The sequence below is a fragment of the Lepeophtheirus salmonis genome, chromosome 4 (genome assembly GCF_016086655.4).
Source record: "Lepeophtheirus salmonis chromosome 4, UVic_Lsal_1.4, whole genome shotgun sequence".
Classification (NCBI taxonomy): Eukaryota; Metazoa; Arthropoda; class Copepoda; order Siphonostomatoida; family Caligidae; genus Lepeophtheirus; species Lepeophtheirus salmonis.
Genome location: NC_052134.2, coordinates 12,196,107 through 12,340,285, shown reverse-complemented (window position 1 = coordinate 12,340,285; position 144,179 = coordinate 12,196,107). Strand labels below are relative to the sequence as shown.

Genomic DNA, 144,179 nt, shown 5'->3' with positions numbered 1-144,179 from the left:
TGTTATGTTAATGACCGTGAATATTTATCAGAATAACAATCATGATAAAAATCATTTTTAACAGAAGTCAAAAGTTTATTTTGTTTCGAAATAGGTTCTAAACGAGAAAGTCAAAACGGACGTCTACTACAAGGTCCTCAGGTACCATGTTTTGCCATGGTTGCACAATACAATACCCAGGAACACCTATGTGTTTACCTAAGGGGGCGCCCCGGCACACACGTCCAAGATGGTGCAGCATTTCTGCAGGGAGAACATGGCTGCCTTTTGGCCAGAAGACATCTGTCCATCGTCCTTCTCCCGACGGGAACCCCTAGAATTCGCTGTTTGGCGATGTTTTGGAGGGCAATACTTCTCACCCAAACGTCGATACGCTGAAGGTCGTGATCATGGAGGAGTGAAACAACTTGTCCTTGGACTTCATCAATGTTAGCTGTGATTCTGTTCACCCTCGTATTGAAGCCATCATTCAGAATGGAGACGGGTATATTGAATAAAACGTGTAGAAAAATGTTGAATTACAAACTTTTGATTCAAAATTTGCCATAAAAATGGCACAGAATAAATATATGTAGAAGTGAAAACATATATAATTTTTTTTTTTTGCAATATACACTTAACGAGTATATATAAAATAGTAGAATGTAAAAAAACAAAAAAAAATGAGATTAACCAGTCCTATTTGCAATTTCTTCTCGAGTAATTATATTATATACATATTTAAATAATATATTACCACTAACATAATATTAAAATGAGCTGTTACAGATCGGAACACCATTCGGTTAAAACATTTGACATTGAAACAATTAGAAATCAGTTGTCAAATTAACTTATCACGGAAGGAATGCACGTTGTAATAACTTCGGGACACATAAAATGAGTTTACACAAAGGAAGTTTTGTGGTTTTATTGATTATAGAAGATAGCCAATGATTTAATACATCATAAAAACATATTGTCAGCTCTCGATTGTCTACTTCTTTTCCTTTTATCTGTGTTGTTAACTTGAATTACTATCTCGTCGCTAATTTGATTGATTATCACAATCTCTCCAACGAACAAAAAAATCCCATTATCGATAGAGCGAGAGCAAACTAGCAAAATGTTATGAATAACATACAACTACTCTTTATCTTATCACGCAACCTTCCATCCAAAAGAAATAAAGGCTAGAAATAAGTTGGTAGTTAGCCAAATAAGTAAGGCATGCCAACTGTTATTTATCACTTAAGTACTCCCAGACTATCATAGTCATATTATTTCACCACAATTTTTAAAATGAATTGCATTTATACAGGGTGTGCAAGCTATCAGTCTTGCGAAAATTACTCTATTTTTTCGAACGCAATGTTTTCTCCAACCAGTTATCAGATTAAAGAAATACAGCCAGATTCTGAAAGCTTGATGGATTCTGATTTATTTTATTTAATAAAATCATCTTCATCATCAAATATGGTCTCTATACGAGGCCGAAAGCACGAACTACTTGTTCCCTTGTCAAATCCTGGAATTCCTTCTTGATCCAACTGATAACTTCGTCTTTGGTGTTACATGAGGTTAGGTTGTTTTATCGTTCGATCACGTGCCACGAAAAAAAAATGGTTTCATATCTGGCGAGTTTGGGGGCCAAACGTCCGGTGAGAATGATGTCGACCAAACTGACTTGTAGACATTTGATAATTTTTTTTTGTTTGGGTGTGTCAGGAATATAATAATCTCTTATCCTTTCGAACGAACGTCTCACTGAGTCCCAGAGCTTGAGAAATTGTTATGTTGTTGCTCCCGGCGCGGATTCCAAGGAGGACTCAGTGTCTTTTCCAAGTTAGTCAAACTAGCTTTTTCCAAAGTACCACAGGTAATCAACTCTTGAATAACTTGCTTACAGAGAGCCAGAGGAACGGAGCACGCCCTAATGTATCGAAGAGTAGTTTGTTCATTGATGTGCACAGAAAATTTGGGGAGAGCCGAGATGTGCGAGAAATCATAATTACAGATTTCCTCAAATTCGCTGTTAAGTGATTCCAGATCCTTTTCTTGGCGGGAAATAGAATTACAGAGGAACCTGAGAGGCTGAAGAGAAAAAAGTGCAAGGTTGAGGGAGGCTTACGAGGCAAAATTCGCTTGATCCACGTCTGTAATTAAGAATTCCTTGCGCCTCGTTTGCGACCCTTCCAAACCAACAGGGATCGACACCGTACTATAAGACTTGACTTTACCACCGCCAAATACGGTAATGAATTCGGGACGGCCATTTGAGAGGAGTCGCACATATATTTCGGGTGAATATTCAAATATATCCCAAGGAGAAAGGTAATAGGTTTTCTGTTAATCAGAAGAAAAACAAACACTCCTTGAGAAGAGTTAACGTGTTATCTCCTCAACAATGAAGAAACAATAATAAAAGTTTGAGAAAAAAATATAATATGATGTGATGACTCATTATAAGTACTTTTGTCTCAAGAACGCTCAGAAACAAAAGCAAACAAAAACAGTGCTCCTTGTATGTTGAATACCTGAGAAAGTTAATTCATTTTTACATAGTAGTGTTTATATTTTATTCAAACCTTAACATATACTGAAAATGCATATAAGTTATGATATACATAAGAGAGCAATTACAAAAGAAGCGGACACAGTCCGGTATATTCGATGCAATATGCACACACATGCAATATTTAATTAAAACGATTTTATTTATATTTTTTAAATCAAAAATATTTTTATGATATACATCAGGGAGCACTATACACAGTGTACCCTATATAAGAAGTTTGATGCTATATTCACACGCCTGCAATAGTTCATTAATGCCACTACATTAATTTTTATAAATCAAGATATACTTTCATATAAACAAACCTTGTTCTATTAATATAGATGTGTTATGGTTTTATTAATCATGTGGATTAACAGCTTTAATAAACCAGTTATTATATTTTTTTATCAATTTTACATGGGGGAGAGCGGAGGTGAGGTTCCTCCTGGGCGTCGTAACAGCTAGGACTATTACTTTACGTACTTATTTAATATGGAGTTCCTTATCTTCTAGAATTACTTAATGGCATAAATCTTGAATTATCATTCTATTACAAAATAGTTAGGCATTTAAAAAATAAATAAATAAGTCTATTCACAATTTATAAAGTAACTTACTTCTTTTCATTCAAAAGAACAAAAAAACTGCTGAATCATTCCCAGTACAAGCGTAAGTAGGTACAGAAAATAAATGGCAAATATGTAACTTGGAGTCCTCAATAAAAGTCCTCTTGATTGTTACACAATCACAGACTTGTTCTGATGGGATGTATGTATGCGTAAGCACACAATATTTTATATGGAGCTACATGTTTGCTTAACATTTTAAACTTTAACAAGATATAATTTATTAGTTCAAAATAAAATTTCAACAAAATTAATACAAAAACTAGATATATATCTGAACTCTCCTAATCATTAATGTAGTAGTAGTCATCCTTAGCGGCAATGATGGTTTTCAGGTGCCGGATTATATATTTTATTTCGAATGATTTATTGATACTTTAAATAACTACAGATTTTAGTAAAACTTGTTGATGGACAACATATAAAATTCTTCCATCCCTTAGGACCAAAACTAACTCATTCATTCTCTTCTTCATTCATTTACATCATTCCCTTTTTCAATTCGTATTCAAAATACGTCATCCTTTTTTCCGTTAGACAATAGTTCATTTTTTGAATTTTGAATTTTTTGGTGTATTTTGGAATCCACAGCCCATATCTAAAAATAAACTAAAAGACATGTTTTATTTAAAAAAATCAACTTATAAGTGAAAAAAACAAACTTGCCTTCCAGAGTCCAGGAATTTGGTCTGATCTGAATTAAACATAACCTAGATGTATCTTAAAATTCTAAATAACTTTTATATTATGTGTAAAGTCTGTATCTGTTATAGTATTTCATCATTACATTCACTGATTAGAGTTATAAAGAATTGGAAAAATGCTTAAGAGAAATGATATAAAAATCCTACCGTTACATTTTTATGCATAGCACCATGACTGTTTGGAGGTTGAGTGACTGCGATATGTTTCGATAATATTTTTTTTTTTTTCCTATTTAATAGAAAGTTTATTCATATTATGTTATTTCTACTAAATATTTTTATTTAACTATTGAATTTGTTCCGTTTGAGAATGATAATCTAAATTATTATAGAACATTTCAAAAATGAGTTTACTTTTAAACATTTTAACTTTAATATAATATGACTAAATTGCTGCTTTGATATTCAAAAATACAAGACAGATAGATCCATCAATCAGACCTATCTCTTATAATATACTTATCTATATCATTCCTATGAATCATGTTAAAATATAAAGAGTGGGAACTTTAAAGCCAGAACACGCTTAGACCTCAAAATATAGGCAACCCTGAAATTCGCAGGATTATTTATATATAATCAATATTTTCGGGGATGGACGTTTTTTGATAAAAATCAAAAAAAATTCAGAACTTTTTTTTTTTTAAATCAAATTTTTTCCAATAAAATGTCATATATTAAATTTTGTGGAAAAAGAAAATCACATATGAAATTTTTTCGAAGAAAATTTCAAAAATCCACAGCTATTCATACAAAATTAATTATTTTGGGAAAAAATACAAAAAATTTAATTTCAAATATTTATTTTTCTGAAAGGAAATTTCAAACTATAAATTTTATGGAGAAAAATTTCAAAAATCCATAGATATTTAAAGAAAATGGAATTTTTTTAGAAAAAAAATTGAAAATTAAATTTTTTTTGAAAAAATGATCAAAATTCCAAATATAAATTTTTTGAAAAATCAATTAAATAAAATTTCAAATATAAATTTTTTTGAAAAAAAAATCAAATATTAAAAAGCCAAAATTTCTAAATTCTACTGCCCCTTCAGCCCACCCCATGTGGATGCCTCTTGTGGTTGAAGCTGGAGGTGGTTAGTTTAAGTGATTGACTTCACTATTTAAGAATTACTCAATTAATTTTGAGAAATAAATTGTAATATACATTATTTTTAAATTTTCCGGATTTAAAATGCCGACCCTGTATTGGTTTAATACATATGTATTCCAGCTCATTACAATGAACCGAAAAAAATATTTCTATAAACGTATTTATTAAGTACATATATATAATTAGGGATGGTCAAAACGTATATAAAAATAACAGTTATAATAATTAAGAGAGGAAAAGCGGTTGTACTTTTGTCTTTTTTTCGTATTTGAATATTGAATATTGTTTTTCTCTAAATAGCTTTGTTTTTATAAAAAAATTATATGAAATAATTTAATTTTTGAAAATATTTTTCAAAAAATATTATATATAATTTGTCAATTTTTTTTCCATAAAATTAATTTTTTCCAAATAGCCTTGAATTTTTGAATTTTTTTGAGAAAAGCTATGGGTTTCTAAAATTTTGTCCCCAAAAAATTTAATTTTGTATGAATATCTATAATTTTTTATAAATAGATTGAATATTTGAAATTCAATTTTTGAAATATTTCTCTGAAATAATTTTAATTTTTATCTTTTTTTTCTCAAAAAAAATTCCAAAAATTAAGCCCCTCCCTCCAAAAGATAAATATAATCTTGCGGACTCCCATGTAAATAAATTATATACAATTTTTTGGTTCAGTGAGCATTGATTTATATCCATAGAAATCGTTTGGTTTTTCAATTTAATATATTGTAATATAAGTATGTTTAATATTTAAAAACAAATTAAATGTATTCATATAAATTGACTAATTAATCTAATCCCTAACAAATGATCCGTGAGGATTGAAAACTTTCCTTCAAATAAATACATTCATATTATTATGTCACTTGTAAGTTGTAAGGACGTATCCGTATCATATCTCGAATTATTTTATTAATGGTTTATATAACTCCAGAATTAAGTAAAATTTGTCGATAGACAGCATAATAATTAGTCCTATTTCAACCATAATGAATATACATACTAAGACAAACACGCTCATCCCCGTCCTAATTCCCGTTTTTAATTCGTATTTAATAAATGTACGTTCTCCCTTTTTCTGTTGGTACAATTTTTTTTTTTTGGTGCATTTTCGAATAGACAATCTAGTCCTTTAAAAAAACGTAAAGATGGGGAATCTATCTTGTTTTATGAAAAAAATCAACTTATTAACAAAAAAAAAAAAACTTGCCCTCCAGAGCCGAGGAATCTGGTCTGATCAGAATGAAACATAGTTCTATGTAAGTAACTCAGAATTCTAAACAACTATTATATTATGCCGAAATCTTTATCTTTCTCCGTTTTGAAATAAATACCCTGGTTATGCGTTTCTATTAGCGGACAAACAAACAAACTTATATACGACTTCCTATATATAATTTATATTGTAGTCGTATGATATATTTTATTACGAATTATTTTATTCATACATACTGAGAATAGAAGGACAAACTTGCTAATCCGTGGAGAAACATCTAATATAACATTATATTATAGTAGATTAATATATACTTTTTTGCACTTTACTAAATAAGTTATCAAAGAAGGTCAATCGATGAGTCATCAATAAGAGCCACTGATTCATGCATTATTGTTAAATTTATTACCATAAATATTTATCGTATATGTAGGGTAGACTGGATCTGTTGCAAAACTTTTGGGGTTTGTCTCAATTATTCCGTGCTGGTTTGACTTATTAAATATGAAATTTCTTTTAAAGATTGCTTTTTTCTAACAAAAAAGTCATTTGACCATATTGATAGCATTAAAGGATTTTTTTTTATTATTTTAAACTCCAAAAAGCAAGCCCACTCAAAAAAATATATATGTATATACAATATTAATAATAATCCTGCGGACGACCTGAATTGTCCGCAATCTCCCCTAAATAAATTTACAAAAAGATCACCAGTTGGCCTATAAAAAAAATAATAATAACTGAATTATTAAGAGCTATTATACAAATTAGAAATCATTGTCTAATTAATTATGAATTAAGGTAAATGTCAGATGGTGATATTTCACCTTTCCCCTTTATTGTTTTTTTAACGTTTTTGATATCCTTTCGACGACCTCTATGAATATTAATTAGGAAGGAGTTATAACATTGCATTAAGTGTTCATCAATGTTAATTGATATATATTTAGTCAGGCCGATTTTTAATCCCTGAACCCTAAACGGGCCTAGGAGCCCAATCAAAATTAACCGGATACGGTATAAGTAAACTAGTGTTATCCTAAAAGATCTGAGGGATTTTCCGGATCTTAAGAAAGTTAATATCCAGTATTACTTAATACTGAAGGCAGTTATTTAAAAAAGATATGCTCTAATAAGGAATGAAGTATTTATATTTACTTTGATAAGTGCTTGAAGTCACATCTACATCAACAGTTGCATCGCGTGGTTATTCCCCTTTTGCCTTACCTCATTACTACCAAAATTTACAATGTATTTGGTAGTCAGTCAGCTATCGATGTTTACTCTTCTTTTCCTCTAATTAGTGTTCTTAACATTGATTGGTTAGATATAAATGACTTCATTTACATATTTTTTTTTTTTTTGACACCTGTATATTTAATTTAAATAAAGTTAACTAAAAAGAAAAACCGGCAGAGCCAGAGATCTCATAAGTAAATCAGATCAAGAAGAGCTCGAGCCACTTCTGAAAAATAATTGTTGATCAACATTCCATATTGTGGATTGTATGACTTATTGGTATTGATCATGGAGCCAGGAAGGGATTTTTTGGTTCCTGTGCTTCACTGCGTATATTATACTTTGTACTTTTGAGATGAACCACTTTATCTTCAACCTATCATTATACTGTGAGGACGTTGCAGTGAACCAAACCAAGGAACTCAATCTTACATCACAGTTTATTCAGATCCATTCCTCCACCATTCTAAGGACAAGGGTAATTTTTACACATTCGTAGAATAGATGAAACGAGGTTTCCAATTTTTTATGGCAAAAATAACCATTTCTCTCTTTAGGATCTGCCCGGGACTTGTTTGTAAAAATACACAATTTTCCAAGTTTGTGCCTCAACCATTTTTGATATGTATCAGTGAATGGGTTCTTCAAAACGACGTTCGGATCCGTATGTTCCATACCATCTCAAAGACTATTTCTGTCGAAACTTCCTGTCGCGATTAGTATAGTTCCTTCTATTCACGACCAATAATAATAATTTTAGCTTACTTAAACATCTTGTATCCAATTACTTCTAAAGCAATAAAAGCTGGGATTGGAGGACATAAATATTTAATGTTGAATTATCGTCCTAAGAACATCCGACGTGTTCTATGGGATAGAAAAAGTTATTCAACTTATTCAAAATATTCCCGTCTGATACATACTCATTTACAGAAGTAATCCCTCCATTTCTAAAGAACTCACTCCTACTGTTCAATTGATGATTATAATTTAGTTGTTCGTTTGAACATGGTTAAGGAAGACATTCTCAATTGTAGAGCTCCATATCTAGTACATCTTCCTCCAATGATCACCCAATCATTTCAGATGTACCCATACAGATCCGTTCAAAAAATTGACAATCAATCCGTTGTATATATATTTTTTTCAATTGCTCTATAATCACCAGAAATTCCGAGTTGTTTTAACCACGAAAGATTCAATGACGAATTAGTTCGTATGAAACTGTCGAAAATTATCAAGTATTATAGAAAAATAATTTCATAGTTGAAAGAATTGTGAAAATAAAAGAAAAAACGAAACAAAAAAACGGGATCTTTTTTTTCGGATGAGAGGTTTTGAGATACAGTAAAGGTAACGAGGTTATTCAAGATAAGTATCTGTCTAATTGTGGTTCCGGATCTGAAACTATGGGTACCCGAGTTTATTCAAACATTTATATCTAAAGATCCCAACCGACCCGGATCCGAAAAAAATGTGTATCCGTCTTATCTTTAACCTGCATTAGAAATGTTATTTCTTTGCCCTTGCCAACATAATATTTACGGCCCTAATTCAAATCTTGACAAATTTATATTCCTTCTACAGGCAAGGATTTATATACTTATAAGGCCATTTTGTCTGTGAGTACGAATGTACATATACTTCTGGATATTTACATATAATAACATCAACTCTTGCGTCCTTCAATCGAAAAATATGTTCTAATGAGGAAATTAGGGTATTATTTCATTATTTGACCATGAAATACAATTTGAATATTGGGTGAGTTGATAAAATATGAATGAATTGAGTGTTTTCTTTTGCGAAAAAACAAAAAAAACTTGAGTGTTTTCTTTTGCGAAAAAACAAAAAAAAACTTGTTATTTGACATACAAAAGTATTTAAAAAGTAACTTTAATTCGGCCTATTAGTCATCTAGTGAGTAATAAATAAGATGTTTGTTTGTATGTAATACGTAGAGTCATTTTTCCTGCTTAATATAAAAGAAGAGTACTAAGGTTAGGATAGAATGCAATCATTAATACTCAATATATTACCTGTATATTAAATTATAAGCAATTAGTAACAAAACAGAACAAACCTGAAGTCTCTAGCTTACGTACAAGTCGAGAAAAGGACCCTAGAACGTGATCGACGAATTTCTTCTCGCACACTCCAAACAGTTGGGCGTCTCCAGGACCATCGTCTATGCCGTCAGCCAGACCGAAGCGTTAGAAAAGTAGACGGGCTCTGTCAAAAAAATAGCCCGGGCCAATCCCCTCGAGTCCATGAGTGCCAAGTAAGAGATTTTGGGGTTTCTCACAAGACTTCCCAGAAAGCTATCAAAAAAGTGAGGAGAAGAGTTTCGTGAGGGTGGAGAGGCCACTTTTCACACCAACAATGAAAGAACCACATTTCCCACACTGCAAGACTCTTTTGCACTCTTTTTTGAAAGTTTGGCCCGTATTAAGTGAGGATGTCAATCCCCTGGACTACACCTTGTTGGTACAGGACGAGGGGAAGCCCTGGAGTGTGTGCCATCTAAACAATGAGGCCCTAAAAACCCCTATCAGCCAACACTGGGACGCCAAGACATAAGACTAAATTTGAGCCTGAAAGCCGTCATTGCTACAAAGGGTGGCTACATTGATGATAAGGGAGCTCAGTCACACATCTATTTATACTCGTAGTTTTAATTTGGTTATAATTCATTTTTTAATTAATAAATGATATCTTGTTGAATTTCAAAATTCAAAGTGTTTTATTGAACCAACCACTCGGTATAAAAGTGAGTCCATACCTTTCCATCACTGTGGATCCCGTAGGCCTATTTGGGGGGGGGGCAAGAGTTATTAATTTGGACTGAATTTTTTGGGTATTGCATTTTCATTTCACATATTTTTTGATGTACTTTTTTAGAAAGTGCATTCTTTGATGACCTCGATAATCCAGTGGATCCCTAGTTGGGAATCACTGTAATAGTGTGACTAACCGTTTCCTTTTCCCCGGATATGTCCTCTTTTTACATGAACGACTTTTTTTTCATAAATTTATTAAATATCCGGCTTATTTTAGAGATAAAAAGATCTACTGAAAACAAAGTTGAATTCTAAAAAATATTAAATATCAAAATCCCCCCCCCCCCAAATTATTCATAAATCCAAAATATATTTTCCAAAAATACAACAAAGAATCTTCATTTATTGCTACGCATTAATGAGTTCCTGACCATTAAATTAGTAAAAATCGAGACCAAGCAAACGAAAAGCATGCAAAACTTTGCTGAGGAACTCTCAGTCTATTCTTAGACAATCTGATCTACTGTAAAGGATCTTGCGATGGTCAGCTATATCCTTCGTCCCCGTCAGCTATTGACCCTCAAGATTTGGCAGAAGAGGGTTAAGAAAGAGACACTTTTAATTAATTAGATCCCACATCACAATCAGTCCAAGGATTCCACTCCATCACAAAGAACTTTATTTGTCCAAAAATAGTGAAAGAAAAACTTGGTAGGTTTTTGGAAATGCAAGATGTGGCATGACCTTGAACACTGACCTTCTGCCTCTCGACTATGTCGTGTGGGGAAAAGTCGAGAGACCTATGCAACACCACACAAAATGTGGCAGGTCTCAAACCTACATTTGAAAGTAAGTGAGCAAATATATCGAAAGATTTCGTCGTGCAGGACGATCAGGGATAGTCTAGAAGGGTACATATTGGGTACAGAGGGAGGGGATTACAAGAAATAAATTACGTATCGACGGTCAATCTCTTGCAAATATAATTATTGATCTAATTTTTGTGTCTTATGCGAATACGAGGCTCAAAGTTAATAGGTATAAATGTTTTCAATTTGGTTCACCACACTGTATGTGGATCATAACTGTAATAGTTTGACAAAAAAAATTACTTAATGTATTTACTTGTAGAAGAACAGGAACCAGAAAATATCACTCATTTAATTCTGACGCAGTATTTTATAGAACTACGCAGTACTATTGCGTCGTTGCATTTATCTTTGCACGATCATAGGGCGTTGATCATTCATACTATAGCCCTATATAATATGTAGAACATATTATGTACAAATATTATAATTTTTTGACGCTCACTTTCATTGACTTTTTCAGTGAATAGTAGTGATGTGCCAGTGGCAAAGCTCACCAATTGATTCGCGAGTTTTATGAATTAAACAAAAAAAAAGACACAGAAACTCGGTTAGTGTCCGGGTATTTATCCTTCAATGTTGTGTTAGTCCATATTTAAGACTGACGACTTCAGTCCCATCTAGTTCAACCTCGGTTCGGTCCAGTTGAGTCCTGCATATCAGTCCCAAATCTTAAAAAGTATGGTCCTTGAGTACGTCTCTCAACTTAATTTCTTCTTTTTTAAGATGTTATAGTACTGATCGTACAAAGGACCGATGTTCTTAAGGACCAGTCCCAAAGACTGATAGGACCGGTCCTTAGACAAGACTGGAACGCTTAAATAAGGAATGACACAGTACAACTCACTTTAACTCGGGGTTCCCCAAGGTCAATAGAAGTTCTAGTTTTGATCATCATGCAATGGGGCTTGCTAAAATTTTCAATTTGATGTACCGTACAGACTGCTGGGCAAGACAAATAGATTTTGACGTCATAGAGTATAATAACGCTATATTAACAGCATATAATACTATAAATTATATGCTGTTAATATTAATAGGGACATCATTATTCAAAAGTGTGATTGAAGTCAAATATCAGTTGGAAAAGCTTTATGGTATAAGATTGTATTTCTATTAACCCAGGGGTTCCCCCTTTTCTTTCGTTTTCTCTGTGAAATTTAAAATTTATATTTTTTGACATGCAACCTTATGTTGATTGTTGACTCTTAAGTCCGGTCCACATGACAGTGTATTCAAAATACTTCTGTTTTTCTTTTATTCGGATTCAAAAAGTTTTGTGTCCACACGTGGAAGAAATCTGTTCAATTTGATCCGGTTAAGAATGTTGATGTATTCATAAATTTGATGCATAATGAATAATCACGCATGCGCCTTAGTCATTTTTTAAAACGAGTTTGTTAGAGAGCAAAAAGTGTTGGGATGTGTAATGAATACAGCTCATAATACCTCGAATGTTTTTTTTTTTTTTTTTTTTTTTTTATAAACCTAAACAAAACCTAAGCAGCAAAATTCAAAAGCAATACACTAAAAAACGAAAATTATTATAATTATTGTTTAAAGAAGAAAAATTTCTTACTTGAATTACAAATCAATATTAATTAATGTATTTAGTATAGTCTAGACTAGAATTGACTCCACTCAAATCACGAGCGGATTTACGAATATTTTACCGCGTGGTCCATTGAAATCTGAACAATTACTAATTCAACTATGAAGTAAGGTTGAGTTATTGAAATTAATGGATATTTTGATACAATAAAGCATAACAATTAGTTACCAAACAAAGCCAACCTGAGATCTCTAGCCTTCGTAAAAGTCGAGAAAATGACACATGAACGTGATCATCGAATCTATATTCGCGCATTCCAATCAGTTGGGCGCCTCCAGGATCCCCAAATACTCCGTCAGGATGTCTGAAACGTTGGAGAAGAAGAAGGGCTCTGTCAAAAGGACCAAACTTGAGCCGGATGAGCTAAAGAAAAGAGGGCAGGCTAATCCCCTCAAGTCATGAGGGCCGATGCAAGAGATTTCGGGATTTTACAACAGCCAGTCCAGATAACTATAAAAAAAAGTGGGCGAAAAGAGCCTTGTGAGGGTGGAGAGGCACCTTTTGAATCCAGTGAATAAAGAACCCCATTTCCTCCACAGCAAGAAACTTTTGAATTCTTTTATGAAAGTTTGGCCCCGATTAATCCCTGATGCCAACCTCGTCCACTGCACCTTTCGGGTACTTGTAGAGGGAAAAGGCGGCAGTGTCTGTCATCCAAAAACTGAGGACTTCAAAGCTACATTCAGCTAACATTGGGGCGCCATGGCAGAGGACTACATCCGCAGCAGGTGCCAGGTCTTTCACCGCCGCCTGGCAAGAATCATTGCCGCCAATTGGCAACTGCATAAATAATTAAGAGAGCTCAGAAACACTTATATTTATATTATTAATTTTGTGCAAACTATACTGTTAATTAATAAATGTTATCTTTTTTGTCTCAAAATGTAATGCCCGTGATCTTATACAATCTTCGTACCAATTTGGTCAAAATCAATGGATAACTTTTACCGTAATCCTGGTGACTAAAACAATGATTAACAAGGATACAAAATTAACTAGCAAACAAATAAACAGAGATATAAACTCTGTTACTCTTCGTTGCAGCTGTAATTTTAATTACAGTCAAATAGAATCTTATGAGTGTAAGCTCTTATTGGGCTCGGAGTAGAATTGAAGATTGTTGTAATTTTGCAATAGAATCGTGTGTAGCTTTAAAAATGACGCGAATAAGGCTCGTCAAAGTTAAACAGAAGCTCATTCTTTAGATCCATTGTTAAACTCAAAACTACATATGTATATCTATGCATTTGGAATGGGCCAAATACATGATCATATCCAGGGTCACAATAGTGCATAAAAAATTGTAATCAAATATTTTAAGTTATTATTTTATATTTTTTGCATCAATTCTATGAGCATTACTATGTACCATATAGACAAGAAGAGTATGTATGTATAATAGTTGAAAACAAATGAGGCAACTCCTATCTTATGTAGTGCTATTATTTACTAGTTATTGGGATTATGCACCATGACCTGCATGAAACAAGTCCTTTAATTTCTTGATAGAAGTTATATATATATTTTTTTTTTTTGTTCTTATGAGTCAATGGCCATTCCAGTGATGCATACAATAAATGTTTCCTGCCTCTATGTAAAATTATAAGAAACCGAAAATGCACGTGGTAATCCTTTGGAGAATGATTGATAGAAGAGGAAAGAAGCTTTGCTGTCCTGGGATCTTATTAGATCAGCTGCAAGCAGCTGTAAGAGGAAGAAAATAAACACAAATCCACCTCCGTATATCGATCCTTAATTCTTCTCCAAGTCCAACAAGGACTAAGAGCTATAACTCTAGATCAAACCATCATTGTAATTCCCTGTCCTTCATGATCACTTATTACTTTATGCTAAGTATGTAAAAATAGTATAAACTGGAAATGAAGGTGGTCATCCTGACAATTGGAAGAACGTTAGGGAGAAGAGCAACTTAGATATCGTTACAGTTCATTGGATCAGCAAAAATCAGGCATGAAAGCAAATAAATACAAAGAAATCCCGCTCTTTATAGAGCAAGGACATAAAGGCTGGAATTACTCCGTTGTCCATCCTCAAATCCAATTCAATGAAAAGTCATGGCAGACAAGCTGCTTTCCTCCCAAACATTCTTAAATTGTGAGGGTTACCATGTTCATTTTCAGTTTTTTAATTAACATACTCGCAATTAATCATATTTGAATCTTTAGTTATTACGTTATACTTTGAGGTTCTTCTGTCTTCAAGAAATAAATAATAATGATAACAGACTCCTTTTTGATACTCTTGAAAATGCAACGTAACATAGACTATGTGAAAATACTGATTTCGGTCAATATAAAGAAATTTTTCAAATGTCTAACTTCACATGTTCCTTCTTCGACCAAAATAAAGATTAAAGATACTAAGACTAACTCACTTATCCTCTTCTTCCTTCATTTACCTAATTCCCTTTATTAATTTGGAGTTAATATTGAACATTTTGCCATTTGTACAATAATTCGGTTAATTTTTTTTTTTTTTTGGTGCATTTTCGAATCCATTAAAAACTATAATCTGGTCTGATCAGCCCTAGGTACATAACTTAGAACTATGAACAACTTTATTTTATTTATACAGTCCGTATCTGTATTATGCTATAACTCTTGCAAATCTTTCACAGCTTTTAAGGAGCTAATTATAATTCAACCAATCAACGTTCAGAACATTGATTAGGTGAAAAGAAGCAGAAGTATCAACAGATGACAAAGATATACTCTATATATTTTTGTGTTAGCGAGATTTGACCTTGATTAGGTCCATACAGCGTTAGTTCACTAGCACAAACATTTACGCTATATTTGATTGTCAGCTGTCGATGTTTCTTCAACATTTCCCCTAATCAGGGTTCATAATATTGGTTGGCTGGATTTGAACTAGTCATTACCAGGTATGTAAGCGTCCTACTTTTTTGGAGTTCCATTCAGCCAGCCTTCCGCTCTATTTTTTTCGTTCAGCTATTATATCCGTTCTGCGTTCCAATCATATAGTACTACCATATACACTGTACGATAGCACTATGGACATGTCCAATGCCCAGGTGTGGGCAGCCTTCAGGCCCAGGCTGGAGGCTATGGTGGCAGCAAAGGGCTTCCATTTCGAGAAAAACTTTATAGTTATTGTTCTTTTGAATAATATATAGCCCACTCGTTCAACACTATGATATTCCTGATGAAGTCGATTTTTCGTAACCTAGGCTAAAAGGTCACGTCTGGATGTCACACACTGTATGTATATAAAAGAGAACCAAAAACAAGATATAATATCTAAATATGGGAAGATACCCAATTATCTTAGATCATAACTCTTGTTATTTCATCAAGGGGTCCTCAGGGATTTTGTGTGGTACTTTTGCTTACATTAATGCTCAAAGGATGCCAGAATTATTGATCAGGTCAAGTTCATATATTTCAGTTAAGGTGGAGTACTAGAAACTTTCATGTTCATAAGAGGCTTTTCAAAATTACCCCCCTGTGCCACTGCAGAAAAAAATAGGTTTCCTTAGCGTTCATCTTTGCTTTAAAAGCACCTTCAAAAAAAAAAAAATTACGTACCGTTCATCGAACGCACACGTTCCATGGAATACTGTTCAATTTTGGTTACGTACACAAGGCTGGTTCTTACTGATTTGTGAACAATTATTAAACAATATTTACTTAGTTGTAAGAATTAGCTAACTACCAAACGCTTTTTGGCCTTTTTGTCTCTTTCTTTCGGAGGAGGGGTTTCGAGATACAGTATAGGTAACAACTGTTATTATATAATATTTAGCTATTCATTGTCTATATTTCAGTAAAAATCAAATATTTAGGTCTAAAATTTCGAACCAAACCGGATCCATAAAAAATTAGAACCACCCTACCTTTAGTCGTGACTTGTGCATACCAACATGTAATAATATCTTGTTGAACAGTCAGCACTGAGCGTTCCATCACTAATACATAGAATAATGATTTTTAAACACCCTTCTTAATTGATTTAATTGTTGGGCCCGCCTTAATATCTTTAATTGAATGTTTGTTTTCTATAAATAGGTGCTACTCAGATGTTAGTTATTCAATTTATGTTAGATCTTAATTGCAAGTGATAAATGTATATATTTGAAACTTTTTAGAGTCTTTTATAAAAGGTACAATATATTTAAAACACCACAGAGCTCTTTTATCTTATAAATGACCTTTTATTAAAGATAAGATAGATCCACATTTCCTTGTATCCGGGCCGGGTCTTTTTATTTTACCCATTGAATTTTATTTTTTTTTGCTCCTTTTTGCCAAAATCCTAAGTTTAATTATCCCTATTAAAACATAATTGTTAGGTATTAATTTATATACATTGGAGGAATTTGTTATCCGCTATCGGTGTTTGGGTTTCTTGGGTTAATATTTTTCGAATTACTTTTAAAAGGGACTTGTGTTGGATCCAATAATAAATTCATTAATGAACACTTAATCATAGCAATTTGTGTGATAAAATTAAACATTTTATCCCTTAAAATTGTAGTAACATTAATGGAAATCATAATTACTTAGTGTTGCAGAATGAATCATCATAAAATTTACTTATTATTATATTTGGCAAAGTTTTGTTTTACAATGTGTTCATTCAGCAAACTATTCATTTAGCCGTTTGTTTTGCAATTTGGCATTCTGCAAAGTGAATTTCTGAAAAATTGTTTTCGACAAAGAGTCCGAGAAATTGCATCATATTCTTGAAATTGTTTTCGACAAAGTGTCCAAGAAATTCCATCATATTCATGAAATTGTTTTCAATAAAGTGTACGAGAAATTGCATCATATTCATGAAATTGTATTAATCCAAATTCCTTCCGCTTCTTCCATTTTCTCCAATTAAAGTCGAATCCAGATAAAGGAAATTACTATTTTCCAGAAAAAATGTTGGTTTTTTCCAGATTTTTCTTATATCTGAAGTATTTAAAAACCACAATTTTTGGATATTTATGTAAAAAAAAAATATTTTTGAAAATCCCCATTTCGAGGTAGCGAGTGTTTAATGAGATCCTATTTTTGATAGATCATCAAAGGGGGTTAGATGGAAGGTCTATACTCCCCTTTCCCTCCCCGAAATTAATAAATTTTTGTTTTTCACTGCTAAATTTTTTGTTCAAGATGAAAAAAATTTATACAAAAATATGGGTAAAAAAGGCCATTCGGAAAAATTATACAGCAGACTAAAAATTTTCTTTCCGTGTATATAGCAATGGATTTTCGAAATTTTCATGTAAAAATTTAATTTTTTGGGAATAGCTGTGGATATTTGAAATTTTTTTACTAAAAGTTTAATTTTCTGTGAATAGCTATGGACTTTTGAATATTTTTTCCAAAAAAAAAAAAATCAATACCTATTTGATATTTTTTTTCAAAAAATTTGATATTTGAAATTGAATTTTTTTCTCAAAAGTTTAATTTTTCATTTTTTTTGGGAATAATTATAGATTTTTATCAAAAAAATTTAACCAAGCACCTTCAACCTAAATGTAAAACTACAAACGCCCCTGATCAAGATTGATTTTCTTTGATTAGCATTCATGATATGTTTCTGCATTGATTGAAAAATAATGTGAAATGTCTTTTAAAAAAGAAACATACATCATAAAAATGTTGGTGTCAGTTTAGGATTTGTACCTATCAAAAGAGGATATCATGATGGGAATCCTTCATTATCCGAATTTCTATCAAGTTAATATCCAAGAAGGGAAGAAAAAGATAACATTTTTACATCATATTTCTTCTATACGAAGTATTTTATTTCGTAAAAAATTGGTATCATAGAGATTCGACTGTATTGGTGGTTTCGTTTTTAACATTTGTGAACATTCTGAGTGTGCTCTTTGCAATTATTATTTTGTAATTAGAAAATAAAGCAATGCTATATATAAAAATATCTTTTGGTCTGAAAGCTTTAATTTTTCAGTATCCAAATTTTTTGTTAAAGAGGTGATTTTGGTACGCGGGCCTGGCTAAGGTATGAGGAAGAAACATTTGTAATTCTTTGCCCTTATGAAACACTCTACTGTACATATGTAAATTTGGTTTTCATACACTATGACTTGTAATTACAATCTCTTTTAATGGAATCCGAGAAATAATGTCATGGTACTACTTAGTTACATAAATTACTGCTTAAGGGTCGTTATACCTACATAGGAAATAATAAACATTTCATTCATACGTAGTGACAAGTTGTCACTTATCTAAACAATATACTCGTATACGTACAAAATCCATATTTCCAAGTCCCTTCTTCCGCAGCACAACTTCACCCCACTGAGCATAGTTGAGAGGCAAAAGGTCAGATAATGAAGGAGCCTGTATTTCCCATTTCCAGAATCCCGCTGAGTTGTTCTTGCCCCAATTTCGGACCAATGAGCTTCTGTGATATGGTAGCCAAACATATAGTTCCTTCTGGGTAGTTTCTATCCGGCCAGAGCTTAATCACATTCTTCATAACATTCAGGTATAAATATTTGTTGATTTTGGAGGTCATTAGCAAGCTTTTGTATTTTTGTAGTTGGCCTGGTCTCAATTTTCGTGGATACACCAGTGAGTGTGTATTTCGTTGTGTCCACTACTACCAGGCTTCCTATTAAAGCTTCTTGGAGAAGAGAATGATTCGGCAAATATCTCCAGTAGAGAGTAGTGCGTCAAGAAGATTTGACACGTGCAGCCTCTTGGACTCCATCTTTAACTGAGGTGTAGATAGAAAGTTGAGGTATCAAAATTGTCAAGTTTGAACTATTTAAAGCTCTGAATTCATAAAAAGGATAAAATAAAATGAATACTAGAAAGATACCGGGTGGTCCATTGAAATTTAAAATCTTACTAATTCAATAATTAAAGAAGGTTGAGTGAATGAAATTGATTCATATTTCGATACAATAAAGCATAAACAATTAATTACAAAACGAAAAAAAAAACAGAGCTCTCTAGCTTACGTTATATTCAAGAATGACATTTGCATGCACCATTTGCGCACACCAAGCAGTTGGTCGTCTCTAGCACCACCTTCTACACAGTCAGAAAGCCTGAAACTTTGGGGAGGCGGAAGGTTTCTGTCAAAAAGGCCAAACTGGACCAGAAGAATTTAAAGAAAACAGCCCAGGTCCATCCCCTCAAGTCCATGAAGGTCCATGCAGGAGATCTCGAGGTTTCATACCAGACTGTCCAGAGAGCTATCAAAAAAGTGGGTGGAAAGAGCCTTACGAGGGTGGAGAGGCCACTTTTGACACCAGCAATAAAAGAAACCTCTGTTACAAAATTACTTTGAAAGAGTTTTTATTGATTTATTTTGAGCTCTTTTTGACACTTTTGCCGCCTACGGCCCAAATGTCAACCCCCTCGACTACCCTTTTTGGGTCTATGTCGAGGGGAAGGCCTAAAGTGTCCTTCGTCCAAACAAAGAGACCCTAAAACCACTGTAAGCGAGCACGGGGACTACATCTGCAACGGGTGACAGGCTTTGCCCCTCCACCTAGAAGCATTGCCCCTAAGGGCGCGCCTACATTAATCATTAAGAGAGCTCAGACACACATCAGTTTATTGTATTAATTTTGTTTAAATTCCATTGTTAATTAATAAATTAATTATATATTTTTGCATTTTATGATTCAAACTGTTAAGATTTTAATGGATGTATTCATTTTGCTGTACAAAAGAAAATTGGTCCACATGGGGACCCATGACATTTTTTAAGAAAAGAACTATGGTTTTAATCTCAATCTATGATTTGAATTTCGGTATGGGCCGAAATATTGGTCCAGATCCGTCTAAAAAAATCACATAAGACCGAACCTGAAAAAATTTCAATCACAGACCGAGTCTCAACACTATTGCGTATTATTAAAGTGTTATTTATTCATATTGGTATATACATTATACATAGAACTTGTCTTTATAGAGAATTTGACCTTGGGGGGGATTTCATAAGAAAAAAAAAATGTATCTAATAATTCCGAATCGATGAATCATCATATACCTACCGGTTTTCTCTAGATATATATTTTTCTTCTTTTCCTCATCATCATTGGAAGTCCCAAGACGTTTTTTATTCATCATTTATGCAGTTCTGTAGTATTTCATTGACTCAGAACAGGGACGTCCGTAGGATTATATTTTTTGGACGGGGCCTTGTTTTTTCATTTGGACCAAAATTTCAAATTAAATTTTTTGAAAAAAAAATTTCAAAAACCCGCAGCTGTTCACAAAAAATCAAATTTCTTGAAAAAAAAATTCATCAATCTACAACTATTCACAAAAAATTTAGATTTTTGGAAAAAAATTTCAAATAAAATCTTTTGAAAAAAACATTTAACATATTAAATTTTCGGGGAATTTTTTTAAAAATCGATAGCTTTTCACAAAAAAAATCAAAAATTAAATTATAAATTTATTCGGGAAGAAAATTAAAATCGATGGCTTGTCGGTTTTTACATGTGCAAAGTCTTTCTTCCTATTTTAAAGTTTACTTTTTTTTTCTTTTAAAGATTTTTTTTTCTTGTGTTTTTAAATAAGATTTTTATAGAAAATACATTTATTAATTTAAAAAATAATAGCTTTAGATAATATTAGCTCAATTCAGGATATCAAAAATAAGAGACATATCAGATGGAAGTGATTTCGGAGATATCAGTCTACGGCCATATTGTTCACATAATCTCATTCGGGTTGATAATACAGTTATTAATATTAAGGATTTGAACAGGGTCAATGAGCTTTTTATGACTGTAGCCATTCCTTAAAGTCCACTTATAGAATAAAAAAATAAAAGTATTCTTAAATAAAAACAAATCAACCTTAGAAATTAAGGGATAATCAATAAAAAGGCGTCTTTTTTAGAGTTGAATTGACAGTTTAAGTAGTCCAAAATTATAAATTGGTCAAATAGGTTGTCTTATTTGGCATAAAGGAGCATCCAAAGTATATCTGGTAATAACTTATTTGACACTTTATATCAAAAAATGAGATTTGAGTAATAAACATGTAGAGAAACATAAAAATAAATGTGCATAATACGCGGTACCAAAAGATAATATTTATTGATTGGCAGCATGTTTGAAACTAAAATACCGAATTTTGACATTTCGTTACACCCTATTATATATACAGGGGTGACGATAAGTTTTAAACCTTTTTAAATTATCGTCATTGAGTGATAAATTGATCGTAGAGGATAACACTCTAACTAAATCCAGTCTCTCAAATCTTTTTAACGTTATATTTAACAGAATTGAGATCGATTGAAGGTCTCAAAATCTGTTAAATTTGAAGGGATGATTTAGCTGATGCATCGTGACTAATAAAAATATCTTTAATGGTCCTCTTTTTATGTCAGAAGAGAGGGACTGAACTCAGATTACATAACAGGCAATCAGATTGCAGGTAGTATACTTTACCAACAGTATACTTTTCCCTCCACATCTAAGAGGTTTAAGACTTTTGGACACCCCATATATACATATAATGTGTACTTTCCTTCTTTTTTTTTTCTCTTTTTTTTTTTTTTTTTGAAAAGAATTAGTAGTTACCAAAGTAGGCATACCAACTTTGTTTTGTTAATATAGATAACAAAACCCGTAGTCCCGGCAAACTAATATATATTTATGCCATATTGCATGCTCAAAAAATATGGATCTAGAGTTTTATATGGTACATATTTCTCAGAAAGAATGAGTAAGTTTCTAATTTATTATTGTTATTTTTATTTTCATGCTTGAGAATGAATGAAAATGCATTAAGATTGTATATATTATGTTAGTACACAGTGCTTCTTATACGTCTTTTTTTTTTTACAGCTTTAGGATATGCTTCATTAGGACTCAGGAAATCTAAGCGTTGATATTTATTGATTTATATAATTATGTATATACAGGGTGAGGATTTTAAATCCGGAAAGATTAAGGATAGAGTACATATATTAGAATTTACTTCCCAAAATTAATCAAGCAATTCACAAATCTTTTTTTATTTCATGACAGGATCCATAGTGAAGTCAATCAATCAAACCAACACCTTTCAACCTGTCCCTAAGCCGAGTACAGACTTTGATAATGAACTCCTTGTCCGTGTTGGCCACTGCCTTGAGAATGCAAGTCTGCATGGAGTCAACAGTGTTGTGTGCACGTTTATTGGACTCATAATAGTCCAAAGGGTTCAGATCTAACGAAATAAGAGGCGGCTAAGTTATAAAATAAATCCATTGCTAATTACTTGATTTGGAGAAACTGCCCAATTATAAATTATAGCTACCATTGGATCTATTAACATTAGTTTAAGCTCTCAAGCATGATTATCTATGGAGTTATTTGCGTGTTTGGGGGTGCGTCTGGGGGGATAAAATAATGGTACCGACACGGAGTTCGTATTGGAAAGATATCTCAAAGACACTTATATGGCCTCCAAAGACGAGACGATTCCTACATCAGATGAGTAAATGTAATTCAATAATGTTTACAAACATATACTTATCACTGCAACTCCATCTCATCAAATAAAAAAACATTTAGAACAAGCTTTTTTAGTTTTTATCATACAGTTTTGTGGGTTAAATCATTTTTTACACTTTCATAAACATAGATCCTAGGATTGCCAAGATATTGAGGTCTAAGCTTGATCCGGATTTAAAACCCCACTCTAAGGACATCATCCACAGAACAACATATCATATTTTTCTTAGGGTGGGAAGGAGCTTGGTTTTTGGAATTTTGTTTATACAAAAATCCAAAAATGAAAACGTTTTTGAAAAAAATTTCTAAAATCTACAGCTATTCTCAAAAAGTGTAATATTTTGGGAAAAAATTTACTAATCTACAGTTGTTTAGAAAAATTTGAAATTTTTTTTTTTTTTTTTAAATTCCAAAACTCTACAGCTGTTCAGAAAAAAATTTCAAAAATTATTTTTTAATATTAAATTTTTTGAAAAAAATTTCAAAAATTATTTTTAATATTAAATTTTTGGAAAAAAATTTCAAAAATCTATAGCTATTCTCAAAAAATTAAGACTTTTGGAAAGAAAATTAAAAAAATCAACAACTAATTACAGAAAATTTCAAAAATTAAATTTTCATATTAAGTTAGTGGGAAAAAAAATCACAAGTCCAGATTTATTCTCCAAAAATTAAAATTTTTGAAAAAAAAAATCCTATATATACATTTTCTAATAAAAAGCGAAAATTTCTTTATTTGAGGGGGGACTGCAGGCCCTCCAGCCCACCACCTGCAGACGCCTCTGCACTTTGTAGATTTATCCCTTGAAAATAAGTACATTTTACGAACAAGTTGTGAGCCTTTATAGAGTTGGTTATGTTATACGTATATTACTTCTGATTTAACAAAAGAAAAAAACATAATTAAATTACTAAGTTATTGTTATTAAAAACACGGGAACGCTTTATAATCTTTTTTCAATCAAAGATTACTACTCCATGTTAAATACGTGCTTCGAATATGTAGACGGATTCATGTTCATTGTACAATATACCGGCTTGTATTCGGTTTTATTAATGGGACAGAGGGAAATAATTATGAATTGATAAATATATCATATGTTATACATAGAGACATTGTAACCGTTTCAAGTTATTTTTTATAACGTGTACTCCTAGTTACTACTGGCCCAAGGGTCCAATAATATCAAATTCTTAATTATGTCGACCCTACAGCATGAAAAGTAGAGCATACTTATAAACTTATAATTTATTGCTAGTTTTATCAGGGATGGTCGCAATAGGCCACATACTTCCATTGACCTTGTGCCTGATTGAAAAAAAGTCATTCCACAAATAATAGTTGTAGTAGAAAGTTATCCATTATTTTACCACAATAGATAGCTTAAGTAATGTCTAAACATATGTAATTATATCCCTACCAACACTCATAAAAAAATATCTGAGCAAAGTTATAATAGCTGTACTAGTAAGAAGTTCATTATTTTTCCAATAGATGGCGTTAGTATTGTGTATCTCGTATGAATGCCATATTCATGCCGCACCATGCTGTCATGATAACAGATCGCTCTTTGCAGCCTTCTCAGCAGAAACTGGCGTGTAGGAGATCACATATGTGTTGCCTTTTTGTTGTTGCTCCAACATTTATATACTCTAGAGACATAGTATGAAAACAAAACTTGCTTATGATTGTTTCAGCTGTCATTTATTTATGTAATAAAACATTGTAATTAACAGTAACGGAGATAAAATCGTTATTAAATGCTACTGCAATTTTTGAGTCCCCACTCAGTATATCAAAATTTAATCAAATTAAGAAGCCCAACTTATTAAAATCCATGATGACAAAGCGTTCATTTAGAACTATTTAACTTTGATTATAACCTATAGCCCAAGATTGACAGTTTTCTATATAAATATTTAAAGTATTTGTAGGTAGAGAAGTTATCTTAATCCCATATCTAAACACTTCTTGTATAAAGGGAGTGGGTACCCAAAGCATCCAGTAACAATTATTTACAACTTAATCCCCGTTTTTCTTAATTGTGAGGTTTCATAGCACAAGTAAACAACAGCTGCAACAAAAATGAACAAGTTTTGCTTTTACCCCATGTCTCTAAGTGTTGGATCAACAAAAAAAGGCACCTCGTGTTTAATCTCCTCCGTGCATGTGTAAGTCCTAAGAAGGTTGCAGAGACAGTTGGCTTCATCCTTAAGATAGTCTTATACAGCCAAGAATAGCTCAAACTTCTGCAATAACGATTTGGCTTACTTCTGGACTACCACTATGGTGCCCTTCTCTAGCTCAACATTAACCCTCTGTTCTTTGCAGTTTGAACCGTCTCGGAGAAGAATATCTGCCGCACCTCTCATTCAAATTTGGATTCGCTCCGAAAGCCATCATGAGAACATGGACCGACATTTCAAGACTGACCATATATCTAATATTTTGGTTGCCAGGAGATAAACATTAATGAAAAAATCCATTTAATATTATACTACACCTTATATATTTATAAGACTAGAAAATCTTTGGTTTTGGGACTGAAAATAAATTTCAACCTACTTAAAAATCGACACAGCAAATAAATGAAAAAACAATTCTTCAGAGTATCACTATCAGAGATATTTATGACATTATTAACATAATTGAATAATCGTATGACATATTTATAAGGTTGAAATAAGGGCTTGATATCCTTGAAAAGCCATACCCAAAAGAGATTCCATGATTTTAATTCCATTAGACAATACCATCTTCCTTCGTTTTATGGTTGTGGTTTTTCCCCTTCATTTGCCTATCTACAGAGTTGTAAATTCTACACACTTCATATTAGGAGTTATAAGATTCTTACAAAGACCTCACAAGTCTAACCAAATTATTATCAATTTAAAGAGAAACAAAAATGTATGCACTTATTTAAACCCAAGTCATATTGTATATACCTTACTAGGCTATTTTTAAAAAATACATCATGAGACAAGGAAATTTTGGGTGTGTCTGAACAAATTGCAAAGCATACGATGATAATAGACATTCAGTGTATCTTTTTCAGTCCGAAGGATTAGATTTTGTGGAAGAGGGTCATAGCTCTTCAGAGAAAATTGAATTTTTTGAAAAAAAAAAAAAAAAAAACAATTTCATTTTCTAGTAAAAAACAAAAATACCTTTATTTGGGGGCGTTTGTAGCCCCCTACTTTTGCTTTAGAGTACATGTCCTTCAATTCAGCAGAGACTCATACTTGAAAAATCAATTGGTCTATTACTCGGTTTCAAGTACATAATTTGTGGTAAGTTAAAACAAGAATAATTTTGAACAAAAATTAAGTAAAAGAAACTTGGTTGATCACCGAAATTAAATTTCGGTTCTCAAAGTGATATATTGAATGATTAAGCAATTTGAAGCTTTTTTCAATAAATTAGACTCAAAAGACTTACGTACTTAATAGCTGCCCCTTTGTTATATTCCCTGAGTTATATCCTGTCCTTAAACCTCAGAGGCCTAGCTGATGTTGATTCAAAATACATCAAAAGAAGAATTTTGTTTAGATCAGCAGATTGCTATAAGAGTACATCTTCCAAAGTAAGAGCATTGAACTTTGGTGTGGAAAATGCAAAGGCTTACATAGCAAAGAACCGTATAAGTATTTAGAGATGACCCCAGAGTGATATTGATTGTCCCAAACTTGAGCTAGGCCACGCTTAACATCAGGATCCTGAACATCTACGGTAATGGATTTGATACAGCGGTCAACCTTATGCGATACTGGCTATAGAAATTTGGTATATTTATTAAATGGGCATTGGGGAATGGGGGATGTCATCTATCAGATATGATTTTCTAAAATGTGTAAAACATAAAACGTGTAAAAAAGTTAAAAAAAACTACTTTATATAACTTACTTTATTGCCTTTTGTTGCACCCTGTAGATACCTTTACACCTCTCAATTGAGAACACGAAAGAGCTACTTTGATTCCATTTGATTTATTGTTCAAAAAGTTTTGACAAAGAACTTGCAAGACGACTATTGATTTGAGTAGTATATTAATAAATTATGATTGAGAACAAAGAGAATTGAGGACCCTTGAATTCAACATATAGGTACTAAGTGTAAAAAATATAGATACTCTCTATATGTGTAATCCCCATAAGTTATTTTCACTCCCTTTGGAATCCATTGGAAGCAAACAAGGTGTAGTAAAAAGAAATGCATTAATGATTATCTCCTTGGTAATGAAAACAGTGCTTATATGACGGTAGGACTCGACGATTTCCATTATTGTATTCATATTTTCGACAGTTGTCCTTGCATCTTTGACATTAACAGAATAAACAAAGCCAAAATTGTGTGTGATTGGATCTTCAAAACCATTCACATTATTCACTTTTTGAGTGGACTGGCTTGCCTGTTTCCCTTTTCGAAGAAAAAGGAAAAAATATGGCGTGTTTTTTCATTCCTGTTGTCCATCTATGATCTGCGCTCAAATAATACTATGTCACACAATCACAAAAAGTTTTTTTTATTACAAAATCCTATCTTTCTAACTTCATCTAGCGTAAGCCGATGTAAGAAACACACCATTGTTTTAAAAGCCTGGATCCGTAACTTGTACATATTTATTAGCACCTTTTTAAACTATTTATGAATTAACATAGGCAGAGGGGTCCGCAGAATTATATATCGGGGGAAGGGGCTAGGTTTTTGGAATATTTTAGAAAAAAAAATAATCCAAAAATTAAATTTTTGTGAAAAAAAAATCAAAAATTCGTAGCTCTTCTAAAAAAAATCCCCAAACAAAATTAAATTTTTTGGAAAAACCTTTCAAATATTAATAGTTTCTGTTGTATTTGAACCTATGTTTGCGTGAGATTTTGAGATCTAATGTCAATTTACTACATAAAAATATAAAAAAATCGTTTTTCCGTTGGTAAACACAAAAGAAAGATTTATATTCCAACATAATCTCCACACAGGGAGGAGCTGGCGGTGTCTCTTAGGGAACTGATGTTGAGTCTTGTTAGATTGGCCAGATACATGAAAGGCAAACTCGTCAACCAAAAAGAGCTGAAAGTCATAGATACAGCATGGAAATAAAAAGATTCTAGCTTATATGGAGACATAACTTGAAGCATCTTTCTTTGCTATCTTTAATTTTTTTAATGTAATCTCATAAGATGCAGAAATGGAAGAAGTAATAGTAGTATAAATGAGGAAAAAATCGAGCAATTCTATCACTTTCTAAAATGGCGAGATATTCAAAATAACGAGCGCACTCCCGCTCTATAATTTTGAGTGGCTCTCACTACCGGGGTTGCATTGCATTTTTTGAGGTTTCTTTAATTTTATTGTGTTAAAAAAAAGAACAGCGGATTATTTACCTATTGAACGTCTGATTTACCAAGTTACTAGGATACATCTTAAGGAAAAGGGGCAAGAAGTGGCTTGTTTAGTCTGTTTAACAGTTCTACTATCGCAAAGACCCTTATTGTCTGCAAAACCACCGTTTGAAGGGTCAGAGTTAAGGTCAACCAGGGTGAAGTCATCAGTGATCGTCATAGAAGCGGAAAGCCGGTCAAATTAAAGCCTGAAACGACAAAAAAAGCTTTTTTGAAAAATTCGAAGATGACGATGACGTACTTGGCGAAGAAGCACTCTGTGAGCCGTTTCGTGGTGTCCAATGCCGTTAAAAAGCTGGTGGCAAGTCTCTCGGACATACTGAACCACCCTTGATAATTCAACAACAACAACAACAATTACGATTTGTTTGTTGCAAAAAGGTTCACAATGACCTGAAGTACCACAGAAACCAAATTTTGATCTTCTTGGACGAGAAGACATATACGGTAAATCCCGTGTATAATAGGGAAAATTATCGGATAGTATGTTATGAAGAAGTCAACTGCAACCTCTGTGAAGTATCCACTGCCAAACATCCGGCATCAGTTATGATACTTGACATTATTTCATCTGAAGGTCACATAATGAAGCCAATTTTATTCCCTGTTGGATACAGATTTACTACCAAGGATTATTTGATATTTTTGTATTAAAAAGTGCTTCCCTAGGTTCGCAAGATCCCAAAACAATCAAAGAAAGGCGCTAGGTGTAATTAACTATACAACACTCATTATGTTCCAAGTCTTTCTGACGGGCTGGTAATGTTTTGCAGCATATGCAAGAGACATGTACGTCTCGAAGACTACAGTGTCCAGGATCATCAAGAAGGAGGGAAGTAAGACCTAGGTTTTGAAGTAGAAGTCCATGATCATGCCTCCTATGAAAATAGAGCATCTCCATGGATGCAAAAACTTCCGAATAATTTTGAAGTCGGCCCAGCTAAGTGAATCATCATCGATGAAAAAACTCTACACGTGTAGTCAAGGGCCTGCACCATCCATACCAAAAAATCGCTGCCGTTCAAGATCATGTCAATGAGCACTAAGAGGGCATGAACAATAAAGCTATCTGCAACGGGTGTGCAGCCTTTAGATGCCATCTGAAGGCCATGGGAGACCGCATTGAGAATTAATTGTTTTCAAGGGCTGTGTGAAGAAAATTGAAAAAATATAGTTGAAACATATTTGTTATAAATATAATTGAAAAGTGTCATAATTTCCATAAAACATCCAGTATAAGTAGTTATTTTGAAAATAGTACACAATAGAAAAGGAATGTTTGATATTTCAATCCATGGGTCTGAAATTTGGGTGTTACGTCATCGCCAGTCCAATACATTTATGACGTAATGTCGTTGCATGTACCTGTTAAAATACCTTTTTAGTATTTATCATGATTTTGTAAATATACGTGTTTAAGTTTAGAACGGTCGAATAGACTATGTATTTCTAAGGACTTTCCATATCATAATCTTTAAACTTCGACAATTCTTTATATCAAAGTCAAGAGGTTTTGTGATTTAAAATGAACCTTGTTTGGAGGAGAGAAAATGCCACAAAAAAAATGTTTGGAAGCATATGAGTAACTAAAGTGCTTCCAAAATTATTTTTTTTATAAATGGCTATACACTGCTGTAGAGATAGGACGGGTCTTGGACCTGTATCCGAAGTACCTGAATACGGTATAAGTAAACTTATATTATTTGAAAAAATCCGAGATCTGAGACCCGAACCAACATCAAGTATTTGAACTTTTCGGGATCTTAAAAAAAGCTTATAATATTTCTTAACTATCGGTAGCACTCACCATTGCCTTGAGTAATTAGGCGTCGACTGAAATACAAATTTTGCTTTAATGATATAGAATATAACTCCCAATAAAAACCTTAATCTTACTCTCAGTTTTTCATGAGTGCACTCATTCGTAACTACTCAATACTTATATCAATTCATACAGAATAATAATAAGAGTTAGATAAAATATAATGAATTTGTTGAAATGACTGATGAGTGTTTCAGATATACATACAGATTAACTTTGATGTATTTATAAAAATTAAGATAGAACAGATTCAGATCTAAAGTACTCGGGAACGGTATATGTAAATTTGTATTATCCGGTTTGGAACAGGCTTATTGCATCCTAAAAAAGATCCTTGATGTTTGCCTGATCTTAAACGGCTTATAATATTGTTATAGACTTAATCCTAGTTTAAATAAAAGATAGTATCTCGATTTATCTTGATTATTACTATATAAACAATGACATCGTGTGGTTTTAATGTTATTATAACAATAGTGGGCCATGATTTTTTTACATATATTCGTTTCCGAACAAAGCGACAAAGAGTGGTGCCGTCTTGTGGTAAATATTACAACTCCCTGAATAATAGTAATATTTAATAAAAAATAATAAACGAGGGTCGCTTGAAACGTCCTTGCAAAGTCCAAGAGATGGAACTACTGCCGCGTATCAGGATTATGTTTAGATAGTAGCATTTTTGGAAGAACACACACAAACTTTCAGCCAGATTGGTCTATTTCTTTCTTTTTGGCATTTGTTTGAATCAAGGAATCTGACTGAAAGACAATGGCAACTATCTTTTGAAAACCAAGCTACAAAAAAACAGGATTGACCCACAAAAAAGTAATTTTCCATCACTACAATACACCAACTCACACCTCAGCAGTTGTGGTCACAAAATTAATGGAAATAGGGTTCCGACTCGAGATGCCCACACTCTTCTGTTATCCATCACCATATCATGGATTTTATTAATGATTTCGGGAGTAGTAACCTCAACAAGGCGTCTTGAACGTTCAGCGTCACTTGTGTCCATATGGCTACTCCGAAAATTTTGAAATCACTTTAAACTGTTTTAATCGAAGGTACAGAGTCCCCATAATCTTTATCAAGCTTCTTTTTAGTCTCTTGAGGTGTTATGCCTTTCATAAAGGAATGTTTAATCAACGCACAAAATTATTGATCGTCCATTTTTTGAAAATCCCTCCACTGCCTCGATTCAAACGAATGCTGAACAGAAATAAATAGAGCCATCTGGCTGATAGATGGTGTATGTTCTTGCAAGAGATGCTATTAATGAACTCGATACGTGACAGTAGTGTCATCAGTTGGAATTTGCACGGACTTTTCAAACGACCATTATATGTTTGTCACATAGAGAGGCCACTGTTAAAATTATTTTGATAATGCGCCATTTTTTAAACAACAAGCTACAGACTGTGAGGCTACCTTGCAGATACCATATATATTTTTAGTTTGTTCATTCCCTATTCTAATAATAACTTACAATTATGGTCTAATTGCAAGAGCATTGGATTCATTGTTTGGGCACCCGTAATCAGTAAAATCATCACATTAATCCGGATCCTATTTGATTTAGATCTTAGCTTCTAGTAAAATGCGCATGCAATTGGAGACAATTTCGTCTAATTTTGGTTTCAGATCTGGATTCGAAAGTTCTGGTACGCAAAATGTACTCGAATATATATGTATCCAAACCGACCCGTATCACATAAATTGTGGATCAGTTCTATCTTCACAAATATTTTAGAAGAGGTATTATGACAATTCCAATACATATAAGGATATTATTCTTTATTCCTTATTTTAAATAATCAAAAAAAACACTAGGAGAACTGATATTAAACACGATTTTTTGAAAATGTCTTCCTTATTCAGGTAGGTTTATAGTCAATATATATAATCACTTCGAATGTGCATGTTCTTTTGGAATCATTCTTATACATAGTTATACCCAACTTGAGAAACTGGGATTGTTTGTGTTATTCTGAAGAGTAATTCACTCTCTAACTTGTTTTGATGGGACTTCATTCTAGCCTTGTTTTCTATACACATACTTATCCGAGTTACAAAACAAACGTGGATACATTTGATGGAACAAGACAAACAAAGACAGTAAGTTCCCGGATTATGAGGTATTTAGACAATTAGTCCCGATTTTCAGTTAGAATAATCTAGCGACTGTATAATTAAAAGCAAGACATATTTAAAGTAGGGGACTAGGGGAGGGAAACTAGGGGACTATATTAACATTGAACATCTGTTGGCACATGAGTTGCCATTAATAATCTTCAATATAGCCTCTATCGACTTTGATAATGGCCTTGATACGCCACTAGCAGCTGTGACAGGTGCTAATGATATAATTTGGGCCTCGTGGACCTTCAATGTTCATGAATGGAAGCCTTGAGAGCTTTGAGATTCGATGCCCTTATCGAGCAGTCCCTGGTCTCGGGCAGAAGTAAAAGTCGAGCATTTGGCGAATATGGTGGCTACCAAGGGGGATGCTAACCAACATTATTTGGTGGTGTTAGTCCCAAAAATTATAATGATGTTATATAATTACCTACATAAATAGGTTTATTATATATATATATTCTACCAATGGGTTCCCACGTTGCAGGGCTCAATAGAAGGGAATAGAATCAAGAAGGATAGAGATATAGGAAAAGAGAAGGAAAATACTCTGAATAACCTTGGAGACTCTGAATAACCTTGGAGAACCAAAAAATATCATAGAAACATACTTTGTTATTTTATACGTCTATTTGCTAGATTCCAGACTGATCTGTTCGATAATTTTAGATTATATATGTGAAGGACCATTTGGGACATTTGGCCGAAAAGGATATTTAATATATTGATATTATGCGATTGTATATTCTAATTCAACTTAAAATGATTTGGATGCTATATAGATATTGTTCGAATGCTATATGTACGCTGGCAAGAAAAAAATTAGATTTCACTTATTTTTCTAAAAACCTGACTTTATCATCAGGTAACACAGTAATTAGGCTATTAAAATGAAGAAAAATTAAGAGTCAATATGGGTATAAACATTTATGTGTACAAAATCAAAGTATTTCTCTTTAAATTTTTGATCATCAAAAAATCTTCCCTTTTCCGCTATAACTGCCTTAAAGACTTTAGGCATTCCTGCAGATACTTTTTCTAGATAAACAGGTGTGATATCATTCCAAGCATTCTTCCAAATGTTCCACTTATTTACAGGGCACTTTTCACGAACTTTTCTGTTTAGGTGTTCAAATTAGGAGATTGAGCTGGTCATTGCACAATAGATAAGATGTGAGAGGCATCTTTTTTTCTAAGAAGTGTTTGCAGAGCTTGGATGTATGTTTTGGGCCATTGTCATGTTGAAAAACAAACTTCCTTTCAATCAATCTCTGTCCAGAAGGAATGGCTTGCATTTTCAGGTTAGAATGATAACCATTCTAAAGGAATTAACTACCAATCTCTCATACTTACCAGAGAGAAACATTACATATGAAATTAAGCCTTATTTGTCTAGACTTTTACAGACAAATAATTAAAAAATATTCTATGGATCTATTTTCTTTATAATAATTTTCATCGTGCTAAAGTAAAAAGTATTGATAAAGTCATACACATTGATCAAAAAAATTCCCAAACTTTTTCTTGCCAGTGTATATGTCTTAGAGGTTAATGAATTAGTGTTATTTTGCAAAAAAATAAAATATTTTGTTATTAATTATACACATTAATGCTCATTATATAAACACAACTTAGTGCCTTGAATGTAGTTCGACTCTTTAACGTTGTAGTACCTTGAATTAATAGTATAATAAACAAACCAACAGCGTTTCTAATGGAAGAAGTTTTAATTACTTCTTCGTTATCAATTAATCAATAAAAATCATTCGACATGAGGGATTATTCATATTAGAAAATAACCATGGATTGACATACAAGTAGAATATCAGACAGGAGCGGGCAACTCCATTGAAAAGTCACGGCTCTTGCCTGATAGTATGGTGTGTTGTTTGTCAACCCATGAGTACATGCTCCTATATTGTGTACATATAATTAATAAAAATATTTTTTTGCAAAATAGCACTAATTAATTTATCTATATGATATATACCTATAGCCTTCCAACAATAACTATTTATCCTACTATCATTTTAAATTGAATTAAAATATATGCAATCGCATATATCAATATATTTATTTTCGGTGAAATTTCAGTTAGTAAAATGTCCTTCGACAAAAAATATGGTAAGAATGTAGTTGGGGCTCCAATGTTCATTAACGGAAGCCTTGAGAGCTTGTAGATTCGGTACCCTTGTACAACAGGCCATAGCCTTGACCAGAAGGAAAAGGCGAGTCCACATTGTTTGCAGACAGAATGGAATGTTGGTCTCCAAGAAGGACTGTGTCACCTTTGCTGTGTGTGCCAGTAAACCATCTTGTTGAAGCTTGTCTCGATGATAATACCGTTATGAATGGTCCTCTTGACGTTGTATTTAGTCTGCCTGCAAGTTTTGAATCTCTGATGGTGTGATCTGATCAAAGAGAAACAGGAATGTTGATTCTTTTGTCTCTTTGTGAGGTCATTTTTCCATTGATTGTGTTTTCTTTTTTTGTAGGAGTCTCAGTACACAGTGTTTGTCAGCTGGTGGTAGATATGATTTGATTCATCACTTTTCATATACTCAGCAATTATGTAGGATGACCACATTTTGATTTCCAAAAGAAAGTGGATACATGACCAAATCAGTATCGGTTGTAGGAGAGTAAGTTAATATATTTTGTTTCTTGATTAATTTAAAAAAGATATTTTAGATCAAGTTAGATTTTCGGAAAAAAACATTTTAGATCCATTAAACTCATAAATTCAAACATTTCTTGGATTTCCAGGACGTTGTGAACATAATAAAAAAAGCAGACAATGTTCGGGCAAAAATGGACAGTTAGTCATCCTGATAATGACTTGAGAAATTGGTTGCTATTGATTATTTTCCTTAATAACTCCATCAAAAGGGGTATGCCTCCGCTATTGAACATTTATAATTATCATATAGCCTCAAAATATGTTTTGTCAAAATTAAAATTATTGCCCCACTTTCAAGCACAGTCCGCAAAGATTGATCTACTCATAGAACAGGATACTAATAGAAGCCATCATCAATTTATTCACCCTTTCACATTATTCATTAAGTCAAACTTCTACGATAATAAAACGCATTACTGAATACAAATGCTCTTGAGAAAAATAAAAATAGTTTATTGTTACTTACTAGCATATAGCTCGTAATCCAGGGAATACCTGTATATGTAAAGTAATTAAAATAGGTTGTTGCTTCATCAAAAGTCCCACGCATGTGGTTTCATTGTCTTCCAGGATGTCTCCAGTCTTTTCAGGTGAGTAATTTTCAGTGATATTATAACATTTCCTGCAGGATGAAAAGATGAGGAATCATTCATTATAGAGAAACTCTAGCTAGAATGTTAAATGTTATGTATATGGTGTCATTGGCGTCTTCAAGATTTTTTTTTTTTGGAGGATGGCTTATTTTTTGGTTTTTTTTTAACAAAAGTCCAAAAATTAAATTTTTTTTGGAAAAAAATTTGAAAAATTTAATTTTAAAATATCAAATTTTTGGGAAAAAATTTCAAAAATTCACAGCTATTTACAAAAGATTAAAAATTTTCAAAAAAATTCAAAAATCAGTAGCTATACTCAAAATATAATTTTTTTTTTTTAAATATTTCAAAAATCTATAGCTACAGCTGTTCACAAAAAAATGATATTTTGGGAAAAATTTCAAATATAAAATTTATTTCCAAAAAATTTAAAAATCCATTTTAAAAAAATAAAATTTAATTTAATTTGACATATTAAATTTTTTGAAAAAAAAATTCAAATGTAAAATTTTCTATTTAGGAGGAGAAATTCCTTAATGGGGGGGGGTCACATCCCTTTCAGTCCACCCCCGGCGTCGATGCCACTGGGTGTGTATAAGTTGCGATTAAGTACAACTTGTAACTTGGTAGAACCAAAAAATGAAATGAATAATTTATAATGAAGGATTTCCAGTATTTGGGGCTGGAAATCATGAATTAGTGAATATTCCATGGATGATCAATATATTAGTGGTGTCATTTTAGAGGATTTAAATAGAAATTACTAAATTAGAAGTATTTTGTGGCAAATTATAAAGTTCAAATGCTCACAATAATTTTACTCATAAATATATAATAACAATGTGATTTAATGGATCCAAAATAAATGATAGTATCAATGGTAATTAGAAGGATCTGTGTTGTAACTAAATAATTCATTTTAAAACTTGTACAATTGGCTTATTCAAGTTGTAACTAGTATGGACATCACAACTTGTACACAGCATGATATTATGAGCGTTCTACGTGTTTTGATGATATTGCAACCATTTTGAATACTACTTGAAGTGAGAATGAGTATTGGGCCACACCTAAACATTCAGTGGGCTGCAATAATGCCCGGATCTACAGGTTGGAAGTTTTTGCACTAAATTATCAAATAGATTGTAATGAAATTGTTTTAAAATTTAATTACTTAGAATCATTTTACCTGAATATATAAATGAAGTTAAAATTACCATTGACCACTCTATAGATTTCTGGGCATTTTGCAAAATGGCCGATTTTCCACATTGCCCGTAACATATATACTTTTTTAGAGATTTATGAATTGGGCATCAATTATTATAATTATTTTTGGTCAGGGGTTTCATCCTAACAATATATCTGAAATTTTAGATGTATGAACGCACAAGAACTTGTTTGGGACCCCCTCCAAGTTTGGCCCTTTTTGAAGAATCCGTCAACTTTAGTGTGGCATAACTCTATAATAGCTCAATTACTTCTAGGTAACGTATCAAAGAAATTTGAACATCGAAGCCATAACTGATCAACCCTCCAAAAAGAACCTGGGGGGAAAATGCCATAAATCAGTTGGCAGCATTTAGCCAATTCTTCCCAACAATGGAATAACTATTCAATTATATTTAATTGTAGAGAATTATTCAGAGCATCCGACCAAGAACTCATTCGAATTCAACCAATCAGCAATGTTACCAAACTATGGATAATTGAAAAATAAGTAAAAATTGTCGATTCACTCATCTCACCTGATACCTCATGGCATGGCTATTTCATAAATGATTTTTTTTTAAAGACTTTATTAATTCAAAGATATTACATATAAATTAACATTCTAGTTTAAAATTAATTATCTAAACCAAAGTCAAACATGTTGAAAAATTACTATATATGACGTTAGAAATCAATCCATTTTCAACAAAACGTTCTTTCTATAAAATTGGACAATAAATAAAACAAAGCCACAAAATTTTTAGAGACGATTATAAGTGAACGCATTTTGAAGTGTTAAAAATCACAGCTTAAAGCAAATTTTATATCAAAAGTAGTTTTTTTTTTCTATTTCTTCTTGAGAGTATGGAGATGCACTGATTAAGTATACATTAAAGTATTACATTTACTACATCTGACCTAGGAATTTTCTTTGAAGTCCATATACATGAAGTGTATTTCCTAGGAACGAACCTGGACGTGAACCAATGCACATTGAGTTCAAGAGAGTAATTTCAACAGAGCAAGTTGTCCATTGAGATACGTCGTTACATAGTAGTAGTTATTCATGTACATCAAATAATGCCAATCAGCTGACAATTATTTTGTTTTTTTTTCTCTTAATCAGTATTCTGAACGTTGATGGGTCGAATCAAAATCAGCTCTTTTTCAGTTGTGATCACTTCTCAACAGTTATTAATTGATAGCTCCATAGTTTTGATGAACGAATTGGCCATAAATTGTAAGACTTACAACTGGTTTTTGTTTTCTTTTCGAATGAAAGGTTGAGAGATACGAAAAATGTAACTATGTAGGTATGTAAGCAACTTTATTGTATCACGCAACTTTCATCCAAAAAGAAGCAGGGGAAAAAACCAAAATCATGGTGTAGTTTGACAATTAAGTCAATCATATCAACTGTTATTTATATCTTAAGTACTCTCAATTTTTATAATATATATAGTCCTGCGGACGCCCCTGATGGTTCACCCTGTATATGAATCATTATCATGATCTCATACTCTTAAAATGTCATGTCCATGGAACTCAGTAGTGTTGCATACAAGCTTCTAGGTGCAATACATTAAACACTGTTTCCCTTCGTTTGTAAAATATATGTAAAAGGTTATTTACATAACCAACCTTTTCGATAGATATGTATTGTTATTTTTTTGAAACCCTCCGCAGAATGTTGTTGTTATGTCCCCCTCCTAGAATTTCCCTAGAGTCATCCAGGGAACCACAGTCCCTACAGGTTGCGCTGCTCTTGCCGAGTCCACAACATAATATGAAATCTTTATATGGAAAAATGAATACTCGTACAAGTATGTTGCGACGTATGTACGTACGTGTAGTGCTGCCTGTTTGTACGTATGATGATATTCTTTCTGTAGGCGGAAGGAAGATTTCAACTTCTCCCTATCCATAATATACTTCATATGTTACTATTATTAAAAATATAATATTATATATATGTTTTAGACAAGATGACGACGAACTTAATCATGGAATAAAGAAAAAAGATGAAAAAGATTTTTCACACAATATATTTATACAAGTATATAAAGCTGATACTTTATGAGGAAGAAAAAATTATTTTAATTTTCCATGAATCCTTCCTCCTTTATCATTTTGATAGCTACATATTATTATCAATTATTATTTGATGTACAAGTTGCATCTTGTATAAGCAGATTGTACAAGTTACAATTTATATGTCTCATAACGCCAGATTCAATAACTTATACTATGATTAAATTTTGATCTACTCGCATGAATGGGTTTATAGTTTTCTTCCAATAGCTTAGCTCAAAAAAAATTATCAACACAATAAAATAATTACTTACAGGGCCGGCAGCAAAATTTGGACTTAGAAATACATCAATAATTTTATATTCTCAAAAAAAGGCAAACAAATAATGATAACATAATATGTTAACAAGATTTTTGCATAACTTTTTACGCTCAATATGCCCACCTTCATTATCAATCAGAGCCTTTACACGTCGCCTGAAGCCCATACAGAAGTTGATGGGATGATAAGTTGTCCCATGAAAGAAATTCAGTGAGTCTACATTTGGGTGAGAGGTTCTGTTGGTTTCCCTCACCAAAGTGGGTTCAAATCTGGTGAAGAAGGAGTTCATATCTCTTAGACCAGATTCGAGCCATGTTACCTGCGCAGAACTTTTGGCACTTGGCAGACGTGTGAGAGGGTGTACTGTCCTGAGTCCACACGCAGTTACCCTCCAGATAGTTGGTCTTCAGGCATTGCAAGATGGTGTACTTAATCAGCTTATAATAGGCATGCTGGCCGATTTTCTGTCCCGCCTTGAAAAAGAACGGAGGTATATTCTTTCCATTAGAGACCACAGCCCCAAGAACCATTTTTTGGGCACGATATTTCGTGTGGTAAATCCCTTGGACCTGTTATTTTGTGTCTGCAAGCCAGTGGTCGTTCCAAGGGGGGTTCTTTTTTCTCAAAATAATTCCAAATTCAACATTTTTCCTCTGTCCCAGAATTTGCTCGATTGACCTTAAAAACATAAATCCTTTAAAAAAGCATTCGTACCGGGAAAAAATCATGTATTTGGTGGGGCCATAGCCCCTCTAGCCTCCCCTGTGGACGGCTGAGGACATCACTCCAACTAAGAAGTCCGTTATCGACTCCTTCGTCCTGGAATGTAATAAACTATATCGGGTATATGCGTGTGGTTCAGGACGCGTATCGAGGCCGTTATTGAGACCCACTATCTAAATTATTGAGGTAGATATATTTTCAAAGATTTATCTGCTCCTCAGTTTTTGTTTCTTGAGTAAATCTTTAAAAATGATCATTTTATGTTAATTCTATGGAAGATAGATCAAAAGTGCCGGAATTCCTTGTTGTTACTGGTAGATTTGATACAAAAAAAAGTAGGGACGCCACTGGTACTGATACATTTAAAATGGTACTATCGTAAATTGTAATGAGAACCAGTGCATGCAGTGGCATTATGTCATGAAAAAATATTCCCACCAATAAAGTAAGCCCCACCCCAACTTTATGAGTTAGAAAACTGTCCTCAAATTTCTAAGCTAACCCCCATCCACCACAAAAACAAAAATCCTTATGAGGCTCTTGTAATTGCCAGTGAATAGCAAGATTTTTATTTTATATTTTTATTCAAATACACGTGACCGGAAATTTTATTCCAAGTTAATTAATTCCCACTGTTTTCATTCATAGTAATTAAATTATTAGTAAATTCATCTCCGGACTTTTCATTCCCACTTTGATATTTAATGACGTCATATATGTAGTCAGTATTTTTTATGTATGTAGGAAGGCCTGGGCAGTCGCACCCGGAGATGACTGATGACTTGTGATGGATGGATGACACGAATATGAAGTATTTTTGGTGCTGATAATAGTGAGTAGGAATGGAATCACGATCCAAATATTTTTCAAAGCAGGGAAGTAAATCCCGCCATTACTCTTTCCTGCGATCATCTATCACTATTCCAACTCCCTCATCAATTTCATTATCCCTTTCTCTCTTCTCACAGTTCTAATTTAAAGAAATACTAAGCCGGTTTGATAGGGCCCCTTACACCCTTCTTCAAAATCACTTACTCTCACCGGCTTTATGTTCAGCTCTGGATTGAAACTGTGTGACGTTATGAATATCAGTGAAGGGAAAGTTAACTAGTTAAGTTAAAGTTAATTATGATTTTATTTTTTAATAAGTATTTAATGTCAATTTCTATGAAAATTAACTAGTTAAGTTAAAGTTAATTTCGACTTTAATTTTTGTAACTAGTTAAGCTTAAGTTAATTTACTTTAGAGTACTTTAAGTTAAATTAACTCACCGAAACCTTGGTTAAGTTCAAACTAATTATAATATTAAAAAATAACTATTTAAGTTATTCAGATTTATAAAGGCTTTATAATAAAGATTATTCTGTCGGTCTCCATGGATGGGATTTTCTTTACATCTAATTAAACGATCAAGAAAAAAATACAGATTCAAACTCCCAACAACTTCTGTTTTGAAGCAAAAAAGCAATGCAAGAGAAATTAACTAATTAAATGGAGGTAAAAGAAGGCTAAAATTTTAGATTTTTGAGTTTTTATGTAATTTTAAACTATATGTAATCATATAAAATATCGGAGAACCAAGGGTTATTTCAAGGATTTTTTTTTAATTGTTCAACTGCGAATTAAAAAGTAAATTTAACTTTAACTTAATCAAGTTAAATTAAGGTTAAAATAATGTAGTTTAAAAAATTAATTAATTCAGTTAAAAGTAAATTTTGATTTAAAAAAATGAACTAGTTCAGTTAAAAGTTATTTAACTTCACTTATTAACTTATCTAAGTTAAGTTAAGTTGATTGAACTTGCCCAACTCTGCTAAATATCCATCTTTAAAGTGGGTATTAAATATGTGGGGTTGAATTTTACAGGGAATGAAATGACCCATCACCTTAAACACCGAAACTAGTACAAAAATATTGGCCCGTATTTATGAGAAACTTAATAAAACTTTTGATTTTTGAACGTTATAACATCCCACAGAATACTAATAAATCAGTTATTTTCATTCGAAATAGTCAAAAAGGGGATCCTTAATATGTCAATTATCCTATGAATATTTAATTAAAGCATTATCTTCATCACAAATACGCAAAGTACTTCATTTCTTTTTTTGTGTATGGCAACCTGTGAAAAATCTAGGCTTGTCCATTACATTTATATATTGTACAAGTTGTAACTTGTATAAGCAATGTTACAACTAAAAAAAAGAGATGAGATGAGTAATTTTAAATGAAGGATTTACAGTACTTGGGATGAGGATATGGCAATTATCTTCGATATATATTATATATTAGTGCTATAATTTTTGACTATTTGTATAGAAATGACTAAAATATAATAATCATTCTATGGCACATATTGCAGCTCAAATGTCACCAGTTATATTACATAATAATCAAGTAGTTGTAATAGATCAAAATGAATAGTTGGTAATTAGAATGACCCATCTGGTAATTAAACAATACATTTAATACGAAGAAATTGTAACTCGTACAATTTCTTTATACAAGTTGTAACTCGTACAAACAACGCAACTTATATATATATATAAACCATCATCTCTGGGTCAGTGACTTGGGATGACTACAAAACCCCATAGAGACGAGCATTTTCTTTTAATAAAGAAAAGGCTTACTGACGTCACTTGTGGTAATTATAATAGCAGGAGGTAACCATGTCATAATAATAGTAATATATTATATCTGTAAATCATAATGAAATGAAGAGTTGAAACAGGAGCAGAAGGTTGGGTGATCCTTTACTCTGATTATACTAATAATATTACATATTTATATGTAATTTTATATATTTATTTAACGAATAACTTAGATGACTAAGGAATTCTTTTTCTTTCTTCTGACTTGTACATATACATAAATTATTATTTTGAAGTAGTAGAAGAAACCATCATCCATTGTGGTACTAGATATGATGATGATGAGGGTGATGCACGCCTAAAAAAATGACTTGAATTATATACCTTAAAACTGTATGTATACGCACATAGCGGTGCCGTCTTTTTAAACAACCAGTGAGTAGTACTCTAGTGGTGGTTATTCCGCCAGGTATATCCGCCCTTTAAATTAAAAAAATATCTACAGCCCCTTAAACCGCTTACAGGTTGGTTTTTTCTTCTTCTTCTTCTTACACACTAATAAGAATATGTACTTGCCTTCAACTTCAATAGTCTACGCATAGTTCTATTAGTGACATTTAAAGAATTTTTTTCAGGGGAACTCACCAGCGAAGAACAGAGGACAGAGATTCCTAGTTCCCTCCTCGAAGGAATTGTGTAGTTTTTGTGTGCCTTTAATATTTGCAAAGAAATAAGAAGTGGTCCTCTATATTTATATCAGTGACGACAACTCCCATCTCTATCGATAACTATTAATAAATTCAATCTCTCTGCCATCCCTTTGGAAGGAGGATCCACTCTTCCCTTCGTTCAAATCCCTGAGCGCCATGTTGACTTCAACGCCTTAGTGAAATTATTTACTTATTGTGAAATAAACTCACATCCATAGTAGTGACGAGGAGTAGACGTATAAGTAGTAGGTAAGTGATGCCAGTAGAGGTGGTTATGATGATGGTTCTAAGTAGAAACTTAGGCCGCATGGGCCTAGCTCTAAGAATGCGGAAGTACAATAGCGTGCTTGTATTACATATACAATATACATGAAATAAAAACTCTTCATATCATTTCCTATTCCTATATATATTTTTTCTCTCTATTTTAGACTCTACGAACCATTCAAGAGCAGAGAGATCCTTATTCCTACTTATTCTCACATATTTCCCCCGTCCATAAGACCACCTCCTCCAAGAGTAAAACTCTCCCAATATGAACGAAGTACTCAATGAGGATTTAGTCTCTCTGGACTTTCGGGATCTCATGCAAGCAGATCTATTTGATTTAGTCATGATGGGTGACAATATACCAGATCCCACAACTTGTAAAATAGGTTCTAGACGCTCATCCCAAGATGAAAATAACTCTGCGCTCATGGCGGCTCTGAGCGAGACACGGAGCGTCATCAGTCAAATCACTCTCATCAACGGTGAAAAAATTTGGATGAGGGATGAAATTAATAACAATGTTGCTTCTTCCGTCTCATCAGAGGAGGAATCCATTCAAAATGGTTACACGGGGCGTCTTCAGCTCATTCATAGTGAAGAACTATTCAACATGGACTCTGGAGACGCCTCAGAGTTCATTTCCTCCGTCTCTCCCTCTCTCTCAAAAAATACTTTGCTCAATGTGAATGTGAATAGCCAGTTCAGTTTCAATAACAACCATAGTGGCAGTAGTAATATCAATCAGAGTGCTATCCATCACCAGAGCCACCAGTACCACAGTAGGAACAATAATTCTCGTGTCGAAATAGCAGCTTTAAGAGAGGAAGAAGACAGTCATAGTAGTAACCATAATGATATCACGGAGATATCCATGGAAGAGGACTCTTCTGTATTGAATCATCCAGAGGACGAAGAGGATAATTCTCTCGAGTCAAGTAATCATAGTTTACTCCGAAGTGCCCTCACGGGTAAAACATCCTTTTTACTCAACCAGTCCTCAAAATCCCATTCCAAAATATTATCATCATCGTCATCAAAGTTACAAGTTCCAATCCATTCCTCCTCATCTTCATCCATCTCATCTCCCCCGCCATCTCATATGCAATTGTCGACAACAAACTCAACATCCCCACCACCTGTGACTCTCCCCCCTAAACTCAATTGCAGTTCTACTAACACTAATGAATGCAGCGAAACCAATAACCATCTCTCTTCCAGCCTTCCAACCTCTCCATCCCTCGGACACCCTCCTCCTCCTCCTCCTATTAAACTAATTCAGAGTGATTCAGATCTTAAAAAAGTGCTACTCTCATCTCTTGAGCCCCTCTCACCAGGAATACTCAAGAATCCTCCCCAAAAACTAGATAAGGCCTCAGTAGAAAACATTCTACTCCTTTCCTGTACCATCAACGCCAAGGAAAACAACAATGAACTCCCAAACCTTAGTGTTGAGGACGACAAAAGTAGTATTAGTAGTAATAATAATAACCCAGTCATATCCCTTGTTCTTGATAACGACCCTTCCTCTCAAAGACGACGCTATATCCGTCGACCGAGGGATGAGTCCTCTCGTAAAGAAACACGACTCCTTCATCATTGTCACATTTGCAGCAAGGGGTTTAAAGATAGATACTCTGTGAATGTGCATGTAAGGACTCATACAGGAGAAAAGCCTTTTGCTTGTGGTCTTTGTGGTAAATGCTTTCGACAGAAGGCGCATTTGGCCAAACATCATCAAACTCATGCGGCAAAAGGGATTGTTCCTTCAAGTAGCATTGGTAATAACAACAGCCCTCACCAAATTTCATCTCTACTGAAAATGGAGCCCTCCTCTCCTTCCTCTTCTTCAGACATCCAGCAACCCAACAACCATCACCATAGTCTCCAACAGTCCATTGAGGACTTTGAGTAGACGTTTCAACTTTGTTATTACATACATACATATTTACTCTGCTGTTAGATACAATTTTTACTCCTGTTCTATTGTCAAATATTCCCTCTTTTTTTTTTCTTTTTTTTTGGTTTTATTATCATTATATATACATATACCTATATATTATTATGTACCTAGTAGTTGCATTGTTTTCTTAAGTATTAGGACCTTGAAATAAATAGAAAAGAAACATTGAGGTCAGAAGTCAGGGATGATATTATGCTGACTCCCGAGCCCCCTCCTATTCTCTCTCTCCCTTTCTCGTATCCAAAAGAGAAAAAAAACAACAACGATCCACCAAAGATTTCCCTTTTGGATTCAAATATATTCCCCCCTCTCAGGATCTATCCAAAGATCCCTGAAGAGAAGAAATGACTGACTAACAATTTTTTTAGTCATTTAAAATGTAAACAAATTATCACAATGGCTCTTTCAATGTACTCCTCACATCATTCCCTATGGATCCCCCATAACCTAAATATATTATGACGTGTTTCCCATCTCATATGATGATGTCATGAGGGAAAAACCTTGAAGACTCATAACCTTAGTAATTGTATTGTATTTTATAAAATATTATGTACCTAGTTACTTATTATACCCTCAATCCCTGCATCTTATCATCAGCATCTCCTATTTCCAACTAAATTGGTTGGCAAGCTTGAGTAGTATATGCAGTAATCATTATTATTAACGAGAGAGAATAGAATAGAAATTTTATCTCGACTCGTGTTTCTTTTCCGTACGGTGTTTTTTATTTTATTATTATTGTTAATTTTTGTTTATTTTTTTAAATTTAATTATTATTATTAATGTGTTTTTGCGCATGATGTGCGCATACGCTGTCTTCTTTCTTATTTGTTCGTTATTGTTGCCCCCCCCCCCTCTTTGATTCTCATAGTACATATTATTTAATGAACAAAGTTATCATTTTATTTACGTATACGTTTATCACGGCGTTACCCCCCACCACCACCACCACCTGTATTTTATTGTCAGCTGTTGATTTTTCTACTCTTGATCACTATACTTCCAAATATTGATTGTTTGGATTTGAATTGGCTCTTCAGATGCTTGAAACAATTAATGAATAATTATTTCATAGTTACAAAGGATTGGCTAAGTGCTACACATTGATTTAAGGCCTTTCTTTTGGGAAGGTAGGTTGTGTGACAGAACAAAGGTAACGACGAAACATAAGGTGTCTCACACTTTGTTTTTAAATCGATTCTCTTTCCCAAAAGTTCATTACAACTTTTTATAGTACATACAAAAACAAAAAAAGTTTCAAAAACACTGTACCATTTTCATATTATTATTATTATATATTTCGATATTTTATTTAAATCCCATTGGTTAGACAAAAATACCAATAAAACGTTTGAGTACATTTCTTTTCTTTTTATATACATACAGGGATGGGCAGCAAAACGTGGTTAATGTTAATTTTCTCATTAATTTCGAAACGTTGAGTGATTATTTATTGACATTCTGCTTTATCCATCATTTGTGCATAAACAAATCATTATAAATATGTCGTCATCTCGCCACCATGCGTTAGCAAAAAGCCAAAAGGCAGCACATCTCAGATCCAGATACTGAGCTTGAGGAGGTAGCAAGTATTATGGACTTTGTTAAGTACTCCATGAGCCGACTGGTTTTCAAGGTAGCAAAGGTGAAGAATGATGGAAAAGACCTCTCCGAGTGTGACAGAATAAAGGTGACGACGTAACATCTTTGCATACTTAAGGTGTCTGACACTTTGTCTGTCTATAAATCGATTCTCTTTCCCAAAAGTTCATTACAAATGTTTATAGTACATAAAAAAACCAAAAAAGTTTCAAAAACACTATACCATTTCAACCATTACCGACACAATCCGGTGTTCCTATCCACCTTGGAGAAGAAGATAATGGAAAACACCACAAAATCGATGAACCACTTCGCTAACGAGTTCACCGTGACTGCTAGTACCATCAGGAGGGCCGTGAAGGGCGACTTAGTATTTGTCTTGAACACGTTACTAATATTGAAGTATTTCTAAAGAACCTCTCAAGTTCACGTTTTAGACTCTTAACCTGTATATAGTCTAGTTTGTTCATATGAGCAGTGGCGGCCTGGCAAGGGGGTATGGGGGGGGAGACTCTCTCAAGACTAATATTTGACGAGTGGCATAATCTATAAAGAGGCATATATAATTTTTTGCAAGAAAAATAAAAAGTACAGCAACAAAAAATTACTTTTATTTTAAAAAATGACCCAAAGGTTCATTTTTTAAAATACATAAGCATAATTAAAAATAGCTTTTATCAATAGATAAAAACAGAATCAAAAAATTTCCCATATTAAAATTAATTAAAAACAAACATGAAGGATTGACAAAATTTATTCATGGCCCCCTCTTTGAAAGTTGTACTATCCGGTGTTGGCGACAAGTATATCACTGGTTGCGTTTAATTTCCTAATACCTTAGATTGTCAGTCTATCGAACACCAAGTGTCCATTTTCAACCTCATGAAAATTTTTAAACTTGTTATTTTTTTTTAACTGGCCAATGACAAGGAGTGTTAATGTACAAGGACCAAAAATATTTGTTCTGCCACACTCAACCACTCTTACACAGAGGCGGGTTATACATAGTTGGGACACAAAATTTGGAGTAGTATATCTAAACTACGAAAAACGTGATCTTTATAGAGCCAAAAAAATATGTCTTACTTCACAAACAATAACATTCTCGACACTTTGGCGAACAGATTGGCAGCACTTGACGATGAAGGTCGTTTCCATTGCATGCTGTGCTTGATTTGATTTTCTTGTATTGATGGCAGTTTGGACCGAATACAAATTTGGATTAAAGGTGGAGCAGAAATTATTATCCAAGACGTTTTTAACTGCAAAGACCGTCGGGTTCAATTACTGTCTGGAGGAGTGCCACATGGAGGCAGCTCTGAAGTCAGCCATATTGTTGGTGCAGAAGTTGTAACTCTTTATGGTTGTATGAGAGGAGAAGCTCCTTAATTGACTTTCTGATGTTGGAAGCAGTTCAAATGGATAACAACAAAACTTTTTTTATATTTGTTTTGGGAGTAGTTTGGTTGCATAATGAAACCTCACCTTTTTTTAATTGCATTGACTACAATTACATTTATTTAATTCAAATTGTGACAGAAAAATAATCAAAATTTTGACTAAATACTCTCATCTTTTGATAAAAAATCTGTCTTTTCGACCAAATTGACAAAAAAAAAAATTATTCAAAGGAGTGTAACATCCCCCATACCTCTCCCACATACCCACGAATGTCTCATTCTCATGAATAATTTATACCCTATTTAAACAGAAGAGGATACTTATTTAGTCTTATATTTATTTATCTTTGAGACCATAGTATTCATTATACTAAGTTTTACTGAATATTATATTCAGTAACTAAGTTTTCATTAATGAAAGCCCATCAACATCTAACAGTAACAACAATCCTTTACTATACTTCAACAATTAGAAAAGCCGTTTTCACTTCTACCTATTTTTGTTTTGTGTCATTTTTATGGGAAAGTTTTGAATCAAAAGTTGGTAATTCAACAATTATCTACACATTTTATTCCATATGCCTCCCTCCATTCTGAATGATGGCTTCAATACAGGGACAAACAGAAGCACAGCTGGCCTTGATGAAGTCCGACGACAAGTTTTTTCACTCTTCCGTGATCATAGCTTTCAGGGAATCGACATTTGGGTGGTAAGCCTTCTTCTTTTTGCCCTCCAAGACACACCAAACAGTCAAGTCCAGGTGGTTCATGTCGGGCGAGGAAGAATGCAAGAAGTATACGAGCCACAAAGTAGTCGTGTTCTTCCTGTAGAAATGCTACACCTTCTTGGACGTGTGTTCCACGGCGCCGTCTTGGGTAAAAACATAGTTCTCCCTGGGGAACGTGCTCTTCAACCATGGCAAGAAATGGTACCCGAGTACCTTGTAGTAGACGTACGTGTTCACATTCTCGTTGGCATTGAAGAAGTAGGGAGGCATCTTGCTACCGTCAGACGCCACGAGCTGAATGTTTGGTCCTGGAGGTTCCCTCTACCTAAGCTCTTGATTCAGTCAAGAAACAATTATTTCTCCAGTTCAGAGAGTGTCCACCCTGAAGATCTTCTTGTTGGAGTAAATCTTGACGGTGTCACCGTTGTGATTGAAGAGGGACAGCACTTTCTTAGTCTTCTCTAGTCTCCTTACCTTCATGAACTCGGTCAACTGATGTCTCGGGTTTGGACGAGGCTCTTCAGGTTCAGGTCTTTGTTGATGGCCTTCCTTATGGTCTTGAGGTCGTTTTCCTTCTCGTTCGCCATCTTTCTGATGGATTTCGTTGAGTCCTTCTCAATTACCATGGCCACGAACTGGGCAATCCTCTTCTTGCTATGGCCTCCACTTCCAGGCTGCGTGGAGAAGATCGCACACCCTCTGCCGTTTTGCTTGTTACTCAGACTTTTAGAACTGAAACTAGACGGCCTCGAAGAGGATTTTAATTTTTGAGTCCTCACTCTGTATATTGAGACTGGAAAAAATCGGTTCACGATTTGAAAGCGATTAAATTTTGGTCCACGATCTGAAATTACAGTTTGCACAGAAATATTGGTCTGAATAGTTCTAGAAACCGATCAAAAAAGACTGATTTCCAAATCAATCTCCCCCTCCTTTTCAATCTTTTTTATCGGCCCGATCCTTTTTACCATTCAACAGTCCTAAGGACCGATTTGCTGGTCCCTCAGTCTTAATATTTATTTTTTTATTTTTTCAATTCTAGCTAGAGTGAAGAATATACAAACGAAGAAAATAATGAATAATATTAATATGTGTAACTGCGTACTCAACGCTCAACAATTCCGATTTTACTTCTAAGGTGGTATGGGATAGGCAATAGGCAACCAAGCCGCTAGGATAAGAGAAGGGAGAACACTGCGACTCGCACAGTGTAGGTATGCAGGGACATCGAATGACATGGCAGGGAATACTGATAAATACGTTGGCCGGTTAATTTGTAATTGGTAGTATAAAGAACGATTTTTATTTTCCTTAGCAGTTGTCATTATTATTTAATTCCAGAATAGTGAATATCCTTTCCTAAATAGATTCAATTATCTTCAAAACCTGTTTGAACGTTCGTGTGTGCTCATATAAGACGGAGCGTAACCCTGAGGATTTGTTGCGGATATATAATTGTAAGTCCTTCTTGGACTCAGAGTTGAATTGGAGATCGACATTGGAGTAATACTAGTAACTAAATGTCCTTGTTTATATCCTTTTTTCATTCATCTCTTGTCACAGCTGATTGTAGCTGATTTAATGAAACGTCATGAGCATTATTCTTTTTCTCCTCCAAAACATTCTTCAAATTGTTAGGGTTACCATGTTCATTTTCGTTTGTTTTTTTACATGCCCATTCCAAACTGGATTTTTACCCTTGCTAATTAATCAATAATAGTATTCCCTAAAGTATACTACAGTCTAAAAGGTTACAAAATGCCGATTTAAGGAGAGAAAAAAACTTTTAGGAGGCTGGATTTTCGTTACTTAAATCAATTTGACGTCATTTATATTTAATGTAGATAAATTCTGAATCTTTCACCCAGTCTAATTTTTTTAATCCGTTGCTTCGTTTAATCGCACCTTCCCTAGAAAATCAGTCATCTCAATATAGTCTTCAAACCATGGATAGGGTGTTATGGATCGAATAAAAGATATAATGCATGTTAATACATTTATTTATCTAGTATCTTGTAAAGTTTCCAGCCAATCTGTCTATGCGAAGAATTGATTTAACCCAACATTAGCATCTTCAATCTTTATTATTGTGTAACATGAAAGTACTTTGTCTTAATTTTGAACCTCTCTTTTTTATTTTTAATATTTATCATTTATTGTCTGGAGAGCGTGGGAAGATATTCATATACTCGAATTTCATATTATACAATTCAATTGCAGGTATTAAAAAGTATCATCTTTTTCACAATACTGTACTTTGTAATTCCTGAAAATCATTCAATTCACTTGATATTTGAGAAAGTTGTGTTGTTTTGTTGGAATATCATATTTTATTAGATCATCAAATTCGATCATTTGTGTTTATATTTATATATTAAAAACTTGAAAACGAACTAAAAGTTTGCTGTTCCAATTAATATTACAAACTGCAAATAACAAATAGAAAAAAAAGTCTATATGTGGAAAATTGTATTAAAATGAATAAGAAATTAAAAATTAAAAAATAATAAACTAATAAATCTACTATATATATATATATAACAAAATTATCATATTATAAGTTTTAGGATTTCACTCCCTTCATAGGCCTCAAAAAGACCGTAAACGTACTCAATTTTCCAAAAAATTCTTGGGGAAGAAATACAGTGCCCACCGACCCTACAGCTGTTATACTTGCTTCGCTCGCTACCCACCGACCAACCCATTTGTTAAATAGCATCACCTCATGAAAGATAGTCTCAAGCCGCCACTGGCTAGGACGTATAAATTTTAATTAATGGCGGATCGCTCCTAAAACTGATTTCCTAATAAGTCTCCCTCCCCACCTCCGTTTCAGTTCTAGGATCGATCCCCCACTAATTATAATTTATACGTCCTGGCCTAGCTAAAGGACTGAAGGGAAGGAGCAGACAAAAAATAAATCTACAGCAACAACAAATATGTAAAGGACAGAAATAAGGTCTCAATCTACATTTGATACACTAACTGATATATAGTTTCTATTCTCTTATTATTTATGATTAAAAATGCTTATTTTTTATAATGTAGTTGTCATCATTTTGTTTTATTATCTTTATTAAAGAATTCAATTCAAAATTTAACTTTTAAAAATAAATATAAAGTTAAAAAAGAGAGCTTTTGTTGTTTTTAATCTTAGAATTTTCAAATAAAGTAGGAATTTTATTATGTATCAAACGCCACCGTCGTTCTGGAGGCTTCCGCAGGAAAATTGATTCTTCAAAGTTAGCCTAAAGCGAATAATTTCAGTATGAATAATTAGATATGTAGCACAGTGACACGCCTTATAAAACAAATCATCACTTTAATTTTCACATATCTCGCAAGTGAATAAATAATTGATTATATTACTTGGCAAACTCTTAAGTCTTTGGTGGGAGTCCAATGCACGCGTTTGATGTCATTGATCCACAACTTCCTTCGATTGATGTCTTATAGAAAATAAAACTTTTTTTTGGGCGATAAGCCAGAACTCTTTTTAGTCGAAGTTGATCTATTATTACAATGCACTGCACTACACGTTACCATTATCAAAAATATATTGCCATAAATAAGTATTGTCTAATTATCATAAATAATTAAATTTAGCTCACAAAGTAGTAGATAATTCCCTTCAAGACCTTTAAAATAGACCTGATGGCAGCTGACAATTTTGAACCAATCAGCAAAGAGAAGGAAAAAGTATGATTTCCTTCTACTAATTGTCCAATAGCTAGGACTAAACCTTTAAACCAAGTAGCAAAACAATCACCCACATGATCAATAGCTGAAAAATGTATTGGTGCACATAAACTTTGTTTCTTCGCTAGAAGTACTATTTAGTTATTATTTGGAGATATAAGTAGGAGTTATCAATTTATCTAATGTATTTTACTTTTTAGAAGAAGCTCATTCGAAGTCTGGATGACGGACTTAGCTTAACTAGAGAAGATTTTTATAATATGGAGTTTTGTTAACCCACTAATTTGTTTACTCCAGTTCAAAGGTTATTTAAAGGTTTATTCTGCGTTATTTTTTTCCCTATAATTAATATAAAATATAAATTTTATATTAAACTATGGAGTCCAAGTTCCCACTTCTGACAATAATTTATCTTAAGTTATAAATTTATTATTATAATAAAAATAAATATATCATAAATGTATAATTGAAAACTCCAGCCTCTTCTCTTAGGTTGGAAATTCAAAAAAGGAAAAATTTCTTATTTCCCCATAGCAATCATCAATCACTCTCTTTATAACATCCCACCCTACATCAGAAGTAAGAAAAATGACAGTGATGTCAAATCAAAAGCGACATCTTGCGAAAAAGTTTTATAACGCTCACTATCGTATCCACTCAGGATAACGGTCGCGTTTCGCTACTTGGTTTAAAGCTTTAGTCACCTCTATATATTTATTTCTGTATGATCGGTCCTTGGAACTGTTGAATGGCAAAAAGGACCGATCCAACACTAAGTGTAATGCATTTGAAATTCAATTCAACTTGATCAACTGCCTCGAGTTCAAGTCATGCTGCAACTTATATGTACGTCGAAACATAGACAACGTGTCACTATATTCTTCTTATAGTGCTATAGATCTGATTATTTTTCTTAAATTAATTTCTCTATCTCACGAATTAGTATTACATATTAGGTAACATATAATTAAAATTGTATGTCTTTAAATATTTATATTTATGGTTCTATCCCCAAAAATAGGAGAAGCGAAACGGGTTTCATGATTATGCAGATAAATTAATTGTCATAGCAGTAGAAGTGGAAAACAAGTCATTTTTTATAAGTTACAATAACTTACATTTTTTGATAATAATTAATACATAGAATAATGAATGGAGTAAAAAAGAAAAGATTTTAGAACTGAGGAATTGATGTTCCTTTCATATTCGAAAATATATTATTTCTACAAAAACATACTATAATGGTATTATATAACTGTCAATGGATTGCAATGATGTATATTGTACATGCAGTCAACAAGAAACTTGATTATTGAATTTCATTTTTCTGCATAACCTAGACGGTGTATGCTTCGAGGGTATCATCCGTGTAGATAACTACTACTCAGTACTAAACACAGTTATTTATTCAAACATTTAATAAGGAGCAATAGTAGTTGTAGTGATCATTTTTACATGTTTTGTTTTTTTTGCTTCTTTGCTTTTCAAACGGTATTATGATTCCCTCACTCATAATAAGAGCATTCAATATCATAGAATGCAGACCCTTGGTATTTCGCATTTAGATATTTGACAAATTTAAGGGTCTCATCATCCTTATAAACCAAAAAGAGGGTGTTATCTTCAGGTGAAATAGATATGAGTTCTTCATCTTCATCTTTGGCTATGTATGAAGTGAAACCTCCAACTTCATCATCCCAATGGGAAGAGAGTGAACCAACATTAAAACAAAGCCTCACATCTAAGCATTGTTCCCTTTTGTCTCCATCTCTTATGAGCGTATAGCTACCTGCCTTCCATCGTCTTAATTCATAGCTGCATGTGGGGGAGCAGCATTTCTCCTCTTTACTTTTTGAGTCCTCTTCCTGCTCATCATCTTCTTCGTCCCCTTCATAGAGGGGATGTAACTTAATACCCGTAACGTTAGATAAAAATAAGAAGAAAGCGTCAGAGCGAAGAAACATTAAAAAACTTTTCAATATCTCAGGAGCACTCTCCGTAGATAGTAAATCATAAGACCTTCGATTTGGTGGCCCAATTGACTTCCATGACAGTTCGGATTTTAAAAGAGCATTTTTGACTTCATTGAATTTCTCGGGTAGTAGGAAATTGCTTAAAGATATTTCTGATTTGTCTTCAAAAGTTTCTTGAATGTCTCCCTGCGTAACAGGTGACAAAAATGAGGGGTTAATCCAATTATAAAATTCGTTTTCATCAATTTCAAGTGGAGATAACCTTTCTAATAATGGACATGGAGCTTTTGGTGGGCCCTGAAGGGACTTACCTCGAAACCAACCCGTGATTGCGAGACGTGTTTTATCTATAAAAAATAATATACAACGCTATAGTATCTATTTACTCGAATTTTTTTATTTAAATTACCCTTTGACAAAATTTCAGCAACTTGATGAAAGGATAAATGACTCACTTCAAAGAAACTAAAAGAGTTTCGCAAAGGAATCAATGAATTTATTACTCGTCTAGGTTCCCCACTATTCTCATCCCTATCATACAAATCTAAAGCGCCTCCATCCTTTTCATTCCAATCAGAAGGAACTAAATACCAAATAAAAGCTATTCGTCTACCTTCCAATTCATCGTCGTGACAAAGTAAATAGTCTGAAAACTTGTACTGGGCTGCAAACATATCTATATGAGCCTCGGAGAGTTCGATTCCAGTAATGTCTTTCATCCAAGATAGTAAAGGTCCATAGAGTAAATTTTTCAAGGCATCAATATAAATCGACTCTTTGATACCATTCAAATCCATGCTTTGAATAAACTTATAGAGATCGTTATTTTTTTCTTTGTAGTCTAATGCATGCACTTCCTCAATCAAATTATCGATATTATTCGAATGTTCAAAAACAGCGTTCTGTAATTGGCAACAAGGAAAGGGGTCATTTACAAAGAGAAAATTATCTGAGGAAGTTGATTCTTTGGAGCTTCCTCGATTTGACCAGAGTTCCTTTATTTCTTCAATAAACTTATCATTTGTGATGTGCGAATTCAGTTTAAATTCCAAAGACATTTTTCCTTTCTTACTCGAAGCACAAATCCCACTATCTTGGTTAGACTTACTTTTCTTGCCCATAACTATTTAAAAAAACAGAAGAGATAGTTTATAGAGCAAATAAGATAACAAGAATATCACAATCGAATTAATATACATAATATATTTAAGACATTTTGAGAAAATAAACTTAATTACAAAAATTATTCATTAAATCAATTATTTAAGCTTCACAAAGTCTAATTTCAACTCTGATATAGAGGTTGGCTGATCACTCTTTTCGTCATAATCAGCCCATTCCAATTCACTTAAATTTATATTTTCAAAGAGGACTCCGGTTTCTTTGCCCTCTGAGTCATCATCTTCATCCTCGTTCACTTTATATCCTTTACAGTTCCATCCAGAGCGTGGGGAATACTCAATGGGGTCAACTCCTCGGCAGTCAAAGGATACAATAACTTTAGACTTACATGAGTCAGAGTAATTATATGCACAAATGGATTCTAAATAGGAAATACTTATACTTGTTAATTGGTTTGTTCTACTATATTATAGAAATAATAGTACCCTCAATAATATCAATGGAGTTTTCCCTCGAACAAAACTTGCATTTTATGACACAAGAAGCCTCTCCTCGTCCCCCTTTCAGGGCATCAGACTCCAAGAGCGAAATGTATTGGAAATGATCTGGTGTTTCTCCACAATTAACGCATTGCAGTTTTAAATACCATCGGAAATCTTTACCCTCCGTTTCTAGGCAGGTAACATTCTCTAGAGTAGCACTGAGTCTTAAACCAATTTTAACCATCTGTAAGAATATTCATAAAAAAGTAAATAAGTGGATGTGTATATATAAACGCACTCCTTTGATTAATTACTATATTTGCTCAATTAGGAATATGAAACGTGTCATACATTATAAACAAAAGTAATAATGGCATGTTAATCGTAGAATTCAACTAAGAGGAAGATGATGCGACATATGGATCTGAGACCCTTCGGAAAACGGCGCACCATTTAGAGCCTTCCATTCTGGATACTTTATGCCCTTCTTCAGTGGAAGTATATAGCTTTTCCACAACGGGATCACTGTCCAGCTCCTCTTGGGTAAGTCTATGAAACAATGGATGAGACTCAAGATGAGATACCATCCACAGATGCAAGTCATGAACGTCCGTGATAGTATAGATGAGTCCTTCCCCCTCTTTAAGCACATATGCATACTCTGCAAGAAGTGTGGGGTTAATAATCCGCCATTTGTGCTTGGCTTTTTTGAAATGAGGATCAGGAAAGAGGAAAAACATTTTTGTGAGTTGACCCTTTTCAAAGAAATTGGGTAAATACTTCATGGCATTTGATCGGAGACAAGCAACGTTTTGATATCCGCCTTCCTCTTTCGATCGAAGCGATAAAATACGATCCTTGACATAATCAGATACTTTAACTCGAATTTCCAATCCTAACATGAGTGTTTGAGGAAACATGGGGCTCAAAGATACCAAAAGTCCTCCATATCCACATCCAATATCCGCGAAGCGAATTTTTTTATCTGCAAACTTATCAATTTCCGGATACTCCTCAGACCAGTCCTTGTGCGTGGGATGAGGTGGATACGTGAAGCAATGGTCGGACATGGGGTTAGAGTGCGCCCTTTGGCGATAATACTTTTTCTGTGGAGGACCCGTCATTATCTCCAATGTTCTCACATACCGTGGAAGGCCAATCTAGAAATAACAACGTGTGTTATGAAAACAATCAAGAGTTGGGTGATTTTATAAGCATTTAAAAAGTTTCGAGATTATTGCTTCACGCTCATACAGTGGATCCACCATAAAATTATGTGCTGCAGCTTGTAACTATATTTAAGGGTGATAATTTTGGTAAGAATACAAAAGCGTGCGAGCAGAAGAGAAGAAATACTTATGGCATCATTGATTAAATAATATACATCTTCTTCTATCAATCAAGAACGTTATCATTCCCGCCTTTATTATTCAATATTAATATAATATTAGATGGTGATAGTCGATAGAGAACTGAATAAAATGCCTAAAATAACGTCGCCTTCTGTCTGGATTTATGAAAATGGAGGCCCAGGAATTTGGGAATTACTTACCGGATGAGAAACAGATGGTTTGTCGGATTTGTCGATATAAATGTGCCTTTAGTCCCCTGTCTAGAATTACACGCCACTCATTATCCTCATCTCATATCAAGAGTATGGATATTCATCTAAAATATCAAGTTAATGATGAATACATCAAGTCAGACTTTAACTCTGATTTCACAAGGATGCTTATTGTATGTAATATAACCTTATCCATTGCTAATCATCTACGTTCAAAAAATTTATGGAGAAATACAAGGGTAAACATATCCCTTCCCGAGGAACCATCATTAAATTAATGGAGGATGTTGCTACTGATGTCATTTATAGAAATACATATAAAAATGTTTTGAGTCGTCCACACCAAATGACGATCAAGTTATCAGTAAAAAGTATTTAATATTTACTAATTTCGAAATGAAACTCTGAATTTTGTACTATCTAACAGTAAGTATTAAATCTTTTTTTAAATCTAACCCTAAAATATGATTCTATTTTAGCTAAACATATCAAGAATTATGATACACAACTCATTAAATAGTAAAAACAACTGCTTAAATGGTCACAACAACGGGGGTAGTAGCTTTGGATGGTTCGCAACTAGTTTGTCTGAGACTAGTTTCTTCACTTAAAGACTTGGGTATGAACATTAGGTTTTCCAATATTACATAGTCAATAAATATTACTTCTTTATCACTTAAGGCTTAGCTATGGTTGATAGGCTCCAAGAAATGGTGTTCAGAAAACTCGTAAAAGGCAAAAACAACTGCTTAAATAGTCACAACAACGGGGGTAGTTGCATTGGGTGTAGCATTATAATTACCAATTGTGTATATATGTTGTTATATAAGCATAAATAGCGGAGAAAAAAATCTTTTTTGATGCTCTTAATAAGGAGTAATATCGCCGGATATTACTACATAATTAGCTTTTGCTCTAAATCTTTACGATGTCATGTTAGAAAACTACAATAAGTCAAGAATGGTTGCCTTTGACTGCATGGATTAACTTTTCTTTTTTTTAGATAAATATGAAATAAATGAAAGTGGGATTCTAAAGCTATTCTTACTAAGATTGAAAGAAGATATGGATTGAAATCTAACATTATTTTATGATTTACTTTATTATTAATAATTATTAAAATCTCATCGGTAGAAATATATCTATCCTGTGCACAATTGTATATGCAACTTGCACATAAGGAGAAAAGGTGATGATCTTTTTGATTAAATTCCACGTTTGGCTTGTATTTTGCAACCTAAAGTTATGACATATTGAACTGAATTCCGATGTTAGAACAAGAAGATATTATTTGGATAAATCTATTATTTCAATATTCTGTATTTATAATTTATTGTTATTATTAGTTATATGATTCTAATGGTTTAATTTTGTATATTTAACTTAAATGTATGATGGTTTATTTTTTAGTATGTAGATTATATTTAATTTAAGCCTTCTATTTTAAATTTGGAACTTCAAATATATTTCGAAGTACTCTTATTTTGTCGTTTTATTAGTTATTTTTCTGAGAATATGGTTCACAATAAATTACTATTTCATGGAGTGTGACATTTCCAAATCTACAGTAACCGATAAAAATCGTCTAAGTCAATTATATGTATTATATCTTTATTAAACATTTTGCTAATAAATACTTTCGTTACACCCTCAAAAATCATAATAAAGCAGGCAACTGATAATACTGATGTGATTATCACTGATAATCACATCAGTATTTTAAACAATGATACCATGTGTCTTTCTCCCCCCCTGTCTCCTCGCACGCGTTTTTCTCTACAATATTATCAACTATAACTATATTATGTAGTAGGGGAGACTATGAACATATTTAACATCCCCTTTTTCTCGAACATCCAAAAAGCAACGGTCACAAAAATAGGATTAGAATTGTATAATGTAATCAAATGTGGATGATTGTTTGGGAAAAAACAATCTTTTTTGTAAAACTTTCTTCGAAATACTCGATTAAAAATGAATTAAAGACCTAACAGTAATTTTTGAGAAATAATACTATTCTAATTATTGCAGTCAGTTTTTCATTATTTTTTAATTAGTTGAATTAATTTTATAAAATTCAAAACTCACTCATTTTCGGAAAATTTGAGATATTATAAGACTCAGTACAAAGAGGACAATTGCAATACGTGCTGCAATTTTCCTAGAACTACGTACAAAATACCAAATACTTTTGTGTATAAAAAAAACAATAATATTTATATATTGAATAAATAATTATAGTTAAAGACGATCTTGGGAGTGTCCATCAAGACTTGTACAGGTACAAAAGAGGTCCAACACATTCGATCCAAATTATTAATTCATTTATATCGTACATTGAATATCAATCATTAATTGATTGACTCCATCTCCTTCAAAAACATTATTTCTTTTTCTAATTTATTTATTGGCGGTTGTGATGATTTTTGTTCTAATAGAGGTTCGAGCTAACTGCTGAAGCATCCTTGTAACAAAATGAATCAATTATTAATTAATCAAAACTTAATCATTGTAATATGTGGCACATAATTAATTAAACACTTTATCTTTTAAAATTTGTGTAACATGAATGGGCCTCACAGTTATCCAATGATCCATTAAAAACTGATCAATTTGAATTATAAACTTCAATAAGATATAATTTATTAATTAAGAATAGAATTTCAACAAAATTAATACAGTTAGTAGATATGTGTCTGAGCTCTCTTAATCATTAATGACTCTGGCTTTGTGGTTCTTGGTGTTTGGATGGCGGAGACTCTAGGCCTTTCCTTCTACATGCACCCAAAAGGGTTAGTCAAGGGGGATTCGTATCAGGACTGTAGGAAGGCCAAAAGTGCATAAAAAAAGTTCAACATAACTCGAAAGGGTCATGTAACGAAGGATATGGGGTTCTTTCAATCCTTGTGTTAAAAGTGGCCTCTCCACCTTCATAAGGCTTTTTCACCCACTTTTTCGATAGTTTTCTGGACAATCTGGTGTCAAATCCCGAGTTCTCTTGCATGGTCTCCCATGGACATGAAATTCAAGTGTCATTTTCTCGACTTGTACATAAGCTAGAGAGCTCAGATTTGTTTTGTTTTCTAATTCATTGCTTATGCTTTAATATATCGAAATATGAATTAATTTCAATCACTCAACCTCCATTAATTATTGAATTAGAACGTGTTCAAATTTCAATGGGACACCCGGTACATATTATTTGTAGTGTAAGTTATTTGTAGGTTCACTTAAGCGTTTACGCACTCTTTTAGAACACAAATTTTCTCCCTTTTTCTTATTATTATCCTTTAGTACATCTTTACTGCAATGGCTCCTTTTATATTTGGAAGACCTTTTGACAAAACCTCTCCTTTTTAAAATAATTTCAAGTATTTTCTTCTTCAAAAAAAAAAAAAAAAAGTGTAATAAAATTAACACGTATTTATATATACATTGTATTACGCAATCTTTCCTCCAAAAAGAAACAAAAACAAAAAAAGGCCCTATTTAAATCTTATATACTCGCAGACTATCAGTCATATAATTTTTTCACCATTTTTAAAATAAATTACAAATTATTAAAATCTACACAGTATTTTATTCGATACTGTATTATAATAATATGTATTAATATTGGATGAAAAGAGTAGTTATGATTAAGGTGAATAGAAACACAAGGGTAGACCATCATGTTATAGGGCTTGCCAGAATTTCCGATCTCATGTATTGCATCGACTGCTGGGCAAGACAGGCGGATTTTGATAAAACACACAGCCACTCATAGTCTATGACGTCACTATTGCTAAAATTTTCAATTTAATATATTGTACCAAAAGAAAAACAGATTTTGACAAAACACGCAACCACTCATCTACTATGACGTCAATATGAAAAGCGTGGGGGAAGTCAAACATTAGTCGTATACGCGTTATGGTACCGTATAACCTTGTATTTCTGTTAACCTTGGTTATGAATTATGATAAGATATATTATTTCAATGAAGAAATAACCAAAATTTATTCATAGAAATAATAAAAGGACCAATATCTAGAATAAGTTATTACTTTGTGTATTTATAAAAAAGAATATATTATGAAATAGCCATGAGTTAAGAACTCATTGGATCCAATCATTCAGTTATTATGTCAACATTAGCCTTTCAGTTACCAATAATATTTCTTAATAAATTAATAATTAGTGATAAAATAACCTTCTAATTTTTACAAAAGGAGTTTGGTATTAGGTAAGGTTATCGTAGGGAACTTGATTCATTCTTATTTTTTTATTCGTAGAGTTCAATGCCTGCCTGCATTGTATTCAATTGTACTTCAAGAACAACGGTTTTTTCTAGATCCCTAGAATACGATCTTGCTAGTAAACTGTGGAAGAAATGTGAATTTAACCACAACTTTGTGAAAATAAGCTTTTTTCAATAAGTATTTTCATAACTTTATAAAATAATAATATGTTTTGGCATCCTTTTATTAATTTCCATCCATTGATTTAATATTCCATATATATTATAAGCATCTATTTTCATATGTCCTAAAAATCCAGTGCTTCTAAAGCCGTCGCCAAGATTGGAAACACACTAAATGGTCAAGGATATATTTTAAGCACTTCGAGGACTCTGACATCATTAAACACAAAGTTAAGTGTACGCTTGTTAGTTGTTGATGGAGCAGTGCCCCCCATTTTTGACTTTCCAATGCACTTTAAAAAAGTGGAGTCCCATCGACGAATCTTAAAGCGAAGAACTTATGTAGAAGACAGTACTAAAAAAATGAATTATGATGACATGATTGAAAAAAGGCCTACTGCAAAATATAGTCATTACTCAAACTCTGCCCTACCTAGTGCTATGGAATCCTTGGGGGGTGAAAAATAGGGCAAAAATAGACATCCTGAAATCAAGATAGCAGTTATATTTGATAGTTGCCATATCTTATTCCGTTTAAGAATCAATAATTTGAAAAATGAATAATAGGTTGAAAGACTTAATGTGATTATTATTTAGTATTTTGTAGAATAAATGATACTTGATTGATTACATGTTGTCTTAGATATTCTAAAACATTTTTTATTAAAATAAGTATTTACGAGAACAAACGAGAGTATTAAGAATTTATAAGAAAAAATCAATTATGAAAATGTTCTTCATAATGTTGTTATAGGCTACATGCAATTAAAGGCGAATTTAAACACCAATCGTGGGCATTCCTTTAAGAGATCATACTCCTTCCTAAGAGTTAAAATTGAGATTGATGAATTATTATAAAACTAGCAATGAACTATTTCGCAGTTTCCAGATTTTATATTTTTACTTGCCGTTTTAATAAGAAAAAAGAGGAAAATTTGAACTATGTTGAGTATGCTTATTATCCATTAGGCCCCTAAAATCACAATACTAAGTGAGACAAAACGGCTATTTACTATATAATATTTGAATGTTTTGATCCTTTTGTTGTTTGTATTCATCAGCTGTATCTCCTTTCAATGTTTTCCTCAAGTAAACAGTATATTTTTTATCTCTATGAGTAAAAGCCTTATAAAGATATGGTTCGAACTTGTGAGTAAATCACACTGATGTGAACATTAAACCGATGAAACCGTTCCAATTTCATCCATATTTTCTCTTTTATTTAATTTCCTTACGCTTTTTCTTTCTTGAAGGAGAAGAAATCATGATGAAATATTTGGATTTACAAGAAAAAATAATAAAATTATACATGATTGTTTTAAAAAAGGAGAGGTTTTGTCAAAAGTTCCTTAAAAAATAGAAGCTATTGTAGTAAAAATGGACTGAAGGATAATAATAATAAAAAGGAAGATTAAAATGCGTACTAAATTGTGAGTATGTACTTCATTGAATGCACCTTAAATCGTCTTAAAATACATATTTATTATCTTTTTCGGCAAAATGTCTGTACATGAAAATTTTAATAATTTTTATGTAATCATAACATCTTTTTTTTAAAAATAACCCCCAATTGTACCCCGAACATAAAGGGGGACCATATAGCAGATTATAATTTTAAACCAATAATAATTGGGAACTACTAAAACCCGAAAACACTCAGAAATTCGGGATGCAATTGTGGGTTCAAAAAGGGCTCTTAGTATTTACTTAAGTATCGGGAGTAGGTTGCATCCTGTTTTGGGACCTGGCAGTACCCATAAACAACTTCAACATTCGAGTTATAATTGGGAGGCTGTAAGGGGCTCTTGGTGGTTTCTTCAATTATTACCAGCTTGTTGCATCCCGTTTTGGAAGCCGACAGTATCCGAACCTCCAACATTCAGGGTACAATTGGCGGGGGGCTGAGGTACTCATAGTAGTTACTTAAGTATCGGCGGTACCCGAAAAAACCACCAACATTTGGGGTACAAAATGACAATTCATTAAGTCTATGCCCCGTTTCCTCATAAATTTATACGAATATGTTTTTTACAAAATTAGTGTTCATCCTCTCCTCCTTCGTCACAACTGATTGTAGCTGATTTAATAAACCGTCATGAAAGCTAAGCAAGGAGGTCTTTACTCTATTAATGAATCAAGAGCGCCCTTGCAGCTAAGCTGCTCTCCTACAAAACATTCTTCAAAAAGTCAGGGTTACTAAGTTGATTTTCTTTTTCTTTTTTTAGCATACCCAAAAAGAACAGGATTTCCATCACAAGAAATAAACACAGAGATAAAATACCTGATAATGTCAAATAATTGATAAGACCATAACTTAAATCGTCACAGCTGTGGCTTTGAGTGTGTTTTGAACAATTGATTTTGGGTGGTGTTCTTCTCCGTGTAAAAAGTTTATTTTTCTTTTTTAAGGCCATACACTCTTTTACATAAAGAACAAATAGACATTAATTACTCCAATGTTGATCCTCAATTCTACTCTAAGTCCAACAAGGACTTACACTTCTCCCCAGCAAATCCTCATAGTTACTCTTTGTCTTTTATGAACACACGCATTAGTTATTACTTTATAGTTAGATGTTCTGTCTCCAAAAATTAAATAATAATAAGCCTCTTCAGATTGCTAACTAAAAAAAAGGCAAGACATATTTTATTCGCCTTTGGGTGTAACGCTCCAAGTAAGACGTAATGTGTCATTTTCTTTTAGAAATCAAAATATCGTCCCTCTAATATAAGTATTTGGGTCAAAAGCAGAAGTTACGGAACTGTTATAGGTTGACATAAACAATCATCTTCAATATAAATAATTGAAAAGAAGTATATAGTATATATGTATATAGTGCTCCCTGTTATAGGTGTGTGTTCTATTGAATTTGATGTTCAATGTAGTGATGGGAATTCCTGCTCTTTCTAAAGAAAGGGCTCTTTCGGCCCGGTACACTAAAAAGAGTCGCCTTTTCAAGAAAATTCCCAAAAATTTCATATTTGAAAATTCATTTTTGATTTTTTTTTTAAATATTTGTATTTTTTTTTCAAAATAATAGAAAAATATTATTATTATATAATCCTGAGTACGGCCCTATCGCAAAATTATATTTTGGAAAAATTCCTCTGCTGCATAATTTGGCCAAATTTTCTTCCTATTTTTCCTTCAAATTTTGTCGTCCTGACGATATTTTTTTAATCATAGCAAAAATTCTACATTTGAGACGTTGTTCATTTCAATGAGCTGGTTCGTAGAGCCGTTACGTTCCAATAATATAAGTTTAAAGTATGAATGGCATTTATCAAAGGTACAATTATTTGTTTTTTTATTTAAAAATAAAATAGTAAAAGTAAGCTTTAACAAAAATTTAATTGTTCAAAAATAGCCAATTTTTTTTTTTCTAAACAAGTGCGTTTACTTATATTCTTTGTATATATATTTGTTTAGTGTTAGATGAGACATTCTTTTTTGTGCCACGTATGCATTTTTTGTATTACGATCATTATCGAGGCAATTTTATATAATTAATTTATAAATTACGCTAATCCACAAAATTTCAACCTGCCCTTGGATTGAGATGGTATGTTACTGATTGTTTTTACCTGTAGAAAAGACGTGAAAATGACCTTTAAATATAACCCAAATTTTCTGCTTTTGTGGCCTACAGTGTTTTTTGAAGAATTATTTTTCACATTTACATGATTTAGTGTTACTTTTCCCTTTAAAATATCTAAATAACAGAATAAGCATGGAATAAAATTGTATGCATATGTTTCCAGTCTAAAAATATAGCCATCATTCCTTTATTTTTTTCTAAATCGGAGGGAAATACAAAAAAATGACAATAAGTTGAGCCTTTCTTTGAAATAAATTCCTCATTTTTGATCACTATGATGAAAATCAAAGATTTTGGTAAAGTGAAGAACTTAATAAATAAAAAAAAGAGTTCCTTCAAAACATTAATATTCAAAAATTTATTTAAAATTAAGCTGTTGGAAAAATATTTTTTTGGCTATAAAGGTTTATTGATAGATGTTGCTCTCCGTAGACCACAACCCCAGGAATTTTGTGTTGTAAAGGTCATTTTCATTATGTTGGAGATAAAATCTATCAGTATCTCAAACCAAAGGCAATGATTTGTCGCCTAGGGTTAACCATCGGGTTCTGAAACAAATGTCTCTTACAATCAATGAATAAATATGTTTAATCTAGGTTTTACTCTTAGCCTCTTAGAAACCATGTGATTAATAATTATTACAAGAGCAATTGAACTATAATTAGTTATATCAGACATGAATTAAATTATCTTCAAGATTTTGAGCCAATACAGTACTTCGAGTAGATGCATTTTAATAAATATCACTGAAATATTCATGATGATGAAAATACGTATATAAAATTTAATATAAAAAACATTTTTACAATATATTTTTAATAATAATAGTAATTTATAAATCTATATATTTTTTATAATTTGAAAACTATATCTCGAAAAAAGTAAAATAAAGGCAATATTTAATATCTTAATGATTATACACACTTTATCAAATAGTAGTAGATAATGATGTTTGATCTGTAATTATTATTCTTCTGTTTGGGTTTGTTTGTTTTGTCTTATAAATTAAATTTAACAGGTAATGGCAATTCTATACAATAGAAAAAAATGATTTTTTATGTAATTCTTTCACATCTAGAAAATAATACATAAAAATTATTGGATTTGAACTTGAGAGAAGAGACAAATGAACTCAACTCAGCTAAATAAATAAATTAAATTTGATAAATAAGAACAATGATCCGATGAAAACCGTGGAGAATGCACCAATCATACCCTTCAAATAAAGGAGAAAAACGTTTATATATACATACAAACATAATATTTAGAGAGATTAATTATTACCCACGATTTGACGAAATCATTCAAACACAGTCATGAAAGATGAGTGGAGACTTGTCTTATTTGAACTAGTTTGCCATTTCTTTTCCAGAATGATGTGATGGATTCGTCTCTTCAATAAAAGAGGTAATATCCTCCATTGTTTCAACCGGAGAAACCGGAGTTTGTACTCCTTCGATATCCACGGGCACTTTATCCAAAGGCACCAACTGAATAATAATTTTAAAAAAAAACAACATATATTCATAATAAGCATGGTTGAATAAACTATATGTTAAATATTTACCCTGGAGGTTTCGGGAATTGTAATGATTGCATCATTCATGTCTTGAGTAACTAGGAGAATAAATAAAATATAACATACGTTGGTAGTGTTCTCATAAAATAACCTACAGTTAACACTATTATTAGCCAGTGTTGTTAATATCTTAATTTTATCCTTTTGAAGTCCATTATCTAAATCTGAAATTAGAGAATTGCCTGATTTTTCAATCATGATCTTTGAGGAATCTATAAAATTAATATGAAATTGTTAAGCAATGTTTCATTGTATTTAAATAACCAACCCATTGAGATGATTCCACCGCTATCGTTGGTTTTTTTAATCATGATTTCTGGGCATGATGAGATCATTTCCCCCGGCGTCGTAAGGACTGTTGTCTTTTTCTTCTTATGAATAGTATCTTTATTCTCACCGTCCTCTGTTAAGATTCCACTTGCTTGAAGTATATCCGTGAGAATGGAATTATTTTTTATTTGTTCTTGACTTAAATCCAAAACAATTACATTATTCTGAAATATGATTGAGATATACATAGTTTGTAAGTAAAGGCAAGTATTGAATGAAAACAAGTTACTTGATTAGAAGTCGCGGTCACAGATGTAGTGGAAATGGTAGAAGGAGAAAGAGACTGAGGCTTTGATACAATCACAACGGGTTTAGCTCCACCTTTTGGAGTTTGATATATTCTAGCTTGCTTATTTATTAAGTCCTACAAAAATAGGAGAGCAACAATGAATTTAGAGCAATTAAAGTGAAGGCAGGGGGATGGATGGAATAATAAAATTGATGTCAGCCTCACTTTAGTTGTCAGAGTTGTGGTCTTGAGTGTATTTTGAGCAGTTGATGTGGGTGGTGTTTTTCTCTGTACAACAATCACAGAGGGTTTGCCAGAATTGTGTCGATTGGAAGTTGATGGAATCCGAGGAGTGGTAAATGTTCTCATTGCCCCACTACTTTGTATAGTTCTAATAGTAGTAGGTGTTGATTGAATCCCTGTTATAATCGAAGAGGGGATGGCTTGAGGAGGAGCTGCACCAGGAGGAGTTAAAGTGCTTCTCACTGGAGTTCCACTAACTTGGACGACTCTGGGTATGGATCGAGTATTATTGGTTGTGCCACTATTTGAAGCAGCACTTAAAATTCTTGCAGACGGAAGACTGGTTGCTACGTTTGTACCAGCAGGTGCAGCAAGGACATAAATAGGTTGTTGTGAACCGGGTTTAGGTAGTATTCTCGTACCAGGAGGAGCCGATTGAATTAATTTGGCAACCGTCTCTTTCGAAATATTATTTGGTAGTTTGGGAATTGGAGGTGGAGATGTTTTGGTCGAGATGATGGATGACGTTTCAAGACTTGTAACTGAAGTTTTTGATGAGTCCGCAACCAATACCACCTACGGAATTTAAAAAAAAAAAAAAAATCAATGAATCATTAATACTTATTATAATAATGATGACTCCTACTTTTGGAGGTGGTTTGATGGCAGTCACTGTTGTTGTCGTCGTCTGTGCGCAAAGAGTTGAGGTGTATACTGTTGCTGGTGATGATATTGATACAGTAGATGTCACAGTTGGTTTCTTAATGGGTGTAATTGGAGACGGGGCCACAATAAAAGGTCTAGCATAGCCATGTCCAGCCTGAGATACAGATGTAGTAGAGGGTTTGAACTTTTTGGGCGGAGTTGGCTCAGGAGTGACCTTTCTTTTAACAAGCTTTTTGGAAGGTTTTTTAGGCTCCGTTGTGGGAGAAGGTTTTATAATTTGAGTTGTAAAGGGTCCTCCTTTCCCCTCTCTCCGAAAGCGCACTGCCATTCCGGAAGGAAGGAGAACGATATCCTCTGGAAGACGAGGACGCTCGGGGAGTGCAAATTTGGGAGCCCCATTTTCAAATAAAGACTCAAAAGAGGGTGGAGGAGGGTGTTTGGAATTCTTAAGAGGGGATGGAGGGGCTTTAGTGCTTGTTTTCTCAGGAGCGAGAATTCCTCCTCCATCTTCTAGCTTGAGAGCAGCTTTTGCCTCATCCGCTTTTGGAGTGAGAGAAGTGAGGGGTCGTGCCCGTCGAAGGAGAGGGATGATTCGTCTCCCCTCTTTAGCCCACTCGGAGGAATCTTGAGATGCCCCTGTTTGTTGTGCGATGGTTCCCAAGAGTTCGTCATTTGCAACGCGTCGCATTTCGGCTTTGTGTCGCTCAATTGGAATGCAAAGTGCATTCCCAAGGTCCTGAAGTATTTTACGGCGCTCTTTATTCAAATCTCCCTGGGCTCGAAGAGCCTTCACAACAGAGGAATAAGCCTCCAATTCTAGAAAAAAAAAACAGGGAAATGCCATCAAAAACACATTCTTCCAAAAAGACATTATTTACCTAGTCTTCTCAGGATTCCGAGGCAAGTCTCTGGGTCTAAATCCAACAATTGAGGCCACATTTTGCTTAATTATTCTTCCATAATGACGACTTGTGCTCCCTAATTAATAATTATTCGATATTCCAGAGGATTCAAGAGCACAATTCTAATTCATAAGGTAATTGATTCCAAAGAACGAATTCTGTTGTTGTTGTTGTTGTTGTTTCTCTCTCTTTTTTTTCTATTTCTCTCTTTCTTGTCACTCAGCCTCTCTCTCACTCTCTCTCCCTCCCTCTCCCCTCTCTTTACCCAACTCGTGTTTTCACTCTCTTAACCTCGAGTCCCTTCATTTCTAGCTCTCCTCTCTCGGGTACAAAGAAGTGTGCGGAATGCTATAATGCAGGGTCCACTCTTCCCTCTCCAGTCGGCAGGATTCTTGAATTCAGGTGTCTAACCAATCAGCACCCAATTCTTCCTAATTCATTCCTGCACCTAGAACTCAAGGCATCTCTTCATTTTTCCGTTAAACAATAGAATTACTATCTTCCATTTTATGTATGTGGATTGACTTCTTTCTTTTATTACATCAAACAAGATGCATTAATAGCCATTATGATAAATACATCATTATCATAATTTAAGTATTGAACACATTTATTTTATTCCATTAAGTGAATTCGATGCTAAGGTTATTTTTATTTGGGTCAATTTAGAGGCACACTTGATTTGTTTGATGATACAATTGTGCACAATATAAATTGTGTGTAACGTGTAAAATATTAATAGAAAGACAGCACCGTACATCAACGATTACTTTTTTTTTTAAATGAATTTTTCCCTTTGTTACATTACCAACATTTATATTTCGAGAAGTATTCTTCATTTACATTATTTAATATAGAGTATCAAAAATATAAATGCAAAAGAGCCATTGAACCATTAAAAAGTTTTCCCCCAAACTTTTTCGGAGTTATACACTAATTATTATGTTTATTTTTGATAATTTAATACCCACTAATGATGCATGATTAACCTATTTCTCTATTCATGCATCCATTAAGTCCGCTATATATTTGCAACGAGGAGGATATGCCCAGGGGCAGATGAGCCTATTTTAGATTAGAGAGTGTATCTAAGTTATAATAGATCGAGATTGAGCTAGGTAGCCTTGTTTACATTTCTGTAAATAGTTCATCTCAAGGCTGACCACATCTATTTAGACTGTTTTTCCGCTTTAGCGACTTGGGCCGTTAGAGAGTACATGTATTTGCTAGCCTTCAGTTGGTACGATTGAGTCAATATTTTCTGAGACTTGATGGGAAGAATCCATTACACAACTTTGAGATGACTCTACTATCCAAGCTCGGATCCCTTGCACTCAGATCTCCATTGAGACAAGATCCTCGAGTTTTTCGAAGTCTACTGTCATGGATTTCTAAAAGAACCCTTCAAACCTCAGTAATTGATTTGGATGATTGTCTCTTAGAATGATTAAAGACATGACTTCTTTATTCATTTCTACTTTTAGGAACGGAAAAAAGGAGGAGGAAGCCTCCAAGATCTTATTTGGAAGGAAGATAGTTCCATGGTGATTCGTCCCTCTAAATGGGTGGATTATACTATTAGAGTAGGTTTATTATTCCTTTTATTTGATATTTCTTACCATTTCTTCAATTGACGACTTTTCATTTGAATTCTAGGATTTCTTCTACTTTTATGCAGTTTTAACTTCCTTCCCTTTGATTGCTATTGGGAGTTACTTTGCCATTTTTGTGGGCCCTGCCACTTTGGAACCTACACCTGAAGGCTATATTCCTAATGATGAAGAGTATGAAAAACGATTCATCAGCCGATTGTACGTACGCTATGTGTATCCCACCTTCCAACAAGTGTACGAAATGCGCTTACACAATGTTTATGAACAAGTAGGATTCACTCTTAATATCCTGTTGTTTTATATATTTATTACAATACATTGTATATCTAGGAAAAGGAGTATAAGAGGAAAGAATTGCTGAAAGAAATTACACGAGTCATGAAGGAGGTTGGAGATTCCAAGGCCTTTTTCTATAATCCTGGGTATGCCAAGTATCTTCGCAGAGGTATCGAAGAAAGTAATGCTGTGAATGATGGCCAAGGAAGTACATAAGCTATTGTTGTAATCATACATACAGTTATTGGGATACTCAGACCCTGTAGATATAAATAGTGAATAAATAAGTTTTAATTCGTAACCTGGAATCCAAGTTTTACTACTTCAAAAAGCTGGGTTTTTTTTTTTTTTTTTTTTTTTTTTTTTAAATACAAGTTATGTATTTGCGAGATATTTTGTAAGTGCTAAGATCACTCAACTGATTTGAAGTATTATTATAGGTACTTTTATTTGGTTTGTTTTATTGTAATAACCATATCAAAATTTATAATATATAGTTTATATCTCGGATAACGAGAATAATCCTTGTCATAGTTCCACAATTAAACTAACACTTAATATTCAGTAAGAAAATAACAAATAGAATTAATTGATGATGATTTTTGTGAGTAATGAAACTTTATCTAGGGATTATGGCCTACTCAGTTCATCTTTTTTATTGAGTCTGCACGGCCCCACTTTTCAAAATCTCGTTTAAATAGACTATCAGACATGGAATACTCACGCATCCCACATGAGGATAAAATAAAAGAAGTGATTGGTTGAAAAACGGGAAAAATCTGTCAACCTCATTTTTTACTCCATCCTTTATTAGGAAAAAAAAAAAAAAGCGAAGCTCCATGCTTGATGATTTTTTCATCTGTCTAGAATCCCATATTAAATATGGTGTCAGGAAAAAATGCCAGTAGAAAAAAAGGACAAGTTTGTAACTGAAAAAAATGGCAAGATTCTTTTAAACTGATATAATAACTATCACCAATATACTATATTACATATATCGATATAAGAAAAATAAACAAAAACGACAGCGGTTCCAATGGAAAAAGTGCTAATCACTTAATTGTGTATTATAATATCATTAGACATGATGGATTATTCAAATTCGACAAGACTCATGGATCGAAAGTCAAGTATTTGCATAATACTACGCAAGAGCAGCGATTTCCACTTTGTTATGATCCAGGATGTGTCAGAAGAAGAGGTAGTTGGCTGTGGCGTGACGAACCACTGAGCAGATTCGGGGAATTATTTAAAGGTCGAGTCGTTGGAGAGTGCGAGGAAAGCTGTAAATATCGGTACAGTTGTAATCTTAAATTGCATTAGAACGATGGTCTTCGTCCCTTCATAAACCTTATTTCTTGTCCAAAGAGAGCGAAACAGGCTGCATTACGTAGTTACTTTACAGACTCGAATTCTCAAAGTTGTTTATCTAAGACTGTAAATTCATACCTCTAATGTATCAAGACAAGATATGAGAACCATAATAAGTAACTTATACGCTCTTTCAACGAATTTTTATGTGTATTTATCTAGATGATACGAAGGCATTTGAATCTGTAACTACGTTTGTAATAAATAATAATGGTCTGGTGTGATATTTATCTTATACGATTTCAATATCTTATAATGACCCCGTAATAAATAATCCTATATATGAATTCCAAGCTCTCCGGGAACGGATATCTTCATAGTTTCAATTATCGAATCTATTCAATTGATATATATATGGATTGATAAGATTCCCCAACTAAGGAAGGAGTCGACTTTACCCTTTTTAGGCTTAGGTTGGTTTGGTTTTCTTCTTCGGATAAAGTTTTAATCTGCCATCATTTCGGTATATATTAGAGTTCAAGCATCTCTTGTTGAGGATAAAGTATCTCGGATCCCTTATTTTGTCCTAATTTTTAGAGAACATAGAAGTATTTCTGTCTTTAATGAATGAAGATCGATCTAAGTCGGTAAGTTTTGCATTTAGAAAAGCACATCTAAATGAAAAATTTGTCGCTCCGGCCGTTTGTACATAGAAAAATAATAATTTGTGAAAATATAATAATACGTTAAAAACTATATAAAAATATTATAATTTTAATTATTTGTAGGGCTTAGTACTGCTAAGTAGATTTGCAATAAATAAAAAAATATGCAAAAATACCCAAATATGTCTCAATTGACAATAGCATTATCCCAAATTTTGGAAAGCATTATGCCAAGCAAAATATACGAGGTGCCTATAGGATTTGATTTAAAAATGTGGTGAATGTGAGTGAGTGGTGTGTATCTTCATTCTCATTATTTATATCTGAGTAAGAAACCACTAAATGTAAAGAAGAATGTCTCAAAATTCGATCGGGAGGAAAAGTTGTTTTAAAATTGATTGAGAAAGTAAAACTTCCAGCAAAAAAACATAACATTATTTTTGACAACTTCTTATCATTTATTTAAGTGAATTACTATAATCTAAAGGATATTTAGTGTCAGGCACATATAGGGACAACCGTACAGAAAAATGTCCTATAGTAAGAAAATACCTCATAAATAAGAAAGGAAGAGGTGCATATGATTTTCGTTCATCAAAAACATTTTGCTTCTTCGTTGAAAAGATAACAAAAGAGTTCTATATTGTCCACATTTTTTTTTTTTTTTTTTTTTTTTTTTTGAGATTTTATTGCAAGGAACTGTCGAAGATGGGACTGAAATAAAAAAATACATAGATATCACTGAACCTGATTGTATCAAAAACTATAACCACCACATGGGTTATGTTAATAGGATTATTGAAAAAGTTAAGGAACACCAAATTTGCAAGACAAGCATCTACCACCAAAACAGACTCGCCTTTCAAGATTTGACGGAAAATATTACTGGATAAGTCACATAGAGAAAGCAAATGTTTGCAAAGAATGCATTACAAAAACTCCCTTTATTTGGGATAAATGTGAAGTTGGTCTGCATCAAAAATGCTTTTAAAATATAAGATTCAATAAAAAACTTATATAAATTGGTTTTAATATTTGGTGTATTTAGTTTATGTATACATATATCTGTATATGAAAGTCCAGCTTGTAATACAGCACAGAAAGTTAACTTAACATTTGTTAAGAAAATACATTTTTCCCTTTAGTAGTGGGATTTTTTTTATGTCTATACGTTCGATGCGTGGATATATCTACATGCCAATATTTTGGAAAGTTATCATTATTCAATGTCGCTCATCGTTTTACACAAAGTCTTTAGGAGCATTAAAAACATTGTGTAATTATTTTTTTTTGCTCATCTCGGACCATTTTTTAACTTTTGTTCTTAATGGGGTAGGTTGGCCAACTAAAAAATACATCAGATTTTTATTATTTCCACCTTTTGTTAGGGCAAAGGGGCTCAATATTACTTATTATTTCTGTTAATTACTTTTTGAATGCCCCTTCTCCTATTTAAGTTAATTCATGCAGAATAAAAATATACTTCATAAATTTACAATACTATTATTAATCCTGGGTGGAGCTTGAAGCCAAGACTCCACATAATTAATTTCTATTTTATGAAATTCATTACAATCACGATCATGCTTAGAAGGTTTAAATGCTTTTCAAGGTATATGGATAATTGTATGATTGATCTCTTTTTTACTTCCTTATGGGCTATGATAGTGAAAATATAACTTGTGATGGGGATCAGTTCACCAATTACATTTATTAAAGGGTAAATTAAAACCATGTTTGTGAGTCTGAAGAGTTTGATTTTGGTACACCATTCAGAAATTGTTGTAGTAGTTAACCAACAAATCCGTATTGACATAAATGTATAAAAAAATTGAATTGGACTCATATAATATAATATTTCATATTTAATCAGCCTGAATAGATTTATACATACAGTGAACATGTTTATATAATAAGTTCAAAGAAGGAAAATAATTAATTAATTTGAGGCATTCAGTATGTATTTTAACGTTTTCACATCGACTAAACTATTTTTTTTATCGTAAAAAGGACTACTACAACTGTTGATTTGCTATAACTTTTTCAATGTTCTCATCAACAGAGGCCTGTACTTTATCTGGGAAATTAAGAAGTTCAGACTTGGTCACTTTCATCGAAACTCCTTCAGGCAAGAATCTTTGAACATATTCAAGAAACGTATCAGAAGTAGATCCTGTAAGACGAGCCACTCGAACCTATAAGAAAAAAGGAATTCATTTAAAGTCAAAATAAAATCATGTAGTACCATACCTTTGAGTAATACGTTCTGATCTCATACTGTGCACGATGTTTGGAGTGATTTGCCGCTGATTTGAGAAGAGTTTTCCTCATAATATGAGGTTTGGGTTCAGTATCAACTTCAGACACGTGGATGGAGAGCTCCGAAGCCGCCTTCGTGATAAACCAGGAATAAGATTTGAGGACAGCAGGTTGATGAGCTTTTATTTCCATGATGATTTCCTTATATAAACGATCTGGAGCTTGTGTACAAAAGCTCCGACCGACATGTCGAATCAAATTTTGGCTGGATCGAAACATATTCTGCAGATTACGTTTATATAATTTGACTTAAAGGCCGAACAACAAATATCAGCTGTTTTTATTGATGTTATTTGTTCATGGTGACATCATTTTAAACGGATAATCTTCATCGAAATATATATTAATATTATTATCATACCAATAATCTAATCAATCTATCTAATCAAGGATGCTCTTAATTATAGTAGAGACATCCTTGATCTAATTATGAGAAGCCTCACGAAACCTCAAACAAATAACTGCTCCATCGGGTGAAGGAGGAAGAAATAAAATGATTTAGTACTTTTTTGTGAAAACAGTTTTTGTGATAAACTTTAGTCATCAAATTAATTACTTAAAAGACAATAAGGATGTTTTGGATCGATCTTTTTTACGGAGCATCTGAATATATGGATCTGAGTCAACTCATAGTTTCATTCAACCCTATGCTTTTATGATATTGGTATACCGTGTATCCATCATGTTCAGGGATATCATCTCTCTAGAAAATATTCTTGCGCCTTAATGGATGGATGTCATCTCATTGAATGGAAGTATCATTCATTGTGCAGACGTCCAAATCTGTTACTTCATCATCCATTAGTTCAAATACACATCCATCTCTCTATATCTTGTGTGTAATCGTTGTATACTTCTATAATATATGAGGATATGTTTAGTCAAGAGGAGTAATACTGGAATGAAATGTACAGAGAGGAACAAAGAGACTTATCATCCTTCTTCTGTGCATCTCTTCTATTGAAACTCCTTCCGAAGTTAGTCTATTTTGTCTCTTTATATTCTTAAAAAACTCTTTCATTGAGTTGAGTCCTTAAATTTCCTTGATGTACATAATAAACAACTCATATCCATGACACTAAGTCCATTTAAAAGGCTGAATTATTTTTGTAATTCTAGACACTTTTTCTTCGCTTACGATTCCATTATTACTTGTGTGTCTCTTCTGTCATTGGATAAAAAGTAGAAGACGATCCTGGAGCAGCAAAGCCGCAAAACATACTCCTATTACTTACAAATATGCATTAATAGTTTTTAAGTGATAAATATGTTAGTAAATTATCGGTGATCTTATAACTTCCGTAGATTTATATTGGAAAATATGAATTTAGTTTAACATATTATAAAAGTTAGTGAGTCGGAAATCATTTTCTGAATTACTAAATTACTTTTCATTATATTTAAATATAATTCGATCGTGAGGATTTAGGATCTCCACATCAATATTCAATAAATAAATTAAAGATTCCACTAAATGCTTACGATGTAACAAAACTGTATATAACAAAGATTATTTCAGCATTCATTGACACTAAATAATAGATTATGTTCCTTAACAATTGTAGAGCATATTAATATGACATAAACAATTTAAATTATTTTCTTATTTATAAATAATGGTGTATTGCAAATATGTATTTATTTAAGTGCTTTATTGATCTAAGTTTATATATTTATTTTTTCTTAATGTTTAGCTTTATAATACATTTGATAGTTCATTAATTTACCAAGATTTACACTTATATTACCAATTATATACTTCTAAATATCTAGGTCTGTATTAAAAACGTCAGACTTTTGTTGACTCATCTTTTGTCAAAGGTTAATTCTTTGTTTCTCTCCAGAATGCCGTAGTAGGTAAAAGGCATCAAAATCTAAAAAAATCAGCATAGTGCTTACTTTTCTTTGCGTCCACGTTTTGTTATTCAATATTTTCATAAATTATATCTTCAACAAAAGAGTCCTAAAGAATACATTCACCAATTATAATATTTTAAAACGAATAACGGAAGACTTTTATTTGCTATAAGTTCTTTACGTTGAATATGATGAAGAGTATAAATTTCGGTCAAATTTTCAAGTACATGATAAAACAAATAGTTTTTGAAGTAAAAGATAATATTCAAAAATATATAAACATAACTTAGATAAACACTAAAGAGGAAAAAAGGATTCAAAAATTGAATAGTGGGGATTATATGGATGATTAATTTCATTAGTAATATTGAAAATCTTCTTCAACCTTTATAAAAATTTGCTTGTCTATTTGTATTGTACTATATTATTATGAATATTGAAATTATTCGCTACAATCTACTCTTATTCACAATAATAAACGGTAATATACATATCAATGAAGTAAATACATAACTTAGAATGCGGTATCTCCTCTCGAACTCTTTCTCTTCCTTTAAGGTAAGTATTCATTGATTGTACATATAATTTGATCCATACTATTGAATTAAATAACTAATATTATGTACTAATGAATAAAATGACTCAGTTGTCTTGTAGTTTACATTGATAAATGATCAAGGAAACAACATTATGCAAAGTCAAAAGTCTAAAACATTGAAAAAATCACAAAATGAGCTCGAGTAAATTTCTATTTTCAAAGTCATGATGCGTGCATTTCACAATATGTAAAGATATATTATAATAAGAATAAAAATGCAATATTACAACAGCCAATTTAAATATCAGTATTAAAGTAGAAATTAAAAAAGAAGCAAAATAAGATTATTTTAACTAGGAAATGTGTAAAAATAATGCTTCGATATTTTTTGACTATTTTTGAAATTGAACTAGACACATTCTTTTATGACGTCTCTATCATCCATCAAGTGGATTTCCAATGTAGACCATGGACACTTCAGTGTTACCATAGACAGCGGATATGGCAGGATATAGCTTTATATCAGGTAAACCTACGGAATGAAATGTTGAGATAACGGATCATTTTTTTTATTGAAGAAAAATACCTCTAAAAGCAACTCCGAGGAATTCATAATTTCTTTCAAAGGACATAGTTTTGTCGTCACAATCTAGGATAACACGAATTCTTTCTCCTACTTGGTATTTAGGGGCATTATTTAGGAGTGGATAGTTTCCTTGGGATCCTCCATTGTGAAGCAAATGGTTATCAACAAGATTCCAACCCCAACTTTGATCATTAGATCCGAGAAGGGCAACGTAGCCATGACATTGGTTAGGTGCTTCTTTGGAAGCCACACCAATGACAGCCACAGTTCCGAGAGGTCCTTCCCAGATCACTTCCCATGCATGTCGCCCGTGACGGAATCCAAATTTCCCTCGAGCGCCATCTGTGCTCTGAGCGACTGGGTTGCGATGAAGAGTGAATCCGCTTCGTTTGATGAAGATGTTTCTGTAAGGGGCAATGTTTATTAAGGCTCTTTGTTTGAACTTGCTCACCTTGAGGCGTCATCCGGGTTCCATGAATGGAAAAAGGCTTTTAATTTGGATTTGTATGTGGATAGAGAAGAAGTGAGGAGCTCAGAGCGAAGGGCTTCTTCACTCAGCTTTCGATGGCATTGAAGCCGCCAAATGTACCCGTTTTCATCCTGTAGGAACCGATTCCAGGCTTTACAAGCAAGACTCAAGTTCTGTAAATCGTTCAAATCCAGATAGGAGCCAAGGAGTTCATAGATGCACTCGGGAAGATCCAATAGATTCTTCATTTAGGAAGGCGTGAAGCATCCCTCATCCCCCTTTGTACCATCTAGTTACTAACTTATTTATTAAGTTATAGTAGTCCGTTTAGTAGACAGTATTAATTAGTAATTAATTACTAGTAGAAGCCAGTAGTTACCGACTACCGTCAGTTCGTCGTCCGTCTATAGCGCAATAACAACAATATCAATAAATAAAGTTCTCAGAGGGGCCACATGAGACAATTGAAAATTAAAGACTACAGTATTTTTCTATAGCCTGTGCCAGACCGGGGACCGTTGCAGCAATACTTTTTAGTTTTTGCTTCAATTACTCGGAGCTGGCTTGACACAGACTTGTCATAATCTACCATGCATATATTCAATAACATTAATTATTCATCCTGATAAAAACAAAGGATGTGGTATATATGTAATCAATTTCGGGATCTCGGATAATTACGGGAGGAGATAGTAATTAATAAATACTGCGAAACTTAAGTAACTTATTTTATGGTTTAAGGAGACAACATACATTTTGAACAATATAGTCTATTTAGCCATGGCCATACTCTCTGTTTGAAGGGGAAATTATTTTTAAATATTCATTTCGTTGATCCAGATCGAAAACCTGCTACCTAGTTTTAATTGTATAATTAAGTTTACATTTCAAGAATATAAATGATATAGCTAAGGATTACCCGGCCCCCGAAAAAAAAAATGACTCTTATCATTACCTCTCCTAACCTTAGTTGTAGTATTCTGAATACAAAAAAAATAATGTGTTATAAACTTCAAATAACATACCAACATATATCCATCTAAAAACTTGTATAGATGAGAAGTCCTTTTTCTATTTACTTCAAAAAATTCCTAAATCGAAATTCGCCAAGTAAATTGCAAAATAAAAAAGTTAATAGCATTAATTAGAATAGTAAGCTACAAACCTACCAATATTTTTTTTGTACATGCAAAAACAAAAAAGTTATGAAGAATAATGCTGTCGAAAAAATAACCCTCCATAACTGGTACATTTTTGCAAATAGTGTAAAAATTATATAACAAAATGTTCTGGAAATTGAAAATATTTCACTGATAAGTTCGTCTCCAATTTTATTTCCAAAATGTATCGTTTTGAGACATTTCTTTTAAAAATATTGAAAATTGACGTTTAAGGAAAAAATGGGGGGAAACAGAGAGAAAAAATGAAAAATTATTCAGAAAAGGACAAATATTTCAGTTAAACATCAATTTTTATTTGGCAAATTTATATGCAAACCAATCTTCAGACAAATTTCTCCAAACTTTATTCTATTTACTAATATATATAAAGATAACTATTTTATTGAACTAAGAGATGGTAAAATTTACTATTGTTATAATTATATTTGTTAATGAAATGGATTGCACATCACAACGCCAAGATTTTTGGCTATAAAACTTTTCCGAAAAAAATTATAAAAATTAAATTTTTTGACAAAGAAATTCCAAAAATTAAATATCAAATATTATATTTTTTGGAAATTTTTTTCAAAAATCCACTGTTGTTCACAAAAAAAGAAATTTTTTTAGAAAAAAAAATCGAATATTAAATTTTTTGAAAAAAAATTCAAGAATCCATAGATGTTCACACAGAATAGATATTTTGGTAAAAAATTTTAAAATTAAAATTTATATATAAAAATTTCTGAAAAAAGCTTCAAATATTAAATTTTTCGAGAAAAGTTTCAAAAATCCGTAGCTTATCACAGAAAGTTAATTTTCTTGGAAAAAAATTAGAAAAATTTAATTTTTTATTTCAAATATTAAATTTTTTAGTAAAATGCAAAAATTCCTTAATTTGAGGGAAGGAGGCCACATCCCATCCATCCCACCCCCTGTTGACGCCCCTGATACTTATTGAAAGATGGATAATTAAGGACAAAATATTGTTTGATAAGCTTACATCCTCCCTTACAAGATCACCTATCCCTTCATTTGCAAAACATAAATCCTTCAGGAACTTTATCCCAAGCGAATCTTCAATTACTTTTATTCAACTTTTCATCTAAGAAACTACTTAAAGGAAGCTTATATTATGATTAATTATATGCGAAACTTCACGGGAGTATTTATTTCTCGAGAAATTCCAGTAAATGGAACATACCGAGTAATACCAGGGAAACGGGATCCCGGGAGATAAAATCTAGTATGTACGGTGGACATACTACAAAGAGTTTATCCTCGAGAGATGATAAGCAAATAATGGGGATCTTACTAGAAATAACATGAACAATATTGTTCCAACCTGGGATTAATTCAAGTTTATTTGAACATAGAAAATTATATTTTTTAAATTATTTCAACAGTATTTCCATCTTCATATTGTGAATAATATGGCCTTAACTGCGTAAATAGAAAATGTAAAAATATTTTTTTCAAACTTCTCCCTCAAAAAAATAACAAAGAATGGCACTTTGATAAAAATAAAAAGTAGGTATATATGTACATTAATATATGATTTTACAATCGAGGTAAAAAAAGTCATGTGTTTGTTTTTTTCTTCCTGGAATGTACGTCACAAGTCATTCATATATTTTCCACATACACATTTTTACCCTTCCACTTTTGTGGTATTATATATTAAAATAAGTTATAACAAATTAAATTTTCAAATTATAGATTTATTTCTACATTTATTGCGCATCAATCTACAAAATAAACAATAAGCATATTATTTATATTCTGAATTAAACTATTTAGACCATCATTTTTTTTTTTTTTTTTTTTTGGGGGGCAAGGAACTGATATAATTTGTTGGGAGAAAACTTCTTGTAAGCCATTTTCCTTAATGATGGTTTGGAGAAACTTCCAAGGTGAAGGGTTCTGCCTCAGTATGAAAGACTGGAAATCCATATACGAAGACTTTGAGGAGTTATTTGTTCTGGGTAAACCTTCTTCCGTTCTTTTATTCATATTCCATAAAGCTGGTTGTTAAATTCCCTATCTTCTTGTTCTTCCCATATATCTACCGATTTAATTATTATCAAAATAATCGGCAATGACTCGGAGATCCTCAGGAAATGTTTTGGGAGGATCTCAAAAGTATTTATAATTCCATCAGGAGGTAGGAAAGGGAATGCAACAAAACTATTTATTTTAGTTAGTATATCCACATTTTCAATATAAATTTGTCGTAGCCCTGACATTTTGAACTTGCCTCCACAACGACTGACCCAAATGAAAAAACATTCAACAACTTTATTCAAAGGGAAAACATCCTTAGCTGTAGAAATATTAATACTGTTTAGTTCAAAATCAGCTATACACTTATGGGACTTATGAATACAACTCTATGTGTGTTCCTCAATAATCAATCCCAAAATCTACTGTATGTCACTACTTTTATTCGAAAGAAGTGCATATACACATGGAATGACTGTGTCCATGACTAGTACGTCTACCGTAAATAATTGATAAAATATAATATGACTAATCTTAAAAGATACATTCACGAACCAATGAGGGTATTTGCTCATTATCTCTACCCTTTTTAGGTAAATACATACTTATTCGATTTTTATCCATCGATCCAGAATCAAACAATAAAATTGACTCTCCTGAGTTTGTAACTCTAAGGTTGGCTGGAGTTTCACATCCACACCTAGACGCTAGCGATGGAGGTGTACAGTTATCTCTCCTTATTCGTCTTATGGTTTGTACTAAATTTATAACTTTTCCTAATGACAGTGGAAACTTCATCTTCGATATTTTGAACAGCACCCCTTATATGTCCCAAGGTAGAAATATTTTCAAAAAAACTAAACCCTAAAAAAAGCAATCCTCCGGACGCTCCTGATAAGACAAATAATTCAATTATTCTACATTAGATGAATAATTAAAAATATTATTTGCCAAAATTTGATAGACACTGAAATATAGTATTTTAAATGTATGTCTTTTTCGAATTTATAACACTTCTTAATGAAGCTTCTTGATGCTCAGGGAACTGGAAGCGGGTAAATTCAACTTGCCTCGGGGCCTACCAGTTCACCTACACAACCTGTGGGTCAGAGTATATTATAGCATGCTGAAAGGGTTTCTTGGTGCTTAGAAACGCGGTGGCAGGGGAGTTTAAACTGCCTCGGGCCGAGCACAACATGTGGGCCAGTGTATATTTTGGGATATTAGAAGGATACCTTGATGCTTAGGGAAGCAGCAGCAGATAAATTCAATTTGCTTAGCGACCCATCAGTTCACCTACACAAACTGTGGGGGATGGTCAATTAAAGTCAAGATTAGAAGGGCTCTATCCTGGCATGTTTCTTCATCCTTTTATCGTCCGAATTTAGTATAAATTGCACACCATAATATTGTCTTGCATGAAATTACTCACAATCATTTTACAGGAGACCTTTATTATTATATCTTATTATTGTTCTAGTTTTTTTAACCAATAGGGAATTAGAGATATTCTGCCCTTTAAACATATATTGTTTATTTCTTAGTAATTCCCCATTTATTTATTTTTATTCTATTTGATTCCTTCATTTAATTTTGCTGTTGCATTTTTCTTATATTTATGTATATTATCATTAACCTCTGGAACAAAATTTTTGGCCATGCAATTAAATATTTTACTTCTTGTAAGAGGCATCTATTGGTGTAAACAATGATCATCATCATATTTTGATTCCAAAATGTCAAACGTATAAGGGTCATCATAAAAAAATTTATAATATTTTGAAGAAGTGTTGTCTTTTATAATTGACTTATTTTTTCAATTTCCAAAAATATTTCAAATGTAAAAGTGCAAATTAAAAATATCATATCAGATGGACGAGTAAGTCCACTTTAATCAATTTGATTGAAAAGAGTGCCGTTCTTCATCACTTTCATATGTAAACAAATTTATATTAATTTTTTTTTTCTTGATTTATAAAGATATTTTTACATCTCCAATATAATTTGAATCATTCAATATAAAATTCAAAAATACAATAAGTAATTGAAGTAAGCTTATATATTCAATTATACGTCACATTTTTTAATACAATTAATATGCAAATAGGCAGTGAAACGGAAGCTCATTATTTTTTTACCTAAAATGAATCAATTTTAGGCGCATAAGTACTCTAAATTGTTAAGAACCTTACCAAATTTAAATGGCCAATTTAGAATCGACTTTGATACTAAATCCCACAGCTATATACACAAATGTAAGGTTGTAGAATATTCATTTTATTCAAAATTTCATTTATTTTCTTTGGTTAAACGAGGTCGATCAAGCTTTTTGTTAAGTTATTATAAGGAAGATACTGAGTCAATAATCTCAAAGTCCGAAATGTCATTAAAAAAATATATATTTGATTAAGAAAACGAGATGAAGAAAAATAAGATTGGAATCTAAGTGTTGGAATTTATTTAGAGTAATAGAGAGGAAGCTTACGAAACTGGGATGGAATATGACAATGGACAATGTAATGTATATTAATTTTCCGATCAAGAGGGATGATGGGGAAATTATTTAGTTTCAGTGCCCCGAGGCAAGTATTTTTTTCTACAATGGATAGAATTATCAAAGAACAAGATAATTTAACTTGGATAGTAGAATCACTATTTCAACAATTTCTTGAATATTATATCCTACAAAATGTTTAACTTGTTCGCGAAAAATCATACATCATAAATTAACACCAAAGAGCATTCTTCAAAGAAAATAAAATAATAGTCATAATATATTCATTCACTTGAAACTTGAAAGATCACGATACAAAACGATATGAGCGCTTCTATTTCTTTGTGAGTCAGTCCATGGTTACTAAAGATAAATGCTCCAAGGGTGGAGCTTCTTTAGGATCATCATCTAATACATTAAATGGGTATGAAAGTCAGTCGAACGTCATTTAGGAATCCTTCACAAATAAAGAAGCAAATAGAGATAAGGAGATGAATTCGTCTTGGCAAACGAACTTGCCCATGAATCCATGACAAGGATTCACAAATAAAAAGTCGATAAGTCCAATAATTAATTAGATTACTACCTATAATCTTTTATCAAATTCTTAGCTACTTCATTGATTCATATTCATTCAAATTAGAAAAATAAAAAGTTCTAGTATCTAATTAATTAATTTCCTATATCCATACTTTTCTATGTTACAGCATATTTAAAATCTTGTTGAGTCTAGGGAAAAAAAAGTTATTGGTATAGAAAGAAAGAAAAAAAAGAATAAGAATTAGATAAAAAAATTGGTGATGGTAAATTTTAGCAAACGTGCCCCAAAACAGTATATAAGAACGATTATTTCAGTATTCATTGACACTAAAAAATAGATTGTTCCTTGACAATTGTAAAGCAAATTAATATGACATTAACAATTTAAATTATTTTCTCATTTATTAATTGTTAATAATGGTGTAATGTAAATATGTATTTATTTATGCGGTTCATTGATTTAAGTTTATATTTTTATTTTATCTTAATTGTGTAGCCTTGGACTATATTTGATAATTGATTAATTTACTACGATTTACACTTATTACAATTATATACTTCTTAATATCTGGGTATGTAGTAAAAACGTAAGATTTTTTTTGACTACTCTCATTGGTCTAAGGTTTATTTAATATGTATCTCCTTTGTTCTAGAATGCCGTTGTAGTTACAAGTCATCGAAGTATAAAAAATCATTGTAGTATTTACTTTTCTTAGTGTGTACGTTTTGTTATTTAATATTTTCATAAATTAAAAAAAATTATATCTTCAACAAAAAATTCCAAAAGCGTATTTTCGTTAATTATAATATTTTAAAACTAATAGCGAAATACCTATATTTGCTAGAAATTCTTGACGTTGAATATGATGAAGAGCATTATTTGGATCTTTTTAAATTTCGGTCAAATTTTCAAGTGCAAAAGCAAAACAACTCGTTTCTGAAGAAAATTATAATATTCAAAAATATATAAAAATTACTTATATTGAAATAAAAACTAAGGAGTAAAAAAGGATTCAAAAATTGAGTAGTGGGGATTATAATTATGATTTATATTGATAATGTTCTTCAACCTTTATAACAATTTCGCTTGTCTATTTTTTTAATTCTATTAATCTATTCTTATATAAAATAATATACCTATCAATGAAATAAAACCATAAATATACCATACTCCATATCGTATCTCCTCTCGCCCGTTATACAATCTTATTTCCGAGTTGTAGATAAGCTATTTTTCTCTTTCCTCGTCCCTAATTGATCAAAAAATATAATTGAACAAATTAACCATTTTTATGGATTTTCAGAACATATTACTTTGATTTAATTCAAATATACGCGTTTAATTGTCATAAAAATTTAGGTGTTAAGTATTTTTTTATTCATAAAGCCATGTGAGGGAGTTTCATCAAGGTTTATTGATAACACTTCCATTTTTTGTAGTAAAAACATCAATTTTGAGTCCCAAAATGGGGTCTTCTTCAATTATGATGCAATTTATGAGGTTAGTGAAAACGCTCTATAATAATGGCCTATTATAGATGCAGGCCCGAGTTGAAAGGTTCCAAGTAGCTAGAGAAATATTTATTATTTATGGCTTCAATTTTCCCTGAGTGATGACGTCATAGGCGCATCTCTCTTTCTTTTCTCTTACTCAGTGCAATTGAGCTTTGAATTTGAGCGAGGAATGTCCCCTTCAGCCTCTATTTCTCAACGTGCCATGGCTTCAGGAGGTGCTAAACCTAAAAGAAATACCCCACTCTATAATTCTAGAGGGATGTCGTATGAAGAAGGAGACTTTTTGAATTCCAATGTCTCTTACTCGTGGAAAAGGAGAAACCAAAGGGATGAGGACGTGATGGATCTTCGTCAAACTCTGTATCACATGGATAAAAAGTTATCTCGAGCCTTGGGACTCCCTCCTGCTTTAGAGAATCCACGTTATCAAGAAGATCAGGAGCTTCTCCATATGAGAAACACCGTTATACAAATGGATAAGCGCCTTTCTACTCTGTTGGGGAACGACAAACGACGGGCTCCCAATGAGGGCAATGGCAATGGAAGTTCCCCTCCCGATCCAGAATTATGCCTTTTGGGACAATCTGTTCAACAATGCCTTCAAGGCCTTTCTAAACTATCTAGAGATGTGAATCGCCTCACACTCTACGTGAATCGTCAATATAATGGAGGCTCAGTGGAAGAAGAGTCCACGATTTTTGATGATGAAGAGCTCCTTCCTCCTCCCTCCACTCTCAACAATCAAACATCACATCTTGCCAGTAGACCTAATAATTATTGGGATAATTTCAGAAGCTTTTCTAGAAGAAATCCCCTCGCAGAACAAGCACCCCAAAGAAGAGGCAAATCTAAGATCAACCGCGAATACAATGTAGATTCAAGTAGAACCTATCGACCAAATGAACAAAAGAAAAAACGTGCTCCAACAGTTACTAGAACCAATGGTGCTCCTCCTGTCAATTTAACAGATACTTCTAGTAAATGTTTTTCGAAAGAAATATCTATGCATCCCAGTGAAGAAGAGGATGAATATAAATCTGTATTTGATGTTATACATCTTGTTCAAGTACCAGAGGGAAATAATAGTGCTGTGGGGGATAGGCCTATAACGATAGAATTGAGTCACAGTGAGGCTTCAGGCGGCAGTAATAATCATAATTCACATAACAATACAAATCAAGACGTGGATTGTCTCATTGAAACAGCTAAAATGAATGATTTGAGTCTTGAGGATGATTATAGTATTGAGATGGAGAATACATGTTTTCTGAGCGATGATGATGATAACTATCAATCGCAAGAGGTGGATGAGTGTCGATAAATAAATTTACGAATGAATCATGATGAATGTTACTCTTTTTTTTTTTTTTTTTTTTTTTTGCTGTTTTTCCCTCCATATCCAAGAAAAATCGAACAATTGAACTCAACCATCATAGTATTTATTACCAGCTCCAGCTCCATTTTAATTAAATTCATCTAAATAGTTCACTTTGACCAATTTTATGAAGAATATTGGCATAGTAGAAAAGGTAACAATGGAGTATATTTTTGGGAAAAGGGACTTGTCTTCATCGGCTTGATTTTAACATTTTTAAATTTATTTATTAATTGTTTTGCATTATAATCCCAGAGCAAAATTATTTTATTTATATATTAGTATAGATCTGTTTTATTGCATAATCATTTTGTCCATCTGTTTGATTTGGCATCATTAATTATCCATAAATTTCAAATATTTATACATCTAAATTCAATAAATAAATTCATGTTTATATATTATGTTGAGTTACTCTATTATAAATTTCCTTAATCAAGTTAGCTGTTATTTTTTTTTCCAGATTCTTTACTACAATGTATGACGCAGAATACGTTAGAAATAAACTCCAAAAGGAATTAACACCCAAGCATTTAGATATTGTGGATGAAAGTGATGGCTGTGGAGCAAAATACAACGTCGTTATTGTATCTGATAAGTTTGAAGGCAAACCCTTATTGCGTAAGTTATTCAGTTACAATAGTTGAAAGGGTTTTATATAGTCATTAGGCGTGAGGGACGTAACTGAGGAGTGGACTGATTTTTTATTATTTATAATGTATTTTAAAGATATAAGCTATTTCTCCCCCTCCCTTCACATTTTTTGTTTCCGGAACCATAAAGTTCCCCACTGGACATCTAGTTACAGCTACGCCGCTAGAGTGAATGGGATATTCTGTGCGAAAAGTTTGATAGTCCAAACGAAATAATCCATGTGTTATATTAGATCAGTCTTTATTGGGATTGAAGTGTATTTGTGCCATTTGCAGTTCACTGAGTTTATCGTATTTGTATTGTTCTTTTATGATGTAAAATTGCGTATATGTGACAATATCTATGTATATAAAATAGGCTAGAATTGTATTCGTAAAACTCCATAAATAAGCTAAGCTGATGGATTACATTCTACTCTCTAAATTATATCAACCATTTTTTATATTAGTTGAGTGGAAACCGTACTTTTTACAATTTAATTTGAAACCTAACTTCAAAAATATCTAGATATTTTCTAGTCACAAGTGATTTTTGATGACGACTAACAAAATGGAGGCTAATTAGAGATGATCTAGAATATTTTATTAAAAAAAAGTAATTCATAATCATCTCTGGATGAATTGCTTTATTAAGAAATTCGGCGTGACTAAAATATAATATTGTAAGTAGTTAAGTAATATTTCATGATTTATTAAGTACTCATTGCCAACCCCTAAACTCCTTTTTTGTTGTGATGGCGACCGAGAGAGCTTGACATCGTGGGATTTTATGGAGTTGGTCTTATATTCGCGCGATTGTTCCAACAATAGTTGACAATTTTCATTTTTTTGATTCATGTACATTCTGTAAGTTGGTTTGAAAAGGATGATGTATCATACAACTTGATCTGAGGAATAGTCTTTTAAGGCCCTAGTTGGTATAAAACATGTCTCAGCGACTAATACTAAGTCTATAAAGGAGGTATAGTATATCTATTTACGATGCAGTTTTGCACGCTATAATCCATCGGGTATTGAGACTCCTCTGCTGAGGTGCTTTGCTAAACATCGTTTCATACTTCCGAGGAATGTAGTGCTTCTCTGCTGCATTGATTGAGTCTTTCGGGCCAAAATCGAGTCTTTGACTAGGTTTGGCCGAAGCTGTAAGATCAACATTGATGCCAAAGCTATGATATTCACACTTGCACTTGCGGGTTGAAACAGGCAGGTCGTGACCCTCCCTTTCTTGAGGTAAAGTTAACACAATATGAATTAAAACTCAATAAACCTAGAATGGTAAAAATAGAAATAGATTTACTTTGACTACAATAAAGTTCAACTAACATTTTATATGGGAAGCATCATGAAAAGGATCAATTTCCGAGCTATGATAATATTAAACAGACTACAAATAGTTTGCAGATAATTATTATGGAAGTACATGAAGTATGATTTAAAATAGCTAGAAAAATGTTTTTCTTCTTAATTTCTTTTTAACCTAGCCACTTTTATATTGAGATGTCACATGCTATTCATTATTTAGGTAATTTGAATTACTTGAGACTCACAAGTTTTAAAAGTAATTAAATTATTAGGTAATATTAATTAAAAATAAAGTATATATTATTTTAATTGGAACATTTACCATTGCTATACAAACCTTAATTGAGTTTGAGGTAATGCCAATTAAGAAGGTATTAATATATATTTTTCATGTTAATATTGTTACTTATTTTTCCTAATTAATTCCTTTTTTTTCTAGAGCGCCACCGACTCGTCAATTCAATTTTAGAAGAGGAGTTAAAAATTATTCATGCATTTTCTCAAAAAACCTACACTCCAGAGCAATGGGAAAAACTTTCATCTAAATAATTTTTTTTATTCATGCCTAAGAACAAAATGTAGCTTCAAAATGAAATAATTAATTTTTTTGTATGCAAGCGTTTATTAAGTATAAAATATAATTAAGAATGATCACAACAAAAGTATTTATTATTTAATAGATAAAAAGTTATGAATTGTATTTTACTAAAGTGAATTGGATATACATTGTTAGGATAAGGAATTCCTACGTTTTTTTGCAGTATGTCTAAGCACATACGTCTTAAGTGAAAGCACTTTCTTAAAACAGGTGCTTTCTTCCTCCCAGCTTATTCTTCATTTGTATTAAAGTAATGATTGAGCTTCAAAATCAAACTCAGGAACTCCGATGTCAAGACTGGAATGGTGTTCTAGGAGCTTCTGCCGAAGTGGACTTTATATGCCATGTGAGTTACATTCTTCTTGGTTTGGCCTTTGTTCTTCCATCCGTCTTCCCTGAAATGTACGCTACTCTGGCAATGAGGACTCTGATCACTTCAAGTGCTACTGTGTCAGTTATTTGGGCTAAATTTTATATATGTGCCGTAGAGGTATTGCTATGGGATATACTTATTCTTATTATCAACTTAACATACACTCTTCTACTAATTAAAAGGCACTTTCCTGTTGGAGTACCGCTAGAATTGAGGTGTGTAATTTCAAATATTAAAAATCTAATAACTAGGTATTAAATAATAAGTATTACTACTCTAGGGAAGTGTATACAAAGATATTTTTCCCTTTTAAAATGTCCAAAAGACAGTTTCGTGAGGTTACAAGAGGCTCACGCCTCCGTTTTCTCCAGAGAAACGAGGTACTCTTCTTCGAACAGTCTACCAGGAGAGAATCATCCCATTCTTTAAGCATTTTAATGAATGGTAAATTAAATGTCAAATACGAAGGCATAGTCATACATAGGATAAAGCCTTTTGAGTTTATTGATTCTATTGAATACGGTTCATCCTCCATGGAAGAAATGAGGAATAAGTTGCATGTGAAATCCAGCCATGAGTCATTAGAAAGTATACGGGAGGATGACGATTCAGACTTCATTTATCAAGTTACTGTTGAAGCGGACGAGGATTCAACTTATCTACAGTAAGTAAATCACCGGTTCCCTCAATAAATTACTCGATCAAATAACACAAGGTTCTTTAGTTTAAATACAGAGGATTTGAGAACCTTGTCCGATGATACTAGAATAATTTTGAATCTTTTGGTTGGAAAGGATGTGGCTCAGAAATTGTATGATTTAAGTGATTTGGTAGTACTATCTAAAGAAAAGAGACAGTCAAATTCAACAAAATTTCACCCCAAACAACGTCGACCTAGAAGAGATCGTGTCAGCGGTGGACTTCGCGTATTGGATTTTCATCGAACAGTTTCTTTAGATGCTATGGATACTGGATGTAAGGGATATGTACGATCTATTGATTGGATAAATAAGTCTGAAAGAGCAAAAAAAGAAACTCTGGGCGACGAAAGAGTATTAATTCTTAACTTTGAGCTGGATGTACCGCCAACCATGGAATACTTGCCTCACGATGTGCCTGTGAATACCATGGATAAGTCTACTCTGGCCGAAGCACAATTTCTTGCTCAACAAAGGAAATATTGGCCATCAGGCTTTATTTAAGAGATTGAACTTTTGTTTTTCGCCGTACATATTAATGTAGTATTTTTATACTGTATATCAATAATTTAATAAGCATTTTAAGTAATTTGTGATTAACGGAAATTCTTTGTTCATGCTTCTAATTAACTAAAATTGGCATTATATATATATTTATAGTTATGGGTTAGTTCTAGTGATTTTATTTCCTCTAAACTAAACTAATATATATGTACATAAATGTTTTAGTAGGCTTACAGGGAAAGTCAATTCCACGTTTTCTACTTTCTTTCTATGATTTCTTTCTGCTTGTATTTTTTATAATGTATATCTGTATTTATTTATATTTAGTTTAAAATGAGTGTTGAAGCAAAGTGTTTTTTATGTGGTAAAGGAGGAAATTTTTCTTGCCAAATGTGCAATTCAGTCCAATCATGTTCAAAATACCACTTAAGTTTTCATTCCAAAGGAGATAATTGCTTTCCTTTTCAAATCCTAGAAAAGCCTGTTATAGGTCGTTGTGTCGTAGCCAATCGGGATATTAGTGCAGGAGAATACTTACTATATGATTCAACCACCATTTATGGACCACGAAATGGAGGAGATGAATCTGCCATTACGGAGGGTACATTTCCATCCAATCTCGAGGCACAAACTAAGTTACTAAATAAGAGAGCGAAGTATGAAGACTTTTATACTCTAACAGAGTTGTTGATTCATCATGAGATTGAATCTGAAATGGTTTTTTTTAAATATAACAATTTGTTAAACATCTAGATTTTTTTTTTTCAAATATGAAATTTGTATTCAAAAAAGCCTTCAAATAAGTTTTTTTATGCAAATATAAAAGATATTACCTACATTATGAATTTATCTGAATTGAATCAAATCTAATTGTTGAACAAATTAAATGGATTCACTAGTCAATAAATGACAGCTCTAATTCAGCGTCGTCACCTCTGAAAGACCTACACAATTCTAGTGTAAAAGAACTACAAAGATGCAATGATTTATTAGACATCAATGCTTTGAGTCTTCCTATCCAAGGATATCGAGGATTTTTTCCTATTTTTTCATTTTTATCGCACTCCTGTAATAATAACTGCCGACATGTTGTGAAGAATGAAGGGGATACCTATGAAGTGAGGTGAAGTACATATTATTACCTATGATTAACACTAATAAAAAATAGACTGCACCAAGATTAATAAAAATATAAGGTTATACCATTATATAATCGGGCTTGCCAGACTTTTAATTTTATGTACCATACCGATTGCTTGGGAAGACGGACTGATATGACATCATAGAGTATAATAGCGATATTCTAACAGGACCAGTCAAGGAAGGCGATATATATAGTTACTCTTCGTGACAATTCTACTCTTTGACGTTTCTATTAAAAAGTGTGGTGGAATTCAAACATTTGTAGGAAAAGCGTTAAGGTATAACCTTGTATTTTTATTAATCTTGGACTGCCCATAAACAATAGCTAACAGGGTTATATGAAGGACAAAAAGTATAAACGTCATAAATGAAGATGAAAAATTATGTACCATCCCATTACTTTTGAATTTGTCAGAAATAATGTATTACAAGGCTTATAACAATATTAAACATGTATTTATGGTCTTGACAATGATTAGAGACGTGCATCTATTCTAAGAGATTGATGAAAATGCAACATAAATTCAATAGTTGATAAATACATAATATTTCGGGGGCGTCCGTAGGATTATATATATATTTTTCTTGTCCTGGTTTTAAGAATTTTTTGAAAAAATATCCAAATATTAAATTTTTTAGTAAAAAGCTAAAATTCTTTAATTGAGCCCCCCTCAATTACAGTACATCCCCTCCAGCCCACCCCCTGTGGACGCTTTTGCATTTATATACATACACAAATCTCACTTCACTCAAGAAAACACTCAAATACCTCTTATAGTGCATGTCATAGTTCAATATTAAAGTATTTGTGATTGAATTATTGCAATGTGTTTCAGCATTTTCCGTTTTTAAAACTATGCCTCAGCTTTTTCCCCCAACCGGCTAAAATCCACATTTATTATTGTTATTTAAGACATAGACCAACAGAATGACTATTAAAATTTTCAATCGCGATAGGTTTGGCCTATAAAGCCCTTTATTTAATAACGTTTTTGAGTATAATTTTGGATCAGAGCCATAATTTGAAATAATATCCTATATAATTAAAGTAATTTATGTATGTTTTTGTGTGTGTAATGCACTCCCTGCTTAGAAAAACAATGATAAAAACGCATTTATTTCAGAAACAGATACAGATACAAACTTTAAAAATCAAATAAACGTTGTTCAGAATTTTGAATTACGTAAGTAGGGCTATGTTTCAATCTGATCAGATTGCTTGGCTCTCGAAGGCAAGTTTGTTTTTTCACTAAGAAGTTAATTTTTTCATACAACAACATCGATTTCATGTATCTCATACAGTTTTTTTTAGGTATAGGCTGTCAATTCAAAATGATCCCTTAAGATTAAAAATCCAAAAAAACGAATTATTGTAGTAACGGAAATATGTGCGCGTCTAAAACTGAACACTCTGAAATTTTTAAAAATAGTTAAATAATTCTGTAATTTTTAAAGTGGTCGACGAATTAATTTATTTAACATAAGAGATGAGAGTCCTAGACACATGTCTATTCAATATGGCCGCCCATGTTCTCCACTACCAACTCCAGCCTGAACCGGAACTTACTGCATGACTTGGGGATGAAGCTCTGGTCGAGGTTGGCTCAGGTATTCTTGAGGGCAGACTTCAGCTGGTCCTTGGACTTGTATTGGACTCCCGACAGCATCCCCTTTAAACGCCCAAACACTGCAAAGTCAAGATATCGACGACGACGACATCGGCTGGCTTTTTTTTAAGCATGTTGAGAAGAATCTTCAACCTTGCGAGGCGTTTTTCCTTGTCTACAGGCTTGAGCGCTTGACGAGGGATTCTCTTGTAGACCTTAAGGCCAAGATCTTTCTTAACTAGCCGGTCCATGGTCCTTCTGCAGCAGCCATTTCGTCCGACCTTCGAGGCCTTGACTTAGATCTTGTGTTCGCCTCAGGAGTCCTTTTGGCTACCACGCTGTAAACAGTGGTGCAGCTGCAATTCAGAACCTTGGCAATTTCAGTCGGAGTTTTTTCCCGCGTAGAAAGTTCCAAAATCGACGTCTCTCCATATTATCGTCTGTTGTTTCACTGTTGCTATTTAGATTTTGTTGGAGTTTTGTTTATAACTAGTCAAGACCCTTGCCTCGAAGTATAAACCGGTTTCAACTCAATAAAATTACGAATACCTGCATGGTGTAAAATTTAAAGGAGTGCTCAGTTTTAGACGCGCACACCTGTAGAATACGAATTAAAAAAGGGAATTAGTTAAATGAAGGAAGAAGAGGATTAGTAAGTTAATCTTAGTATGTATCTTCAATCTTCATTATGGTTGAAGGAACATGTCAAGCTAGCAATGGTGACGACAATAAATAAATCACAAGGTCAAACATTTAAAAATTGTTATACATTTTAAAGTTATAAAAATGTTTTTTACGATTATTGTTGATAGTGGCACACTCATTGATTAGAAATGTGAAGTTGGCAATCGAGGTCTGAAAAACGGAGCATGTGACACCACTGCACTAAATTATTATGATAATATTTTATTAATATATTCATATCAATAACCTTTAAGGTCGTTTATTCGTGATTTTTTATTTATTATATTAAAGGTTGTGCCCCTATCCGTTCATCAGTTCAAGTGGTTCCGGTTCTTGAACTACTAGAAACAGGAATCGACAAAGTCGAACCGAGACTGATATATATTGCTTATCGTTCTCAGTTCTTGTGCTTTTGTTCCTATTTAGAATATATAAAGAAAATATAATATATATGATAAAGAATGAATTAGCTTTAATAAACAAGTCAATTTTTCTGAGTCTTTTATTTTTTAATTGCAGCGTTTTCCAATGTTTTTTTTTTACGTCGCCAGGGTGATACATTTGTATCTGAGTTCCAAATGGCTAAGGACTTCTTATGGATCTGAAAAAGGGGTTTTAGGTACCATACGGTGTAAATAAAAGAGGGAAGGTGTGGGATAGATTATGGATCCATGTCCGCTACTACGCATGTCGGGGCCTTATAATATGATAACTATAATATTTTTTAAGACAAGGTATCACAAACTTTAATATACTGAGGCCCCTTTATACGAAACATGTGTACTGTGTATATTTAGACTGAAAGCAATCCTCAATTCTCCATCTTCCTGCGCCCCCCTTCCCGGCCCCACTTTGAAAACTATTGTCTTAAGCAATCTTTGTTTTGGGGGCCCCTTCTACAACTTGGAGCACTACGTATGAGGTAACTGCGGCCTGTTTGTGTCTAATATAACTTCCACGACCCGAATTTTCTAGCGATGCCCCTTGTTTTAAGTGCCTGTTACCAAAGTGAACATGTATAAAAAATAACCGAGACCGATAAAGCTGAAACGAGACCGAAACCTTTGAAATGAAAGAACTGAGACCGGGACTGATAAAACTGCTGAACTTGAACCTGGCACAACCTTGATTATAATCAAATAAAGGTGCTTTATGTCATTTGTAGGTAAATATTCATTTAGCTACGTATCCATACATTGGCACTTTAGAAAATCAATTTTGGAAAAAAAAGTTGAGAAGTAATTAGCCTAATATCTACATTACACAATTATAGAGACAAAGTCCATCTAAGTCCTTACATATCATGAAATAGACTTGCCAATACCTTTACACACAGAAAGACAAGATTTGAAAGGTAATTTCCATTAAGCAAAAGTTGAAACATATACCATCCTACCGGATGGTACAATGGTACATTAAAATCTGCCAATTTAATTATTCAATAATAAATAAAAGTTAAGTGATTGAAATTTAATTCATATTTCGATATATTAAAGCATAAACAATTTGTTACTAAAGAAAACTAACTTAAGCTTTCTAGATTACGTACAGGTCGAGAGAATGAAACTTGAACATGATACTTGCTTCACGTACTCAAGGTAGTTGGGTGTCTAAAGAACGACTGTCTACGCTGTCAGCGAGTCTGAAACGTTGGAAAGGAAGAAGGGTTTCTCTCAAAAACAGGCCAAACAGGAATTGTAGAATTTAAAGGAAACAGCCCAGTACAATCCCATCAAGTCCTTGAGGGCCCATGCAATAGATCTCAAGGTTTCATACCAGACTGTCCAGAGAGCTATCAAAAAGTGGTGGGGGGGGGAAGAGCTTTATGTGGGTGAAGAGGCCACCTTTGACACTAGCAATGAAAGAAACTAATCTCCTCCGTTGTAAGACTCTTTAGAACTATTTTTTGACACTTTATAGGGGGGCTACAGTTGGGTGTCCCGTTAATGTATTTTTTTTTGAGCTATGCAAACACAAGAGGCCTCAAAATTTGCGTAATTTTGCACCAATTATAAAAATGAAATTGTGCATCATTTGGAGGACTCTACCGCTCTTCAAAGTTTTGTTGTAAAAATTTAGGTCTTCACAGATTTAAACCTGTATGTCTAAAATAATACAAAAATTAATTTTGAGACTTATTTTATGGTTAAAACTAGAATGGGCTCTCGATAGAGCGCAAAAACTCCACCTATGGTCATTTTTTTGGTGTGACCTTGACCTTGGAATTTGATATTGACCTCTCAAAATGTAATGACCTCTTACTGTGACCATATATAATCTTAGTACCAAGTTTGATCAAAATCAATCCGTAACTTTTATTATCATATTTTATTAAATAATAATCTGCGATCTGCTGTTGCTTCTTTAATTTTGGCTGACTTTGGCTTAGTTTCTGTCGAAAGTTCAACTCTGGTCATTAATAAAAACAAGATTAACGGAGCTGTATCTAATGTTGCTCATTTTTATAAAAGCTGCGAGAAAATATGCAGAAGTGGTATGAAGATGCAAGGACCATTTTAGGTACTTGATTTTACTGATTCACCTCAAGTTGTCGCTGTAAAAATATCACCATTTCCTGCTTAGAATTATGAAAATATGGTATGGATATCGTGGTTTCAAATGAAAATGACGAAAGGAAAAACAAAAGTATTAACTTTTTCCTTCCTTATATTCCATATTCTTCTTTTCTGGCCTCCTAGGCAGGATGAAGCGTTCCCAATACCCATGTTATATGTGTGATCAGGAGCGATGTTAGCTTTCATCCTTTAAGGCTGATGCCAAAAATTATGAACACAGCAATATAATTACTTATATAAATAGGTCATAAATATGATTTTTTGGCGGGGGCTTTAAACCCCTAAAAAGGGGCTATCGATGGAATTGTGATGGGAGGAAAGTAAAAAAACAAACATTTTTAGATACCGCCCTGGAAGTTATGATAAAAAAGGCAACATAATTTTTGGATATTTAAAACATGTTGTCAAAGTTTCATATTTACAAGAGTTGGGCATTTTTTTTAGCCTTGGTCAAGTACATTCTATTATATTTCCGATTTTTTATTTAAAATCAAAATTGAGGTCATACAAAATTTAAATATTCTACTTTTGACTTCACTTTATAATTCTCACACTTCAAAATAGTTAAGTACCACACTTGAAGAGATTAGATCTTTTGGATAAAAAATACACAAGAAAAAGTAGGGTCCAGTAATTAGATATTAAAGCGACGTTGAAAATTTTGGTCTCAGACACGACTCTAAATTATCTGTGAAAATTTGGCACACTTAATTAACTTAATAATTTGAGATTGAGTTCCAAAAATTATCCAAATCTGAGGGGGTTGGGTTACGTGTCCTGGTCGATTTGACATAGAATGGACTCAGATATGCACAATAATAAATTTTTTAAGACTTTATTATTTATATTTAAGCAGAATAGGTGGCCCAGCTTTGCCCAGGACATAAAAAAATCAAAATTAATCATTTTAAGAATGATTTTGTTCAAGGACCTTTTTTATTTCCTTCTCCCACTTGTCACAGATATTTGTTGCTGATTTAATGAAGTGTCATGATAATTAAGCTGCTCTCCTCCAAAATATTCTTCAAATTGTTAGGATTATCATGTTAGTGTTTGGTTTCTTTTTTTAACATGCCCCAAAATACAATCAAATTGGGTGCAATTTTTACATCACTTGTTTTTTTTATGCTGAAAAATTGAAGCGTGAATTATGTTTTCCTAAGATTAAGTGACATAATTGTTTAATTCCTTAAGAGTTAACTTCTTTTGCTGCTACAAATAAGCTGTTGTTGATGTATACAAATCTGGATTGAACATTTGCCTGTGCTCATAAATTTATTTACGGAGGTATAATTTTAAGCACTTGTTCCACTCAGAGTAGAATTGAGGATGAACCTACATTGGGTTAATTCTTGCCTATTACCTTTGTTTATTTCCATATTCTCCTTCCCTTGTGACATCAGCTTGTAGTTGATCTAATGAAACGTTTTTATGGCTAAGCTGTTCTCCTCCGTTCTTCAAATGGTCAGGGTTGCCATGTTGTTTTTCGGTTCCTTTTTTTTTTACATGCCCAACATTTACACAATTTTCATCACTATTCATATATCTTTGTTACTTTTTTTTTTTGTAGATACAGGAAAATCAACCTAATATATCCATGTATCTGACACTTTTATGTAATTCCTTGAAATAAAAAAGGCTAAATTAAAGATCAATATCAACAAAATGAAAAAAGGGAGTTTGTAAGCAAATTATAATTCTACTAGATTGCAGATAAGGCCTTTGAATTATCGTTCCCCAAAGATTAATTTTCTCGAGTGTGGATATATTTTTTTTACTGGCTCATATAATGGAATGCATAAGGTATGTTATATGTAGAACATTGAATGCAGCATCGCTCCAATATATCTTATCCTTAAAAAACATTAAAAGAAAGGCACACACACTCTTTCTCTCTCATTCAGGCAGACAGCAAAGGCTGCGCCTGCATCTCGGCGATGCGATGTATAAACAATAAATCAATTTTAAGTATTGAAATATATAATCCTATCATTATTAATGAACCGGAACAAAATTATTGTTATGTCTCAGGGGAGTCCACGGAGGGTGGGCTGGATGGGCTGTAGCCCTCCTCCGAATTAAGTTATCTTTACTTTTTATAAGAAAATTTTGTATTCGGTATGAAATAAATTTCCACAAAAATAGGGGTATAACATTTTTTTCATATTAGAAAATAAAATTGGATATATTTTTCAAATAAATATTTCAAAAAAATTACTCACCCCCCCCCCCTTTGTATATAATCCTGTGGCCGCCCCTGAGTCTGCATATTATTAGGGTTGTATAGAGGGACGGAAAATCAGTCCCGTATCCCGTAGCCATTCAACTCATAATTGAGGATCTTGTGGAATCCGATGAAATTAAATTTGGTTTAATTTCACCTTTTCCATTCAATGGCGATTACTATATTTTATTGCACAGCAACTTCGAACTATATTGCCTTGTTCCACTAAAGTACTCAATATATCATTAAAGCACGTAGTTTCAAAATAATTCCTCTTTCCCCAAAAAGTCGAGCCAGGTCAACCATTTTTCATAAATTGTTCTTTGACAGGCAAGTCAAGAGGAGAGTAGTCACTCTACTCTACGCGCGTAACCCTTCGCTTAATAATAAATATAATTACAATATTTTCCCTCCACTAATGATATTTAAATGTTAACTTCTCACAATTGCTATTTTAAATGTAGGAGGTTCACTTCTTTATAGCAGTAACTCATCTTATCCCCAAAAATCATATAACAGGCACCTGATAGGAACCAGGGGGTTTATTCAGGTGTATCATATGTCATGCTCCCGCCTTCTCCTTGCGCTCTTAACAAATCCTATCTCTTACCATTATTAGAGTTGAGTTGAGTTGTTTGTAATGAAAATAGGAACGCAAGGAGAAGGCGAGAGTGATACATATGCCACACCTGAATTAAGAACGGTATTAATATCAGTTATTCCTCCTCTCCCTCTGCTGGATAAGAGGTCACTGTAATGTCACTGGAAATGAGGTGGCTGATATGCTAGCTAAAGCTGGAGCTGTAATTCAACCTCCCACACCAATTGTTGGTATCCCTTGATCATGTTCTTAGGTCTCTGTTTATTATATACACAAATGGCAGACACTTTGGTCAAACCTTGACTATTGCTTTCAAAGTCATGTGATGCTCCCAAGAGATAGACTTGGGAAGTGGAAGCATCTCTTGGATTTTTCAAAAAGAAAACTGAACTCTTTGGTTCAGTTCATTACTGGTATTGTCTTCTATGCTGACACTATCCCCTAATGCACCATGAAGTTAGCCCACTATATCGTGCGTGTGGTTTACGAGATGAAGAACCACTTTATCTGGTTTATTAATTTCCTAAATTTATGATTGAGGGACACAGCTTATAGACAATACTTGACCTTTTCAAGGACATTCCATCTCCATCCTCTCATGAATTCTGAGATTGGGAGCTGGCTGAGCAATGATTATCCCTAAAACCCCTTCAGGACGGAGTGCAGTAGGATACCTAATCCGGCAAACTATTGCAAGGGCTTCACAAGTCAAAATTATTTTTGCATGTGCCAATACTGATTGTATGTTTTTATATGATGTGTAGCAATAAATGTTTTTGTTAATTTAATTAATATCAGATGTGTCTGATATGATTTTGGAGTAGAAAATGAATTACTGCTATAAAAAGGAGAACCTTCTTTATTTAAAACGGCATTAGTGAGAAATAACCCCGCGACGACCTATTAACTCATGAACAAAAAGTAGAAAGTGCACACTCAACATCTGTTTTTCTTTTTCTCATTTTTAGTTGATATTTTTTAACGAAAAAACATGTCAAATATCACTATGACTTACATTTAGTCCCGTATGTGAGAACCTTCTGAACTTTAAGTAGCATTTGCGCAAGGGAAATATTATACCTAAATATATAATATAAAATAAGTTTATTTTATTTTGCGTTTTTAAAACAATTTATACCAAAGATAGACAAGAATAACTACTTCAGAGGGAAAAGTGACCACCATGACGACCAATTAAATAATGAATAAAAAAGTTTTTTTACATTAATCCTTTCTTTAGTAATGACTAATAAGCAAGTTCCTCTAGTCCGTCATTCTTTTCTCCAGAATCACATTACTCTCACCTGCTTCAAGCTCAGCTCTGTGTTGAATCCTACTACATTAGGGAGAAAGGGTCATTATTCATAGAAACATGCTGGAACTCAAACACAAATCGTATAACTCTAATAAATATCCCTCTTTAGAGTTGGATGGAATCTAATAAAATATGATATTCCAATAAAACAACGCAACTTTCACATCAAGATAATTGTATGAAATTTTCAGGAATTATGAAATACATTATTTTGTATTTTGATTTTTTTTTAAATCCATTAGATTTTCATAAATTTTAAAAATATATTATTTGAAAGAAATTTTCCAAGTTTAGTTTCCAATATTAAATTTTTTCAGATCAAATTTTCAATGTATATTTTTTCCAAAAAATATATATATAATCTTGCAGACGCCCGCCCCTGTGCCTGCATATTATCAATGTTGTATAAAGGGACTGAAAATCAGCCAAGGCTATTTTTTCTTTAAATAGAGTAAAATACTAGGTCAATGTTGAGATGTATGTCTCACATACATCAGGGTTAATATAAATGCAAGGTTAAACCATCATGTAGTCGGGCTTGCTAGAACTTTCAATCTGATGTATTGTACCGACTGTTGGGGGCAAGACAGACAGACAGACATATTTTGACAAAAAACGCAGCCTCTTATAGTCTATGACGTCACTTTTGTTAGAATTTTCTATTTCATCTATCGTACCGACTGTTGGGCAAGAAAAACAGATTTTGACAAAACACACAACCACTCATCTACTATGAAGTCAATATTAAAAGGGTGGTGGAAGTAAAACATCTATTAACCTTGACATACATAATTTAATGACTACACACGTTGGTTATACAAATATGACCCTTTACTAAATTTAATCTTAAGAAACATATGATAAAAGCCTGTTTTGAATTCTGGCACGGGTTATGCTCATAATCCAAGGTATTCATGTAGTTCATTAAGTAGGCAAACAGGTAACAGAGGTTAAATAAGTCAGTTCTTGCATAATGTAAGTATTTCCTATTTAAAAAAAAAAAAAAAGACATAAGTCCATTTTAAGAAATATTTACGATATCATGTATTGTAACTAAGCTAATAAGTAGATCATAATATTCAGGGATTTAAATATTCAATGTTAGAAAATTTAAGTGTCGAAGTTTAAAATATATGTTGTGTACAAGTTGCAACTTGTACACAACAAAGATTTTGAAAATTTAATATTTGAAATTTAGTTTTTGAATTTTTTTTCAAAAAATTTAATTTTTGAAACTTTTTGTGAATAGCTGTAGATTTTGAAATATTTTTCCAAACAAATTAATTTTCTTTTAATATCTAAAGATTTTTGAAAATTAAAAAAAATTAATATTTAAAATTTAGTTTTTAAGTTTTTTTTTAAAAAAAAATCACTTTTGAAATTTTTCTGAGAAGCTATAAAATTAAGAAATTTTTTCTTAAAAATTTAATATTTGAAATATTTTGCAAAAAGGAAAATTTTTCTCAACAACTGTGGATTTTTGAAATTTTGTTCAAAAAAATTTAACTTTCTGTACATATCTATGAATATTTGAACTTTTTTTGCATAAAGTTTAATGTTTGAAATTTAGTTTTTAAATTTTAATTCAAAAAATTGAATTTTTGTGACAAGCCATGGATTTTGGAATTTTTTTTCCAAAAAATACAATATTTGAAATTCATTTTTGGAAATTTGTGCAAATAGCTTTGGATGTTTTGAATTTAAAAAACAAAAAAAATATTTGAAATTTTTTGTGAACACATATTAACAGAAAATTAAATTTTTTTCAACAAAATTTAAAAGACTCAAAGCTATTAACAAAAAATTTCAAAAATCCTCAAGTGTTTATAAAATTCTTTATTTTTTTACAAAAAAAATTAGAAATAAAAAAATTTTTATGAAAAAATTTCAAAAATCCTCAGGTGTTTATAAAATTCTTTATTTTTTTCAAAAAAAATTTGAAATACTTAATTTTTATTAAAAATATCAAAAACCTATAGATATTAACAGAAAATTAATTTTTTTAAACAAAACTTAAAAAATCAAAGGTTTTAATAAAAAATTTATAAAATCCACAGCTGTTTATAAAATTTTTTAATTGTTTTGCGAAAAAATTTCAAATACAAAAATTTTTTACCGAAAAATTTCAAATACAAAAATTTTTTACCAAAAAATTTCAAAAACCATAGCTTCTCACAGAAAATTAAATCTTTTTCAAAAATAAATTAAAAAAAAAGTATAACCCTCCAGCCGTCTCTGTACCGTATAAGTATTCCATATCACATAATAAAATTCAAATGCACTTATACACAACATATATACTCGTAGAAAGAGCATTTTGCCAGCTATTAATAAGAATATTATCAAATTGCAATGGACTTGTATTAATAAAAAATAACTTCCTCAAATCTACATATTTTTTATTATTTATTGACTTAATCATTTTTTTCTCCATGACGATAAAGCCTTTCAATGCCATTTTGACAAACAAGGATATTGAATATATTAACAAAACAAAAATAAATTACTCATTTAAATTGACTGTTTAGATAAAATATAAATATCTACTTAAAATGGCACCTTTAGAACTTTCTGCAACCTTGTATACATTCATATAAATCCATATCCATCAAATTCATGGTGCTATCTTTATCATATTTGTCAACCTTCCCTTAAAAAAATAAAATAAAAACCCTAGATATATTAAGTTGATAGTTGAGCAATTCTTTCAAAAGGTGAGACTGTTTAACTTCCGCCAAGTCATTACCTTTAATTATTCACGCAACTCTTCCTCAAAAACAAACAAACAGAAAAAGGCTAAAATCATTTGTTAGTTAGATAAATAAGTTAGATTCAAAGACGGTTAAGACGACTAAAAAAAATCCTGAGGCCGATCCGATTCTAGTAAAAATTCGCAATGTCGATTCTTTAATATTTTAAATAATAATTAAAATACCATTTTGCTATGAGGGGTGTCCACATGACTATATTTTAGGGGAAGCTTGGTTTTTGAAATTGTTTTGAAAAATAAATTTAAAAATATACAATTTGACATTAAATTTTTTTTGAAAAATCCACAACTATTCACAAAAAATTTCAAAAATCTACAGCTATTTAAAAAAATTGGAGAAAAATTTCAAAACACCCAGATATGAACGTGGTTTTCCAGCAGGATTGGTGTGCCTGCACACACATCCAAAAAGGCCCAGAAGTGGTTGGAGGACAACTTGCTTTTCTGGCCAAAGAAAATGTGGCCGCCTACTCACTAGATGCCAACCCATTGGACTTCACTTTTGGGGTGCATGTTGAGTCAAGGCCTGCACCGTCTGTCACCCAAATATTAACAATTCAAGGACACAATCAACCAGCTCTGGTATGACATGTCTGATGACTACATCCACTATGGGTGCAACACTGCCAATTGGGGCTACATCGATGATTAGGGTAGCGAAGACATCATATTAGTTATTTGTATGTTATTGACGTACCTTATTACAACTGGTTGCTCAAATACATCTTGGTAAAGTTTTAGATTGAAAGTGTAAAGATTTTTTCGCTGCACCCGGTATATATATAATATTAATATCCTTCATAGTATTTTAATTCGATACTGTATTGAAATATAATATTGCTTAGTAATATTTCATTAAAAGCGTACATATACATTCATATAAGTATACTTCATATAAATAGAGTATACCCACTATAAATTTATATGCATAGACGAGGCATCAACAAGAAATTGTATTCCTGTTAAAAATGAGCATAATTATAATATGAATCATTACTTCGTTTATTTATCAAAAATAATAAATTATGACGTATCAATTCATATAATAATTAAATAGATTATTTTTGTGTTAGCGAAGGAACGACAGAGCGCCATGTCGTATCGTGGCAAAAGATATATGATTTTAAAGAATAATTATGACTGAAAACATTATAGAATGTGAAAAGTCCAAGCTCAAAGCAAAGTTTATAACACAAGAAAATGATAATAAGACTTCCTCTTAATGTTAAATTTTAGATCCTGACAGGTTTTGATTAGATAGAGTGCACTCTATTTGATATTCTTGTACATCAAACAGAATTAAAAGGTTAAGGAATTGTTCACATCCTAACAAAAAAGTTTAAATTAATAATGTATAGAACACTAATTACGTTCAATTTCTCAGCCTTTCCTCCAAGGCTAAACATCTGTGGAAAATTAGTTTAATTTCTTCCCAACTATAGAAATACTATTTAATAATTGTTGGAATTGTTCACATCACCTTAACAAGAGCTAATTTAAATCCAGCCAATCAACGTTCAGAACACGGATAAAACGAAAAGAAGTAGAAAAAACCTCTACTCAGAACAAAACTCTTTATAAATTTTTATGTTATTAGGATAACGCCGACATTTTGTGACGACATAGATGTGTAAGGCATCTTTTTGAAATTAAAGTCTTTTATTCACAATTCAGATAATGAACAATTATTAATTGCAAGAAAAACAAAATTTAAAAAAAACAAACAAACAGTCAAACATTATCGAATAACATGGTTTCATGATTGTATGATGAGGAATAATTTCAGGTATTTTACGAAGAACCTCGGAGATAGGGGAGGAGTCCTTTGCCTTCAAACAGATGAACGACTTCTTTTTCTAGCTAAAAATCCCCTTTCAATTTTTTTGGTTGCTCTATATCCTTTAGGACCTGCCTCATATGAAACGATAACAAGGGATCCATTGGGGTCTACATAGGTATATTCGCCATTGACAAAGTCTCCATTTCGTGTTTCTCTATGACTCATATATGTCTTTGCTAAATTACTAGAGACTTGATACTCGAACTGATACTCCGGATTGGACTAGCCGGTATAATTAATATAAATAAGAGAGAAGAGGTTTTTATGAGTGTATACTTACATCAAAAAATGTACTCCCTTCCTGTGGGCGAGAAGTGACTAGAGATCCACATATGAATAGAAAAAGTAGTGGAAGAGCCTGTTTCATCATTTTGTTGTTAGAAAAGTTTAGTGACTTGACTTTTTATGTGGATATCTTCCTTCCTTCCTTGATAGAAAAGGGTTCAAAATGGAACTGAATTGCTAAAAGTTCTCGTAGAGATCTTTTAAAGTTAACTTTGAACCATTATGTTGTTTTTTTATTTTCTTTCTTAACATCACTGTTGCCCTCTTAAAAAACCAACCGTTGAACTCTCATGAAAAAACCTTTCGCGGTCACTCATCCCCTAATAAATAAATACTTATATGAAAAGCTACATAAGTAAAGAACTTGAAATAAGTTTGGCCTACAGATTGGCAAATTATTATAACAATTTATTTATCACATAAAGCAAAAAATAAAAATATGTATATATATTTAGTTGTCCAACTCATTATCTTTATTGATTGTAGAAAATGTGATAATGATACAGTATGATCGGGATAGCAATGCATTCATCTTTTTAAGTTATTGTTTATTCACAGCTAACTCTGTTCAGTGCGTTTTAACATTTGATATATATTCAAATATGTAACAAAAAATTTTACAGTAAAAAACCTGAGAGAAAGATAAATTTTTAAAAAGTGCTAAGTTGTATCATTGATGCATTTAATTAAAATCATAATAGTAATGATAAGTTAGACCATTCTGCACAAATTTTGCAGCTTAAAATAAATCAACACAAATTTCATAAGTCTAGTAAAAAAAAAATATTATTTTCCCAATATAGGTATATCTTTAGTAAATTGTATCTCGGGCTTTAGAAGTGCAATCGGTTTACACTCAATGGCGTTAGAAAGATAAGATTACGTACTAAAGACACATGAAAAGAGTTCATTATCGTTTATTGATAAGTACATTGTGCTAGGTAAAATTGTGGACCTGACTTTAAATCAAATTGGATTACTTTAGGACGAATATTTTAAATACTAGGGTTCGGAATTAAAAGTAGGTACTATTCCGGTTAGTAAACAATAATAAAAACAACTTTCAAATATCAACAGTTGTCAGTATGGAGGCGAAAATGCAAAGGTTGTTTGATTGCTTCACGCCCAACGAGTATCAAGGAGATAATGAAGATCGTAGAGTACTCCCGGAGTCTTGTTTTACAAGATTAAAATCATAGTGGCTTCAGATCAGAGCCTTAAGAGGTTCTCTGGCAGCTTTAGACGCAAGCAAATTGGGATCATATTGGACGTAGACACCACGATCAACAAAGTACGGGTAAGTCGATGAGGCAGCATGCCAAGGCTCTCAATGCCAGTGATAGGACTGTGAAGGATTTGAGTAAGGCCTCTTATGTGCCACAAAATCCGCAAATTCAACGGCAACTAAGGCTAACCATGTCAAGAGAGGCCAGTGTTGACTTGGTTAAAGCATAATGACATAATTTGGCCACCCTCCTACCCAAACTGTTCCCCCTCAACTATGCCATTTGAGATGTAGTCGAAAAGAGAGCCTCTTTTAACCCCCTCTGAGAATTGCATGATCTCAAGGCCTCCGTCGAGTAACAGTTGACGGCCATGTCCGAGGGGTTCATCAAGAAGTTCTACAGCACCATGTTGCGTCTTGACGAGGGAGAGACCAAGCTTATTTATAATAGAGATCCAGGATGTCCGAGGGGTTCATCAAGAAGTTCTACAGCACCATCAGACAGGTTTATCAATAAAGAAGTCTGTGATAAAGCCTCAATCTTGTACTCCTTTTCATTCTTGCAAAAGTTTACCCTATTTAATTGTTACCAAAAAGTCCACAATTTTAAGTCGCACACGGTATGTAATTAGAATTTTTTTTTTATGTCAAAGATGCACTATGCTCTGAAAGGACTATCTTCAAAAAGATGGATAAAATAATAGGAAATCGTCGAGTCTTACCGTCATGCCATCCCTGTTTTGATTGCCAAAGAGATAAATATGAATTGAAAAAAAAATCTAAATCCATTTAAAATAATGTTTTTCTTTTTACTAGACCGAATATAAAAAATGGAAAATACATTTTTAATGCAAATGTAATAATTTGAAGGATATATTTAGAGTAAGGAGAAATATTTATCTTCATTTAGTTATACATGATCTATGATTAATTATCTCATTTGTGCCTTTAAAAAAAGACTTGGGATTTCAAAGGAATTAATTAATCAATGACACACATATATCCCTTTTACTCATTCAATCTCATTGCCTTTTGGATATATCTCCATCACCAAAATTTCTTTCATAATTATGTTTCATCCACATTGAGTTCTATTATGATTTTGTCTAACTCAAAATATATTATATGTACTAATTGCTGGGTTATACAAGTTGCAACCTATGCAAAGAGATTGAATGCATGGAGAGTGTGGGAATATATACAACTCAATTGCAGGTATTTAAAATCATCATCTTTTACAAATTACTATATTTATTAATTCCTGAAAATTTCATTCAATTATCTTGATGTGAAAGTTGTATTATTTTATTGGAATATCACATTCTATTAGATCACGGATTTTGCTGTAGGTTATAACATAACCCCTACGTAAAAAAGGCGTGAAATTTCGAAGATACATTGTTCATAACTTCCTTTATATTGAAGCTAGATACATGATTTTGGTATCAAAATGTCTTTTTTAACATTATCTATTCGATAAAACAGTTTTAAAATGAAAAAATGAGTTAAGATTTTTTTTATAACTTACCTATACACTGCATATATGCTATGATTGGAATAAAATATAAAGGCCGGTATGTTGAAATGGATTTTGTTTGAGAGTACACTGAGGATTTCTTGAGAAGTTATCTACTATAATATAACCTTATAACTTAGGTGTTTGTTTGTATGTCCGTCCTCTAATAAAAACGCATAACCAGGGTATTTATATCACAAACGGAGACAGATACAGACTTTGTACATAAAATAAAAGTTGTTCAGAATTCAAAGTTACGTATTTATAGCCATGTTTGATTCTGATCCGACCAAATTTCGGGACTCTGGAGGCTAAGTTTTTTTTTTTTTTTTTTTTTGCTAATGTCGATTTTTTCTACAACAAGATCGATTCTTCGTGTTTCAAAGTTTTTTTTTTAAAGGAATGGATTGTAGATTCGAAAATGGACCAAAAAATTAAAATTAAAAGTAACGAAAAAGGGAGAACGTATATATTATGTATATTAAATACTAATTAATAAAGGGAATTAGAAAGATAATTAGTGAGTTTGTCTTTGCATATATTAATAAAATATATTACATCCTAATCTTATATCTTATTTAAGAAAAAAAAAAGTATTTTAGCCGACACCCGTTTAATACAAGTAACTACGGATATCATATTAATAAAACCAACTTTTTTTTTTCTAAACTCATGTATCTTCGTATACTCTTGAATATTTAGAATGACATCAGCTCTTTCTGTCTTAAATTTAAAAGGATGTTCTGTTAAGGGAATTAGTGTATTTCATTATTGTGTATTTAAGTATTCAGTTAGTTGATACAATTTGACTGCATTGAGTTAAACCTCTGTTCTTGTACAAAAAAATATTGGTATTTGTCTTGAAAAAATATTTAAAAAGTACCTGTATTGCTTCGACTTAAAAGTCATCTAGCGAGAAAAAAATAAGATGTACATAATCGGTCTATAATCTATACTATAATTTTTGATCTAAGCAATAAGAATGTAGTCATATGAATGAAATATCGCAGGTGTTTTGCATGTAGCATCAGGAGCGCGCTTCATATTAAAAAAGAAAAGAAATATATTCTGTAAAAAATAATGAATTTAAGCAACAAGTGTGTGTCTTAGCAATGTAGCAGTCAAGAGACTGAAGTACGCTTTGGCTCATTACGTCATATGTTTTTTTTGTCAAGGTGTAGTGATTATTCTTTCATTCTTGTAGATGTTCTTTCCTCATTGAGTAACACTGTGGGAGTGTGGTCATTAAAAAACAGCCGATTTCTTAGGGAGATATCTTCTATATTATTAAAGTAAAGTTTGTCCTTTCGAGAGTCTGGGTAATGCCGGGTACTATCGCTAGTAAATTGATATTAACCATTTCATTTGGACAGACTAAAATTGCTTCTCCGTGAGTGATAGAACTGTGGACCCTTGAATTTTCTAATTTACTACGGAATATCACTAAATTTTGTCAAAGGTTACTCCATAGTGATCATCTAATTGAATTTCAATAAAAGTATTATCCTCATCTCCAACATACATTTTAAAATGTAGATAGAGGAATAATTATATGTTGTTATATGACACCCTTATTGTATTTGAAACCTCTCGTTCAAAAATAAGATGGACAAAAGGGTCCCGATATAAGTTATAAGATTTAGTTAACCAATTTTCCGCAAATATGGAAATATAACTAAATAGTCCCTTGGACTTGTTCAAGAGCTAATTTAAATTGAACCAATTAGCATTTATTAACCCACCTATATTGACAAGATATTTTTCTTTTTTCCATGAGACGAAAAACTTTTTAGAGTCAACTTTTTTGGGGAGGTCCTACATTTTTTTTTGTCTAAAATTATGACATTTAAATTTTTTTATAATAGAGGATTTCTTATTTATTTTGGTAACTATAAAAATTATGCAAAATGTGGGGAGGGGACACTATCCCCTTGGCCCCTATGGTTTCAACGCCACTGTTTGATAGATAAATAAATTTAATGTATTCACAAAGTCAATTACATTAAATTGGATTATTCTTAGGGCGCAGATAAGGACTTTAAATGGAAAATATACACATTTATTTATATCATTTTATAAAATAATGAAAATCTTCAGAGCCAACTGTGCCTTTTGTATTAGTCGAACCTTTGGTTTTTACATTTATTATTTAGGTTTGGTCGAGGAATGTATTATTTAAAGCACATACCTATTTGGTTGAGATTAAATATTTTATCTGCTAATATATAAATACCTCCTATATATATACATATGGAGTGTCTCAAATTCAGTACTATATTCCATTTTATAAATTAATTATTCATATCTACCATTTTCAATTGATATTACTAAAAAGATAATAATTTTTTATACAAATGAAACTCCTCATAGCTAAGGCATGTAAACCTTCTACATATAAATGACAATCAGTGATGACAATCAGGTGTATTTTTTAGGTGGCCCATTTTTTTTGGAATTGGTCATCTGAAAAATGAATTTTCTTTTCCTAGACAGTTATCATTATTATTTAATTCCAGAGTAGTGAACGTTCTTTCCTGAATAGATTCATTTATATTCAAAATCTGATTGAACATTTGTGTGTGCACGTGAAAGACTCTGAGGGGTTGTTGCGGAGTTAACGTTGTAAGTCATTGTTGAGCTCAGAGTAGAATTGGGGATCAAAATCTGAGTAATTCTAGCAAATGGTCTTATTTATATCTTTTTCTTTTTCTCCTCCTAAACATTCTTCAAATTGAATGGGTTACTATGTTAATTTTCGGTTTCTTTTTTAAACATGACTATTCTACACGGGATTTTTATCATTGGTGATTATCCTCACTAATAATAATGGTAATTGTAATCACTAGTGCGTGGCAGATGAATAGTAAAACCAAGGATTTGTTGTGGAGGTATAAGTGTGAGTCCTTGTTGTATTCGGAGTCGAATTGAAGATCAAAATCGAAGTAATTCCACCCAATATCATTGCTAGATGTGGAGTGGGGTCGTAGTTTCCATTATTAATATAACTATATTTAGTTTAGGAAAATAAAAATAACATAAAGTTACGGAGCAAATTTGTTACGATCAATGCTTGACAATTAAATACTTTTTTTGTTAAGCCTAAGAAATATAAGTTCAATTAGGAGCTTCTATAATAATATGATTATTATATTACTGAATAATGAAATCTTTGTATTAAAAGTAGAATAGAATACTTCATCAATGTTGACCTTTTTCATTAAGATATATTCCGAATATATGTACCGTTGGGGTTAAATTTTTCTTGCGATAAACTTGCTTTGGAATGAACTTTCCTCGAGATGAACTTGCCTTGGGGTGAAAAGTGCACGGTGAACTTTCTGTACAGCAGCTTATCGTAGTTAATTTAATAATACGTTATGATAGCTATGTTGCTCTCCTCTCAAACTGTTTCTAGAGTTTATCATATCTTGGGACAATTCGATTTGTGCCAGATCCAAGATAATGTTTTCTTAAATTATGAGATCCCTGGAAATATAAGGATCCTGTTAGTGATAAATAAATACTGGCAATTTAATTTTTTTTTAAAGAAATAATTAATTTGAAGGAATCATCATCTTCTTCATTTTGATCAGTATCACTAATAATATCTAATAATAATCTTTTTAGAGCCTTCGGATCCCACTTTTTGAATAACGTAACTCGATCCCACCCGCTACGAAAATAAATTCCATTGTAAGTGATGGACGAACTCATTTTTGACGGAGCTGGGGATTATATAATTGTGAAATACACAACCCAACCCGTAGGATAAAAGTCCCCTCGTACATGAATAGAATCCATGTAGTTCTACATATTTATAAAATATAAGAAATGTCATTCTGTGTCAAAAATACAAATTGTATTCAAATTACGGAAATTTTGTGCAAATATGGACAGCTTATATATAATTTATATGACACCTAAGTTATATGTGATTTTTTTGGGTTAATTCCTAGTATATATTTCCTTTTTTGAAAGATGAAATTTCAAATTGAGGTACTCTTTAAAATATATATTTAACATTTAATTTGATGAATCATATTAAAGGAGTATTATAAAAAATCCATTATTTTTCCAATATATGGTTTTAGTAGTGTGTATTTCACGTTGTATATATGCAATTGGTTTATGCGTGATGCCATTAGAAAGATAAAACTCCGTACTTAAAATACTTTTCTGCCAGTTTTATGGTTGGATCACAGAGTACTATTTGAGAGCACGTCGAGGATGAACAACAGGAAAAAGAAAATGCGCTATATATTACATTTTTTCTTCAAACATGACGAAAACGCAAGCCAGGTGGCTGAAAATGTAAATAGTATTGATGGTCCTGATTTTCTAGCAGCCAATTAAGCGCAATTTTTTTTTGTCGATTCTTTTCCAGTAATTTTTATGTCAAAGATGCAACACGCTCTGGAAGGCCAATCGTCGAAAATGTGGATAAATAATAGGAGATTGTCGAGTCGGACCCTCATGTAATCACTGTTTTGATTACCAAGGAGATAAATATTAATTCAAAAAAGTTAAAAAATTAAAATTAAATCAATTAAAAATTATATATTTCTTTTTAATACCCTTATTATAATTATATGAAGCTTATTCATGAAATAATTAGTTGTGGGATTTCCGGTAGTTTATTGTGGGATTAAAACCCTAAGAAATTTCGGGAAAACCGAAAATAAATAAACCCCATTCAATAGTAAAAAAATGCAAAGGAAAAAAAATAAGAAACATTTTATGACCTTATTCATTGGAAAAAAACAACTACTATGAATTGGTTTCATTTTATATCATTACAACTGCCTTTTAAAGACATACTTTATATATATATTTTTTCAAATATTAAAAAATTTTATTGCCTTGATACAAAAATAGACATCATTTGGGTTCAAAAAACTTTAATTCCCAACTTGTATTGTGTATAACCTTTATTTTTATTTGCAGATTGTATAGTCAAAGAGGAATTCGCAGAGGAGAGGAGCTGACAATCACCTATACAAACCTTCTTCGACCCACATATCGTAGAAGAGCTCATTTGAGCAATGTTTGGAAATTTGTTTGTAACTGTTCACGTTGCGCTGATCCAAGTGAGAATGGTAGTTATATTAATGCTGTCAAGTGTCCTTTTTGTAGAGAAGGACATTTATTACCTCAAAAGTCATCTAATTATGAAGTATGGTACTGTACTCAATGTGATAAGACAGTAAACCAGAGTGACGTTGAAAAAATGGTTGATCAATTAGAGGGCGTTTTAAATGATACCCCAAAGGATTGGGTTAGTATTAAGGGTAAGAGTTATGATTGTTTTTTTAATGTTACTTTGATTGGTTAGATGGAGTTGGAATTATTCAGTATCTGTAAACATTATAGTATTAAATTGACTCTATCTGACCTTTCAAGTCCATATCCATAATATATATTTCCTTCTATAAGAACACCTGTGGCGCGAACCTATGAACATTGAGTACAAAAGTACATTGAGTCTGCTGAGGCCATTGTCCATTAAGCTGCGTTGTTCCATTTTGTGCGAGTTTATATAATGATGTAAAAGGAGCTTTTTTTAGTTGATCCTGAATAATTGTTTTTTTATTTTCCAAAGTTGATATCATAATTCTTATATTTTTGAAGAAGACACATGTAACTTATAAGTATAAAGTAATCCCTATTCCCAGAAGCTGTTCATCTTGTCCTTGAGTTTTTGGGCGTTTGAAGTGGGTAGTTTTAAAGTTCCTAGTTATTGCTTGGTTCCGAACCCGACCACACTTAGTTGCATAATCATTAGACATAGTTTTCGCCGCAGAAAGCAACACCTGCTGAATGCATGTTAAAGTAATATAGGAAAAGTTGAAATAAATAATCTAAATAATTGGTTTTGGGAAATGCTCAAAAAATTTACTCACACAAAAACTAGAAACCTTGGTTGCTGACCCTTTTTTTTGTGGGTCTTGCAAGCACTAACTTAATTAGTTGAGTTATTATTTCAATTTTCTTTCAACTCAAGTTTAGTTTGTAGTGTTGAATTTCGAGTTTTGGAGTTTTGTGTCCATATTATCAAGTACTTTTTAGGACACCATACTAATTTTTGAGTTTGGTTTAGTTCGAGTTTTTCAGAATTTACCAACAATATCAACTTTTCTTTCAAAAAAGAAGGAATATCGGTAGTTTTTTACAGTACTTTTGAGTGATATTAATAAATTGACTAATCATTACTAGAATATTTAAAGTTTATATTATTTGAATTAATGTAAAGTCAAATTTTCCAAAAAATATTTCCGACAAATTCAAATAATTTTCATGAAATTGTCACCTTTAGCAAAAGTGAGTTTTTTTTAGTTAGATGAATACTCAAATTTAACACTAGTTAGTCGATTCTTCTATAAAATTATATAATATCATCGAAATGACTCTAAAGATAGTTAGATTTACAGTCCACGAGATAAAATCGGGAATCTTGAAATACTTAAGGGTGAATATTTTAAACTACTGGGTTGTGTTTTTTAAAATAGAGACTATTCCGGTTAAGAAACAATAAAAACTTTCGAAAATCAACAGTTGTTAGCATGGGGACGAAAAGACAATGGTTGTATTATTGGCTCCAAACCCAAGTGAGTGGTAAGGTGATCATGAAGGTAGTAGAGTGCTCCCGGAGTCTTGTTTATAAAATTAAAAGTATGGTGGCTTCGGATCTGAGGCTTGAGAGGTCCCTGGCAGGGGTAGACGCCGTAAATTGGGATCACACCCCATCACCAGAAGACCGGCCAAGTCAATGACGCACTCTGCCAATGCGCTCAATGTCAGAGAGTGGACTGTGAGGAGGTATGGGAAGGATTTGAAGAAGTCCTTATATATACAACGACATTTGCAACTGCTTTCAACAGCAACCAAGTCAAGAGAGGTCAAAAATGGTTTAATTGGTTAAAAACATAATGGGCCAACAGTTTCCATCTCTCCCCCAGGCTGTGTTCCCCTCTACTATGTTATTTGAGGTGTAGTCGAGAAGAACCCCTGTCCTACTCCTCACCATAATTTGGTTGAACTCAAGGCCACCATCGAGAAGTAGTTTTAGTCATATCCGAGGCCTTCATCAAGAAGTTCTGTGGCACCTTTAGGCCCAGGTTGGTGGCCATGATAGCAGACAAAGGCAATCATTCTGAAAAGTAGAAACAAATATCAATATAGAAGTCTGTGATAAACCCTTAATATTGTACAACAATTCCTTCGTGCAAAAGTTTACCCCATTTGTTCTTTATCAAAAAGTCAACGATTTTACCTCACACACTCTAAATGTAGGAACCATGGGTCACACAAACATCTTTTATGACTTTGTGTTTGTAATGATGTACATGTTATGTAAGAAGTATTGAGTATTTTTGTAAATTTATTCCTATATAAAACAGAATAGTTGACATAGTTATAAAAAAGAATTCTTTTTTCTATTTCTATACAAATATATTAAATGTTATCTCCAAATTAATTTCCTTCGTTTTTATGTTAACGTTTATTTTTGGATATAAATATTTATTTGCTAACAAGGCACAAAAAATGTGTTACCTAAATATGTGTAACTATGCTGAATGGGAGGATGTACCTAAGAGTAGTTCAAAAAGGTTACGCTGATAATAAATAGTACAACCGATAACTTTGAATTTTTCTTTGTTTACTCTGTCGTTGAAGAATCTGTGTGTACAGGCACATAAAAACATGTTTTTTTGTGTCGAAATCGTTGTCAAATCTGTAAGAAAGGTATTATCTATTCCTAGATGTATGTTTGTATTGATTTTGAGAGTTTTACGAAAAATAATGGCGCTATTTTTGAGGAAATTAATATTTATGTTCAATTTTTCATTTTTTTTATTGCCTTAAAAAATGAGTTGCATTAGTATATTATAAGGGCTCCTTATAACTCAGAATAGTGGTGGCGATAAGTTTTGATCCCTCTTAGGGACCAGCTGTTCACCTGCACAACGTGTTGGCCATGGTATACATATTTTGAAAAATAAAATGTGTACTTATTTGACAATTTATTATCATACAATAGTTTGATTGTCCAAATACAATATAAATTTCAATGAAAATGTACACAATCATCAAATTGCTTGCAATGCAATTGTATCATAATCAAATCCTTAATGTTCAAATTGCTTTTCATGAATTGTTTAACACTCAAATTACCCAGAATCATTTTATTGAACAATATAAATGAATTTAAAATGGACTATGTATGTTGGAAATTTTATTGATTGTCCGGACATTATGCACACTGCACGCACTAACGGGCATTTTTCAAATTACCCAGGCATTTTGCAAAATGCCCAATTTTCCAAATTGCCCGTTATATAGATATTTCATATTATTAAAATCATTCATAGTATTTTATTTAATATGAAATTGAAGTACTGTATTATAATATTGCTTGAATAATTATTTATTAGAAGCGTGGCTATACATTTGTATATGAATGTATTCATGGGCATAGTAAGATAGTCAATATATACATACGATGAGGGATCAACAAGAAATTGTATTCCTCTCCTTTTGGAAACGGAACAAAAGTATTCAAAAAAAGTATTGTTCAGGTGCTTTAAGAGTTGAACTGAATGTATGAACAGTCCTAATTTTCTCCTCAATTTGCCAGTCGTATAATTATCAACTTATGTGTGCATGTATAGATCTTTAAGTACTTTCATGACATTACATATTGATGAAATGTATTTTAATAAATGCCTCTTGCTTTAAATAATAGATGTATAATCAAATTTTATATATGTTGTGTACAAGTTACAATGTCTATAGAAGTTTCAATTTCTTTGTCTTAAAATACATTATCCAAGTACAAAATTGGTCTTTCTAATTACAAACTACTTAATAATTCTATCATCTATTAAAATTATATGTTTTAAGGAGTAACATAACTGTAGGCATTTTAAATTTATAATATGCCACAGATTGCTTATATTCTTTTAATTTGTATTAAAATATGCAAAAATTAAACCATGATTATATCAATCATCCAAGGAATATTTGATTATTAAGTACTGCCAATCCTTCATTTAAAATTATTCATCTTATTTTTTGGCCGCAATTTGTACAGAGTCGCCATATGTTCACAGCATATATGTTATTTAAACTTAATTTCAATCAAAAAATTAAGAGTTCTTCTCTACGACATTTCATTTCAGACTATCTTCAATCCATGAAAGCCTATTTGCATTCTCACCATTACCTCCAAATCCTTGCTAAACGCTATTTAACGCAACTTTTACCCTTGGAAGATGATTTTCTAAGACAACGGATGTCCCTGGTAGAGGAACTCCTACATATCTTTGATATTCTGGATAGTGGCAAAAGTGCAAGTAGAGGATGCACACTCTACGAACGGGGTCGAACTCAATTAGCGTCTGGTCTTATACCAGAAGGAATTTCCTCGTTGAAAGAAGCAAAGGCTTGTTTAGAAGTGGAAGATGAAAATCAGAGTCCGCAAGGCCGTATAAAGAGGAATATTCAAGAGATATTAAAACAAATTTAACTGGATCTATCTTGATTTATGACTTGTAATGTTATAAATATGTTTTATAACAATATGTTGGGGTCACATAGATGCTTTGCTATTTTTTAATAATTTTTATAGTATCTCATTAATGTTATGCAGGTTAAATAAGACCTTATATATATATATGTATATTATAATCAATATTTTTTTGATCATTGACAACGATTTATGGTCATAACTTTTAATGCCTTTACATATATAACTTCTGTATAATAAGATAATTAATAGTCTACATGTAAGATACATCTAATATGTAAGTGTAATGAAGATACTTTTTTGTTTTAATTATTCATTTTTGTTTCCAACAAATAATTTAATATATCTTCTCTTTCAATTAAGTAAATTATGTCTGCTGTTTTTTTTTTTTTTATTATTTGTGTGTCGCTGTCGGATGAGGATTCATTTTTTAACAAGGTGCTCATATTAAAAAAAGAAAAGGAAATGGAAGTACATTTATAAAATAATGAATAGGGCTGGGCATACGAGGGAGTGCAAGGAGTGGGTGGGAGCGAGTCATTTGGTTAGTGATGTAAATCATGTATATTTTATAACTGACACGGTTTTTATAGAATTGGTAATCTGAAAAATGAATTCTCTTTTCCTGGGCTGTTGTCACTTTTATTTGACTCCTGAGTAGTCAACTTCATCACCTACTACATTCTGTTATATTCAAAACCCGATTGAACATTGGAGTGTGCTCATAAAAGACCGAGAGTCAACCTGAGGATTTATCACGTGATATGTGCAAGTACTTGTTGGACTCAACGTAGAATTGAAGATCGTCATCCAAGTAATTCTTGACTTTGTCCTTGTTATCTCTTTTCCCCCTCCCCCTCGTTACACCTGCTTGTAGCTGATCTAATGAAACGTCATCACAGCTAAGTTGCTCTCGTCCCAAACTTTGTCCAAATTGTCAGGGTAACCATATTAATTTTAGGTTTGTTTTTTTAAATGCTCAAAATACTACTGATTGTTCATCACATCATTTAAAAAGAAGTTTCTTAATCAGTTAATAATATTTGTCCATTTTAGAGGAGATAACATATTGGTATTGAGTAGCTACTTGTGAGTGTGCTCATGAAAAACGGAGAGGAACATTGAAGATTTGTTGGGGAGTTATCTTCAAACTTTTTGGAGCAAAGTTCTTCTCAAATTTGGTGCTATATTTTCCTTCTGAGTCAGTTAGACATGTCATAAACTAATGGCCATATTTGATAGACTCTATAAAATTAAAGAATGTCTTTTGGGGTTTTATTATTATTATTTTGAATATTCTTTGTATTTAGTTTTTAATTATGGCCGAGTTTGTAAGTGTATTTTTTGATGAAAAAAAACAAAACAAAAAAGACAAACGATTATAACCTTAATGTGTTTTTTTAGTTCTCTCAATGTTAAGTTATTTTTAGCATTCGTTTGTGAAAATTGTTTATCAACTTTATATGTTTCAAAGGAGTACAAATGGAATTGTGTTGTATAATAGAAAGAAAGATTCTTAAACTAGAATATGTATTTTTGATATTGATTTTCGCATTTCTTCTTAATTTTTTATTATTTCATGATATGTATGTTTAGTATGGTTCTTGGACACTTTGCCGATTTAGCCAAACGGTCACATTCTAAACTAAAGTAATAAATCTATTTCGTGATAATTATAGTCAGAGACCACCTCGTGATAGAGGAGTGTCAATCAGGACTTGACCAGTTATATTAGACCTCAAATACATTTCAATGTCAATGATTGATTCATTCGGGTTCTCCAATGTCTATTGATTAGTTTTTTAACTCTTTCTCGTGTCTAAACAGTTTTTCTCTTTCTAATTTATTTATTAATCAGTCAAAATTAATGGTTGCAAAACCTGCCAAAAGAATAAAATTTGAGTGACATGAATGTAAATCATATTTACAAATCATTGGAGCCTGAATAATCATAAAATAAATTGACCAAAGTGTCCATGCACAGGTGAGCTAAGATACCCATTTCTTTTGTGATTTGGACTAACTTAAATGAACTTTTTCCTTCCAAGTTGGGCGTCTTGAGGATAACGTTCTACACCGTCAACCAGTCCGAAATGTGGAAACAAAGAAGGATACTATCAAAAATGCTGAACCGGACACGGAAGAGTAAAAAAAACCTCTCCGGCCAATTTCTCGAAGTGCATAAGGCCCATGCTAGAGACCTCAGGGTTTCACATCATACTGTCCAGAGAACTATCAAAAATGTCATTAGAAAGAACCTTGTGAGGACGACGAGCCCACTTTTGACACCAGCAATGAAAAAACCCCATCTCATCCATTGCAATACACTTTTGAGTTCTTTTGAACACTTTTTTGACACTTTTGGCCCCCTAAAGCCCTGATGCTAACCCCCTAGACTACACCTTTAGGGTGCATGTCGAGGGGTAGGCCTGAAGTGTCCGTCAACCAAATACAGAGACTCTCAAAGCCTTCATCAACAAGCACTGGGACGCTATGAGAAGGGATTACATCCGCCGTGGGTGCCAGGCCTTCCACCACACAAAGAAGCAATCAATACCGGTAATGAGTAAGAGAGCTCAGACACACATCTACTTATAGTATTAATTTTGTTGAAAATCTATTATTAATTAATAAATTATATGTTTTTGAAGTTTAAAATTCAAAGTGTTCAGAGTTTAATGGACCACTAGGTATATATTTATATGACTAGGATGTTTTTTTTTGTATAAATGTTTGCGTTACTTTATGAGGATATATTTTATGGTTGCCCTGGATTTTAAAATATATGCTATATGAAGGTAAATGGTGAAATATGTAATTACCCATTTTTATAATAAATATCGTAATGGTTATAAATTTCCCTTCCCTTGCAATTAATTAATTTCGTACTGTAAATATACTACAAAGAGAAGTGGTTTTTAAACTGTGATATATGAGCTCTTTCTAATGCAGTGGTTCTTAACCTGAGGGAAATCCCGCAATGGTGGGGAATGACAGAGTTGTAAAGTGGAGAATATCCGGTCGGAAAGAAGCCATTTCAATCAATGTTTCCAAATTTAAAACCACATTTCAAAAGACCAACCATTTACAGACTGTTTTAAATACAAAAACAACCAATATATGAGGTTTTGTAATTCATGTTTGGGTAAAAGTGGCAACACTGCCTTTTCAAACATGGAAGTACTGAAGAGTTGGCTCACTAAAAAGTGGGAAACTGGAGAAAAAATGTCCAGAATCCCCGCTCTAGTGTTATGTGAGGGAACAAAATTCATGTAAAAGAAAGGGTCATATATGGAAACTAATATTTTTTTCATATTTTTTTTTCTATTGCTTTAAATTATAGCCAAAACCAAAGAATAAACCTGAGGGTTCAAAAAGATTTAACAAAAAAAAAAACAAAAAAAATCAATTTTGATTGATTTTTTCAGGTGAACTTTTAATTTATCTATAGAATATTTAATAAATTAGTAATGTAACTCTAAATTTCCTAAAAATGTTTTGAAATTAAATATGATTAAGTGGATTATTTGACTAATTTTAATAAGTAATTAACATATTATAGGCAGGAAAGTTAAGCCCCAATTTAAATATGTGTATCCAATGTATTTAATTAGTATTTATTGATTAGATGTAAGTAATCTAATCGACTTATTTTTATTTAATTTCTGAGCCTTTTCTACCTTTAAAATATTCATTACTTCTTACATTTAGTCAAATAGTTGACTTAATTATTTTCAACAGTTGACATATTGGCTAACATAGATCCGTTTTTAAGAATTTGTTGTAAACCAGACTTGACAAATAGGCAGCTTTATTACTAAAAAATTGTATTTACTGTGTCATTGTATGGCAAAAATCAATGTGTCTAGCAACAAGAAACTGAATAGTTCTTGCAGAATTGTCATCGCATCACTTTACTTAAGCCGTTCTATCTTAGTGAGAGAAGTTGATATTTTTTTGAGTGGCTAAAACGTTGTACAAAATATACATAATGCAAGACATCCCTCGTTTGTAAAATTAAAAATAAATTTTGTATTCAAAATACTTGCAAATAAAGTATTTCACAATCTTCAATTATTGGAGCTAGCTTAGAAATTTGAAGATTTATTTTGATAAAATATCATTTTCATTAAATTTTTTTTATATAGGACTTTTTTTTGAGAGATGGGATGAGCCTAGTTCAAATTTTTTGGGAGTTTAGTCATCCGTGATCCAATGCAAGTACCGGTTATAATATCAATTAATTATATTACCGTTTCAATGTGCCAGTACTTTGGTACCAATATAGTACAGGTATTGTTGTATCGGTTTAAAAAGATTGTCTTATCAGTTTGGTCCTAATAAAGTTTGTCAGTTCTAGGACAAGCCCTAATCGGTCTTTTATGGTAACTAAGAAAGTTGAAATGACGTAGTTATTAACTACGTCATTTCATCTGTTCAACATAACCTATTTCATTGAGACAAAATGCCTGAAACTTAAAGTAGGAGGTGAGTAGCTAAAAGGGTTCTTGGGCACATAATAGAAAAACTTATTGCTGAATGCCATTTTGCCGAATGGACACTTTGCCAATAATTATATATATTTATATATTTGATGATGATTCATGTTGCAATTCTATGTTTATTTAATTAATTATTGGACAGTTTAATTATTAAATCCGTTTGGGCCAACTGTTGAATCATCTTTATAACGAAATGAATCAACTATTAAGTATTCAAAACTTAAGCATTGCAATTTGTAGAAATTGATTAGATATTTTATCTTTTAAAATCGTTCTAGCAAGAATAGCAATCATAACTACAAACTGGGCCAACCGTTGTTATTATTTACTCATCTCTATAATGCAAATTTTGAGTGGTTAAGAGTCCTTTTTATATATACAATATTCCTATAATCAATGTTGTAGAGCACATAAATAGCTGTCAATTCCTAAGAAACACATTCTGTCCTAGTCGCTACCATGAGCACACAGTACGAGGAGATGATGATGATTGAGATAGGAGCACTATCTACACAGAAGACCATCGAGGTGCAGACTGAGGCCTCGAGGAAGACCATTTTTTTTAGGGGGGAGGATTGTTTGGTTTTTGGAATTTTTTTAAGAAAAATCCAGAAATTAAATTTTTAAAAACAAAAACTCAAAAATCTCTGCAAAAAAAAAATTAATGAAAACAATTGAAATAGGTAATATTCTTCACTCTGATTCTGTTTAAATGCTAAGAAATTAGTTTAAGAACAAAATAGTATTAATATTTTTAAAAAGTTATTGACTTATGTAAAAACAGTTATAAATATATGTAATCATTTGCATGTGATTGGAAGATAATAAAAAGAAAAAGACAAATGTTTGAAAAATACGTTAATTTTCAAAAACTTTAAGACCGTTGATTACATCTGAAACTTTTTCCAAGTTGTTCAAAATTTGTTAGTCATCGTCTTTACCAAAAAGAATAATTTAACCTTATGAGAACTTATTATTTCTAAAAAAAATAGAAACGAACAAGTCTAATTCATACCGGGGGGTCGATGGAAATCTGACCACTGACTAATTCAATAATTAACGAAAGTTGAGTGATTCTAATTAATACATTTCGATATATTAAATCATAAACAATTAGTTACAAAACAAACAACTGTTCAGAGAGCAATCAAAAAAGTAGGCAGAAAGGTGTTCTGAATTTTCAATTGCCAAGGCACTGAAGGTGTAGTTTTTATTCCCGACTGCTGATTTACTAATGTAAAGTGAGGATATAGCCAATCCATATCAGAACCACTTTTGTTCATAAGTAAAAGAGTTCCCCAATACTGTAATACTGTTTTCGGAACCCTGTTAAAGCCTAAGATCCCCAGTCTACTGCAGCGAACCCTTACAATTGATGGATCAAACCACTGAGTCTTTGCTAATTTCATTGTTTCCCGTATTGTTTTTGAGGTTATTGTCCCTATTAAAAAATTGAATGGAGCTATAGGGAAAAATGAATGCATTGTCATGCTTCCATTTGTTCCGTCTCAACTTGAAATCGAGAATAAGATTTTTGATGGGCCCGCTACACCACAAATGATATACCCCCATTGTTGTCGATCCCATCTCAACAAAAAAAAATAACAGCGCAATTTAAAACGGGGGATTAAAATTCGGAGGTTCGTCCCTCCCTTTTGTTAAATATGTAGTTAAAAATCAACTTATGATAACATTGTTTTATTTTTTTTAACAATTTGAAGCATAAAAGAGTGGGAAGAGTATGAATAGTGATGTAAATCCTGTGACTTTTTTAGCAGGCCCGTTTTATTCGAATTGGTAATCTGAAAAAGAATTTTCTTTTCCTTAGCAGTTTGTGTGTGCTCATAAAAAAAAACGAAGAGTAACCTTGAGGATTTGTTGAGATTTTATTAATAGTTAGTCCTTGTTTGACTCAGAGTATAATTGAAGATCGATATTGGAGTAATTCTTGACAATGTCCTTGTTTATTTCCTTTTTCCCAATCCTTCCTTGTCACAGGTAAATTTAGCTAATATCCTCCCAACAATTCTTATGATTGTCAAGGTTACCATGTTGATTTTCAGTTTATTTTATTTTGACATGCCCAATATATACAAGATTTTTGTGAGTGGGTATGATCATAGATGAAAGTAATACTATAATGTATAATTTTTATAGTTGCTATTTAAATAAATATATATATTTAATTTTCTAAAACTGCATTAATAGTTCATTTTTGAGTAGATAACATTTACGTACGAATGTATTTGCTCATGAATGGCGGAGAGTTCTTCCTGGACTCGGAGTTGAATTGAGGATCGACATTGGAGTAATTTCGGCCTATATTTAGACCCATTGTTAGATACGGAGTGGTTGTTGTATTTATTTCCATCATCTCATATTTGCTCGCAGCTAATTTAATGAAAAGCCATGACAGTTAGTCTTGTCTCCTTCAAAACATTTTTTAGTTTTCAAGGTATCATCATTATTCTTTTATGCTTGAAGCGAGAACAATAACTATAAAAGAATCACTAGTTTCTTAAAGATGAAGAGTAACTCCAAGGATATGTTGTGAAGTTATAAGTGTAAATTCTTGTTGGATTCCAGGGGCGTCTGAAGGATTATATATATATATATTTATTTTTGTTGGGAGGCCGGGGGGGGAATGGTTTTTTGATTATTCTAAAAAAAAACACATCAAAATTATACTCTTTAGAAAAAAAAATTAAATTTTTGCAAAAAAAATTCAAAAAACAATAGCTATTCTCAAAAAATTTATTTTTTGGAAACGAATTTCATATAATTAAACTTTTTAAAATAAAATTTCAGAAATCAATACTTATTCACAAAAAATTAAAAAATTTATTTTGATATTTATCAGTTTTCATAGGCTGTATTATTGATTGCGATACGTCAACAAACAACTAAAATGGAAGCAAAGAAAAGAAATTTGAATATTTAAATTTTTTAAAATAAAATTTTAGAAATCAAGACCTATTCACAAAAAATTAAAAAATCTACAGCTATTCTCAAAAAATTTAATTGTCGACAAAAAATTAAATTTATTTGACAAAAAAATTCAAAAATCGATAGCTATTTACAAAAAAATAAATTTTTTTGATTCAAAAATTAAATTTCAAATATAAAACTTTAGAAATCAACACCTATTCACAAAAAATTAAAAAATCTACAGCTATTCTCAAAAAATTTTATTTTCGACAAAAAATAAAAAAAATAATTCCAAAATCGATAGCTATTTACAAAAAAATAAAATTTTTGGAAAAAAATTTCAAATATTTTATGGCTGTTTGCAGAAAATTACATTTTTGGAAAAATATTTCAATATTAATTTTTTTGAAAAAAATTTCAAAAATTAAATTTCAAATATAAAATTTTTCGGAAAAAAATTTCAAAAATCCATGGTTGTTTGTTGAAAATTACATAATTGGAAAAAAAATTCAATATTAATTTTTTTGAAATTTCAAAAATCCATGGCTGTTTCCAGATAATTACATTTTAGGAAAAATATTTCAACACTAATTTTTTTGGAAAATAATTTCAAAAATCCATTGCTATTAAGAGAATAGTAAATTTTTTTGAAAAAAATTTGAAAAATTAACCTCAATTTCAGATTTTAAATTTTCTAGAATTAAAGAAAAAAAAATCTTTAATTGGGGGGGGGGCGGCTACAACCCCTCCAGCCCACCCCCTGCAGACGCCCCTGGACGATCAAATAGTTGTAATAGCTGCCTATATCATTATTAGATACTGAGTGGGTTTAACTTTACTGTCTTCCTCTCACGGCTGCTTGCAGCTGATCTAATTAATCGTCAGGACAGCTACGCCGCTATCCTTCCAAACATTCTTCAAATGATCAGGAGAACGCCGCTAATTTTCGGTTTATTTTGTTCAACATACCTGCGTTTTGTATGATTTTATAAGTCTCACCCCTTTGCTATATATGAGTCATGAAGTTATACGTGAAATAATACAACTGGTAAATTGAAGAGTTCCTCCTTATAAATCAATTTGAATAAATTTTATTAATAAATAACACTATATACATAACAACAGTATTTTTAAATAAACATTCTTAACCTATTTGAATTCCATTGTTCGCGTTGTTAATTAAACCCGTAAGAACGATTCCCTTGAGGACACCAGCTCCCAAAAGAAGAGCTCCTCTTGTCAATTCCTTTTTATTCAAATGAATATATTCATCTTCTTCATAACCTCCTCCTCCTTAAAAAGTATAAAAAAAGACATGAATGCAATTATCAAATATATATATTTTTTAAGAATATCAAATGATTTATTTAAAGTATGGAATACACAGTGTGCGTAAGTAAATCGTACTGTGCCAATTTGGAGCTCCATAGAGCCATTATTACTTGCAATCAGTGTTAGGTAAAGAAACAAAAACTATTTTGATATTTATCAGTTTTCATAGGCTGTATTATTGATTGCGATACGTCAATAAACAACTACAATGGAAGCTTAAAAACAACGGATTTCAGATCTTCCCGGGTCTCTCACTCTATGTAGGAGGTTACAGATATAACAGTATTGTTACTGAAGGCTTTTTGACCATTGTTTATCAGAGTAGGGGCAAAGGAGTACCAAGAGGTGACGAAAGAGGTTGTGAAGCTATGGTTGGATGTCAACAACCCCGAAGGGAATTACTGTTGGCAGTATGACTTCGTAATTTGCTTAAGGCCATAACAACTCATTTTTTTGTCTCGAAAATGGTGACTACTCACCATGGGACTATAGAATATTGGGTCCAATGACCTCGAAATCAAGGTGTGCGAGGGCTTCAGGACCGGACTGGAGGCCGTTGTGTCCGTAGAAGGAAGACATTTTGAGAAATAATTTTGTTCATATTATAAGCAAATAATTATATAAAATGCTCCAAATACTTATGCACATTAGACCCATTAAAATTTTAACATTTTTTTAAACCTTTCAATATTGACTTTTTTCTCCAAGATCTATAGAAACTAAATATACCAGTCATTTGGAGTTTGGGCCGCGGTTATGTCTGCCGCAGGGCCTTGAAAATTTATTGTCGGTGTCTCTAAAAGAGGGCAAAAAAAAGTTATTGTTTTTATTCTTTTGACTATAACTTCGGAATGGCTTATCGTATAACATTGATATAGGTATCAAATCAAAGACAATAAACTGTGCTTCAATTGTTATAATTATGTTATCAACCCTTTATTTATGCCCATTGGTAAATTTTACCCCATATATTAAAAAATACTTGTTCATATATTTTTTCCCCTGTGTTTTAAGGTATTCTCCTAAGTTATTATTATCTTGACGTATGTGTATACAAAAATAGAATACAATACAAAAAATACAATTTTTTCTTGAACAAACCTAATAACTCTATACTAAAAACAATACACACTAACATACTAGAAATAAATATACTCTTAATGGTTTAAATATATTTCTTACAACTAATATATTTATTTCTGTTGTATTCCACAAATTGCAGTAAACAGTTTCTCTGCTCTTGGTTGGTGATAATCCTAGTTGCAAAGTCACTCATGAGTTTTACGCCTCTTTCAGCAAAATCACAGGTCACTTTTACTGACTTCAAAAACTCCTATGCTCCTCTATACTTTTCATTATTTTCCAAGGTATCAACCACCATTGTAATAAGCCAGTCACTTTTCAAGCCGAGAGCGACAAATAGAAAATGTGACTCAGGTCTGGTAGATGTGCTTGAGTGATGACTGGAAAAACTGGATAGTCTTATAACTATAAAACTCTGTATTTTGATAGCTTGATTGGCAGCTTTTGTTTTATAGGCCTTGTCATGCTCTCATGTGAACTGAATAAGGTTAATGATACTAATTCCTGAGTCAGATACAAACCATGGTTTCTCAGTTTCTTCAGAACACGGGTTGAGAGTTCGTTATCAATATGTTGATAATGAAACATGTACTTTATCAATTAAAAATCGTGGATAAGAGCATTGGTAGCATATTTTCTGTTCTCCGGGCTTTGTATAAAATAAAGCAAGATACCGTAAAGTATCTGAGACGAGTACAGCGAGACTATTAACAGGCAATTCTTACCAAGAACGCCCCTAAAATTATGCCATCCCTATGTAATGTATACAATATTTTTGTACATTTTCCTTAAAGCTATTCCTGTATATTTGGTACATTTATATATTTATCCTATTTCGTCTAGTTGATGAGGTTGATAACTTTAAATGCTTAAAAAAATGGAAAAAATATTAAAAACAAGCATTTTTTAATCTCTGGGGTAAAGTTTACCCATGGGCACAAATAAAGGGTTAATAACAGAATATTATATAAATTGAAGCACAGTTTATTGGCTTTGATTTGATACCTATATCGATACCATACGATAAACCATTGTGAAGCTATAGTCAAAAGAATACAAGCAGTCACTTATTTTTTGCCTTTTTTAAGAGCCACCATCAATACATTTTCAGGGTTCATGCGGCAGGCATATCCAGGGTCCAAAATCCAAATGACAGGTATATTTAGTTTTTATAGACCTTGGAGAATGGGAAAAAGTCAAATGTTAAAAGGTTTAAAAATAAAAAAAGTTTAAAGAGGTTTAATGGGCATGTTGTTCTTGATGAAGTAAATTTAAATTTGACGGTACATTTTATTTAAGCACACTGTAGCTAATCACTTACCATATCCATATCCATATCCCTGAGCATATCCTGCAAAATCATTGAAATTAATTAATCATGTGCTCTATAATTAGATTTTACAAAAATAACTTTTTAATGATTGTATTAGCTTTTTTAGAGAGGGTTTAATGAACCTTTCCTTTTTCTGATTATCTCGATCGTGAAGTCTGCATTTTGTAATTCTTTACAGTACGCTTTTTGGGGCTTATAATTTTATTATGATTGTTTTTTTAAAAATTTACGACAGGTATTTAGACGTATATCTGGCCTTTTCAGTGGTGTACATAAGGAATACTTGTATTAGTGCCTGTCTGTACAATTTACATATTTACACAAAGTTCAATATTTGCCCTTCTCATTAAATAAATTGCTATTTATAGATATTTGTCTGTTGTTGCTACTAGACACCTATTGAATCTTGATATATAAAACATGTATCATACCCCGATTATTTCCAGCATAACCCTGATAATATTGTGGAATGCTATTTTGGTATGGAGAGGGAGCATAGCTTGGCCTTTGAGATTGAGGCTGTGGAGGGCCATGGTAGAAATGATGATGGGTATGTTGGACTCCATTGCTTTTATATGAGGGTGCAGAGTAGGATGGTGCGCCATAGGATGGTGCTGAGTAGGACGGTGCACCGTAGGATGAGGCCGAGTAAGAAGGAGCTGAATAACCACTATCTCCTAAAACGCTCTTTGACAAGACGAGCAAGGAAAATACAAGGAACAAAGTCTGAAAATTGATAAAGATAAAATAAATAAAAACTTGTCATAGAATTTATTTCCGTATATTTTCCAAAAATTATCCATCCCATTTAAAAATAGATGAAATGTACATATATAAAGATGTCAATGAACTTCAAATGGGGGACTAGTGATGAGAAATGAAATAAAATAAAATCTAAAATATCTATAATTTAATCTAATATTGTTATATATATACAGTAGTCTGGAATTTAAGTCTCGTTAATTTTAACGTAATTGATACAGCACGAGATTTATGAAAATGCTTCTTATTCCTTTGAGTCTACATTTTATATCCAATACATTTCAGTATGATGCACAAGAAAGATTAATTCTGATTATATGCAGTTCTTTGTTTATTTCGATAATGGCTTACTTAGGATTTATTGGTATTTTCATAAAAATTAAATCGAGGTTTAGTGAATTTAATTAACTGTTTTTCATGAAGTATTTCATTTGGTTTTCTTGGATTGCTCTTTTTTTTAATTGTGAGGACTGAGGCATTCAACATTAAATAGCAAGTTATAATATCGTAGCTATTATTTTATATACTGGGTTGATCTTATCTAGTGGTACACATTTTATTATTCTCAATACGAATACGAGAGGTTTTGTGAGGACAGATATTTATAAAAAATCATCTGAAAATAATGCTTGCACCAACTTTTATTATATATGTGAGCCCTCAGCTCTAATAATTATCTCAATTAGAGGCTGAAATCCCGTGCAGGCTTTTACTGAGTAATCAGACTCGAACATAGTCCACTCCTTCTTGATGGAAGCCTCCAGAGACTGGACACTCCTGTGAGGAGTAGCACACATCCTGTCCTCCAGACACACCTAGATAGATTAGTCCGAGGGGTTCGCCTCTGGAGAGAAGGGTGGCCATATGTTGAGGTTCCATTAGTCCGGAAAGTTGTCTCTCAGGTCTCTCTGAGTCTTAGAAAACTGATGGGTTCTAATTTTATTCCCAAAATTGTCATAGTGCATATCTCATGCGGAGTAATTGCGCTACTATAATGTCTACTTATACATAATCAGTGCAACTCCATCTGAACAATTAACAGAACATTAAAATTAAAGTTTTTTGTCTCGTATAAAAGAAGAATTATTTGTCAAATTTGTCAGTTATAAAAAAAAAAAGACATTCTCTCAAAGTTGTCTCTCAAAAAAGCCCAACAACCATGCTTCTCCCACCCCAAATAAATTTATAGAGGTCCCTCATGACGTCAGACGTGGTCGGGGGGGGGACAATGGAGTTTACAGGACCAGCAAGTGCTCTTTGATATCGGCCATAGAGGCTATATGGACAAATACTCTATATGCAAGTCATTAAAGAAGCATCTTCGCCATGTTGTTCATAACTGGGGGGCAACCACCTTGTATGAGATATGTACCAATTGTAGGACAATATCTATTTCTGTAATTAATATAATCTACGAGTAATTTCTGGTCCACCTATACATTCAATATTATTTTAAACGTGACAATTTATGAAAACCACTCCAATAATTACAATTTGTTTATTAATCACAGGCGATTTTCTTTTTGTTGAACTAACTATGCGTGAAATCCCATAAAGGAATTACTCTAAATCCCTCACATTATTTATTTTTTATCAGGGGATTCTATTATGATATCAATTTGTACATAAATTAATGTGTTGAAAAGTACCGGATTTTGCAGATAGACCGTACTACTTTTTCTTTGTTTGCCTCATTTTTAGTTGGTACCAACCAGCTGTCCAAATTTCATGATAAACTGTTTATCAGTTTGTGAGTGATTGTGCTAAGTATGAGACGCTACTTTTGTTATTTTCAAAACAATGAATTAAAAACAATTTTAATAATAAATTATAAGGGCTGAAAAACTCTGGACTTTTCAGCCCATATAATAGGTAGTTTCAAAATTACTTAACTATATATATACATATATATTGGATATAAGAAAAATCCACTTCATCTGAAAAGTAGCAGTTTCCTATATCCAGATTTTTATATGTTACATAGAGATATTCCCCTACAAATAAGAAGAGTATTTGATTGCCAAATGAATATTCCGTACATAATATATCCTTGATTGTATACAATTACTTATGTGCTGTTCAAGGTCTTTTATTCTTATATATGTAATGCTGCTATCTATGACACGGACACACTTCCTTCTCAACTGAAGAAAAATGATGTCATGATGTTGAGAGTGAAGGAGGGGGGAGGGGTTATAATAATAATAATACTTTTTATGATGTCCATATCATTCACATTACCTGATAGAAAAAATGATGTCTTTGGAGTGCTCGAATAACTAAAAAAATGTACAAATTGATCAATTGGACAACAACAATTATTTGAAAATAATTATTCAGGGGCGTCTGCAGGGTGTAAAGTGGAGAGGCTGTAGCCCTTTAAATTAAGAAATGTCTGCTTTTTATTAGAAAATTTAATATTTGAAATTTAATTTCAAATTTTTTTTATAATTTATCAAATTTTTTTTCCAAAAAAAATAATTTTCTATAATTAGTTATGGATTTTAGAAATTTTTCTAAAAAAAATTTAATATTTAAAATTTATTTTTAGAAATTTATTTCCAAAAGATTTAATATTTAAAATTGCATTTATTAAAATTAAATTTTCCAGAAAATTTAATTTTTGTTGAACAACTGTAGATTTATGCACTTTTTTTTAGAAAAAATTTAATATTTGAAATTTTATTTCCAAAAAATAAATTAATTTCAGGATTTTATTAAGATAAGTTCCAAAAATCAAGCCCCCCCCCCCTTTCCCCTAGAAAAAAATAATTATTTTGGAATATAGGTACATTTAATAAATTTAGAGGGCTCTGTGAAGTTTAATTTAGTTGAAAGTAAAGAAAGAATACCCTTTTTAATGGATTAAGCTATATATTTTCACACCACCTTCCGTATAATACTTTTTAGTTTGCTCATTACCTATTGAAAACGACACCATGAAATAAATTGACACATTCCTCAAAAAACTCTCTAAGAAACTTAATCGAACAGGTTTTAAATATAATGTTAAATGTCGATGAATTAGAAAAGGAAAGAGAAGAAGGAAATAAATCCGGCAAAAAGTTTGAATACAATGTATGTTTGTACAGTTGAACCCAGAAACAAGAAGCTAGTCCTTTCCGGAAGGAGCGTCGAGAAGTGATGGCACTACTCCAAATGGATGAATCCGTTCTAAACCATCAAGATTCTAACCTAATGTTGCATTTTATAAACATCAATTCTATATCTGTTCTAATTTGCTACGTCAACAGCACCATCTAGTGGCATGTGACCAAAGTAAAGAATGCATTACTGTAAAAAATCACATAAATTGAGTCAGACTCTGAAGATTTCTTTGAGTTCCTAGGTCTATATTTTTTGTCATTTTGCATCCAACTCCGAATATGTCAAGTACATTGGACTCGACTTCCGAGGTTTTACTCAAAATAAGTAGCTAGTCAACTGATTTCAAATAGATCAAATCTATTATTTTGGAGCAATGGTCTACAAAACTTGCTTGGGTTATTTAGCCCAAGATTTACTATGGAGAGTCCCAATCCACGTTAATTATCGTTTAACTTATAATGTATATAATAAATAATAGGGTAACGATGTTACAAGGATCAGCAAAGAAAATATTAATATGCTATTAGGACTTATTGTTGAGCGCAAATGTAATGACGAATCATTATTAGATTTTAAGATTGAGCGATTACAAATCTGACCTACTGAAAAAAGTATTGGATTTTTCAAATTTAAAAATTTACTCGTATTTACTCGTCGAGCTTAAAAGTGAAGGATTCAAATGAGTCAAACCAAGTTGATAAATTCTTGAGTAGATACAACATTACTTCAAATGAATAAAACGAAAAAAACCAGTTTAAAGAAAGAATGATCCTATCAAAATTATCTTTATGCATTACTTTCATTTAAATTGTATAATTCATGCATAAAAAAGGTCTGTTCATGCCTTCAAGATGGCCGACTTCAGCAAATACTTACATTACATTAAAATCTTCTATAACTAAGTAAGTAAGGTTTGAGAAAAGCTAAATATATATATCAAGGAAATTCTTTCAATATATTACGTATTAACTCTCTGTTGGGGAACATCCTTTTTTATTAAGTTATTGAATTGGAGTAAAACGTTAGCCCAAATAATAAACTGATTTTTTCAAATACGTGAACGCATTTGAAAAAATCCTCAAAATTACCCTATATACAATTTGTGATATTCCTAACTATTACATTATTTTTGCACATCAATAAAAAAATATTATTTACTTTAATTATTCTTACTAACATGATTAAATTTAAGATTATTATAGTTAAATCTTTATAACTTTATTTTGAATAAAACAATTAATAAAATATTAATCATTTTTAAAGGAATTTTAGGTCTAATAATTTATTCATTAAATTTGATTAAGCGGAGTACGATATATAGAATAGCAGCAGATATTATATTAATAGTAACACATATACCTTAAATTGAAAGAAAGAAAATAATAATAAGAAATCGAAATTTACAAATCATTCCAAGAAAATACATTTTTAGAGGAACATAAAGTTGCATTTATTTGGAAGGATGTTTTAGGAACAGGCTAAAAAGTCCTGTCGATATAATCTATTTTATAAAAAAATTCCATAAAATCCCAGTTCACTAACGAAGGCTTAATAATAATTATTTGTATAAAGTGATGAAATGCTCATTAGATAGGGATGTGTTATTAGATTTTAACTCTGTATTTTTTTGAATCTTTTATACCCCTTTTCTCTCTACCCACTTTAAGAAAAAATGAAAAAAAGAAAAGATATTTTTTAAATACAATTTTTCTGCTTTTTCAGGAAATTACTCCTCGATATCATTTCCTTGATTTAAATTCACACCACTCCCAACTTGACTTTAAGAATATACGGAAGAAGGAAACAGAGTTCTTTTTATTATTTACTTACCTGACTCATTGGTAATTCCATTCTATTCTTCAATCCCTTACAATAAGGCCACAAATACTCTATACTCTTTTGCGTCAAAAATACAACTGACGCATTTTTCGTATGTTTGTTGGTGATGTGTTACCATTTGTTGTTTCTGGGGAAAAACATATCATCAAACAGGAACGTCGAGGGATTCAGGGTCGCCCATATTTATATATATTTGGTATTTTAGGAACTAAGTATTGACGCCTACACATGCACCAAAAAAGTTATTATTACATATGTATGTATAGGTAATCAAGCAATAAATACGGATGCAACCAAAGGATGAAGGGTTCATATTATAAGTGAAAGGGCAATGACACAATGGTTGCTTACTGCCTTTGTACATAGATAGACAAAGGCAACATGTCTGGGTTCAATATAGGTGGTGTACAAGTTACATTTCCGTTGTTTCTTTATAGTCCTTTCCTTAAAATAGTGTTGTTGTTCGAGTCGTTCAGCATTGATTTGAGTACATAATTTTGAGAAGGAAAAAAAAAGTAGTAAAGCATGACCAACAAGGGGTTTGTTTTCCAACTTTTTTCGAAAAAAAGTGCAAAACTAACCGTTCTCATTCATTAATTTTGTTTTTGTTTATGTTATTTACATTGGTCAGACGGGATTTTTGTAAGAGCGCGAGGAGAAGGCGGGAGATAGAGAGATATAAGTTATTACGGAATTAATAAAAACAATTTACATTAAAGGTGGGCGAGGATGATTACTTCAAAGGGAGAAATTAACAAGGCTGGTCGATTAAATAATGAGCAAAACAGTAAACGAACACACACAACAACCTTTTTGCCTTTCTTAGTTTTTTTTCTTTACACAGTTCCCTTCTTTAAGTATAGCTTAACATTATAGTATTACAATTAGTGTTGTATTGGTCCAAAAAATTATAAATAATGCAGTCCTAGAACGGATCCTTATCGGTATTTTATGATAACTACAAAAATTAAACAAAAGTTTCTAATTACTTCATTTAAGCTGTTAATGCTTTATGATAACCACTTTTAAAGAGACAGCTATTGCATCTGGTATTGAAATTTTCTTTGATGTCGTCTAAATACATAGAGTACATTTTCTCTCTCTAGGAGAGATTGGGTATCGAACCTACATACATTCAGTTCGAAAGAATAACTTCTTCTGGGTATGTTGTCCAATGAGCTACATCCCTTCATCTTATTAATTTATCATAATTTTCAACTATATACCGTGGGTTGAGCATAATTATCGTATCCTTAATTATGAATAATGATATTTTCAATTTTTTATGATAAAAAGGATTTGAGAAATTCATTTCAACAGTCTGAATTTCTCTATTTTTAAATACAAACTAATTTTTCGTGTTTGCTTGTTAAATGTTAAAGAGGAATCATAAAAATATATTGAGCTTGTGTTTTGAAAGTGGAAGAAGTCGCAAATACTCTTCATATATCATAGAAATTCCATCCTTTCTTTTCCATATCGAGCGACAACTCATACAAATCCTTGAAATTTCTAGAAAATGTATTTTAGTTCTTGAAGGAAGATCAATAAAATCTTGTTTGGGCCTATAAATAATTTAAAGTTAGTAATTGGTTAGAAAATAATTAAGGAACTGCGTCGCGAAACTAAAAATATTTAATGAGGTTTAGTGATTTAGCCGACTCACTAAAATTATTCTGTCGATACAGATTTCCTAGAATTTTGAATCACATCATTTGAGTCGAGTCAATAATTGTCCAAGTCGGCACAGTACTATTTTTTAAAAACTCCTCCACTTAAAATCCGAAATATTAATTAATCTGTCCTATACAAATCCACTATAAAATTTGTGCTGCGTAGGATTCAAATTTGACCCTGAAGCAAAATATTTGAAAAAATAAGATAGTATGTAATATCCTACATATATACTTGTATAACTACTTCTCTTTTTTGTACGAGGCATTTTTTGGAAATATTCACATTCCTCTTAGTTCTTGTAACTAGAGGTTGTGTAAACAAATGTAAAATCTTCTATTTACATCAGAAACGGATGAGTTTATGTTTGTTTTACTACATCAACCGTCACTCTCGCGGTAAAAATGAGATCAGACAACAAAATTGAGATCAAGATCTCTGCACTTTTCCGGGAAGGAATAACTACTTTAACCATTTCTGACCAGCTCATGGTGTCCAATAACATAGTTCTCTTCGTAAAAGAGTGGATTTAGCGGTGCTAATGAAAAGGAAGCTCACTGCTAGTAAGGGCCATGAAAAAGACTTCTGGTCCAAGTATATGTGGTCCCTTACACCCTTGTCTGGAGCCCAAATGACTTTATGTTCGGGCTGCACGTGGAATCAAGGGTATGTACCATCTACCACCCGAACATTGCTATCACTAAGGCCTCCGCCAATGAGAAATGGGACGTCATAAGTGAAGAGACTGTCCATAACAGTCATACAGCCTTTATACGCTGCATGAAGGCTGCCATCGGCACCAAGGAGTGTGTGAAGCACAAGAGGTAGCTTTACCGCTTTGGTATAGAAATTTACATTCTGGGTACCCAAAATTTGACGTAGCATGACTAAATTATGAAAAACGTGATTTTTATGGGATCAAGAAAAGACGAATTAAAACCAATCTGTGATATGTTTAAGTAATATATTTAGTTATTGGCAGGTAAAAATATAATGACTACAACTATATAATATTGAGAATGAACGCCGTGCCCAAGACGTCCCACAATGTAATAATGGAAGCTCAGAGCGAATCCAAATTAGGATGAGAGGTGCGGCAGAGATTTTTATCTATGACACTTTAAAATATTAGTCCCAAGGGTTGAGGTCAGGGTCAGAGGAGAGCCACATGGAGGCATGCCAGAAGTCAGCCATTCTCAGTAATGACAACGGCTCGACATACGCGTTTTTTTTAGTAGTCGACACTAAAAACGAGATAAAAAAGAACATGTTTATTTGTATTTCGTCTGTCCCTTGGTTGTGTAATGAAACCCCGTAAGTTTTGGGTCCCAACTCTGTTCACCTACAACGGCAGCGAATATTTCATTTAGCAAAATATCATAGGGGCCAAATTATAAACGGCATAATTACCAGTTGAAAAATTGATTGTAACAAAATGACGGTCTTAATTAAAATAATAATGGAGTTAAAATCCTAATTAAATACGACTGCAAGTTTTGTTATTGCATTTATAATTGTTCTAATTTCCATGCAACACCCAGTACTTATATATCTAAAGATACTCAATCAGAAAAATTGGGTCATTTTGATATCATTTGATTTATTCTTCGACGAAGGCATTCAGTTTTATATTTATTTATGACTTAAGCGGAAATGAAGACCGGAAGAATAACTAAGGAAGAGATGTTCATTGTACAATCTACGTACGTACAAATATAGGGAAGAAAAATACAGAGCTATTATGTATAGTATACATAAAACCGTGTTGGTAAGATTCATCTACGCATTTAGAACCTATTCTTTGGGGATCTTTAATAGGAAAAGTCTTTCAATATTATTCATTTATATAATAGAGGCTTGTAATAAATGAGACGGGATTTGTGTAAAAGCTCAAGAAGACATTTAGTATTACTGAAATAAGACACTTGATAATATCAGCTGCTTGTTATATGTTTTTGGAAGGAGGAAATGAATTACTACTATAAACAGTAGAGCCTTCTAGATATAAAGTAGCATTAGCCATCATAAATAACATTAACACCTGGATAAACTATTCGCTTTTGAAACAACACAACCTCTTTATTATAAGTATTTTGGTTATGATTCAATAAATTACATAAATAAATAACTTTATCTTCAAGTAGTAAATAATATATATTATTTTGCATAGAAATTTATTATATTTCCTCTACCTGAAATATGCCTTCAAATTGTGTGGTTCCTTGTTGCCCACTTGTAAAATATCTGATCGAAAGCTCAATCATAATAAAATAAGAGCTTCTTTGCATAAAGTTCCAACATCAAGCATGAAAATTCTTAATAAATGGAAATCGGCTATACTAATAAATTAGATACCTGGTAAAAAATACTTAATATTTATTTTACTGATATTTGATGAGTGTTAATATACAATTATTATTATTCTTTAAATAGATGGAAAATCCGTTGTTATCCCTAAAAAAGATGTATTTCTCTTTATTTTCAACACGGAGATTTCGAAACAGAAACTAAATGAAAAAATGAAGAACTAAAAAGAAGTATCTTAAGATAAAGTGCTATGCCATCTTTAAGGATTAAAAAAAAGTAACTATAAAACAAAGGAACAGTATAATATCCATGGCTGAGGTGAGGCATAAACGGAAAAATGATAAATAGAATTAAGTGAGCAATCTTTTTTAATAGAATATGATATTTCAAATTTGTCGGAGCTTCAATAAAACTTAGATATCATGAGTGTGCCTACAAAAATGATAATAGATTGAATGGAAGATGAAGTTCAATTTCTATACATAACCAAATAAGATTAAGGTATTTTGTACAACACATAAAATTAATGAAGTGATAACTCTTTCTTTGAAAGATAATTAATTATATTTTGATTTATTAACTATATTTTTATTTAATTAATGATTGATAACTATTTCTAATTCATTTTAGGTTGTCCAGTTATTGGATTTAGCATAATAATTGAAAAAGACTTGAAATATTAAATGTGAAGTACTGCAAATAAAATTTTAATCAATGAAATAAGTCATAGGTTGTTGCAGAGCGAATAAATACATATTGGCAAATTTAAAATTTACTTGCTTTTTTGAAGACTAAGTAAAAAGATGTTATTGAACAAGATACAATTATTAGAATAAACAGACAGCTTCAATCAAACCATTTCCGATCTCGCCCAATTATTTCTTTCCGAGCAATACATGATATCATGAGTTATTCCAATTAAAGATTCATAGCCTTCATATCTAAATATAATGTGATACATAAATATCCGGAAGTAAAAGATGAACTTGCTGTCACAATAAATTATTGGAAACAATTTGAAATGATATAAATATCAACCCAACCTCATTAGGTGCCGTGTCTTCAGTTTGAGTAGTGGTGATAATAAACATTTGTTGCATTAAAATAGACAAAATATGCTTAACATGTTGAATAATCCAGACTTAGATTTTGTATCCATAAAATAAGTTTAAAATTACGTAGGTTAAAGGTACGTATTCAAGGGGGTACTGGGAAGGATGAGGCATCCTTGATAATAAACTCTTCAAAAATGAATTACAGACATCTAATCATCTAGGAAATCAAATCAAAAACACTATTTTCAACACTTTTAATGAATTAGAAAAGGGAGATCAAATCCAAACACAAGAGGTGAGACAAGAATCACTTAATGTGAAGTTATCTATATATATGAAAACAGGTTCATCAAGAGATGCTCTTCTTCAATACAAGAAAAATATGATGAACTACGAAGGAACTGACAATCTCATAACTATGTTATGGATATTCCTTCAAAAATGTCTTCCTTCGAAGTGGTTTAATGACAGGTTCTTCCTTCATTCTCACTAATAAGGGCAATCTGTAATAAACTTGAGATCTGAAAGGAATAAAAGGAAATCTTGTTTCAAATATTATCTCTTTCTTCGATAGAATTGAATCAAGCTTGATCATTGCTTTTGGATGACTCTTTCAAGTTTCACCAACAAAAAATGAACTTCTCCGAATAAAATCTTTCACCAGACGAGCAACAATTCCATAATTGATTACTTAAATCACAAATGAGGACTTTTAATAACAGTCGGATATGTCTTTATCTCTGCGTTCATGATTCATCATTTTTTAACAGGAATTAATTCTTCTTTTCTACAATTGTTATATAGTAGAAGAATTCTTTATTATTTATTTTTAAAGTTCTAATAATGAGGTTGCGTGGCTTGTGTCTATCCAGATGTTATATCATCCATGCATTAGTGTAGGGAAAATATTAAAATTATTTTAAATTTATATATATTTATTTTCTTATGTATTTTTAAATCAATTTACTCCAAAGATAGGTCGGAATTCCTCGTATAGTGGGAAATGTCAACAGCCCCAGGATTGATTAAATCATGATCAAAAAAAGAAGAAAGAGCAGACGTATGAAATCCTTTCCTAATCGCTATAATTAGCCTCCTTGTTTGCCGGATCTGAACTCCTTGGACTACTATGTGTGGAATGTCTTGTAGGGAGAGTCCAATAAAAGTGCACATAACTTTGTTGACTCATTGCGGACTTCCATTCTTGATTTAGTGACCAACATGAACAAGGACTTCCTCATCAAGGTCCGTGTAAGGATAAGGGCCAGGTTGTTTAAGGGTATGGTTGAAGCTGTATATATCTGGTTGGAGAGATTGACCTCACTATAAGCCCCTACATGTAAAACCAAAATGTTTATGAATTGCTGAATTAATTTTGGCATATAAATTGTAATATACGTTATACTTAAATTTTATGGAGGGTAAATCCCAGCCCTGTACATTCAATTGATAATTGTATCTATATATAAATAACAATAATTATAAATAAAAGTTTTTGATTTATATGAATTAATATCTAAATAAAATCTTATGTAATCCCCTTCTTCACACTTTAAGCCAACTGCTTTTAATCATACAAGAGTCAACTCATGAAAATATCTGTGGCTATTTTTTTCCAAAAAGATAATCGTGTTGAAAGCACTAGTTCAGATGTTAGGTAGATTTTCTTGTCGAATATCCGAAGGTGCCATACGCTGATCCTTTCTTACTATTGGAAAATCACTCGCCTTCCTCTCCATTATACTTTGCAAGGCAAAGTCTAGGGTGTTGCAATCAAGAGAAAAAGGATGCCAAAAATCTTTGAGTCAAAATATTGAATATACCCACACCTGGGCAATTTTTGTAATGTGGGCGGATACTCCATCATGTCAACAGCAGATTGGAGTTCATAAGGAAATACTTGACGGTTCCATGGTAGTATCTTATTTTTAGGAAGT

The 144,179-nt window shown here is 32.2% G+C and overlaps 13 protein-coding genes and 3 long non-coding RNA genes across 17 annotated transcripts; 8 read left to right on the top strand and 8 right to left on the bottom strand.

The window, feature by feature from the left end:
- Positions 1–40,673: 40,673 nt before the first annotated feature.
- Positions 40,674–47,000, top strand: LOC121116803 (uncharacterized). The gene is made up of 2 exons (XM_040711095.2): positions 40,674–43,656; positions 43,839–47,000. The coding sequence occupies exon 2, from the start codon at positions 43,943–43,945 to the stop codon at positions 45,587–45,589; it is 1,647 nt and encodes a 548-aa protein (XP_040567029.1). The 5' UTR covers positions 40,674–43,656; positions 43,839–43,942; the 3' UTR covers positions 45,590–47,000.
- A 7,257-nt stretch (positions 47,001–54,257) lies between these two features.
- Positions 54,258–56,163, bottom strand: sud1 (Prolyl 3-hydroxylase sud1). The gene is made up of 2 exons (XM_040711096.2): positions 55,452–56,163; positions 54,258–55,389 (listed from the first exon to the last, which is right to left on the bottom strand). Exons 1-2 carry the CDS (start codon positions 56,161–56,163, stop codon positions 54,575–54,577), a joined length of 1,527 nt encoding a protein of 508 aa, XP_040567030.1. The 3' UTR covers positions 54,258–54,574.
- Positions 56,164–56,230: 67 nt separating this feature from the next.
- LOC121116806 (CXXC motif containing zinc binding protein) lies at positions 56,231–56,890 on the bottom strand. The gene is made up of 2 exons (XM_040711098.2): positions 56,650–56,890; positions 56,231–56,585 (listed from the first exon to the last, which is right to left on the bottom strand). The coding sequence occupies exons 1-2, from the start codon at positions 56,888–56,890 to the stop codon at positions 56,302–56,304; spliced, it is 525 nt and encodes a 174-aa protein (XP_040567032.1). The 3' UTR covers positions 56,231–56,301.
- Positions 56,890–57,855, bottom strand: LOC121116805 (tRNA (guanine-N(7)-)-methyltransferase). Its single transcript, XM_040711097.1, has one exon. The coding sequence runs from the start codon at positions 57,768–57,770 to the stop codon at positions 57,042–57,044; it is 729 nt and encodes a 242-aa protein (XP_040567031.1). The 5' UTR covers positions 57,771–57,855; the 3' UTR covers positions 56,890–57,041.
- Positions 57,856–57,946: 91 nt separating this feature from the next.
- LOC139905135 (uncharacterized) lies at positions 57,947–59,630 on the top strand. The gene is made up of 3 exons (XR_011779631.1): positions 57,947–58,636; positions 58,690–58,829; positions 58,892–59,630. It is a non-coding gene; the product is annotated as an uncharacterized lncRNA (long non-coding RNA).
- A 7,351-nt stretch (positions 59,631–66,981) lies between these two features.
- Positions 66,982–70,882, bottom strand: LOC121116809 (uncharacterized). 2 transcript variants are annotated; one of them, XM_040711099.2, is made up of 9 exons: positions 70,137–70,882; positions 69,239–70,074; positions 68,575–69,168; positions 68,350–68,484; positions 68,059–68,284; positions 67,886–68,002; positions 67,779–67,828; positions 67,496–67,701; positions 66,982–67,427 (listed from the first exon to the last, which is right to left on the bottom strand). In XM_040711099.2, exons 1-8 carry the CDS (start codon positions 70,195–70,197, stop codon positions 67,561–67,563), a joined length of 2,160 nt encoding a protein of 719 aa, XP_040567033.1. In that variant the 5' UTR covers positions 70,198–70,882; the 3' UTR covers positions 66,982–67,427; positions 67,496–67,560. The 2 variants fall into 2 exon arrangements, with proteins under 2 accessions (XP_040567033.1, XP_040567034.1); XM_040711100.2 differs by having other exon boundaries at positions 67,886–67,954.
- A 511-nt stretch (positions 70,883–71,393) lies between these two features.
- ND-SGDH (NADH dehydrogenase (ubiquinone) SGDH subunit) lies at positions 71,394–72,350 on the top strand. Its single transcript, XM_040711101.2, has 4 exons — positions 71,394–71,574; positions 71,645–71,743; positions 71,817–72,041; positions 72,104–72,350. The coding sequence occupies exons 1-4, from the start codon at positions 71,461–71,463 to the stop codon at positions 72,263–72,265; spliced, it is 600 nt and encodes a 199-aa protein (XP_040567035.1). The 5' UTR covers positions 71,394–71,460; the 3' UTR covers positions 72,266–72,350.
- A 3,522-nt stretch (positions 72,351–75,872) lies between these two features.
- mRpS10 (mitochondrial ribosomal protein S10) lies at positions 75,873–78,142 on the bottom strand. The gene is made up of 2 exons (XM_040711104.2): positions 76,276–78,142; positions 75,873–76,220 (listed from the first exon to the last, which is right to left on the bottom strand). Exons 1-2 carry the CDS (start codon positions 76,561–76,563, stop codon positions 76,041–76,043), a joined length of 468 nt encoding a protein of 155 aa, XP_040567038.1. The 5' UTR covers positions 76,564–78,142; the 3' UTR covers positions 75,873–76,040.
- Positions 78,143–78,932: 790 nt separating this feature from the next.
- Fsn (F-box synaptic protein) lies at positions 78,933–80,232 on the bottom strand. The gene is made up of 3 exons (XM_040711103.2): positions 79,777–80,232; positions 79,326–79,729; positions 78,933–79,271 (listed from the first exon to the last, which is right to left on the bottom strand). Exons 1-3 carry the CDS (start codon positions 80,040–80,042, stop codon positions 79,177–79,179), a joined length of 765 nt encoding a protein of 254 aa, XP_040567037.1. The 5' UTR covers positions 80,043–80,232; the 3' UTR covers positions 78,933–79,176.
- Positions 80,233–87,614: 7,382 nt separating this feature from the next.
- On the top strand, positions 87,615–89,343 carry cmb (combover). Its single transcript, XM_071887633.1, has 2 exons — positions 87,615–88,807; positions 89,135–89,343. Exons 1-2 carry the CDS (start codon positions 87,674–87,676, stop codon positions 89,159–89,161), a joined length of 1,161 nt encoding a protein of 386 aa, XP_071743734.1. The 5' UTR covers positions 87,615–87,673; the 3' UTR covers positions 89,162–89,343.
- On the top strand, positions 89,300–91,496 carry LOC121116814 (bolA-like protein 2). Its single transcript, XM_040711107.2, has 2 exons — positions 89,300–89,500; positions 91,274–91,496. The coding sequence occupies exons 1-2, from the start codon at positions 89,356–89,358 to the stop codon at positions 91,381–91,383; spliced, it is 255 nt and encodes an 84-aa protein (XP_040567041.1). The 5' UTR covers positions 89,300–89,355; the 3' UTR covers positions 91,384–91,496.
- Positions 91,497–91,561: 65 nt separating this feature from the next.
- Positions 91,562–93,166, top strand: LOC121116816 (popeye domain-containing protein 1). The gene is made up of 3 exons (XM_040711110.2): positions 91,562–92,020; positions 92,086–92,469; positions 92,530–93,166. The coding sequence occupies exons 1-3, from the start codon at positions 91,686–91,688 to the stop codon at positions 93,005–93,007; spliced, it is 1,197 nt and encodes a 398-aa protein (XP_040567044.1). The 5' UTR covers positions 91,562–91,685; the 3' UTR covers positions 93,008–93,166.
- A 43-nt stretch (positions 93,167–93,209) lies between these two features.
- LOC121116815 (uncharacterized) lies at positions 93,210–120,689 on the top strand. Its single transcript, XM_040711108.2, has 4 exons — positions 93,210–93,724; positions 93,907–94,130; positions 115,738–116,081; positions 119,973–120,689. Exons 1-4 carry the CDS (start codon positions 93,341–93,343, stop codon positions 120,317–120,319), a joined length of 1,299 nt encoding a protein of 432 aa, XP_040567042.1. The 5' UTR covers positions 93,210–93,340; the 3' UTR covers positions 120,320–120,689.
- Positions 107,568–108,447, bottom strand: LOC121116817 (uncharacterized). The gene is made up of 2 exons (XR_005863948.2): positions 108,048–108,447; positions 107,568–107,989 (listed from the first exon to the last, which is right to left on the bottom strand). It is a non-coding gene; the product is annotated as an uncharacterized lncRNA (long non-coding RNA).
- An 8,135-nt stretch (positions 120,690–128,824) lies between the features above and the next one.
- Positions 128,825–137,321, bottom strand: LOC121116819 (uncharacterized). Its single transcript, XM_040711112.1, has 4 exons — positions 137,198–137,321; positions 131,929–132,223; positions 131,486–131,515; positions 128,825–129,042 (listed from the first exon to the last, which is right to left on the bottom strand). Exons 1-4 carry the CDS (start codon positions 137,216–137,218, stop codon positions 128,894–128,896), a joined length of 495 nt encoding a protein of 164 aa, XP_040567046.1. The 5' UTR covers positions 137,219–137,321; the 3' UTR covers positions 128,825–128,893.
- A 3,731-nt stretch (positions 137,322–141,052) lies between these two features.
- LOC121116563 (uncharacterized) lies at positions 141,053–142,042 on the top strand. The gene is made up of 4 exons (XR_005863906.2): positions 141,053–141,238; positions 141,314–141,505; positions 141,563–141,688; positions 141,818–142,042. It is a non-coding gene; the product is annotated as an uncharacterized lncRNA (long non-coding RNA).
- The last annotated feature ends 2,137 nt before the right edge of the window (positions 142,043–144,179 follow it).

Bases quoted from the DNA above. Each gene is read 5' to 3' on its own strand.
- LOC121116803 (XM_040711095.2), top strand. From the start codon at position 43,943: ATGAACGAAGTACTCAATGAGGATTTAGTCTCTCTGGACTTTCGGGAT.
- sud1 (XM_040711096.2), bottom strand. From the start codon at position 56,163: ATGGGCAAGAAAAGTAAGTCTAACCAAGATAGTGGGATTTGTGCTTCG. The intron at 55,390-55,451 runs GTAATTTAAATA...TATTTTTTATAG, and splicing joins TGCTGAAATTTTGTCAAAGG to ATAAAACACGTCTCGCAATC.
- LOC121116806 (XM_040711098.2), bottom strand. From the start codon at position 56,890: ATGGTTAAAATTGGTTTAAGACTCAGTGCTACTCTAGAGAATGTTACC. The intron at 56,586-56,649 runs GTACTATTATTT...TTTCCTATTTAG, and splicing joins CTCCATTGATATTATTGAGG to AATCCATTTGTGCATATAAT.
- LOC121116805 (XM_040711097.1), bottom strand. From the start codon at position 57,770: ATGACGGGTCCTCCACAGAAAAAGTATTATCGCCAAAGGGCGCACTCT.
- LOC121116809 (XM_040711099.2), bottom strand. From the start codon at position 70,197: ATGTGGCCTCAATTGTTGGATTTAGACCCAGAGACTTGCCTCGGAATC. The intron at 69,169-69,238 runs GTAGGAGTCATC...TAAATTCCGTAG, and splicing joins CCATCAAACCACCTCCAAAA to GTGGTATTGGTTGCGGACTC. The intron at 68,285-68,349 runs GTAACTTGTTTT...ATCATATTTCAG, and splicing joins TGACCGCGACTTCTAATCAA to AATAATGTAATTGTTTTGGA.
- ND-SGDH (XM_040711101.2), top strand. From the start codon at position 71,461: ATGACTCTACTATCCAAGCTCGGATCCCTTGCACTCAGATCTCCATTG. The intron at 71,575-71,644 runs GTAATTGATTTG...TTCTACTTTTAG, and splicing joins AAAGAACCCTTCAAACCTCA to GAACGGAAAAAAGGAGGAGG. The intron at 71,744-71,816 runs GTAGGTTTATTA...TTTGAATTCTAG, and splicing joins GGGTGGATTATACTATTAGA to GATTTCTTCTACTTTTATGC.
- mRpS10 (XM_040711104.2), bottom strand. From the start codon at position 76,563: ATGTTTCGATCCAGCCAAAATTTGATTCGACATGTCGGTCGGAGCTTT. The intron at 76,221-76,275 runs GTATGGTACTAC...TTTTTCTTATAG, and splicing joins TCAGAACGTATTACTCAAAG to GTTCGAGTGGCTCGTCTTAC.
- Fsn (XM_040711103.2), bottom strand. From the start codon at position 80,042: ATGAAGAATCTATTGGATCTTCCCGAGTGCATCTATGAACTCCTTGGC. The intron at 79,730-79,776 runs GTGAGCAAGTTC...TGCCCCTTACAG, and splicing joins AACCCGGATGACGCCTCAAG to AAACATCTTCATCAAACGAA. The intron at 79,272-79,325 runs GTATTTTTCTTC...TTCATTCCGTAG, and splicing joins CCTCGGAGTTGCTTTTAGAG to GTTTACCTGATATAAAGCTA.
- cmb (XM_071887633.1), top strand. From the start codon at position 87,674: ATGTCCCCTTCAGCCTCTATTTCTCAACGTGCCATGGCTTCAGGAGGT. The intron at 88,808-89,134 runs GTGGATGAGTGT...TTATAATCCCAG, and splicing joins ATAACTATCAATCGCAAGAG to AGCAAAATTATTTTATTTAT.
- LOC121116814 (XM_040711107.2), top strand. From the start codon at position 89,356: ATGTATGACGCAGAATACGTTAGAAATAAACTCCAAAAGGAATTAACA. The intron at 89,501-91,273 runs GTAAGTTATTCA...TTTTTTTTCTAG, and splicing joins TGAAGGCAAACCCTTATTGC to AGCGCCACCGACTCGTCAAT.
- LOC121116816 (XM_040711110.2), top strand. From the start codon at position 91,686: ATGATTGAGCTTCAAAATCAAACTCAGGAACTCCGATGTCAAGACTGG. The intron at 92,021-92,085 runs GTGTGTAATTTC...TTACTACTCTAG, and splicing joins GGAGTACCGCTAGAATTGAG to GGAAGTGTATACAAAGATAT. The intron at 92,470-92,529 runs GTAAGTAAATCA...AAGGTTCTTTAG, and splicing joins GAGGATTCAACTTATCTACA to TTTAAATACAGAGGATTTGA.
- LOC121116815 (XM_040711108.2), top strand. From the start codon at position 93,341: ATGAGTGTTGAAGCAAAGTGTTTTTTATGTGGTAAAGGAGGAAATTTT. The intron at 93,725-93,906 runs GTTTTTTTTAAA...TGGATTCACTAG, and splicing joins ATGAGATTGAATCTGAAATG to TCAATAAATGACAGCTCTAA. The intron at 116,082-119,972 runs GTAAGAGTTATG...ATTTCATTTCAG, and splicing joins GGATTGGGTTAGTATTAAGG to ACTATCTTCAATCCATGAAA.
- LOC121116819 (XM_040711112.1), bottom strand. From the start codon at position 137,218: ATGGAATTACCAATGAGTCAG. The intron at 132,224-137,197 runs GTAAGTAAATAA...ATCAATTTTCAG, and splicing joins TGGAATTACCAATGAGTCAG to ACTTTGTTCCTTGTATTTTC. The intron at 129,043-131,485 runs GTAAGTGATTAG...ATACTTTTTAAG, and splicing joins GGGATATGGATATGGATATG to GAGGAGGAGGTTATGAAGAA.